The sequence below is a fragment of the Diuraphis noxia genome, unplaced genomic scaffold, assembly GCF_037042655.1.
Source record: "Diuraphis noxia isolate RWA-SAM2 unplaced genomic scaffold, SU_Dnox_SAM2 contig0003, whole genome shotgun sequence".
Taxonomy (NCBI): Eukaryota; Metazoa; Arthropoda; class Insecta; order Hemiptera; family Aphididae; genus Diuraphis; species Diuraphis noxia.
Genome location: NW_028301713.1, coordinates 30,976,783 through 31,120,961, shown reverse-complemented (window position 1 = coordinate 31,120,961; position 144,179 = coordinate 30,976,783). Strand labels below are relative to the sequence as shown.

General features: G+C 28.9%; 11 protein-coding genes across 22 annotated transcripts; 3 read left to right on the top strand and 8 right to left on the bottom strand.

Annotated features, from left to right (window-relative positions):
- Positions 1–26,092: 26,092 nt before the first annotated feature.
- LOC107167106 (uncharacterized) lies at positions 26,093–41,502 on the bottom strand. The gene is made up of 6 exons (XM_089223791.1): positions 40,971–41,502; positions 34,334–34,426; positions 30,867–31,014; positions 28,317–28,447; positions 27,475–27,621; positions 26,093–27,094 (listed from the first exon to the last, which is right to left on the bottom strand). The coding sequence occupies exons 1-6, from the start codon at positions 41,047–41,049 to the stop codon at positions 26,943–26,945; spliced, it is 750 nt and encodes a 249-aa protein (XP_089079917.1). The 5' UTR covers positions 41,050–41,502; the 3' UTR covers positions 26,093–26,942.
- A 7,604-nt stretch (positions 41,503–49,106) lies between these two features.
- On the top strand, positions 49,107–51,261 carry LOC149057224 (uncharacterized). The gene is made up of 2 exons (XM_089224554.1): positions 49,107–50,998; positions 51,058–51,261. The coding sequence occupies exons 1-2, from the start codon at positions 49,526–49,528 to the stop codon at positions 51,076–51,078; spliced, it is 1,494 nt and encodes a 497-aa protein (XP_089080680.1). The 5' UTR covers positions 49,107–49,525; the 3' UTR covers positions 51,079–51,261.
- Positions 51,262–55,896: 4,635 nt separating this feature from the next.
- On the top strand, positions 55,897–63,519 carry LOC107167117 (uncharacterized). Its single transcript, XM_015516018.2, has 3 exons — positions 55,897–56,640; positions 59,842–60,073; positions 61,805–63,519. The coding sequence occupies exons 1-3, from the start codon at positions 56,509–56,511 to the stop codon at positions 62,116–62,118; spliced, it is 678 nt and encodes a 225-aa protein (XP_015371504.1). The 5' UTR covers positions 55,897–56,508; the 3' UTR covers positions 62,119–63,519.
- Positions 63,520–63,781: 262 nt separating this feature from the next.
- LOC107167119 (transmembrane protein 60) lies at positions 63,782–64,183 on the bottom strand. The gene has a single exon (XM_089223345.1). The coding sequence runs from the start codon at positions 64,181–64,183 to the stop codon at positions 63,782–63,784; it is 402 nt and encodes a 133-aa protein (XP_089079471.1).
- LOC107167105 (armadillo repeat-containing protein 7) lies at positions 64,043–75,776 on the bottom strand. 4 transcript variants are annotated; one of them, XM_089224049.1, is made up of 6 exons: positions 75,520–75,776; positions 75,284–75,451; positions 74,234–74,371; positions 71,171–71,602; positions 68,358–68,522; positions 64,043–64,184 (listed from the first exon to the last, which is right to left on the bottom strand). In XM_089224049.1, the coding sequence occupies exons 1-5, from the start codon at positions 75,626–75,628 to the stop codon at positions 68,362–68,364; spliced, it is 1,008 nt and encodes a 335-aa protein (XP_089080175.1). In that variant the 5' UTR covers positions 75,629–75,776; the 3' UTR covers positions 64,043–64,184; positions 68,358–68,361. The 4 variants fall into 4 exon arrangements, with proteins under 4 accessions (XP_089080175.1, XP_089080177.1, XP_089080174.1 ...); XM_089224051.1 differs by lacking the exon at positions 71,171–71,602 and having other exon boundaries at positions 75,520–75,761; XM_089224048.1 differs by lacking the exons at positions 75,284–75,451; positions 75,520–75,776 and having other exon boundaries at positions 71,171–72,043.
- On the bottom strand, positions 65,225–67,023 carry Fcp3C (Follicle cell protein 3C). Its single transcript, XM_015516019.2, has 4 exons — positions 66,357–67,023; positions 65,775–66,084; positions 65,533–65,604; positions 65,225–65,453 (listed from the first exon to the last, which is right to left on the bottom strand). The coding sequence occupies exons 1-4, from the start codon at positions 66,413–66,415 to the stop codon at positions 65,343–65,345; spliced, it is 552 nt and encodes a 183-aa protein (XP_015371505.1). The 5' UTR covers positions 66,416–67,023; the 3' UTR covers positions 65,225–65,342.
- A 314-nt stretch (positions 75,777–76,090) lies between the features above and the next one.
- Positions 76,091–113,169, top strand: ttk (zinc finger and BTB domain-containing protein ttk). Of its 3 annotated transcripts, none has more exons than XM_089224046.1 (7): positions 76,091–76,470; positions 102,246–102,530; positions 102,601–102,702; positions 102,783–103,218; positions 103,309–103,506; positions 103,658–103,723; positions 109,858–113,169. In XM_089224046.1, exons 2-7 carry the CDS (start codon positions 102,345–102,347, stop codon positions 110,610–110,612), a joined length of 1,743 nt encoding a protein of 580 aa, XP_089080172.1. In that variant the 5' UTR covers positions 76,091–76,470; positions 102,246–102,344; the 3' UTR covers positions 110,613–113,169. The 3 variants fall into 3 exon arrangements, with proteins under 3 accessions (XP_089080172.1, XP_015371511.1, XP_089080173.1); XM_015516025.2 differs by lacking the exon at positions 109,858–113,169 and adding an exon at positions 104,629–106,285; XM_089224047.1 differs by lacking the exon at positions 76,091–76,470 and adding an exon at positions 95,728–96,167.
- Positions 113,170–113,296: 127 nt separating this feature from the next.
- Positions 113,297–117,706, bottom strand: LOC107172358 (uncharacterized). Of its 7 annotated transcripts, XM_089224053.1 has the most exons (10): positions 117,343–117,706; positions 115,236–115,355; positions 114,962–115,171; positions 114,787–114,897; positions 114,373–114,573; positions 114,161–114,280; positions 113,968–114,036; positions 113,867–113,902; positions 113,649–113,800; positions 113,297–113,452 (listed from the first exon to the last, which is right to left on the bottom strand). In XM_089224053.1, the coding sequence occupies exons 2-9, from the start codon at positions 115,326–115,328 to the stop codon at positions 113,681–113,683; spliced, it is 960 nt and encodes a 319-aa protein (XP_089080179.1). In that variant the 5' UTR covers positions 115,329–115,355; positions 117,343–117,706; the 3' UTR covers positions 113,297–113,452; positions 113,649–113,680. The 7 variants fall into 7 exon arrangements, with proteins under 7 accessions (XP_089080179.1, XP_089080178.1, XP_089080183.1 ...); XM_089224052.1 differs by lacking the exon at positions 113,297–113,452 and having other exon boundaries at positions 113,514–113,800; XM_089224057.1 differs by lacking the exons at positions 113,297–113,452; positions 117,343–117,706 and adding an exon at positions 116,122–116,254 and having other exon boundaries at positions 113,514–113,800.
- Positions 117,707–120,120: 2,414 nt separating this feature from the next.
- On the bottom strand, positions 120,121–123,782 carry LOC149057223 (uncharacterized). The gene is made up of 6 exons (XM_089224599.1): positions 122,894–123,782; positions 122,567–122,773; positions 121,631–121,735; positions 120,730–120,948; positions 120,470–120,643; positions 120,121–120,392 (listed from the first exon to the last, which is right to left on the bottom strand). Exons 1-6 carry the CDS (start codon positions 122,981–122,983, stop codon positions 120,240–120,242), a joined length of 948 nt encoding a protein of 315 aa, XP_089080725.1. The 5' UTR covers positions 122,984–123,782; the 3' UTR covers positions 120,121–120,239.
- A 7,680-nt stretch (positions 123,783–131,462) lies between these two features.
- Positions 131,463–136,736, bottom strand: LOC107167111 (proline-, glutamic acid- and leucine-rich protein 1-like). The gene is made up of 12 exons (XM_015516013.2): positions 136,578–136,736; positions 136,427–136,511; positions 135,926–136,035; positions 135,649–135,720; positions 135,352–135,564; positions 135,131–135,288; positions 134,850–135,035; positions 134,611–134,727; positions 134,392–134,536; positions 134,143–134,328; positions 133,869–134,081; positions 131,463–132,137 (listed from the first exon to the last, which is right to left on the bottom strand). Exons 1-12 carry the CDS (start codon positions 136,602–136,604, stop codon positions 131,523–131,525), a joined length of 2,127 nt encoding a protein of 708 aa, XP_015371499.2. The 5' UTR covers positions 136,605–136,736; the 3' UTR covers positions 131,463–131,522.
- A 3,524-nt stretch (positions 136,737–140,260) lies between these two features.
- Smox (Smad on X protein) lies at positions 140,261–143,751 on the bottom strand. The gene is made up of 5 exons (XM_015516011.2): positions 143,223–143,751; positions 142,947–143,108; positions 142,657–142,881; positions 141,445–141,589; positions 140,261–141,359 (listed from the first exon to the last, which is right to left on the bottom strand). The coding sequence occupies exons 1-5, from the start codon at positions 143,287–143,289 to the stop codon at positions 141,236–141,238; spliced, it is 723 nt and encodes a 240-aa protein (XP_015371497.1). The 5' UTR covers positions 143,290–143,751; the 3' UTR covers positions 140,261–141,235.
- Between the last annotated feature and the right edge of the window lie 428 nt (positions 143,752–144,179).

Genomic DNA, 144,179 nt, shown 5'->3' with positions numbered 1-144,179 from the left:
CGTAACATAACAAATTTTACACTCAGCAGATATAACTCGTTTTAAATTTAACAAATAATAAACACTAAAAAGCCTATGATGATCTCTAGATCAGATAATAATGTTACCTTTAATTTTTATAAGGGGTCAATTCACTCTAAATTTTAAACTAACCGAGTTAAACTTGATGTTCTTCTGAGCGTAAAATTATGTTACGCACTTGAAAGACGGAGACATGCGGTTGTAGCGTCTTCATAATATTGAAATAATAGAATTTCCATAATTTATGACCACATCAATTAATCAATAACAAAGAAACAAAAACATTAAAAACTTATAAAGAAAGCATAAAATATTCGTTTATACGTATTATAATATAATTGTACGTTTCACAATACCTCGTCTTACTGCGTAGAACATCGCTTACGCGTTTCGTTATGGTGGAAGAATAATCATTGCATTTTAAATTAAAAAAGGCGGGTAAGTCGTGGATGTCGCTCTGCTGTACAGTAGGTTACAAGTGGGTTACTGTAATGGATGGAGTTAAATTTGAATCCAATGATATTATATCATTGTATACGAAAAACGATTCTGAGCGAAGACGGTTTATCTGTCCAGGATATATCATAGATTATTAAAAATATTCAATTTATAGAATTATAGGATATACTTATATAAACATTCGGTGAAAATTGCATGTATCCATTTGTAGCCATTTGTTTCAAAGTTACATCAAAAACCAAAATCGATTTTGTCGAAAAATGAGTGTGTGTCAAATGTCCCGTTTTTCTCTTAATTTTTAGTTTGTTTTTCTCGATTATTTAGAAAAGTATTAAGAATTTTTTACTTTTGACCACCAAAGTACCAACTAGATTCACTTTCTGATCAAAAGAGGTACTGAAGTAAGAAATCGAAGCTCTTTTACTGCCCCAAAACGTGATGACAGACACACACACAAAAAAAAAAAAAACACATCATGGTAAAATCAATACATTCATCGCTCCGCTCAGAATCTAAAATCTTTAAATCTGCCAAGGGAAGTTATGGACGTGGGTGTTAGTATCCTCGACCCCGTGGACACAGATCTGCAGCGAGCGGTTTGCGCATTTGGGTGAAAGTCGTCGGCCTGTGGTTTACAATTTGGGAAAAAGCCGTGACGCGGCCAAATGTTTCCGGTTATTCGCTAGAATGAAAAATGTTTACAATTATTATCCAATTATATAGGTAGGTAGATATATGGGTATATACTGACTTGCCGGTAAGTAAATCGTATAAAATTTGTTCAATCTATCGTTGTGCAATGGTCAAGTGTATAGGTATAGGTATTAACTATCAGAATAACTATTACTATATAATAATAGTATTTATGCATGAGAGTGATATTGTACTATGAGAGGTTTGTGTTTCAGGGCTGACGAGCGTTTCTTTTTTACTTTTAAAGTTCGAAGAAATTTCTTGAATATATAGTTTCAAACGATAAATAATTGAACACTAAAATTATTTATTCATGATTATTATTTTTTAGAAACTAGATACACTTTCAAAACATTCTGATATAAATAATAACAGTGTACTATAACATTGTATACAATCTAAAAGTCAAATAAAATGTATATTGATTATTAGTTCCAAATAAGTATGTTGGGCCAAACTCAGAAGTTTAACGTAGAACGTCTTATTGTCTGACACGGTGAATCCTCCATTGTCAGGATCGATTAATTTACCTCAGCCTCTCTCCCTTTCTCTTTATTTTTATCTCTACTACAAAAATATAAAATTAAAAAATTATATTTGTGCGAATAATATAATTTACAACGACCTGTTGCGTGTACATGATGTGTCATAAAATGACATGTTAATTTAATAATAAAAAACTAAAACACACACCGATATTTTTGCTAGACGCGTGATTAACAATTTGTTCAAGGTAAAAAAACAAAAAATACTGGTAAAATATTTGTCGACAACTTGGTATTAAATGTACAAGTAGGACCTACCTTTAACGGCTGTAAGTGAAAATTTAAGAAAGCATTCTGCTGAGTCACACTCAACACTGTATAAATGTTTCCAGTAGCAACTTACTGTTTTCGTTCGGACATTAGCACATATAAACAATATTTCGTAAGATTGACAGTGGGTGCGAGACCCCGAGACGAGAAACCATTACTCAGGAGAAGTACCTATAATTATTTTTAACGCGTGTTCATATATATATGTGTGTGTGTATAGAAACGGAATGTAAACACAAGTTCAAGGTCTCCGGTATTGTTTTCTCGTAATGATCGTACGTAGAAATAATTATAATGATAATAAAATAACCCATCATCCAGACAACATATTATTAAAATATTATGATACCACAACGAATCGTCCAGGATATCACGCTATATTAATTATAATATATTATTGTTCATCATGGATATGTTAAATTTACACCTGAAATGGGTAAATGGCCTCTAAGAATAATTACAACAGTCCCTGGTTGCAGCAGGTACACGTAATGACGTATGAAGTAAATCATAAATATGTTAAATAGGTAGGTATATAGGTACTCGTATTTTTTTATGGACGCAGACGTCGTAAATAAGGCGTGATACTCAGGTTTCGTTTCAATTATAGACTACTTGCTATTGCTATCCACCAGACCGTGGTGACAATTATCAGTTTTCTTGATCCAAGATTGATACATTGAGTGCCCATACATAATAATATTTTATGTGCCTTTATGACGTGAGTAAAATATGTAATATTCACAAGTCTTCAAAGACCATATGTACAGGCAGGCCCGGCTCAAGGGGTAGGCGGCATAGGCCCACGCCTAGGGCGGCATTTAACATTTTTTTTTTTTTTTTTTTTTTTATTTAAATAAGGCTTCAACTCCTGAGGTTATTAGCCTGCAGTAAATACAAAATACAAAATAGTAGTTATAGAGTATTGATCTTAAAGCTATGGGGACACATTATAATGTTTGACAATAGAGGGATTTTGTAGAGTATATGTACTTTCAATTATTTTTCTAAATTAATTTTTCTAAGCCTATGTTTTTGAAAAAAAACGTATATGTTTTTGGAGTTATCTTCGCCACATAGTTAATGGGTTCCCGAGGATTTGTCATTTAACATTTTTGTAGTCAATTTCAAATAAAATGTTTACATTTTTAATATGTTTTTATTAATTTTAGATTCTGAGCGGAGCGATGAATATATTGATTTTACCATGATGTGTGTTTTTATTATTTTATTTTTATTTTTGGGATTCTGAACGGAGTGATGAATGTTTTGATTTTACAATGATGTGTGTGTGTTTTTTGTGTGTGTGTGTGTGTGTGTGTCTGTGTACACTGTACAGCATAACTAGTCGAAATAATATGGATTAAATGTTGATTTTGAAATTTATTGAAAAATGTGTACTTATCTATCAAACCTCTCAACTAATATCATACAGTCTCAAGTGCATAGTGGATTAATAAGTGAGATTCAGCAAGGCATTATTCGATGTGGTGAAGTGATTAACGCAAGAATTTGAAAAATATTAAATACGTTTAACATATGTATTAAATCGATACATGATAATTTTTTTAAATTAAATACCTCTAATAAACATAGAAATTTATCGACAAATTTTAAAATGATTCTTCTTCAAATAGATATTGAATCGAATATATGCAATAGCTGAGAATTAAAACAACATCTGAATATAACATTATACTCCTAAGCAAAAAGTGATATCATTATATCTACCTATAATTTAATCGCATAACTTGTAGTCATAAAAACTGACCGCAATAATTTCTGTAACTATAGTTAAAGTTCGACCACTCTTTATTGAACCTTGTATAGGACATAATAACGTGTGTATAATGTATATAATATTATAATATATCTATAGGAATTTTGACCACTTCAATGCATCAACTAGTTTCACTTTTCCATCGGAAAAACTACTAAAATTGAAAATCGAAGCATTATTTCGACTAATTTTCGTGTTTACAGATACAAATAAATAAAAAAACACACATCATTGTAAAATAAATATATTCATTGCACCACACGACCGCTTAGAATCTAAAATGCTCAAAAACGAAAAGTGAAATTGCAGTATACGTATATTCAGTTAGACTAACAGACAACAATACCTACATAAAACGCATTTGTTACAAAACGAGTATCGCATATTTAGTTATTGTTTATTGGCATACCAGTCTTGTTAAATCTGTACCTAATCACATATTATATATTACTACAAAAAGGTAATAAATATAATTACAAGATTGCTCTTTGTTAATCCCATATCGACGGAATTACTAATTAATTTTACTTTGCACTAAACAAAAGTATCAAGTTTTATTAGATTAAGTTAGACAGTGATTTGTTTCTGTAGTCATAGCATTTAAACATAACAACATTCTTAATAGTTTGTAACTATTTATTCAGCAATAATTATATGGTAGTTTATGACAAAAGTTTTTACAGTATATCATAAAATGTAAATGCTTTGTTTTTGTAAGTTTATTAACAAGAAGACAAGAAACAATTTTAAACCGCCTAAGAATAGGCCATATTTTACTCACTCACCGGCACCTTATGACAAGAGAGGATCCGCCCAATATTGCACTACCTGCGGTGTTCAATTTACCATCAAACACATCGCGTCACAAAGTGCAGAAATAACCAGCAAGATTGTATGGAAACCCTCAGAGCCACACACTTATATGAAATCTTCATCCCGGAACCAACCGCAATTCAAAAACTATTTATTTTTCTAAGAAAATCTACTTTATTTGAAGAAATATTTCCCATATGTTATATTATATTATAAATATGTAATTATTGTAATAATGTAACTATATAAAATCTTTTAAGTCACTGTCAGACCAATGGCCAGAGCTGCCGCGGTCTTTTATGTCTGATAAAAAATATATATATAAATAATATTCATATAGGTTACCAGTACTAGACATAGGTGTGAAATTTAATTATTAGTATGAAATAATTTTTCGCCGTATTCGACTTATTAGATAAAACGTTATTTATAAATATTATAATATAATTATAGGTTGAATATCGCTGATTATTATTCGTATCAAATTTAAATGAACTAAAAAAATTAAATTAGATTTGTAAGTATAACATTAAATATTAAAAGAACGTTTATTTATATTCCATATTTTTACGACGTCTTTTTAATATGTTATTTGTCACCTACTTTTAATTCTTCGACTCAGAAAGTATATTAACCTTAAAGCCTTCGAGGTTTGTATTATTAATTTGTATTCAATCAGTTAAGCAGTTACACAATACACAACACGCTTCGAGAACGATGTAGTTGTTCATATTTTACATATTATATTGACTGTATTGGCTGTATATTATGATGTATGAACATGATAAAATTCAATTAATATATTATTGAAATAAACATGTGCTGCAAGAATGACGTATCAAATATTATAACTTAAAAAAAAAAAAACAACACAATAATATGATGCTAATCTCCTCGTAATTTACAGAGGACCATAATTATTTATCCATATGGTAATTATTTGTTTATCTTTATTAAAATTATATTTCTAATAATTAAAATAAATCGGACAAGAATCAATATCATTTTTTAATTAAAATATTATGCATATAAAATATTGTCTGTAGACCGCATAGTATAAACATATATTATATTAATAAATCTAATTTTAAAACAAAAATCAATCAGTATTCTAAGTGAACCACAATATAAGTACCTACGACTAATATACATTGAAATTGCGTGATAACTATAATACGATTGGCAATATATTCATTATTAATCATTATACCTACTTACGTATACCAATTACCAAATATTATTATATTACATTAACATTTACCCAACACATGGTATAAGGAATCGTGAATCCTGCAAGTGTGTTCGTGTGGTAATTATCAGTAGCCAGTATAGGTAGTATTAATATACTGTTTAAATCGAATGCAAAAACTAAATGTAAACATTGTAGATAAATCATAATATTACTATAATATCATCTAAATTAATATGTCGTATAAAAACAACTGAATTAGAGTGAAATCGAGAAACTTTCTTTTTAATCCTTTAGACTTGCGAGTAAACATCCAGAGGCACCGACGTCTTTTGTAACGTCAATGACATAATTATAATAATATACTATATAATATATTATATTGTTATTATTATAATTATTATATTATTATTATTATTATTATAATTATTATATTATTATTATTATTATAATTATTATAATTCACAGCTTAGATATAAACACCCATCCATAACAGTAGGTATACTAACGAAAAATTTCTCCAATTATTTATTTATCTACCTATGAACGTCATAGGCAAAATCAACTTTCGGCAATCGTGTGCCAGCATACGTCTTCATCTCACTGTTTACGTTTACTTTTACGTAGCTATAATATTATATCCATCGTAATATGATGTTTAAATGATAAATAAGTGCACAAAATCAAGCACACATACGTCTTATAACAGAATCAGAGAGACCGAAGCAATCGGCTTGCGGTGCATATGGTCGTTGGACGTTGGTCTTTGAATAGTTATTGTAATTTATTAATTATTATAAATACCTATTAATAGAATATAATACAGTAATTATTTAGTTAATGATAATCAAAGATGTTTATCATTCATTTTAAATATATTTTAAACAACACTACTACATTACAATCAGGTAGGTAGTTTTTAATTTCAATAAATAGAAATGGTCGCAAAAAGTATTGGGATGCTAAAACTTTGAATACGTCTGCTATAGCTTACAAGTTGTTCATTGTATATAATGGAAATCTGGTAGTATGATAAAACTTGATCAAGTTAAAAATATTTGAAAAATATGACTTCTTAAAATTGCTTCAATTCAAAAAACCACATAACCAATGGCTAATATACTTATATACTATAGCAGTACAAAGGCAGCCAACTCAAATGATCTTGCGGGACATTTTGAAAATGCTTTAGGAATTTCGAGGGCTGCATAATCAATGCTAGTTAAAAATATTATAAATATTGCGTCGAAGTTGAAAATTATAATAATACAAACGACGCAGATTTTCTGAAATATTCTACTCTACCCTGGTCAATAAAAACGAAAATTTATGTACAGCGAACTTTTTCGGGAAAAATTAGACAAATCTTGCAGGCAATAAAATTATCCAAAGTGAGTCATGGGTTCACCACTTCTACTCTATAGTATATAAAGTTAGTTAAATTTTAAATTAAAAGTCAATTATGTCAGTCATGATGCGAAAATTATATAAACAATAATATTATTATCATTTATCACGCAGTAATAACGTTTGATGCATTCAAATTACCGACATTTTCTTCTGTACCTCTTTACTGCTGTTTGTTTACAGATAATTTAAGTGCTAAAATAATTTATCTATTACGCGACAATGACTGAATTATTATTTCACGGTTATATTTGATTGAATCTGTATGCATCTTTTGAGCAGAGTATACCTATATATAGTTATTTTAAATTAAATGATTGTTTTGTGATGGATACATTTTTTCACCGTTGAGTTGAATTAAGTATCGAATGTAACATTTTCATGACCAAAACGTATTGTTTCGGCCGATCGGTGTGCATAGGGTGGGCACAACAATTGTATTATATGTATATACCTACAAGTATGAAGCATATTATGTACCTATAGGTATACACATAATATTATATTCTAGCGATATTTGGCCACGCCGTACCGGAAATTCGTTGCCAATAAGTTATTTTTGTACATTATAATAATATAGTGTGCGAATATTAAACGTACACGATTTTTGTGACGAAAAATTAATCGGGAGGGACGTTTTGTATTTTTCTCGCGAGTATTCCGTTTCGGGCACGGGGACCTGCGTATTACATGACACCGACACTGCCACCACTAATTCGAATTCAACCGTCGTTAACACGTGCGTCATTGCCATTCAAAATCGTTTACCTATCCATTAAGTATGCACGCGATATAATGCCGTCCGTACGCTTGTGGTGCAGTATAAAATATAAACGCACGACGTACACGTACTTGTGGGGTACACGCGTTTATAATAATATGAGAATAATTATTTTAATGTACGAACAACATGTATAATGTTTTACGTGCCTTTATGTACCTACGCAATTATTTTTGCTATTATCGATACGGATGTTTTATATTATTATTAGGTACCTGCCTATATGATATTATACGTTATTATTATGTATTTTCTTCCCGCGACGAAATCAACAATAGGTTTTTATGATATCCAAATAAAAAATTCTCATTTAAATATAGTTTGCTACAATATTGTTATGTTGCTGGCTAATTCGTTACAATAATATCAATTATTAATCAATGTCATAGCGCAGACAAGAGGGAAAACCTCAGAAGCCAATTTGGAAAACAAATTACTATTTTAATGACGTACACTCACAAATGCCCTTGTGCTGTCTTTTTTTGTGATATATTATCATCATATAATATGTTATTTGATAAATCGCATACAGGTTGATTCACCGAGAATGCTCACACATTTTTCCCCATTAATAATGAATTTATTCAAAATCTGATTTTTGAAATTTTTCAACTTTTTAAGGACAATATTTTCGAATGCTTATAGATTTTGAAATAATGAAACAATTTAAAGAATATCGTGAAGTAGTGATTTTTCAGATAAAAACCATTAATTTTCCAGTAAATTGTTGTTCAAATGATTTTTTCAATTTGTTCGTGTATCTAAATAAAAATTAAAAATAGCGGTTTTGAGTTATTTAACCTTATGTACTAAGGGTAATAACTAATAAGTAATAAACTAATAACCAATAGGTCCGCGATAATGTGTTTGGAAAATATGTGGCAGGGACGGACGTGACCGAAGGGCGAAGGGGCGAACGCCCACTGGGCTGGCATATGATTGTGGGCCCTCACACGTATATTGGGCCCACGTGTACAACTGTGTAGTGATTGGTGATGGTGATTAGACATTGTCATAAAAAAACTTATGCTGTATAATGATATTCGTGAAATGTTTGGGCCTCTACCTAGGATCGCCCCAGGCCGATTTCTTACCCCAGTCCGCTCCTGGTGGGATATGATGAATTGAAAATTTGAAAATTTATATTTTTGTAAAACCATTATTAAGGACTATTTCAAATTTTTCTTAGAATATAAATTTGAATAGCTTAAAGACTACTAGTTAGGATTTTTATTTATTTACTATGACATTTTCGAGCAATTAATTTAAAAAAAGTTGAGTTTTCATTTGAAAAAAATAAGTTCGTATTGCCACTAACTCTTTAAATGGTATAAAAATCCAAACAGTAATCTTTATATAGTATCTTTTTCAAGTAATGGAGTGCTTATGTTTGGTGAATCACCATGTATATACCTACAAAAATATCTAATATCGCTTATACTTTGTATAAAAATAAATTTAAAAACTATTAAATAAAATATTACTGTTTACAAGCAGGTAATAGGTACAACCTAACATCTTAGACTTCAATGATTACATGTTTAAAATATTGATTGCCATTTAAATTATTATTTTAAATTATTTGATAGATAGGGGTACTCGATAGCCAATTTTCTTATTATAAAAACATTGTTTAGGTTTCAGGTAAAATAATTGAAATTCAGATGTAAAATAATTATTACTTCGTTAAGTGCTTTTTATGCAGACATTTGTCCAATACTTGGATTTAATATATTCGAAAATTTGGTACCATATAATTTATATTAAGTATTGGAAATTGTATAGGTATACTTAACTGTAGAAGTAATTACGTCAATATTATGTGTGTAATATAATTATATATTCTGCACAGTAAGTGATGATGTCAAATAATAAAATTAAAATTTTAAATCAATAGCAATCTGTTATGAGTTTATGATGTATGTCACATTATCTGTAATTAAAATAAAAGTAAACGTATTAAATATTTTATTTCAGAACTTCATCATAATAACTTTCTGTTTTTCCTCAAAAATGGTAGTTGGTCTGTTTTAATTGAACTTACTTTTTGTTACATAGTTCGGTTCGGTTTCTATAAAATGATAACTATTATATTATTTTAAGACAATTAATGATTCTAATTTCTATAAAACCTGTCATATGCTTTTTTTTCAATTTCATTAGCACATGGGATTATAATGAAATCTTTGGCAGTCCTTAAACCATAACATTTATGTTATCCATAACAGAGATTATCTATGAGTAATAGGAAAATTATTGCAGATAGTGATATTATGATGGTTATGATGGTATGATTTTGTTTTTATTTATTTCACATTTACATGTTAATTTTATATGTAGGTATAATACGCGTGTATACCTGTGTATTAGGCAAGTAAAAAAACAAATTGTCCAGTCCATCAGACTTTAACTACGTTAAACAGTACCTAATAACTAATAATCCAAATTCTATACTGATACCTTTATTTACGCGATTGTTATAGGTAAAATCAATTCAAGCGATTTCTATCGTTATCCAATCCATTAAAACTGAAAATGGTTTTTCGCGGTGTCTATAATATTATCTAATGTAATCGTTTAGATTCAATCATCGACTTTAGTCTATAACCACTGTCAACATTGAACCCCTACATACATGAAGCATAAATACATAATGTATTAAATACGTATAAACTTTAGCCAGTAGAAAGGTTACTACTCTTTTCAAATTTAAATTTCAAATTAAGATTAAATTATTTATATTTTCTGTCGTGCACGATTTCACCTGTATATAGTGGAAAAAGATTATTTAAAAATATTTTTGATAAGGAAATTCTTAAAGTGCAAGTACCAAGTCAATGCTAAAATAAAAAAAAATTAAAAGAATATAGAATTAGAATTTCAATGAATGCTCTTTGTTCAATGATTTTCGGTTCATTAGTATGGTATTATATCGCATATTCGCATTCATTACTGGAAGGAAATGATTAGGATAACCGTATAGTCATCTGCATATATCTATGGTGTTGATGATTACAAAATATAATAAAATATGTAGCCAAGTTACATTGATCGTCATCATTGCAGATACAAAGAGAAAATCAAAAGTGGAGAAAATCAATTTAATACACTGAAGCGTATACCTAATTTCCCTAATTATATATTTATATTAAACAGGACGATTAAACATAACCGAAACATAATATCTAATAAATGGTTTCCAAAATTAAAATTCATAAGTGTATGAACGTGTGATTACCGAGGTCTAAAATATAATGAACGAATTATATCTTTATATTTGTTGAAAGTGTTAGTTTTTATTGTATGATTGGTGTATTCACTATATACATATAGGTGTATTTAATAACAATTTGAATTATAATGTTGATTTTTTTTTCTGAAGGAAACAAACGTGTTTTTACGATAAATAACATCCTCAAAATAAACGTCTATTTTTAGATCAGAATTTAAACGTTAAAAAAATATTATGTATTTGGAACAAAACCTATTTAATATACTTTGTAATTATTAACATTATATGCGCTCAAACTGGACTCTCTATTATAGAAACTAGTCCTTCGAAAAATAATATCATGTATAGTTATTATAATAGGTTATAAATACTGGCCTCGGTTATTTCTCGTTTTCAAATTCACGCACCTATTAGTTCAAGTTCACGTGAAGTTCACTATGATACCCAAATATCATCAAGAAATGGACAGTTAATGATTTAAAGTGTTTTCCATTGAATTATCAAGAATACAACTATTGAGCTATTGTGACTCACGTAGAACGGATTTCATAATACAATTCCCACATACATATGTTTCGATTTGTTTTTTTTCCAAAGACTATTAGATGTTTGTAGTAGGTATATAATACGAAGTATGAAATTATTATATCGTAGACATAAAATCATCTACCTATCACCTATGCAGTGAACAATAATAATATAGTAAAAAGTATTTAGAATAATTAATTATATTTAAGTAAAAAATTTTGACAAGCATTGATTTTAACTGGGTAGAAAATTGATTGTGTTATGAACAGTCTTGGACTGTAGTAATTTATAAAAATGGTGTATATGTGTGTAAACTGTAAGTGGCAAAATTTAACAATGGACCTGCGTCGTATATTGAATACAATCTCCACCAGTTCAGTGATTACTTTATATAAAAGCAAAATCAATTGTATAATAATAATTGTATGTTATTATAGTTTTTTTTTTTTCAATTTAATTTTCTGCCAATTCCTACACTTGCCCCGTCTACAAAGTTCAAGGTGCTACTTCAATATCTCTCTGTATAGACATTAGATAAAAGTTCAGGTAGCATATTATAATATTAAAAAATAACACGATTTTTATCAAAAATATAAATATACCGGGATATTCGAATTTAACTTAATACCTACAAAGAAATGATCGAACTGTACTCAGATAAAAATCAAGTAAAGTGGTCGAACTGCAATCATCCAAAAAAGAATTAAAATGGAAAGAACTTGGACACTTGTTACGAGTCGAATATTACTAATGCATGTGTGTCCTTCCACGCGAAGTTTAATAAATTATTTTCATCACCACATTCCAAATATGTTTATATTTATTGATGTCTTAATACGAGTACAAATCAATACTTATATTTTAATGCAGAACACTGCCACAAAAATACTTTTTTGAGCCCAAGTGCAGTTCAACCATTATCTTTTTTAAACCCAAGTGAAATTTGACTAAAATAAGTGCGATTCAACCATACCCACATATACATATTACAAATAAGATACCGAGTTAGATAAAAAGTTATTTCCGACGGGGGTAAATGCGACGAGACAATAATACGACGTGTATATGCAATCGTCAATACGTATTAGACGATGTGTACCTCTATCAGTGATTTGGTGCCAATAAACAACTTTTAAATTCATATAATATTATATAAGGCTATTTTGCATTAATTATTTATTGTGAATTATGATGCCTCATTAATTGTATTATACGTATTTATGCTTATCATATTTAAGTACTTAACATATTATGCAAATTATCGGGAATTCGTTATTTTTCGATTCAACGCAAAAACCCGTCCAAACGGTCGGCTGTAGTTAACAAAGTAAACACAATGATCAAAAAACACGAAACTTAAAACGCCATGACATGATACGTGAGGCGAGTCCACGTAGTATTCACTCGTAAATGTATGCCAATCACAGCCCAAAATGGTGATGGGTCGTGATTGTTCGCCTGCTGTATAATTGTATATTATTACTCATTACTCTTGATATGATAATAGTGCAGTATAGGTATTAGGTAGCTATTATTTTCGCGTCATATAGTGACCAACGAGTTTGTAAATTCTACAGGCGCCTCATTAAAAAGCCTTTTCACTCGCGACGGTTGTTTTATTCATTTCTTATTATCGTTATAATAATAATATTTCGCTTTATACCTACTTGTCCACAAGGAAACCCGAAGTTGGCCCGTCTCCGTGCCGTGATGGTTATCTCGTATAATGAGTTTGGCCGGCGACTGTGTGTGTGCTGTGATCATAATAATATAATATTACGACATAAAGATTTCAGACACGTAAAGGCAAACACAAGGATAATCTGCGCGATCGGTTCTGAAAATGTTGTCATCGACGATCGACGAACAGGTACGAGATAGTTACTTATTATAGGTAGCATCATTATAAAGGCATAACAATTGCATAAAACGATTTCGGTCGATAAATAATTAATGACTGGCTAACGACAACCGGCATTTGACATTCCATGCGATCGATTCGATTTGATTATAAGTACTCATTTCATTAGGTATTATAAAACTATAACGTTATATTTTAATATTTTTCTACTAAAATAGCACCTCCGTTATTAATAATTTCATATATTTCATAATTATGTCGAGTTTTTTTTTCTTTAATATGTTTTTAATTGGAGGTAGGTACTTACCTATTACCTACCTACGTTTAATTCATTTCATAAGCTTTATACAATTCTATATTATATTAAATATTTTCTATGGTTAGTTCTAACTTAGGTTTATAATATATATATTATATATATATATATATATATATATATATATATATAAACGGTATATAATCAGTCTGAACGCAGGTAGATATATGTCTTTACTTTCGTAGATATAATAACTATCTAAATATAAATGTATAGAATTTTAATTTATACTTGATATTTTAGTTTATGATAATTTCTATCAAAATGATATGTGTTATTATGTCGTCATGTCTATGTTAACATCATTAAACTAAAATATTTTAATATTTCAATAAATTTTGTAACAGAGCACATATTTTAATCTTTAAATTTAACGAATGCATTTACAGAAGTCATCGATCATAAGCAGCTATGGAGTAGGAATTAAATACACTGAGGGCAAAATCAATTTAACGCCTCTTTGCTGAATAATACCTCATTGGTATTAAAAATATGTCGACCCCTTTGCCCCTCGTTAAGCACAGCTCTTATTATAAGACTCACATTGGGATCAGCTCAAAGCGAGTCTTATAACCTGCAATTGAATTTTATGGGTGAATTGGGGGAAAAAACAACGAACATTATAATAAATTACCTATTAACTCTATTTTGCTATTTTTACATAATATTATTAAATATTTAAACAGTACAATTTTTTGCACATAATATATAGTACCTATATGATAGTAGTCTTCAATCTTTTGATTCACGATCCACTGTTTTTGTAAAAAAAATTTCAGATAGCATGTCAACTTTGTAGACCATGGAAGAAAAAAAGACTTTAGCTGCTAGTTTTGAGAATTGTCCCGTGCATAAGTGGACCAAAAATATTTTTAAGGAATTTTCAATAAACATTTGCTTAAGTTTGGGATCACGAGTAGTAAGCTCAAAAAATTAATTTTCGATGTCAATATAGTTAGTATACATTTTAACCGTCTTTATATCTACTGTAAGTCTGTAAACAGATGTTAAATCCATTCATAACTTATTCGAATTTATGATTTTATTATCTCAGTGATCCATTTTTATAGTTTAAGTGACCCAAATTTGAATTGCAAGTTTGTCACCCATTGGTTTAAAACACTGCGTTATACGGTATGATTAGAAATTAGTAATAACCAACAAAAAAGTTTATTTTCTACTATTTTTCTTACGAAATTTGAATCACATCACCGATGTGGTGAGCTTTATAACCGATATTTCTTTTTTATGTATTTAGATATGTCCGTTCCAAGCGATTTTGAGTCAAATAAGCGACTGAACCTTAAATCTGAAATTAAATTTTTTGCATATTTTTTTGAGGCTATGCAGAAATCAGTTAATTAATGGCAAAAGTTTTTTTAGCATATTTGAGAATATTTCAAGATAAAAGAATATTTCGTACAATAAAGAATATTTGAGGATATATTGATTAATTTTACCGTAACTTCAGTTGACGTTTAGCACGTATAAAAACATATTAACAGACCATGGTACAAATATGACACCAGAACACATGGAACATAATATAGTTGTTAACTGATCTCAAAAATGTTCGTAATTAAAAATACCCTATTGTTATTAATATGATTTAATTAATTTTTTTAACATGTATAATATAATTGCTTATTTTTTGCATACAAATGAATATTTTTATTTCAAGAGAATATATTAATAAAAAAGCATATTTTTCCCACATTTTTCGCATATTTTATTATGATTTTTAAAGAATATTGCAAGAATATTAGCATCTTATTTTGGCTATTTAAAAAAATATAATTCGTGCCCCTACTTATAAGCGACGTCTACTGTAATAGAATATTTTATAAATATAACATAATGTGCAGGCTAATATTTTAAATTAAATTAATCTTTTTATTACTATATAATATAAAAATAACCCTTTGTTGTTTAAATTAAAGTATATATCTACAAAATTATAAAAATTAAATATAAACACAAAGCTTATCTGATGATAATACTGCTTAAAAATTTGTCGTCATTTACAATTTATTTTCAATAAAATTTTGTTATTTAGGTCGTATACACTATAAATGAACATTTCGCAATTTCAATGTTTTAGTCTTGTGCAACTGTTTATATTTGGACGGTAATATTTAGTTCAAACTGCACATATTGATATTATACATGAAAATACGAAATCCCATGTAAATATATTACACAAGTTACTGCTGACCGATTAATGGCTGTACTTTATAAAATATATTATAATTAATGCGTAACAGTTATAGGCTTGTAGTATAGTTGTACAATAATGTAATACATAAAACATAAGTAATGAGACTTTTTTCAAAATATATTTTTCCTCATCGTATCGGATATTACACAACTTATGTGTGTTTACAAAACAATGAATATATATATATATATATATATATATCATGATTTATGATCAATGATTGAAAAATAAATAAATACTTTCTGAACAACCAAAAAAAAGAAAAATGTTAATTTGAGATATTATACCGTATATATATATATTATATGTGTATATATTGATGATGACCTACACGGCTACACATAATCAAGAAAGATTAAATAATACGGTTTTATGATACTCCTCTGTGTTGTTTAATAATACTTATAAACTAAATAATTGTAAAAATGTTTTTATTATTATTATTATTATTATTATTATTATTATTATTATTTAGTTGTATTGTTTGATTATGTATTATAGCATTGTAAAAGTTTTAATAACATATCATTGAGTAGTTAATTAAATAATTGTAAAGGTGTTTAATGACAACAACCTTGACCAGTTCCAAAGCGAGAAAATTTCCCAATACTTTTGCATATGTAAACAATGTTTCCTCTTGTAAATGACGATCCCTAAATATTATGTACACAGTACACAGACGGTATATTTCCTTTAATAACAAACAATCACTATTTCGAAAAGTTGTACCTATTTCTTTTTTTGAAAAACTTAAGATCAATTTTATGTTGCGCTTAGTTTATTTACTTTTTTGGCGAAACTACAATCAATTTTGGAATTTTTCATGGAAACTGATTTATTATTTTTATATTGAAATTTAGGTAACATAGATTTTTACTAACGAAACATTCTTATACGTTATACTGTATCGATATTAAGCATTAATTTATACCCTACGAATTGTACGAATTACATTAGTAAGAATTGTTTTGTTTATTACTAGCACGAAACAGTGGCGTACCTGTGAAACATTTATTTTTTTTTTTTTGTGGGGGCTTAAATTAATTGCACAATTTTTTATCGTTATAAATTATAATATAATCTGAAACTGTATTACAAACTATTGTTAAATACTTAAAATATGAATCATATACTACATTGATAAGTGATATCAAAAACTTTTGATATCAAACACGATTATAATCAGTGAAAATTAAAAATATTTATTATTTACATTATTTAAGCTGGACATGAATTTGCATTATGATATCAAAAAACTTCTCGGGGGGAGGGGGGGGGGTCTGTTGCCTGTCCCCCCCCAAAGGTATGCCACTGGCGCGAAAACTAAACAGTTTATAAACTAATATTAGGTAAAGCGCTATATGGCTTAAGATTGTCTACTGTAAAAGATATTAAAATATAAACGACAATATTTTTTACACGATTTTTACTCATACCATTGATTTAAAATTAATAAGTTTGTTAATTAATAAATACTAATACTGACTTAAAGTTTTAAAATAAATCAGAAATGTTATCGTAACATTATTTGAAATAACAAGTTGTGACTTGTGTTATCATGGTTTTATAATTTTATGTACCTAGACACTTTAAATTGATCAACTGTAATCTCTCACTTATTCATATTCTCGCTTTAATTTAGTAATTAATTGAGGTCAGCAGTTAAAATCACTTTTAATATTTATAAAATAATTGTTGTATTAGTAAATAATAAAAAAAGGCAACAAATTATTTATTATTTTGCCAAAGAGCCTGTTTTAAAATCCTTCAGAATAAAAATGTCAATACCAACCACTATATATACATCTTATTTTTATAAAAATAGTCATTATAACTCTATAACCTATTTAGAACTATTAAATTTCGAAACATAAAATAGATAATATTCATTAAACAAGTAATTATGTATCTATGTCATGATTAATAATTTATTAATACTCGGAAGCTATTAAAAACTTAACATATCTGTAAACAATGTAAACAAAAATACTAGTTGGGTATTTGGAAAAGTTAAGTGTTGGCAAAAACAATTTATAGCGTATGTGGTTATTGTGTAATCGATATATTTCAATCAATGAATACATTCATTAAACTGTTCAATATTAACATGAAGATCAGTATATATTGTTGAAATTAAAATAAATACAATTTGACTATGAATAAAACTAATTAGTGAAATTATTCATAGTTGATAATAATAAGTTTTAATTTAGATATTATTTAGTCGGGTGGCACTACTGAATGTTCTCCCAATCGGCCAGTCTCACTAAGTTTGTATTGTAACCTAAATCAAAATTTCTAAAACATACTGTTCTTAATTATTTATGTATAGATTTTGATTATATTTTAATTAAAATACATTATATATATATATTATATATATATATATGTATAGCTATAGTTATAGTTATAGCTTTTTTTTTAATTATCGGTTAATCAATGTCCATGACTAAATGTACATAAAATTATAGCTTTATTTTTAATTATCATAAAATATATATTTTAATTATCATTAAGTATAATATATTTACTCATATATGGCCATATTGGAATTGAAAACTCAATGAATGTCAGAGGTTATAGCTATTGAAATGCATCAACTTGAATCATAGATTATTTAGGTATACTGAGTAAGGTTTTCAATACTTTAATAAATATATATATAATATATTTATGCTCAATCATACATTTGTGTTACTAAAACAAACCATGACATTGAATCATCTAAATCTACAATAATAATTCAAATATTATATTAAGATTTTCAATGTAAAATGTTGTAACTACTATCGCAGACGCTGCTTTATATTATTTATATAACCATATAAAGGTGCACTTACAAAAATATTTTTCAAATCTTTTCGATGTTCTGTCGTTAATGTAAAAATGTTAGGGATAATTGAACAAAATGTCTAAGTAAGATAAAAATGTAAAACATTGAAATAATAATAATTTGAATCATGCATAAGACATCGTACCTACATATTATTTATTTAAACTATTAATATTCATATCAGAGGTATGTTATTAGTTTTAGGGTCATATTACCTACGTCATATTATATTATTATGTACAATATACACTTTCTACATTTTGTCATTCGTGATATATACATTTTTTTATGTAAACATATTTCAAATAGTGGCAGTATAAATGAAACAAATGAATAAACACTATAGTATAATGTAGCTAACCGTTCCAATGGATCTACATTTGTATAATATGATTGCAAAGTGTGTAATACATTTTGTATAATTCAAATTTCACAAGTAAATAAAACTGTTATTTACCAATCATGCTCAAACCCGTGTTTTCATTTAATAATAAATATAATCAAACTATGATTTATATATATATATATATATATGTATATGTTATATAGGTACCTATAAACACTTTTTTTTTTTTTATTAGCTATTAGTATAAAACTATGATAGGTCAACATTTACAGTCTATAAATTACACAATAAACACTTATTAACGCCAAATTTTCAATTGTTTAGATTTGTATACCATAGTAGGCTGAACCCGTGCGCTTCGTAGTCCGTTAAAAAGCCTACCTCTTAAATGTCTCAAATTCAATAGGCCCCGAGATCTTGCCTCCACTTGATTCTCCCCCTCCCACTTAATCTAGAATTGGTTATACTCATGTACACAAGTCATAAAGTCATATTCTTAATTGTTTTATGATCATAAATGACAATGTGAAAAAATTCCGGCATACAAGATCAGTTGAGTATGAACGCAGTTGTAAGAACAAGACTAATAAAAAAATTTGAAACGCGTATTAAAACACATATGTTGATAATATGACAAATACAAATTGTTTAGTTACATATTTCTCTAGACTTAGGAATCAAACTAATCGATAACCTTAATTATTTTAGCTTAATTTTTTTCTACACTTCTCAACAAACTAGTTTCATATTATGTTATTATTATTTTAATATTTTCTGCAGTTTTACAATAAAGTAATATTTTTTATACAATTATGCAACGTACATTTTAACTCACTTCTCAGGACCCTGATACAATAGCTGGCTTAACTTAACGAAAAGGCGTCGACATGTTTCATTATGTTTGTGACTGTATCGCGTCACTGACAGTTTAGCAATCCAATTACAAATTAAAAACTGATATTTTAAGGGTTGAGAGTGTTTATTATTGTGCTCACAAAGAAAAATAATAATAAATGTCTAAAATCACTTGATACACAACAATAAAACGTATAGGCACCTATGTATTGAATGTTCTAACTTGTCGGCGGTGGGGTACAATATAATATAATACACTACGTCCCACTGCAACCGCTGCAGCATGAATACGTGCGATGACAATAATAATAATATTGTGTTCTAATAACTATTTCCAATTTCCAAAGACGATGGTGAACATAACGAAGACAAATAATCGATTATACTACTAATAAAATTGAACCATACATTTTTTCTCTTCTGTCTTTTTAAAACATCTGCTCTCAGAGTGCTAGTATGAGTGCGTTTGTGTGTGTGTGTGTGTATGTGTGTGCGCGAGTTGATTGCCCTCGATTATACCGTTATGTGAACCACTGACATTCTTCCATCGCAGCATTGCAGCCGCCGACCATCACCGGCCCTGTCGAGTGATCTTATCCATTATCGTGATTCGTAAATCGTATAAATCTATCTTTTGAAAACAATAGGCCAACCAAAGATTGCCCCCTCACGTACGTCTACAAACATAATAATATAGACACACGCGAGCGCGCGATAATTTACATATTATTATGTTATGAATAATATTGAATATTATATTAAAAACGTTTACGTACGCTCCTCAGAACTCGATCGCGGGCGCGCGTGATATAGGCACATACTACGACAAGCACGAGACGTACCTGTCATCGTGTACAGCGAATAATGATTGGTAATATGTATTATTATTTACTATGATGATGCGGTGATGACTAATGACAACGATGACAGTTGGAAGATTCGAGATCGTCGTCGTCGAGTTTATCGAAAATGCCATTCTTCTATTCCGCATTGCCCCGTAGTTTTCCATGTCTTATTCAATTTGAATAGACCCGATAGACGAAAAATATGTTGGTGTTATTTTTTTTTTTTGGACATGGACCAGTTGTGCCTCAGATAAAATCTGTATTTTAGGGTAAATACCTATACCAATTGCGGTACTTATATTTTACCATCAATATATTGATTTATTGAAAAACTCAAAAATTATTATTGATTTGATGCCAATATTCTATAATTATATTTAGGTTTTCGTGAAAAATAATTATTTCATAACTGAAATATGAAAACAAGTTTTAATATCGTTACAGACGTTATCTATTTATCAGCCTCATTGGTGGTGAAATAGTGAGTGATTAAATTGTAATTATATATTTATGTATATTATTAGGTATGCATTATAATTTATAAATAAAGTAATTATTGACGTTCATTGGAAAGATTGACAAGCAAAATGTTTAATTCAATCTGAAAAATTCTATTTATTTAAATACTTTAAATAATTTAAATAATTTAGAGCCTAATTGGTAAACTCCATTTTTTTTTGTATTATTTTAGATTGTAATTGAATTTAGAATGTATTGGTTTTACACTGATGTTTATTTCTTTTTCTTTTTTATTCTGTAAACACTTTTTCTGCCTCTAAACTTGCTCAAAAGTATCAAGTATAGCAGATTTTCTGAAAAGTAATGTTCTTGAGCTGGTACTTTAGAGAAGTAATTTTTCAATTTTCAAACCGGTACTCGAAATAAAAGCGGTTAAAGGAGAAAAACATATGATTTCACGATTTCACGATTTTATAATATTAAATAATTACGGACGACGTTTTCTACCAGAAATATTGCTTCATATGAAAAATGACAGAGGATTTTTTTTTTTGGATTTAATTTCTTGTGGTTTAAAGTTAGGAAAATTTTAGCAATTTTTAAGCTATTTTATAGACATTTTAATTTTGGGAGTTTTTTGTTGTAATTCAGTTAAAAACATTCGTAAAAACTTGAAATTTGGGTTGTTTGCTTATATTATCCTTACCTAAACATGGTCAAATTTTCAAAACATTTGAGTGACTTTTGAGCTTTTTATTTTTTTTCTTTTATATTTTTTTTCATTTTTATGATATTTCCTAATTATAAATTATAATTAAAATTATATAAATTAACTATTTATTTAAATCGTTCTTAAGCTGTTCTTATAACGCTTTGCTTATCACTATAGAAACGAATAAAATTAAATAAAAAAGATTCCCTCATCCGCTCAGAATCGTTTTTTATCGGATGCAATCATTGCATTCAAATCAAATACAGTAAAATTACACTATCCTGTCCGAGGACCGAAGCGACGATGGACAAACATCCATCACCGAAATGCTGACCTACACACATTTACATTTTTTGACAAAATGCTGTCTGTATAATAATATATAATATGAATATATGATATAGGTTATAATATATATATATATATACAATATACATGGTTATAATATATATGTATATATTGTATACAATATGCTAGTCTTATAGTATGAAATAACTGTACCAACAGGTTTTTGTACATACCTATACGGGCACATGGGTATATACATACACTATCATTATTATAATTTTTAAATATTTAAACACGATCAACTGTTTTAAGTTTTAATATATTCTACTTATTAAGTGGTTTTATATTTAAAAATTTAAGATATTATAGATTAGTAAGAAAAATCACAAGTTCAATAATTTTACGATCAATTCTATGAAGATTATGTGTTTACTAAAAAACATTTAATCATGTATACAAATATGGGTATAAATTTTTTGTCATAATAATAATATGGTCTACTAATCTACCACACACTTGTCCAGTTTACTACGGCGAGTCTACTACGCGTCTATCCAGTTGACTGCGACCGCAATTAAACTTTTTCCTAATCAAAGTGCAACATATAACATTCACATGGTCTTTCAAAAATCACGAGACTATATGAAATAATCTGCAGTGACAGTTTATTTAGTGATTAACAGGTGATATGTTGTTTTGTTTTAACAATGTTAGCCGAAAATGTCTAACAATTAATGATTCTGTCGCTGAGGAAAATACTATCATGTTTTTTAAGGAAAAATAGTTACTCATGAAAATTGGCACATTATTGTATTATTTTTCACAAGATAATCAATATTCGATAACGACGTGCAAAGTATACGCTTGGCAGTATTGTATTATTAAAATATGATGTTTTACTAGATAATTTACATATATATTTTTTTTTATTATTAATATTCATACATTTATCATTTATAAGTAAATATTCTCATAATATGTGATAAAATTATTCAACTAATACGGTAAACTATACGGCGTATACATATTATATGACGTAGATATAAAAACGTGTTGTAAACCGCATATTACAATAATAATAAAAAAATTATACTAATCCGGTCCCCAAAATCTCTTTTAGGTACAAGTGGTACAACGTAAGAATATTTATTCATATATTTATAAAAGTAGGTATATATTTTAATCAATGTTTTCTTCAGCAGTAGGGTGCATTAACCTTATGAATTTTATTTATTTGTGATTAGAACTCGATTACTATTTAGATTTAGATGGAATTTATAACATATATAGTTATATAAGAAAATTTAAGAACAAAAATATTTAGACATTTAGCAGTGGTTTTACTATTAGCAAATATGTAATATTATGGTCTATGGGGTGTAAATACATACTCAATTTTTTTTTCAAAGTAGGTACATTCAAATATCGACACTTGTCCTAGTCTAATAATCATGTCATTATGAATGTGACTATAGTGTATTAATACCATTTTTGATAAATTTTTAAAATCGATTTACTCGTCTAAAATTATGGCTTATTACGTATTTGTTAAAAACATATAGATATATAAGTATTGATGAAACGAATGAAAAAAAATTTAAAATTAAAATTAAAAAATTAAATAAATTAGACAATTCAGTGGATTTTATAAATTGATTATGTACACGCCCCCACTAGAGCTAACTATAGGTATGTACGAAAATCAAATTTCTATTATTTTATAATCATACGCCCTCGTTATTAAAAAAAAAATAATAATAATAACCACTGAATTGGCACTGATGTTATAAACAAAGTACGCATCTAAAAGTGGTATTCGTTAAAAACCATTAATTTCGTTGTCAGTTTTTACAGTCAGTTTGATTTGTTATCAACTTACCTACCTACAATTACAAAAAAAAAACTTTTCAAAATTATACACTTATATCGTACAGCATCTGGTTCTCAGGAATTTTTGTTAGTTCCTCGGATTATTATAGACTAAAAATAAACCTTAGAAACCGTCGTTTGCCTATGTGAGAACTATGTGGCTATCTGTTATATCCATGATATTAAATGATTACTTTTAAAGTTTTAAATTAATATTTTACGTTGTAAAAAATTATTTTAATTTAAATAATTATTCAATATCCCATATTTTTTGTTCATCATATTTACCTAATACTCATTAGTACTAATAAAATTATACAATAATATTATTACCAAATATCATTATATATGTACTCATTGAATACTGAAGCCTCCGAAAAATAATTCTTTTCAAAAGTAATGATTTAAACCCTTATGTAAAATTCTTATTGTGTAAGTTATACAGCTTACACATTACTATTTACTGCAATACATGTTATATAATACCACTATAACAAAATAATACACACCGTTTATCAAGGGAAAATTATACAACTCTGAATATCCATTTTATAATATTTAGAAATATAATGAAACGACAATCCCCAAAACACGTCTTAAATGCTAATAGTTTCGTGAACTTCTAAATATATGACTTTACAACCAATATTTACAACAAAAAATCAACTCAAACTAAGTATAGATAGGTATTCAAAACATTTTAGTACCTATACCATCATTCATGCACAATTTTTTTTTGCTAGAATAAAATGTTCGAAAAAAAAAGTCTGACAATATATAATTTTGAAGTATGTTGAAAGGTCGTCTATAACTTAAGTCGCATCAGTTGGGATATTCATAAATACGTTTTGATATTTAAAAATTGTAAATAATAATATAGCATTTAATAACCTATCTTGAGAAGAGTTTGGTAAAAATCACACTTGTTGACATTAATTTTCAAATTTTACGTTGATCAATAATAGTTTATCCGTTTTCCTCACGCTAAGATAAACACCTATTAGAAATAAACACCTATAAGAAAATCGAAAATTATCTATTAGAAGTAGGTGCTTCGTACTTATTAGTATACTTAATTCGATGTTTCGATCAACAAACATGACTATTTGACAATTTTGAAGTACTCTTTCAACAAAGAAGTGTTCATAGAAAAAAAATATTTAAAAAACTAGCGTCTTTATAAACTATATAAAGTCAATAATACATTATTCACTTCATTCAAAATTTAAAATTGAATACTATCGGACGGCGGTTAATGTCACTGCAGAACAATAAAATTATTTACAATGACCTTCTGCTGACTGCGGCTTCATACCAATATAAATATTAAAAATAGTGATAATTAATATTAGTACGTTATATACAAGATGATTCGTCAAGCATGACGCATGTTCGCCTTAATTTCTTCCTTTAATAATAGATTTATTCAGATAATGATTTTCGGAACTTTTAAATATACTTGAAAGTTGAAGACCATATTTTCAAATTCTCGGGATTTTTTTTTACTTTTAAGAAGTGAGACCTGTGGACTATGGTGATGTAATCTACTGTTTGTATCGTTTGTTATTTTACAAATGAAAGCCCTTTTTAGGACTGTAAATTGTTTAGTGGATATTTTTTTTTGAACATTTCGATGTACCTTTTTCTAAATTATATAAATTGTATTATAAATAAGTGCATAATTGAAGAAAAAAAAGGGGGCAGTTTACTTGATGAATCATCCTATGTACCAAAATACACTACAAAATAAAACTAAAGTAAAACAATTCGTGAAATATGTAGGTAATATATGAATCTTATAATAACATACAAATTATTACAAAAACATAATATTTAAATATTTGTTTATGAATATACTAAAATTTTGGATCTAACTATAGGTTTGAAAAAGATATTCAAATGACATATAGTTTTATAAATCTGCCTTAACACATAAGTTGTTAACAATTACTGCATATAAATATAATAGAAACTGAATTAATATTTAAAAAAATATAACTATTTCATACTATTAGCATTCGACAGTGGCAGGTACAAATCACATTTTTTGTAAGTCTTATTTCTTATCGAAATCATTTAAACCACATAATTCAAAACAATCATTTACCTATCATATTAAGTATATATGATAGATTTTGTCAAAAATATAATAACAAGAGTGGTGAATTTAAATAAAATAATTATCATGGTGCATATAATGTTTTATAGTGATTAGAAAAATATATAATATAGAGCCAAGTCTAAAAATGCACATAATAGCCATAATATTATGCATACACTATGGTGCATTTGATTTTAAGTTAACAAAAAAATCATTAATATACCAATGTATCAATAAAAGCTATTAATATTAATAGCTGAGATAATTTAAAATAAATTGTACTTTTGATGGCACTGTGGCACGGGAAATTCGGTATACACAAGCCTAAAAGTTTTTTTTACGACATAATATTATATATTACAATATTAATGTAGGTGTATCAGTTAAAAAAAAAAAATAATACAAATTTTATATATTAACAAAATTAGTCTAAAAATTACCTTAAAACTACGAAAAAGTGAAACAATTAATCTCTAGACGTGAAATAGTTTTTTTTTTTTACATTTTATTATAATAGTCATTTAGTTGCTAAAGAACGTATCTGCCGGGACGTGAGTCAGTAATTGATTGACTATCCTCTTGAAAATTGCTGCCAATTTAGTTCGGAGTTGAGGCATCATTACTTGTAATACTTCCTGGCCGTTTTCACGCAAAAATAAGTTTGTTGCTTCAACTAAAAATGTAATCAGAGTTTTATTTAATAAAATCTTCTTTTAACAATAAATAGTATTTAATAATTTTTATTAACATATCTTAAAATGAAACGAGTTATAAATTACAGCATATAAGCATGTTATAATATATTTCATGCCTCTTATTAATCGAAACAGCTGATTCACTTAGCTTATTTTTTATTTAATTGAATTAAATATGTTTATATTTGTGTGCTTTGTTTATATTGGTTTATTTATCTGGTTAAAATAATCTATTAAATAAATAAATACTTAAATTTTAATGCAAATACAAGCTTTTTATGTATCCTTAGTTTATAAGTTATAACTAAATACACTTTTTCTTTACTTCTAGGAAGGTATCTTTATTATTTTCACTCACCAATTATCCTATTGTTGTTGACTTTGCTGACAACCATGTACGCTTTTTTTATGACTAAATCAACTTCCAAGAAGTCCAAGTTGTAATATTTTTCGGTATCTTTATAATAACTAGATACAATTCCTTTTGCTGTAGCAGTGACATCACCTGAAATAATTTCGATTATTATAGCTATTTGAATAATAATGGTAAGAAGATTTAATAAAAACAAATTAATATGCAGATATTACCTACGCAAATTAAAATATAAAAAGTGTTTTTATGAATTAAATGTATAATATACTGTCGTATAAAAGATCTATTTTTTTTTCATTTTTTTCTTTAGTTGCTATAATAAATGGTTTTGAAATCTTTTTGAAAATATTACAAATAATTACGTGAATACAGAAGTAAAATTAAATCAATAACAAGCTATATTAATATTTACAAAATTATCTTCTATAAGATTAAATTAAAGATTGATCCTTGATCCTCATAGCCCATTAATATTATAATAAAATATGCCAATCATGGTATATTAAAGATATACATATATATATATATATATATATTAACATTGTAAATTTGTTTAAACTAACATTTGTTTGTAAAATTCATTTAGATACTTAAATGTAAATTAAATCGTATAAATATGTTTTACAATTGCGAATTAATGAATATCCAAAATATAGGTATGTACATGACTCTTAAGTCTTTGCCAAGTACAGTAATAGGTAACCAATTATTTTATGTATTTATGTAATTCAAATATAAATATTTGGTTATTTTTATATATTATAGAAAAACATACGGATCTCTCACTAAAATTGTTTAGGTAGGTACGTATAGTAAAATATACAAACCTAAATCTGCGTGGAATGATCCATTTCCATTAGCAGGCAGCACTAATAACACTCCCGTACTGGCATATTTGGCGTCCATCGTCATTTTTGGAATTCTGACTTTACCCTCAAATGGTGCATTCGGGCGCAATCTAAATTAAAATAATAAATGCAATAAAAAAAATTATAATTAATATAGTTTTAGACACTTTTAGTTAATTAATAATGTATAGTAACAAATATAATTTGTTTAACTTAAAATCACAAATATCAAACTACTAAAATATCATATCTTATCAGTAAAGTCACGACGATAGTGTGTAATAATAGAGTCATCTAAATGATTAGTCAGAACTTGAAATATAATACTTATTAGTTTTATTGAAATTATTTTATTTTATTTTATGATTTGTATATATTTAAATTAAAACATAATATTATTATATGAATTTCACGCAGAATAAAATAGAAATATTATAGAAATATTTCATCAAATTAGTCGTTGATTATACCACATGTCCACATTCAATTGTTGGTTTATTGAACCATTATTTGTGCGCCTACTAAATCGTAAAAACATTTGCTGGTCTACCATAGCGTGGCAGTAGTGAAATTGCATATACATCACGCCTTCATTATATTATTATATACTGCAAAGTTTATTTTAAAATCAAATTAAATACATACTTTAAATGCAATAGTATCAATGTAATAATTTAAAATCGAAAAAAACGTGAGAATTAATTAATTGTTCTTTCGTTAATTGTTTTGGTAGCAAAATTTCAATGCATATAATGATATTATATTTATATACTTGTGGATATGTATATTTAAAAATGATATACGTAAATGACCTTGTAAAACGTAATGTTGTAAAAATTTAATTTTTTCGATGAAGTCAATGAGTAATTAAAAATGAAAGTCATATAACTGAATGAAACTTATTACTGTTTATTTATATAAAAGCGTATATTACGTACACCCGATTTTATCAGGGAATAAATTAACAAACTTGGGCTGTGCTATTTGGTTTAAGTCTATGTATATCAGTTTACAGGTTATGTCCATGTAGGTTTACTCGCTTAATGAAGAAATCCAACTGAGGTAGTCGATCGAACGGTAGATGATGGTGTATTTCGATTTAATTGTAATTATATGAGTAAATTGATATGAATGTATCTCCGACCGGAAAATAAACAGCAAATGTAAACAACACCAATTTTAATTAGGTCAAATAAATGGTTAAAATCTTTTTTAAATCTCGCCGTAAGAATTGGAAGATGGTAACACGGATATGATGCTCCTAGAGACAGGTATTTTATCTATAAAACAATGCTTAAACCCTGTCCAGAAGTGTGTTCTGCAGTAAATTAAAAAAAAACTACACAATGATTGGATATGTCATATGTGGATCCACAGCCAACCCGTGACAAAATTTTCCATATCAGTCTTACGGGATGAATTTCCAAGACTCCTTCTTTGTTTTTATCTAATTTATACAAGGAATCTTTGAACAAAATTTTAAGTTCCTAGATCTAATCTACTGTGATTTAATATGTTAATAAGGCGATTTCTTCTTTCATAATATAATATCAATTTCAGTTTTTAATGTATATTATGTGCTTAAATTGAACCAAGTTATAAAAACTATAAACTAATCATCTGAATTTACAATATCAATTACTAATTTACAGCCAATTAGTTGCTTATTATTTTTATAAATAATATATAAATTAATGTATATAGTTTCAAAATTATAGCAACAGAACAACACTAGTGCTAGTAAGTAATAAAAACCATGGTTGAAATTTTTAAAAATTTAAAATAATATAACAATTACACTGCAGTTATGAACAGGTTGATGTAAAGATCAAGCAAACGAGAATGACTGTTGAAATAAAATACTATTATACTACATAAAAACTATTGTTCAAAAATATCATCGAACTTCATTTTTTTTTTTTCATATTATTTAATTGTCCAATTGTTAAACTTTGATAATAAATGAACTAAAATCATGGTCAAATAAAATCAAAAAAAATCCAGTAAATCGCTTTGCTACTTACAGACTATTATACAGACTTTGGGTAGGCATTGAGAACTAATAAAGTAATGAGTGGGTTAATTTTTAGTTCAATGATAAATCGTTTCACAAAAAAAAAAAGTACTAATTAGAGACAGTGTGATAGCCTCTATATTTAAAGACGTTTTAATACATATTATTTGCAAGTTAGGCTGAACCAGTATTTTTTGATTGAAAAAAATATTGTTGATCGTGATTTTTGCCGCACTACGTCTTTTTCTATATTTTTCCAACTTTATAAGGATACTTTATTTTAATTATACACTCGGGGCCACACAATGAGGACAGCGGGTAAGAATTACCCATGGTACTCAGACCTGGACTTTCGAGGGACCCGGTGTTTGTACAAATAATTACTTCAATATATATTAGAAAAATGTTTCAACATTAATTGTTATTTAAAAGTGATCCGGACTTAGTTCTGTACCAGGGCGAAAAATATGATGTAGGGAGCCTACATAGCCTAACACTGCAATAGTTCAACTTACAACACTTTTTGAATGGAAAAATTGCTGGCTCCAAACAAATCAATATCTCTCAAAGTGATTTTGTAGCCATTAGATCCACCAGTAATTGCTAAACTCAACGAATCCATCCTGAAAGGTTCCACGGGTGGCAATTCGATTTCATTGATTCCTACAAACAATAGACAAAATATGTTATATTCGATTCAATCTAATTAATAATTAGGTAACTAAATTAAATCTCCGTTTTTAATGTTCCTATGTATAAATAATAAATATATATTATATATTTTTTTATTAGATTTTATAGCTAATTATTATAGCTTAATACTTAAGGCATATTGCATATACATAAATTGTACATTATAGGTACATATACATAATAATGTCTTAAACTTAGGTCATAATCATATTTAATTGTATAACCTTTATTAAAAATATTATTATTAACTACATTATAATAGTTATTCGTTAATTATAATATTATGTTTTAAAATCATATGAATCATAATATGTTTCTGAACTTCCACATAATATTAATACTTAACACATATCTTCGTGTTAGCCTTCGGTAAACCTCCGTCCCTCCGTGACTACATAACGTATTTTTTAAAAGGAAAAATTAGTTAAGCTTTCCATTGTACAGTATATATCGAGTGCACCTAGGGCCATTGAGTAGGTAGGTCACTTTCAATAGATGCGTCAAATTTAAGTTCAATGATACAATATTATTGTGTAGGTACGAAAACGATTCTGAGCAGAAAAGCGGAGTCTGTTAACATAAAATATTACTACCTAGTACCAATTTACATATTTTTATGATATATTATATAAATTTCTGTTATAATAATTTTTTTTTAATATTAATTAAACGGTAAGTTAAATTAATTTTAGCCAAAATTATTACTTTTATTAAATTACCAATATTAAATTTTTAATTATTCTAATAGGTAGCTAATTATCATATATATAATAATATATAATATAATAATATAATATAATATAATATAATATAATAATATAATATAATATAATATAATATAATATAATATAATAGTATAATAATATATCATTAATTATTGTTATTGGCTTTTGAGTCAATGACAACTTACCGTTATAAAAAAATCGATTTTGTTGAGTAAAATACTTATTTTGATTTTTAAACATTTTTATTTGTTTATTTTTTTTGTTTTTTTCTATTATTTAGAAAATTACTAGGAATTTTTACTTTAGATAGTTTTCCTATCACAAAAGACATCGAAGTTGAAAAGCTTAGCATTTTTACTGCTCCAAAACATGATGACGGTCACAAAAACAAAAAATGTAATCAAATAGTTTTAAAAAAATACACGCCATCATTGTAAAATAAATACATTCATCGTTCCACTCAGAATCTAAAAAAAAAAAAACAATAATATAATGTTGTTCTTATTGCTTTAGTGTTTATAACTAGTGGGTATTTTATCCAGTCATTGGGAATGTTATGTCAACTGAGACGCAAGAACGATTTCCGCTTATTTATGTTTATAGTTTTGAAATGAAAATCACTGTTGTTATTTATATTCGTTTCTTACTTGCGTGTGTGATTTGGTTTTAATATAAACAATTAATTTCTATGGTTGATAAGGACGAGCAATATTGTTTCCTTGGTAACGGAAAAGCTCGCAATTAATTATATGTATTTATCAGATAGTTACGTGCTGTTATTAAAATTTCAGAAGGAAAATAAACGTTGTTTTTCAAAAATTATAGTAATATAATAATAATAATTTGATAACAACTCCCAGAGCGCAGTACCGCTACGGCGGCAGTAATTGTTGTAGTCAGACGTGACATTGACCGCATTTCTCGCGTTATGTCATAATGATTGGTATGATCGAACCAAGTGTGGATGACCCGTATCGTCTCCAGGGCCCAATACGGCGGCCAATTTAATTAAATCCATAATAAAAATAATTATGAGATATAGGTACATTATAATATAGTAATCACAGTACAAACAATACGCGTACAATTAATGTATTACCGAGTGTCGTCAACGCAATATTATAATGTTGTACCGTCATCCCCCAACCGGGCATGGTAGAAACCTACGGGTGCCCAATCCAAAATTCTGCCGAAAATTCTTACCACACACGTGTATCAAACCCGGTGCAAACCATTTGCGCCCATCACACCTTTTTAATAACCCACTTGCGCCCGAAATCATAACCCATTTGCGCACGAAATATTTTTAATGAAAATGTGTTAAACCCGTGCGACGTTGCAAAACTGTATTCTGGAATACCAAGCAATACTGCTTATTACCTTATGAAATTAAAACTATTGTACATATTATTTTTCCCGTTTTAACTATTTTTAATTTTCATGTTACACTCTTATCGATATTATCGAATATCAGTCCATTTTATCTTAATTGGACTTCATCATGACGATTTGAATTAATTAAGTGTTGTTTAACTTAGAATTCCTAAATTTAATGTTAGTTATTGTTATATTGACTAATTTTTTTTAAACCCAAAATGTTGAAGAAATTACAAAATTTGAATTATATTATTAAAGACGATTATATAATAATTATTAAAGTACTCATAATTTTTTAAGTAATATAGTTTAAATTTTAAAACTACACAATTATTAGATTATAATGTAATCTACTAGGTAATCTAATTAATTTAAGTATTTATCAAGATAAAGAATATAATCTATAATAATATGAATCACAACGGCAAAGTTGCATACGAAATGGGCGCATATGGGCTATAAATCGGCAGGTAGTACCTTATCTTTCGGGCGCATCTGACTATATCCCTCGGGGCGCAAATGTACTATTCTGGGGCGCAAATAGGCTGTAGCCATCAAACCAACCCAAAATAAAATCCATAGTACCCTCTCCACACCCAATGGCTTAATGGCCTTATCGTGGGTTGATTAATAAAAAATTAAAATTAAATTATAATGTTGTGTGATTTAACACACGTGTAATTTGTGTATTGGAGTATATCGTGAAAACGTAGGTATAAACAGAGGTGGATCTAGGAAATTTTTTATGGTGGGTGCTAGTTTGTGCGTAATGGTCCTAAGGTACTTATTAGTTATTGTGGAAAAAAATTAATAGTTTGAAGCTTAAGCGGCTAAAAAAATCAGTCTTGCGATGAGCGTTTATTTTGGAAGTATTAAATAAAGTGTTCGACTTATAATTTTTGATTAAGACACAAATTGTATCAAAAAATTAAATAATAATTTTATATTGTAACTGTTTATATACCTATCATTTATACTTTATTTAAATCGTGTAAAACCAGTGTACCTACCTCAAAATTACTACCTTACTGCCTCCGGCCGTACCAAAAATTATACCTGATTTTCAATAATAATAATAAATTAATAATACGCGGAACAGTGGGTGCTTCAGTACCCCCAAATACCTTCCCCCCTAAATTTGACCCTGGATATAATATAGTACAGACATTTCAGATATTGTCACTTACCTTCTCTCAAGTACGGTCTTAAATGATTGATTTCCGCTGCGAGACATTCATTGAGCTTTGGGTCGTTTCTTATGCATTGTTTTATGTAGGGCGCTGTAAAACATTATAAACACGTTTAAATATTTTTTAAACCGATTTTTATGATCGTTAACATCGTCTTATAAACTACTCTAATATTTTATAATAATCAACGATTGTATATAGAAGTAGGTATAAGGTATGCGCATTATAATATGATACCCATCGTGCCCCTCGACCATAATGACTGTAACACGACTTACAATAACAAAGGAGAACAATATGTTGTTGTGACATCAACATCAACATTTTGAAACGAGAGACGCCCGAGTAATAACTAATAACTAATGATTATTATTTATTTTTGCGTTAAATTTTTCAGACATTTGCTACTTTTTATGTTTTATACCCATCCGCATAACAAAGTAACACAGAATTAAGCACGGAAAACCCGTATTCGCATTTAATTTATTTTTAATTTCACTTTTTACGATATTGCAAATTTATTCACAATGTTAAATAGGTCGTATATAGTGAGCGTGTAAAAGAATTTTTTAATAACTACTTTATATATTATATTTATATAAACTATGAATCAATAATAACATAGGTCCCGTACTCTACGGGCCGTACATTTATAGTAATAGAAAATAATACATTCACCGAGTACCTATATGACTTGGATAACATTATCTGCAAAACGGACAATGACATCAAACAGGAATAAAATGTTACAAGTTACAACCAAACGTGCTTTTTACAAAAAACTCGTATTTATTTAATTGTACAGAATTCAAAAACGATCAAAAATAGTAAATTGGATAAGCTTTAAGACATAACTCATGCTCACAGGGGAAACAAAAAACTTCAAAGCACTTGGACCAAACTTACAAGATGTAAAAAACTTAATTTTGTTCTTAAAAAAAAACAGGATTGTACAATTTAATTCAATGTAGAAAATGTATACTTAAAATACTAAAAATGTAACAAAAAAAAAATGTCATTTACTAATGGCTTAGATGTCGATGCACTTTGATCAATGAAAAAAAAAAAAAACTTCAACTCGAATCCAAAATAATAAAATAAATATTAATATTTTGATAGGAAATTAATACATTGTTATTTCTTATAACTTATGAGATAAAACGTTTAAAGTTTTTTTTATTCTTAGGTAAGTACCTATTTCTGATCAAGGTAATAAAAAAAAGCTACATAAACAATAATATAAGCATGGTCAAGATTCAAGATCAATATATAATATATAATACATCAATAATACACATTATATTTCATGTATAGTAATTAGAGAAGAAATTTAAAACTGATCTTATGATATCAGTAGATCATTAGCAATAAATTACAAATTGTTTTATTTTAAATAAAAATATATTATAGGTGTTATTTTTTAATTTTTATGAATATTATTAAAGGTAACGATTTCCAAGAGAATTTGGTATGAATGATATCTACTAATATTGTTTCTTTTTTTTAGTATTTAAACAAATAAGCTTCGGCGCCTATGGCCATTGCATACAAGGAGTGTAAGGTTTTTAAGGATACAGTATTTACATATTATATAAACACTAATATTATTTGTATAACAAATTAAATTGTATTTTTACTTATAAAATATATATTTAAATTTATTATAATAAGTAACGACACTTTAATGTGGAATTATAAATAATGAATTTTTATCTTACTCCTCCTTTTATTACAACATATTATTATAAAGATTTAGAGACTAATAAAATATTTTTAAAAATGTAATAATTGAGATTAAGCATAAGATAACTATTGTCTATTATAATACATGCATAATAAACCAAACTATCTGAATTTGATTGGTTGAATAATATCATAATACTAAAGTAAATTTTAAACAACCTTGTCCTTTATTATTACATCTATATGACGTATGAATGGTATTGTGTTGTCTGAATTGTAATATATTGTAAGGAATTTCGAGTTTAAATGTAAAATTTGCATTGTGCCAACTATCAAGTATATCATTGAAATACACAATAAGATGTTTATTTTTTTAATCGTTCAAGGATTAATTTTAAAAAACCAATACCTAATAATATTGTTTTCAAAAACAAAAAAACGATTTAATAACATATATTATGTAGGTTCTGAAGGAGAAAATAAATAGTTTTTCAGTGCAAACCAACGATTACAACTAAACCAATTTGTAATTTGTTCATGTTCATGTTCGATTGATTATAATATTCTCGTACTTGGGAAATATAATTTGAAATGAATAAAATGAAACGTGGTCGTCATCATAATATTGGGCTGTAATATTATAGACATAAGTACCGTCTATTACACGACATCCGTGGCGCTGGGAGTTTTGGACGGAGGATGAAAGTTTTAATGAGAAAATAATAGTTTTGAAAAAGTACATACGAACTGCGAAGAGCGACACATCTTATGATTATTATATTATTATTCTCATAGTTATACATAAACACTGACGGCCTTCACATTGCGTGCGTGCACGTCATAGTAGTTTTCGATATCCCGTGACATACGTGCACATCATTGTTGTAAGTACACCACCGCCGATACAATAATATTATTATCATCGGAGTGCATGCGATATTGCATAAAACGTCAACGCGTAGTATGATAATATAATATATTATACTTAGGTACCTACATTATAAACATACCGTACATTAATTGTGCACGACGAGTTTCTTCACCAAACGTCTTTTTTTTTCTGGTTTCACAAGTTTTACGATAATATTATTTCCCCCATCGTTACGCGGACAGGAATACTTCGGGATAATATTATTATATATCACACTATACCTATATACTATACCGAGTGGTAAGTGTATTAAGTACAGAGTGTACATTCGCCAAGTAGGTACAGTCCAAATGCTATCCTTTTACTATATCTAATAGGTTAGGTACTCGTATTCGAATTTTTCGGATTTTTTTTTATATCAAATGCTTGGGTTTTTCATGCGTCATCGTGATACATATTGAATATAATAAAGTATGTAGTATTTGCTATCTAGTCTAATCTATAGACAGACGTCTATACTTCTTGGGAATTAATGATTACCTACACATGACCAATTTTTATAAATTTATTGTAAAATGATTTTGATTTGACAAGCGATAATTACCAGGTAGCTTATAAATTCTCTTAATATTCTTCCATATTATACTATACTAGACCATCAATTATATCATATCATAGTTTATTATTTATCGTTATAATAAATTAAGTGTAAAGTATAAAAAAAACTCGGAAACTTTTATTGTATGAATTTCGGTTTAGTTTCGTGGATATTTTCAAAATATTAACAGTAAAAAAGCGTAGTATTTAAATAAGTATATATATATATATATATATATACATGATAATAATTAATTAGTATCGTCTTGCAATAAAATTATTAGAAAATTGTATGGTCTTTGAGTATAGGTAACTATAATTAAAAGAATTCAAAAAATCAGAATTTAGATAAATGTATGGCAAAATGAACGTGACGAGTAGTGAACCACCTTGTATGCATGTTAATACGATATCCGTTACCAGCTGCATCTTCGGCGGGATCAAAAATCATTAGATACAAATAATTGTCGAACTGGCGCAGTGGAGTAATAATGTCGCAGCGTACCTACGATATGACCTGCCCATAATATAATATAGCGTGACGGTATTCAAAACAATAATAATAATGATAATAATAATATAATCCATTTGAAAACGTTGTTGTCGTGATTAGGGGCTATTGGCCAACTTCGGGTCGAGCACCGGGTCGTTGGCTGCATGCATCTAGGCGAGTCTCGGCAATGATGCAACGCCGACTGGGTCTGTACCGACGACGGCAGTACCGGTCCTCCGCGGCAATTCAATCAGGTCGATTCGAACACGCGACCGGTTCCACATTCGATCCATTTATTATTTATTATTTTTTCACCGATGGGATATTATGGAAAACGTTGTGAAACAGAATTGAAAAACTAAACGTGAAAAACGATCATGGCGCATAATACAGACGTAGATTGGGCATAGACTCTCAAATGGTCTCTACATAGGAGGAAGTTTACTGTGTGATTTCTATCTGATTATAAAGTGCAATACTGCACCTAATGGTCACAAAAAAAAAAAAAACTAGGAAAACGATATTATGCATCATAGGTATATTCCTATAGGTATTTCCATAATATATGTGTTGAACACATATACACATATTTACTATGGTTTATGAATTACGGTAAATGTAAAAAGTTGCACCTTATTCATAAAATGTGCAACTGATATTATATAGCCTATAGTTGCGCTGTTACGGTCTTATATAATACTTTAGTCGTACCAATAACGACCTAATTAATTACACTGAACTTTAGCGTTTATATATATTACTACGGTTTTACATAAAACTGTTTACAAAACATGTTACAAAATATTTTATAATTGATATGTATGGTATGTATTATGGAATATTATTAATATTATACTATTATAGTACATATACATAAACCAATACACATATGTATATAACGTTGATGCAACACGTTTTTATCGGTCATCTGTGAAGTCGTCGTAAGATCGTAATATTATACTATCAATTGCGACTCGCGGCTAATCCTGCACGGGAGTTATTACCCTCTGTACGCAAAGATTGTGAATCGTAATACTATGAAACTATGTACAAAAAAGTATAAATTAAACCAAGATAAATATAGTAAATACTATATATACACACGCCATATACAGTGAAATACGATTGAAAAATCGGAAATTTAATATTTTATCAAATATTTACACATAAATAGGTAGCATGAATTGAGATAAATACCTATCTGCAACTAACACGCCGTATTATTATACAAAAATGTAGGTGCACTGCTGTGTACACATTTGAAAACTATACAAAATACGATATAAAAAATACCTATACAGTCGTCCTAACACAACATTTTTAATGTGTTATTTGGTGTAGGTATTTATAATTATTATTAATGCGCAGATTGGTAAACGTCTAAAAAATTGTGGCTTTAATAATTGATAATAATTGCACATGTCACGCATAACAATTTTCGGACACGTGATGATAATAATAACGAATTTCGATTAAAACTTATTCTTTCTCTTTAAATTTTAATAATCGTAATAATTAATACGGATCGTGTGTAATGTTGTGGCTAATCTTTAAGAACTATTATTACCTACTGCAGCTTGCAAACTGCAGATTGTACCTAGGGACTGTAATATTGTTTGTACAGCTTTGAAACCGTACGAAACTTTGAAAAATATAGTACTAAACCAAGATAAATAGTATATACAAGACATTCGGTAAAAAAAAAAAAAACTATTTAATAATGCATAATAATGATAGCATTATATTGTCATATCAATCCATGACAAATAACCCGTAAGGCCGTATAATACGCTAACGTGCACAGATATGCTTTAGTTTTGGAATACAGTCAATAAAGAAAAATATCTATACCCTGTAGTAACATAGAATTTTGTGGTGTCGGAGTTATATTTAACACGCAGAATGCAGTTAATCTAAAATAAGGAATTTTAATTTGTAATAATAATTTGCGCATTGCAACGATCTATACAACACGTAGGTAATAATATTAACGAATAATGGTTTTTTTACTATAATTTAATTTTAATTTTATACCGATAATCTTAGAAATGGAAATCACATAGTTCATGTATAATATTTTATACAATTTTCTATTGTTTAAATTATACGTACAATATACTTGTTAATAATTAACTTTAACACATTCTGCAACACGACGTGTTTACGCGTTTTAGGAAGATTCTAGGATTGTGCCACTGACGCGTTTACGCTTTAGTTTCTAATACATTTCGACGTCGTCTAACATTTTTTTTATCTAATTCAATGTCTTTTTCACTCCTTTTATATTATCTAAAATCAAAGGTGGCCATAGAGAACAAACATAGAAAACTAGTTTGTTGGTTTTTTTAAATCGGTCGGCGACGTTACTCAAACAATTTAGAAATGACAACATGTGTAAACGCGTTGAACGTGTTAAGTATTGATTAGTTTATTATGTTTACACTTTACACATTGCATGGAGTACACTCTACAAACACCAGCAATTTGTCTACTTTAAAGATTGAACAGTATCTGGTTTACAGGGGTATAATAAATACATAATATTATATAATGTTTTAATTTATGACGTGTAATACTATTATAGTCAATCAAAACTGTGTGTTTAGGACTTGTTACCAATCTGGCGTGGTTTGAACAAATCGAAAAATATAATACATTTTCAAAATCGTATACAACAACCCATGCTGATAAATGGTTAAAAACTGAAAAGTGCAATAAATACATTTTCAATCATATCTGCGAGTGACGTTTGTACCACATTTTACACTCATGGGTGATGTGTTGACGCTATGTAACGAGCAAATATAATAATATGACCCACTTGTCGTCGTCGTTTTTCCACTCTCACTGATCCGTCAGCGTGCAGTCGACAAAAACAGGTTTTTGTGCAGAAAAGTAAAAACAACGCGCCCCTTAGATCACGATAGAGAATCACTTTTGCAAACCAAAATACAATTTAAAAACAAAATGTGTACTAATATTAGACTTACGTATGACTTTTGATTTTTCCGCCTGGACGTACACCATGGCGACGGCCACGACGAAAATTGTCCGCAAGTAGTCGATCATAATTGAGCAGTAATCGACACAGGTATAGGTGGTACACGACTGAGGGATTTAGATGTATGGTTTTTCGGGTAGAATTTTTGGTTTATGAAAGAATCAAAATCAATCGTTTCGAGAAAAAAAACCCTCAAAACCCGCGAAATTCGAAATGCACAAACGGTGCGTGATGTAATAATAGAAAACGAAAATGATGGCGACGACAGTGATACACGATAATAATATTATTATTACAATTTGCGTAAATAATAATATTCTAAGGTTATCGAATACCTAACAACGTTAATCGGCGCGAACGACAATAGCTAGGTTATAACAATAATAATAATAATATATTTTTATTTTATTGTATGCGCGTATGTTTTAACTGAATATTATACTATAATGACATAATATATGGACTACTTGTGGCTGGCTAGCTGGCTGGCGTTGTGACGTTCGCAGACTCAGCTGGGACAGTGGCTTAGGAACGGCTTTATTCGGTCGTCGTGCTCCCAGAAGATCCCTACCATTGACAGCGCCGCAAAACCCTACTCGTCTGCCGGCTGGCGCTCTACGCGGTTATAGCTAGGTTAGTGCCATAGTGGTGCAGCTCATTATTTATTATTATTTTTTGATTCTTTTTTCTCCGGTTGTGAAATAATATCAAAACATACACCTGACGCCAATGTATATTATACTATATATATATACATCATTATTAATAGGACAGCACACTGCTTTCTCGCCTAGCGATATTTATCTCGTCTGCTGCATCGAAACGTTTAATTTTTTTTTTCATATATTTCTTTCTTTCTTTCACGACGACGTCTGTTATGTGGAAACGGGTAGTGCGTAAACGTGCGGGTAAGCGGCCAAAGTTCAAAATTCTTTACCAAACACTTGAAAGACTACCGATATGTAATATACGCACGGTCGATAAGTCATAATATGACACACACACGACTGCAGACCTGGAGGCGGCAAGACTACCGCGCGTATTATGCATAATATTATCGATATTAAATAACGCGGTTCGTAAGACTCGTAAAATTGTATAATATACGGTTTAATGCACCTGTATGATCAAATTAGGTATAATATGTATTATTATTCCACGTGGTTCCAACAGGAAAAATATGTCGCGAGTTTGTCGTCCACGAATTCCACCGTTGCCGTTCGGTAAATTTTACCACTGTATCCGGTTGTATATTATAATATTATTGAAATAAGTATACGCTTCCGAGAAACTACGACATCTTTATATATACACTTGCATAATGGTTCTCGCATTAATGAAGCAATAAATTTGATTATAAACATTATTGTTGAAAAATATAATATAATAAAATAAATGAAGTAGGAAGGTAAATTTTAATAAAATGTATGCTTATTGTTTATATATAGTGTTAGTGCTACATTTAAAAATAACAATAATAATTTTCATGTAAGTATTCTAATCGTCGAACTTCACATCATGATAAAAATAATATATTATAATAGTTCATAGATTTTACCCTATCGTAAATATAATAAGTCAATTAGTAAATAAAAATGTCTAAAAAATAACGAATACACAAGAACTATAATTATAGTTTTTGTGATGTTTTGCACTGTGAAAAAAGTTACCTATGTCGTTGATTCTAAACAAAAAAAAAACGAATAATATATTATGTTAGATTTGAAGTCAGTTAGATATCATTATTGTCAGACTATATTTCTAAAGACATTTTTGTATGTATTTATTAATAATCATTTTAGTATGGTATTACGATATTGATTGGACATACTTTTTCCAACTATAAATAGCATACATTATATAATAATAATAATATTAGTTTCTACAGTGTACCTGTGTACGTATCAAATATGGTTCATCAAATAAATAGCTTGAAATTGGTTCAAGCATTATGAAAATTTTATTGTTTATTGTGAATAATAATATCTGTGATGATGAAAGTCCCTACGAAAGTTTGAGTAGTACCTATATATTTTTTATTACAACATTTATGATTTAAATATCCAATTTAGTTATAAAAACTTATAACTTTAAATTGTATATCATATATTGTTATTGCAATTTCCTATTTCTATTTTTTCGTCAATAGCGATCGACTTACAGTATAACGGTGTGAATAGGTTAAATTCGTAATATAAGTAGTCAATAGCTTGAAATCAATCTAAATATATTGGAAATGTTAAAAAAAAATTGATATTTTAGGTGTTTGAAAGTATGACTTATGAGGAATTTTGAATTGAAAATAAAAATTAAATATTATCTTAGGAATAAAAATTGTAACACCTTATTTATTTTTAACTAACATGGGAACAAAATAATTTTAGTGATTCATTAAGAAATCACGATAATTCCCACATTTATAGGCAAACAACACGTCAAAGACCAGTAAATAACTCTGACATAACGTAATTTTCCGTAGCATACAATCACAAATTTATTGCATAAAACCATAAGCCATAAACGTTTATACTAAATTCATATTATTTAATATTTTTAAACAAGTACTCAGTTGTACAACACTACAACTATAGTGTAATTATAAAAAGTTAATAATTATACTAATATTATAATATACATTTGCATCATCGCCATCATATACATATAGTAATATACGCGTTTGGTATTTTAATAGTGTAATATTTGTAACTCTGTTTAATATTAAATATTGTATTATAATATTGTTTTATAATGCATCACGATTACAATGGATGACACTGTTATTGTAATATATACCAACATATTTAGTTATTTATTTTATTATATCATATATATATAATATTATAATGAGATGCGTGACTATACTTAGGTATATGAGAGTAAAAAAAAACGTAAATAGTGTACAGATATTGAGCTTGTCGCTATGTCAATTGCGTTTTAATAAAATAAAATGTATTATTATTTATGAAATTGTCTCGCGCAATAAAATAGGTCTGCGGTAATTTGTTGCGTTGCGTAGCGCTCCGCCGGCCCGGAGGCGCTGCAGATCGACGCCGATCGCGGTACGTATATAATATAATAATATATTATATCTTTTATCGTTTTGAAAACAACCTCTCATTCACGTGGCGCTTCCAATGACGTTGACGATGCGGTCGTAATACTCGCAATAGTATTATTATTTTATAGTTTTATACCTACTTGTCGTCTATAACACCGCCAGCGAGAAACTTGTACGCCAAGTGTCCGAACGCTTGTCCTAGAATACCAAATAGGTAACGTGACCAATAACAGATAGATGGTATATTTTGTGTCAACTTTAGCGATTGTAATTTTCACCACCTAAATATAGGTATAAATACACATCTAGTCCGCACCAAAATATAAAAAAAATCATGTAATTTTGCATTTTACGCCTGCACTCATCGAAAACTATTATCAGTATTATGACTTTGGCAATTTACGCCACCGATCAAGGTTAGATCAAGGGAGATCGACTAATCACCCCCCTCATATCCACCACTGATGTTGAACAACCAATTTTCCATTATATTTTTATATAGGCATACCAACGAATTTTTGGATTGATTTAGAGTGTCGTATAATAATTACGAATTATTAATTTTTATTAATAATTATTAACGTCGACATTTCTTATAGAATTTTACTAGTATAGAAGTATTGGCAATAGTTTATTATATTGGAATCTTTGTAGTTAGAAGAGAGTAAGTGACATTTTGGCCAATACAAAACCTTGTACCTATAAAAATACAATCATTAGTAGAAAACTAGAAACAACAATGTTAAGTTACTTATAAGTTATAACTTAGGTAGAATATATTCTTCAATATTAGTATATGTATAGTTATAACTGTTATAAAAGTCTTATACGTTACGAAAGATAATATTATGTTTTAGACTATTTCTATAGTTAAATAATCATAATATTATATCATGGGAGTTAATTTCACTGGCACTTCCAGTTTCCACCTTAAATTGTTTATAAGTCGGATACGACGATGGAATAAAGAAGATCAATCGAAAGCCCCGAGTTCAGTTCCAAAATGCGGAAGTGGAGGTGCCAAGTAAATGCATCTATATTATGGTGATAGTTATAATGATACAAATACCTGAAAATGTGGCTGTTAGTGTCCATTATTACAATAATATCTAACAAAATGTTGGATGGTATACAATAAACCTTGATCCAATTTTGGACGCGGCCAGAGTGTACGATAATACGCGATTCACCCCTATTGAAACAAGATACGAACCATCACGCGTTTTGTTCCTTCCGCAGTTCCGTCTTCGTAGTTCATCGTATTCTCTATTACTCTTGTGATGGTACCTATCTGTTTTCGTACTTCGTGCTGTATTTTATTTCTTTTTCGTATGACTACTGCAATCAAAGCTGGCGCATAATTTATAAATCATTACCAATAATAACAAAATATTTTATGAAGTTGTCTAACATTTGAAACTTAAGCCCAAATAGTATATACGTAGGTATATCTACTTAATCATAATTATCTAAAATTAGTTTTCAGAGAGCTTTTAACATATATTTTTGTGAAATTTCACTAGAACTTAGAAATTAGATGATTAATTAATTTAAGTATAAATGTCTTTATTATTTCACTGTAATTCAAAAAATTATTCGTGGTGAATTAAAAACTATAAATTTTACTATATATATACCTACGCAATTACATTTAAAAAATATTTAAATTAACTATAAGCTATTACCTAAATATCACGAATCTATTCAATCAGTTCTACGACAAGGTAGAATATATAGATAATAATAAAATATTTAACTACATTATCAATACAATGTTTTCAACAAAAATTAAATCAACCTACCGTAATACTATAATATTATTGTAAAATAAGTTATAATTTAACATTTTTAACCTTTTACATTTGACATTTTTTCGTCTTAAATAAATTATATAATTTAAAAATTAAAAATTCTATTATTACCTATTTATTATTATAATGATATTTGTCTATCAAATATTTTTTTATTTTTTCATTTTTTTTATTTATTTAGAAGAATATATTTACAATCTATTTTTACAATAATCAGTAAGTATGATGACAAAATTGTATTTATCAAATATTTTATGGTAGAAATAATAAGTGTGCGGTTTTAATCTATCAAATGAATGCAGTAATAACCTAGGTACTAAAAGAGTGCGGGTTTTCCCTGCATTTTACCGAAAGTGTGCGGTTTCAAGAGTCAATGATTAATTTGATATTATAATTGATATTAATAATTTGACATCATAGACTGACGGATCGTCTCTGTTCAGTTCACTATCAAAATTCAAATAATGCATCTAATGCATCCAATTATTATTACATATTATGTTATATATAGTGACCCGATATTTAATGTAACTACACCAAAGCGATACCCTCTTGCAAATATTTTATTTTATTTTACCTTATGTAGCTACATTTTTAATTTTTAATCATTTTCTTGAAATATATTAATTAAAATGAACTGGGATTGATGACTTATTAAAAATATATAATATAAATAAATTTAACAATTATTATTAATTATTTTATAGTGCCTCAAATTAGGTATTAAATTTTTGCTTTCAGTGTAAATTACATACTTCAATACGACAATACATGAAACACCCAAATAATTTTCTAATATTTCATTGTAATAGTATGTATATCAATATCATAAACAGGTTACGGAGCACCGAGATTTTCCGCTTTCTTATTTGTCTAAGGATGAACATCGACAGCAGACTAACTGAAAAGTGACCACCCAACACTAATATGATGTGAACGATGCGTATTTTATAATTTAAAATATAGTAATATTACACGACGTCGTCTAGTTGTACCGCGTCTAAAAGTTGAGCTCGGCCCAACTTTGGACATTTCCGGATAAAAATCATAGTTATATCAGTGCCGGATAGACAAAGTATCGGCCCACATATTGTGCACATGCCCATTTTTTTAATCATTTTTTTATTATTATAATATGATTTAACTATAATAAAAATAATGACACCGTAAGTCGTTAAAATAAGTGCTAGTGTTCATTACCAAGACGCAAAATACTATCGTCTGGTGGTTGGGGTTTCCATCAAAATCTGCGTGTTGCGATAATTTCAATAATATAATATAATAATACTTACGTATAACACGCAGTTTATACGATCCCGACGACGCGAAGGGGAGAAAGATATTTTCGAGATTCCTTGTTTATTTATATTTTTTTTTTTTTATAGTTTTTTTGTTCGCATTTTTAAGAATTCTATTACGATAAATAATAATTAAGTATATCGTGTCGGTGTATAATGCGACTTTTATCAAACAAGGCGGCTTCTATAAAATATGAATAAGACGATTATACCTAAACACCCTCGGGGTACCGGCTAATATAATATAAATATGATATATATTGTATACATTTATTTTTAAGATTGCCCAATGCGTAACTATATGTGTAAAAACGATGTCCCAATAATTGAAAATTATTCCCAAACATTTATTTTATTTTGATTGTGTCATATTTTTATACACATGCCATTGCGGTGTAGGTACATATATATAATATGTATCATGGCCGAAATATCGCGTCTCCGTGGTAAAAGTTAATTTAGTGCGGCTATTAATTTAGACGGTCCATTAGACGTACGCATCATGTGAATATTATATATATGTGTGTGGTTATCTAGATGCCTGGTAGCGAGCGAATGTAAACATATATGTAAGTATCATAATATTGCATTTCGATCGAACAGGATTTCGTGAAATCCGTGTGGCTGCGTAGTGCGTACTTATTGCGTCTGCAGTGTAAATATTGTACTCAAGTCTCCGCACGCGTTGCGTCGAGACGCGTCTCTAGTAATTAAAGCCCGATATCGTGGATTTTTGTAACGCAACTTTTGTCGTAATATTATTAGGATTATTTCCATGTGATAACGCCAAACATCGCTACAACATAATTTATTATCATACACGTAAAAGGTGCTAACTATAGCGCACCACTATCCGCACAACACTCAACGCGTCGTTAAACCTATTTCGGATCGTAATGATCAAACAGGTTTCCAAAAGTTATTATGCCTATTTACTATTTATCATTTCAAACTGAAATACTATTTCAATTCAAAACTAATAATTAGGTACATATTATTATTATTATTATTATTATTATTATTATGAAATTCCCATTCCCATAGTAATAGATTAAAGAAACCTTTTATAGCCAAGAATGTCTCTTGTCTTGTACCTACTTATTTTTGGTAAAAATAAAAAATCACGGACCACGTATTAAAAAGAGTAACATCGTCTCATAACTCGTAATTTCACGATTCAAGGTAATCTTCTATATATTCAAAACAATTAAGTCAAAAATACTTTTCAAATATTTGTTTTCCTTAATGGATATTCAAATATATATGATAACTGACAGCCATATAAATTATGAACAATCACATCAATCAACATCAAACTCCATGAATTTTTTTTCTGTACATAGTTTTCAAATATTATTCATCACTTTTTAAGTGCGTTTAATCATACGCACGATTTGCCACATAACATACATTCTTAACATTTTAATTAGGTATACCTGCAATTACAAATTTTTTTTTAATTATTTAAATAGTTATTAGTGTATTGAGATATTATTATAGTAAATATTATACGATAATATTTATTAAATTTTTTATTTTTTTTTTCTATTTGAATTTCTAAATAATTTCACATAGAATTAATTTAATGAATCTCCTGAATCTGCTGGATCCTAATTCTCTTGCCTCTCCGTTTGTCTTTTGTCGAACACCAGAAACAGAATTTTTATACAACTTGCCATTTTACGGCTTGGAAACAAATTTTAATATCATTAATAACATACACTAGAAAAAAAAAATATGACTAAAAGGCCAATTTGATTTTGTTCATACTTTTAATATTTATTAATATTCTGTCAATGCTTAATGGTCACCTATTAAAATTAAAATTAATCTCGTGATTTGACGAATATAGTACATATACTATATACTATATACTCATAAGTAGGGACCGGATTTATATGCAAATGCATATATGTATTGGAATAAGCTTTTCGAAATTTGATGAAAATTTTCCCCGATTTCGATCACTCTTATTAAAATAACACCAATTTTATTTTGCATATTTTGCATATTTCAACGTTTTTACCTATTAAATACATATTGCATGCATATTTGTAGTTTTAAAGTGCATATTATTATTTATAACACATATATTCGTTTTTCGTCGTATTTTCACGTTTACAGACACATAAAATCGATAAAATTGACATCGGTCGTTATTTCCAAAGATAAGATTACATACTTCATATAGTCATATACTCTTATGCAGCATATATATATATATATATAAATATAGATAAATTCGTTGCTCATATAATAGAATTTAAGTGTTAGACGGTCAGTTTTCGATGTCAGTCCGTGTCTTGCGTTTGATGTTTAAAATTGTGCCCGAGTGCGTCTAGTGAGTTTAGATATAATTTTAATTCGGAACTTTGAAATGCCTAAAGTAAAAACTCCAATTAGGAGTCGTTTACAGACATACGTAAACGATCATAAAGATATTTTTAAAACCGATGGTTCAATTTTGTATTGCAATATTTGTGAAATTCCAGTTAATGCGACTACAAAGTTTTTGGTAGACCAACATTTATCACGTGATAAACACAAGAACAATTTAAAACTCAAAGAAACACATTCAATAAATAAAAAACAAACTTTTATTTCTAATATGAACATGGATAACTTTAATGAAGATATTTGCCAAGCTTTTATTTCTGCAAATATTCCTTTATTTAAATTACAAAATCCATCTCTTCGCGCTTTCTTAGAAAAATATACTAAACGACACATACCAGATGAGTCGACCTTACGAAAAAATTATGTGAAAAAATGCTACTCTGAAACTATAAACAACATAAGAAGTTCAATTGGGGATCATAATATCTGGATTTCAATCGACGAAACTACCGATTGTGAGGGACGATATGTAGCGAATGTAATTGTCGGTACATTAGAAATAGATCGACCAAGTCAAACATTTTTACTTCATTCCGAGGCTTTGGAAAAAACAAACCATAGCACAATTGCTCAACTTTTCGATCGGGCGCTATCAATTTTATGGCCTACTGGTATTCGGCACAATAAGGTATTGCTATTTTTAAGTGACGCTGCACCCTATATGATTAAATCAGGTAAATCTATTAAATCATTTTATCCAAAAGTCGTTCATATTACATGTGTAGCACATGGATTACACAGGGTTGCCGAAGAAATAAGAAATCAATTCCCTCAAATTGATGAACTTATTTCTAACGTCAAAAAAGTTTTTTTAAAAGCTCCATCGCGTACGATACTTTTCCGAAATATGGCCCCTAATCTCGCACTTCCACCACAACCTATATTAACGCGTTGGGGTACATGGCTAAACGCTGCTTTTTATTATTGTGACAACTTGGAAATTATTAAAGAAATAATTCTTCAATTAAACAGTGAAGACTCTATTTCAATTAAAAAATCGCAAGATTTGATAAAAGATCCTAATTTGAAAACTAATTTAATTTACATTAAATCAAATTTTGAAATAATTCCGAGCACGATAAAAATGTTAGAATCAAAAGATTACTTGTTATCAGAGGCCATGATCAAAATTAAAAATGCAAAAACCACATTAAAATTATCAAAAAACAAAATTGGTGGTATTATAAATGCCAAACTTACAACTGTATTAAAAAAAAACCCTGGATATAAAATAATGAAGACAATTTCTAAGATTTTGGAAGGAGAAATAGACGGAAACTATGAACTACCTGAAGATTTAAATGCAAGTGATATTGCATGTATGAAGTACGCTCCTATAAATACTGCTGAGGTCGAGCGAAGTTTTTCAATGTATAAAAATGTACTTACAGATAATCGGAGGAATTTAACGTTTGAACACATTAAGGAACTTCTGATCATCCAATGCAATAAGGTAATATATGAATTCAATTTTTGTTTCAGTTTTTATTAATGTGAGCTAATACTTTATAGATTGAAGATACAGAATGTTGAATGGCGACGAAGACGAAAAAATACTTTAAAAGCTTTTTTATACTTTTTTAATACCATATTAATTAATAAATATTGTTACATAATTTTACATAATACATTTACATATTTTTACATAGTTTTAAACAAAATTTTAAGTGCATATTTAAATACATATTTAGAAATAAATACATATTTTATAACATATTACAGCATTTTTAGAAGCATATTTTGAGGATTTTTTGTGCATATAAATCCGGTCCCTACTCATAAGTATATATTATAAAACTTATTAGATAGGTAGTAGATTTTTGTAAATTTTATTTTATTATAAGATCTAATAGTATACAATATATACTTTTGATATTTAAGTGATTTCAACCACCAATAGCCACGTCATATAATAATGTATAATAAAAATGTATGTACCTAAGTACCCAAGTACGATCCACCTGCAAACGACCACATAAATATATATATGTAAACACGTTTATTTATCTATATGTTTGTATATAGCATTGATCATAAATTTTTTATTATAATATTTCAAAATGTATAATCAATGGTTGTATGTATGTCTGTTGTCTGTATATGCATATTGTGTGTATTTAGGTTTGCATTATGTACGTATGTGTGTCGCGTGAAACGGCGACAAGGCCTCGACAGAGGCTAAAAGATCACTATGCCAATCAAGTGACATCATTTAATCTTCTCCCGTGCGTGTGTTCCAATTTCGGGAAACGGACGGCAGCCAGCGAATGCCCGCGCATCCGGTCGGCGCTGCATCGTATGGTTATTGCATCGCAGCGTAGGGTCCTCGGGGTTAATGAAAAACTTACATTCTGTACACAAATTGATATGTGATATACATGTTATTATTGTGCTCCTATAAAGACGTCGGAATACCCACGTCATATATTATGCACACACACACACATACCCTGGGTCGGCGTGAGCAATAGGAAATTATTTCTGTAACCGGACAACAAAAACACGTGAATTAATTTTAATAGTCCACTAATTGACCGGTGCCGAACGGATATAAGAGTTCTGGTGATGGATCCGCCTACGAAATAGCCCGCGTTATTACGGAATATTATGTGCGTAGGAAACGGTCGGCATGGTCTCAGACATCGTCGCCGCTATGTGCGATCTGATGTACCTACACAACATTATAATATGATAATATTTTTATTTTTATTGACGAGTCCGATATTAAAATATTGTACGTTATAAAATAATAATTGGCAATTACTTACTTGGTACTAATTCTATAATTAACCGTGATTTCTGCACACATCATTCGGTTGCATTTTGACTACAATCGTATGACATGCGACTCATCTCATCGCCAACGACACTTGGAGAAACTCATTTTCAGATGGCAATCAACGCGGAAAGACTGCAGGACACGGATTATCATGCCATTTTTTAAGGATATTTTTTTGTGTCCAAGCGGACACATATTATAGTGAAGTCCAATGAACACCCAGCGAAATAAGATTTTGCTAACTCTAATTGCTGTACTAAGCGTGTTAACTAAATTTTCAATATCATCCATCTATCTATCTATATTATATAAAAAATCAATATCGATAAGTACCGAACCGCATTACTGAAGTATACACAAATAGACCTATATACAGGTGTCCCATGAGGATTTACCCATTGCGATATCTCCCGAAATAATGGTGATATCGAAATTCTGGTTTTGTAATAAGACTCACAGGGATAATAACTACAATAATTATTTCATATTTTAATGTTTTGTTAAAAAAGTTTAAAAAAAATATTTTTTTATTTAATTATTTCAAAAAAAAATTAAAAATAGCCATTTTGTTGAGTTTATTTTTCTGAAAATATTGACGTTTCAAAATTTTATTTTCATTAATTTCCCGATTTTTTATATTTTTTTTAGTTTCGAGAAAAATTGCGAATTATTTAACACCATAATGTTATCAGTTATCATTGTTATCAAACCGCCGCGCCACGCGCATTCCCATACGGCCGGGCGAATACTTTCCGTGTACCACTGTACCTAATAGTTATAAATTTATAATCATATTTTATTTCTTCAAAACTACAAAAAATATAAAAAATCAGGAAATTAATGAAAATAAAATGTTGAAACATCAATATTTTCAGAAAAATAAACTCTACAAAATGGCTTTTAATTTTTTTTGGAAATAATTAAATAAAAAAAATATATTTTTTAACTTTTTTTCCCAAACATTAAAATAAATTTAAAAATGAAATAATTGTAGTTCTTATCCCTGTAAATCTTATTATAAAACCAGAATTTTGATCCTCCATTATTTCGTTAGATATCGCAATGGGTAAATCCTCGCGGGACACCCTGTATATTGATATAACACATTAACACCGTATATTTTTTTATGTTTGTTCATTTTTTTCTAACACCAGGGCGAAGTCAGTTTTTATAGCTAGTTATGTTAATTTATATATTTGAATACACAAATAATAGCATATGAACACTGAAGGGAGTTAATATTATTCTATTGGTGATTGGTATTATAGTATCGACTATTGTGGATACCAATATATATTGTAGGTTTTTAGTCTTCAAAAATTAAAAGTAGCCAAAGTAGGTTATAAGGTATAGTGTTATCTCTGCAGTAATCCGACAAGTATATAAGACAATAATAATTTCGATTTATTGAAAAATTTAGACTACGAGAAATCTATTATTTGCGTACAATTATTTTGTACACATATACAGTCATATAGGAGCATTAAATGACGTATACAACGTATCAAACTATACTTATATAACTATGATATAATACGGGTATAAATACCTATAGTAAACAATTTTAAGATGAAAAATTTTATTCAGATTTTCTATAACACAGACTTTTCACTATCGGTAACGTACAAACGTCAGTATGATAAAATGCCCAGTTTTCAATCACTAGAGTGCAATAAAAATATTAAATAACATACTATAATAACTATATGTGATAATAACTAAGATAATCCGTCGTAAAAGAGACGGATTACTGATAACTGATAACGAACATATGCAGGTCTTTAATATAATATATGGTCGGATTATAAAGATTACACTATGTATAGTATCTATATAAATCAAATTATATTATAGCATTTTTTTTTTTTTTTTTAATGATCCATGTAACTAATATTTTATTATATATTGATTAATTACAATTTTTTCCCATTATTATTATAATTATTATGGTTTTATTCATAAACTAAATTAGAACACAAAACTAGATGAATACAATAATACTTACCTTTGTACCCAACATAGTAATAATACTAAGCTGCAAACATATATTTCAGATTCAGAGCGGAGCTATAAATGTACCTATAATAGTATAATGATGGTTATACAGATACAAGATGTGTTTTTTTTTTTGTATTTGCAGTGTTATCACGTTCTAGAGCATTAAGTTTGTTCAGAAATCAAATATACGTAGTTGATACTTTATGATGTAAACCGCAACAATATGGTCTCTAAATAGTTGACATTGAAAATAAAATATATAAATACTTTTAACTTTGTTGTGATACGCTGAAAAGTAAAAAATATTCATCTAAAATCAAAACCATAATTTAATGAAAATTAATTAGATACCTAAGTAATACATCATATTATTTAATTTTTAAATTTTTAACCTAATAAAGTATAAATTTAAAGTTTTTAACAACTTAACTTTATCTACTTGAAGATTCCAAGTAAATTATCTAAACATCCTATAAATATTTAAAGGGATCTATAACTCCTTACGATAGGAGAACAATAAAATTACAAATTTCAACGTTACTACAAACTACAAGTATAGTTTTTATAGGGTAAAATTATTTTTGAGATCTAGCTTTCAATATTTTTTATTATTGTTATTATTATTATTAGGTACATGAGGTTGTTAGTTTATAATATGCACAATACTTTTTGTATAATTATTAATAAGGTGCTGTGCTAAAAAATCGCGCAAGAAATGGTACCTATGTATTCACTCTACTTATGCAGATGATGACTTTGAAATATTTAGCTTACATATACACACACACAGTGGTTGACTTGGAAATAAAGTAGTAGAGGTACTCTAGCTACTTTTAAAATGTAGCGTCCCTAGCATTTTAATAAAACTTACATAATCATGGCGGTGGGGGGGGGGGGTTAAAAGCTTACATAACAAGCCGTCCCAAACGTTCCCCTTTAAAAAAGAAGTAGGGGTACGCTAGCGTATCCAAAAAATTAGTTGAGGTACTCAGTCCCCCCCCCCAAGTCAACCACTGCACACACAACAGTGTACTATACAGTGTAATAATGACTTTAACACACACATGATACATCGTCCTTGTTATGGTATCGCGTACACGACTGCACGTGATGTACCTTCGTACCCACTAACCCCTGACCACTGTAAGATTATAGTATAATAATTTATATACAATATTTCATAGTCCATGGATGTATAAAAAACGGCGTGTCTGATATAGCTATGCAGAGGTCAAGCCCGTAAGCATCGGACACTGCAACTGCAGCAGTGATACGTATTATTCCTATATAATCTGCTACCGACGTTCCCGAGAATTGAGTACAGTACTATACTCTACACTCTACAATAATAATAATAATATATTAATGAGACCTGAATCAGCTATTATATGTTGTATATACCAGATAAGCGTATTATAATATAGGGACCATCGGTATGTTCTCACGGCGGCTGCTATATATAATATGATAAGATAATAATATTATATTATATTATCATTATTGTTATTGTTATTGTTGTTGTTGTCGTTGTCGTACATTTTTCCGGCGACAGCGACGTCGAAGGGACACGAGATGACGACGCGCGACGTACACGCTCATACGTCCAACACAACTCGACCGAGAATCATCACATATCATATGATTTGCATATTGTATGTATCTATCGTTATACACACTATTATACGCAACCACGATGATGTACGCATAATATATTTTTTAAAAACACGCACGCACGCGCACGAGCCAGCGGCGGCGAATTTAACTTTTTACGACGACGCATCAAGAGTAAATTATTATTATTATTTTTTTTTTTTTCTGAATGCGCCGACCCAGCCCCGCACAGTTTAAATTATCATAATCTCTTAACAATCCTTAATTGGACGGGACCGTTCAGGACGTCGAAACCACCGCGCACAATACACATAGACATACAGTCCCATGGTCCCGTCGCGTCATGATCTCGCGTTCGATATTTCAATACCTATAAAATAATATCATAACATCGTTAAACACGCATATTATTTACGATACCCAACGACCCAAGACGGTCGCGTCTCTTGCAAATTTTATATTAAATGATACAATAATATACGGTTTCGCTCGAATAACCGATAATTTCAATTAACTTGAATGTGATTTAATCTGATATAAAAAAAAAAAAATCTTACCCCTTATTCCGGTCAAAAATGTACCGTCTGTTTTTGGCACTGTGTTTATGTTACGGTTTGCTGGGCTACGCGTCCTCGGAGGAAACAACCACTTCGGTGTACGAACACTGCGGCAATTTGCAGCTTCAGGAAAACATTCAAATTAAATTGGTACGTGTTTATTATATAATAGATGAGACTATTGTGTACGCTATACTATAAACATTAAAAATATAAATCAAATATTATATATTATATACATGTAACTGTCAACTGAAATGTCCAGTAAACATCAATTATGTACAAAAATATATTTTAGTTTTATTATTCCTGTGGAAAATTTTATTAAGAAATTATAAATTAGGTTTGATAAATCTTGATTTTTTTTTGCAATTCATGTTACCAATGAAAATAAATCCTACAGCAATTAAAAATGTGGAAAATATACAGCACCACTTTTTTATATGCATTAAAAATTCAAATTTATGATTATAGTTATTTTGTTGTGATTAAAAAACTATTAATTATATGAATTTGAAACTATTGCCTTTATATGAATTATTATTTTCTATAAGCAGTGTTATCTTTTAGTTATCACAAAATACATCACTAGTTTTTGACCAAATCTGACCAATATCTGACTAGAGTCACATATATTTCCATTTTTTTTTTTAAATTTTACCGAACAAAAAAAATATAAAAATAAATCATCAAACAATTTAAAAAAGAAAAAGTAGTTCAAACTTTTATTTCAATGGTATTTCCTTGTAACAAATTTAATCTATAATTGGTATTCTAGGTGTTAAAATTCAAGTTATTTTAAAAATAATTGGAAAAAAACAATGAATCATTTGGAAAATTTGTCTATGTAATACCAGTTTTGACGAAATCGACTTTTTTACTCAAAAGGGAATCTTCGGAAAATACAAATCCTCAATAAATTTTCATTAATACAATTAATAAACATGAAATAATTTTTTTGCCTCTTTTTGTGTTATTTATAGCTATGTAATTTAAATTGTAGTCTTATTGGTTTTTTTTTGCAATTTATGTTACATCGGGTGGTTAATAATTATTTATTATATAATGATTCAATAATCAATATCATATAATACAATTTTATTGTAACAAAACTTATGAGTCATCATATTATAATAGATGATTATTTATCACCCACCCACCTATCAAATGGTTGTACATTGTTGCTGAAGTAACGGACCATAGGCGCCACTGTCCTCAGGAAACACATCAGGATGATTAGCCACATTTGTTTAATTCATATAAAGTAATGAATGCTGATCGACTGACCTAAACGACGTCAGAATAAAATGTAGTTATAAGAACGCGGTTCAATCTCTTGCTTGATAATTATAAATTTTGGTTCCGTTCACGTTTATTAACTTAAAGTGGCTACAATTAGTAAAAGTATATGTATTTAGAACGACTTAAAAAGAAATTATACAATTGTTACACTTACACTTATTCAAATAGCATCAGCACAATGTTTTATTAGTTTATTACATTTAATTCTATTGTAAATGAAAGATTGTAATAATTATATTATTCTATATACCTACCACGTGTTTTCGTACCGACCCATTGGAAGTTTCATACATTTTATCAAATTATTGCACTAAATACATTGCTAAAAACTGATTTACGCGATTGCATTCATATATCATTAAATAAATAAGACATTAGATTTGTAAACACCATCATGCTGACTTCGTGAGATTTTAATTTATAAAAATCCATCCAACAAATAGATATAGATAAAAAACTGTAAATATTAGAATATTTTACATTGTATAATAATAATAATAAGATAATCTATAAAGACAATGTCAACTTTTATATTGTATAACTATAATTTTGTAATTATAATAATCCTAGTAATTGAAGCCTTTATGTTAATAATAAAAAAAAAAAAAATCCATCCATTACAATTTGTAACATATTATGTTCAAGTTATAAAATTAAAAGATTTAATCCAAGGTGAAAAATTGACTAAGCTTTTAGTAGTATAATTTGGTATGGTGATTTTTATATTTTTATTTTATATTTGGCTATTCATTTTACACAATAATTATTTCTTATTATCTATGTTCACGTAGGTATGATAGTTGCATGCAAATAATATTTTAAGAGTGTCAACTCATCGGTAATTTTCAACTATAATGTTTAATATACACTAACACCTATAGATACCTTATAGGAACATAATGATATTACAGGATAAACTGATTTAAACAAGAATTTTAAAATAAAAGATGTTAAATGACAATTTTTTTAGTATCTTAGACCTTAAGTTTAATATTTAAAAATAATAATCAAAAACAATAGGTTGATTATACTTAATCAAACAACATTGAGATACATTTTTAGGATTGCTAATTCAAACTGGTCCATAACTTAAAAATATATTAATAATTTTACAGATTTATCAAAAGAAAATATGATTCTATAAAGGTAGGTATCTCATAAACGTTTAATACAAATATATATTAGATATAATTTAGATTTTAAATCCAACTGAAATAATTGTCAATAAATAAATAATTATAGAATTTAAGATGTCTTATATTTTGTACTTCACTTATATGAGTATATGTCTAAAAAACATTAGTTACCTATAAAAGTATAAACATAGTTTACCCATAATATTTGAAACCATTAAGAGGATGCCACACCCGTATGTATTATCTCCATCTTACAAAATGTACATAACAGCCAATTTTACTTTCACATTAATCTATTTTATTTTGTTATTTAAAAAAATAGAGTGGAATGACCTATTGATAAATTCAAAAGTGAATAAGATTATTATCTAGAAGATTTTATTGATATTTTAATAACAAATCAAGTTATAATAATTATTTTAAAATTTATAAAAACGTACAATTCAAGTAAATTCTCGAGAACGTAAATATGCGATATTTACATTTGTAAGACGAACACAAACGGGTGTGGTGTCCTACTCTTAAAATTAAAATAATGATGTTTTGTTTTTTTTAAATCATCAAATTCTATACTGCACATCAGTCCTTGATGCAAATAGATTTTTAATAGGATACAAACAAATTAAAATTAAATGCCGTTTAAATTGCACCTTGTTTTATAATTTATTGTGTTACATTTTTTTTTTCAATCAAATTGATGATGTCATTTTACAGACATTAATATATACTATACAATGTCACTAATGTATATCAGTATTTAGAATTAATGTTTTATAAGCTACACGGGCATAAAAAAGATGATTTCTGTTTAAAAATAAAAACAATTTAAAAATCGAATCATTAAAATACCCACATACGTTTGAAACAGAGGTATCTCAGTAATATTACTATTTTTCATTATTTTTATTTTCAGATAACTGGTACGTGGTATGTAATTGAAATTCTACAACACAAAACAGACGACAAACAGTTTCATGGAGAGAAATTTGAAGTACCCACTTGCCCTTCTGTTTTCCTAACGCTGGCGGGTTCTGATACAGATCTGAAACTTTACTGGAGCGAAGATACAGGTGACATTGAATATCTGTTCAAAATTAAAGACAAATCGTCTCCAGGATTCTGGCTGTCGTCTGGATCACAAAACGGTAATAACCAAAACTAAAATCACTTATGTATATGTTGCATGTTTTAATCATTCACTTTCTTTAGCGATCGGTATACGCTTAGCAAATAGACAAAAGCGAGCCTTGAGGTGACCCCAACTCCCAAGACTATTTTTATACTTTATTTATGCGTTTAGAAAAGTTTAATTGTTGTATAAATATTAAATACGTGGGCAAAGTGCAAAGTGCAAACCACAGTTGGACATGGGAATTTTATGGACATTAAGTTGTTGAAGACAAAATAGGTACAGAGGACAAACCTTTATTAGGAAACATTACTTAAATAGGACTACGACTATTTATATGCGACTTATTAGTAATGACACTGATGCACGTCATAATACCATACACAAAAGAAAGTTAAAATGTGAATATAATAACTTATGAGTGTTGTTAGTGAACGGTTTTTACCCTCATTTAACCATTGACGCTAACCAATAAAGCAAGAAATTAATTATAATCAAATATATTATTCGGTTTTAATTTTTCAGCTGTGTACCTATATTGTTTAATTTCATATGTAGTGTGTGAGGTATATTTATGATTTTATCACACATGTCTACATAGTACATACATACATTATATGATTATATATTGTACTATATATATATTTGGTTGAAATTAATAATCTTTTTGTGTGGATTTAATAACAAAGATCAATAACCCTTTCTCATTATTTAAGAAAAAGTATAATTTTAACTTATAATATTATTCTTATCAAACGGCAAACACTATACTTAAGTCTTAAATTATAGTTTAAAACCATAAGAAATATAATTGAAGCGAAAAACTTAATTACCTACCTGCGTTAAATGTTACTAAAAATTATAAATAATTGATAATTATGTCTCGTTAAGCAGTAACCGTTGACAATTATATAGGTACGTCTTTAAAAAAGGCATGAAACGTAGGTAAAATATCAATTACCTAGGTCTAATACAAATATTTAGTCTTGATGTTTAGTTCGATTGTAAATTGTAAATTATAGAAATAATTAAAAAAAATAATTTTAGCACCTACATATTCATGAGCAAAGTTTCAATTACCTACATTATTGGACCTCGTGGCTATCAGTTGTCACGGTACAAAACGGTCATTTTAATAACTATAGTAGTATAGTGAAACGTATAAAATTAATGAGTACCTAATAATGTACCTAACCTACTATATATTATTTATATAAATTATGATATTTAAAAACTCCGAATTATCATATTACACAGGTTGGTACACATAATAATTATTGTACGTTGAAATAACAATCTGCAAAGAAAATATATTATGTGAAATTCCTCTTTTAGCAGAACCTGCTAATTTTCAATGTGGCAATGTCCACGACATGTTTTTTGCCTTTATACATGTATAAGTAACTTCAATTTCATTTCAAAGGCAAAACAAAACTTCATAAATATGTACACTAATCCAAATATAGTCTTAATTCATTTATAAATAAGTACCTACTCGATGTATAAACAATAATCCTAGTATCCCAATATAGCCTATGTCGCCGAGGATAAATCTTGTAAATAAAAATAAAAAAAAATATATTGTACCTACGTTGAAATAACGACCTGCAAAGAAAATATGATAATATTATTGTGAAACGCCATTCGGCGGAAACTAAAAATGATGGGGAAAACTGCTCATTTCCAATGTTCGCGACATGTTTTAGTGCCTTATTAACGTTTAACCTGGACGCCGTCCGTTTTGCAGGCACCCTAGTGCAGGTGACGAACTACGACCAGTTCGCGGGCATGGTGTACGTCCGGAAGGCGATCAGCAATCACATGGTGTTGACGTTCTGCTCGCCGAACACGCAGCTGTACAGCGTGGTGTTGTCCAGGGACAAGACGTTGGACGCCAAGGAACTGAAGAGTATCGTGAACCACATGCACTTGCAAAAGTTGCCAATCACGCAGACGAAACGCACGTGTCGCAGCTCGGCGTCCACGGCCCGGGCCACCGCTTGGATGACCACCGCGTTCGGCTTGACGTACCTGGTGTGGTACCTGCGCGTCCACAAATAGGTCACGCGACTAAATAATACACGTGAGGCAGCAAACGGACGCATAAAAACACACACACACACACACACACACACAACCCATCCACCCGCACACACATACTATGCGAGCGAAGGGTCGGCGTCGGTTGGGGTTTACGAGGGGCTATATTAATTCATTGTAAATCATAATAGTCGAATCGGAAATTTTAGAAAAATCATCGAGATAATTATTGTTATGAATTCAACGTCATCGTTTCCGAATGATATCTGCTGAAGCCTACGAATATAAATTGTTTCATTTCGATTAAGACTTAAAATACAACCCGTATAATGCCAATGCGTACAGGCAAAACCTAAGTGTTATCATATCCATAGGATTTATCAAATAATTTTCCACATTACAATGTAGTTATATATTTCGAATACCAGCTCTTTATCTATTCATAAATAGAATATATATAATAATTAATAATAAATACAATATATACAATCGACGAAATCAGTACGTAACAATTAACTGTTTGATGCTTCTGTATGGTATAAGCCTATATTAATAACAACCAGTATTCCATTTTCATCATATTCGTTCCTTCAAAAAATTAAATATTTTGAATATTATTACTACGTGACTATGACACATATATGTGTGTATATATACGTATACGGTCACAATGCTATAAAAATAATCCGCAGTTTCTTTATGGACCCTCTAAACCCCTTTTCACTCCGACCCTGCGCATACACACAAATGATAATACTTAAAACGATAGAAAAAGAAGAAAAATAAATACGAAAAACTCGTACTTTCCATACCCAACATTGCGTTGTCGCCCGAATACATAAGGACGGCATAATAATTAACCTACCTATAATATGTGTAGGTACCACGCTCAATTCAAGTTGTGCAATAATAGGTACCGTTACAATCTATCAATTCCGTTCAATTTGTACTTTTGCTTAATTTTTCGGATCTCTTTAGTGCATAATGATTTTGTTTTATTGCGTGCCTATATACATGCTATACAATCTACCTATAAATTATAATATTGTTTTAGTTCACACATTTATTAACGTTTAATTGGATGACTACTATTATGGCAGTACCTACTATAAAATTATAATTGCACAATGTTGGGTAACCTTTTTGTTTGTGTAATTTATCTTCTTAAAAACCAATGTATTTGTTACAATAACTACTTAGATATAATTATTATTTAATAAAATTATTTGTAAATTGAAGAAAAAATGTTTTTATAAAATTGTATGAAACCAAATGTTTATTACAAATACCTTATATTAATATACCTACATATTACATACATTTTGCAGTAATCTAAGCTGCTATACAATGGCTATGAAATATTTTATAGCTTCGCGCAAATTTGTAAACTTTATTCGTATAAATAAAAAAGCACAATAATAATTGAACATTTACATTAAATCGAAACATTTACTGTATCTATATTTGGATACATAAAAATAGACTCAAATTTAACAATTGCCTACCTATACAATAATATCATTAAAAAAAAATTAAAAAAAAACATAAAAAATTATATTATTATAATAGGTATAGCCACAGTCTTGTTGCATCACTTGCATTATTAAGGATTTACAGATTATATTATTATATTTTTATAATGACAATATTAATCACTTATGTACAAAAATATTAAGTAATTCAATTAGTCTTTGTAAAGTCTGACGAGGGGCGGTATCACGATGATTATTAGGTAAACGATGAGCGTCCAGATGGGCATAAACACGTAGTATATTGGCAATTGGGGGTTTTGATTCTCCAGCTTATAACAAAGCGTGAATTGGGCGATGATCTTCATCAGGCATATGACAAATATTATGCACCTTCGACTACCGCAAAACACCGGCATCTCAGTCATCGACTGACACGAATTGCTGTGCACGCAAGAGCATATTATGAACAGAGCCGTTAGCGCGTCGTCCAACCAAATCGGCATGAATATCAGGTACCAGCTCTGTTTTTGTTTGGTCTGTAGCTGTATGGTGAGCAGCACCAAGAATATCACCATTGAAGCCCATGTGGTCAGTGCACGTTGAGTCAAAGCCATTCTAGAAAAAATATAATACAAGGCTATTATATTGTAGATATAATTATACTACATCATATATTATATAAATAATCTGTAGATTATTTATTAACTTTTTATACGTTGTATATAGATACATTTAACGACTCAACGGTTAGTGATTTTAAAATTTTTAATGAATAAAAATGACTGTCATTTAGGAAAATATAATTTTAGCAGTTTTTATAAGGCTTACCAAAATATTTTAAAATACAAATGTGATTAATCAGCTACTGGATAGGTGCTTAAGTAAAATACTAAATGACCTTTATATGAGACACGTGAATCTAACATTTTTATTTATAGTTAGAAAACCTTCCTAAAAACCAAAATAATAATTTTAGTTGATTCTGAGTTTACAAAATGTTACAAATATTTTTTATAAAAAATTAAACACAAGATAATTATATTGAATAACTAATTTTTATGTTATCAATTACGATTTAAAACAACATTAATTTAAAATTATATGATTTATAAGCTGCTATATTATGTTCTAACAATAACAATAAACTGAATAAACTAATAAAAGTAAGAAGTAAAACAAGATTTAAGATTTCATAAATCATAATTTTTGAAAGTTAAAAATTATGACAAATGAAATGCATTTTTTAGTAAATACTAACTCATAGTTTAAAAAATAAATTCAAAATAAAAAAATTTTGAGGAAAAAAAATAAAATATAAGGCATTTACACCAACATTGGTGATAGGAACCTTGGTAGAGCGAATATTCTAAAAATGTAACATATTTTATTAATACTTCCAACAAACTTAATACTATTGATATCATTCAAACTTAAATAATTCTGTAATAGTGTTATTAAATTTTCCCTCGAAATACCATTGAATAAATGTCTACACCAGTTATAAAATATTGTATACTATATAGACAAATAGAGTATCGTAATAACACAATATTTAAATAATGAAGATAACTAATAAAATAATACAAAAATATAAGAGTGACCTTAAAGTTACATTTGATGTGTAAATGACTCAAATAAAAACAAAATCTCAAGAATAAGATAAATATTTCTTTAATAAAAAAACGTATAAAAATACATTAAAATAAATAATAACACATATTATTATTTCGTTACAATATAATATATATAATATACATATTATACATGTTTATATTACAATACAGGACATTTATAATGCAGGCCGTCCTTGCAACAGAACTCCTTGCCGGTCGATAAGAGCGTGTTAATCCACGAGTCGTTGCAGTTTTTCACGAACAGGTGCGCCTGAAAAAATCAAAAAACATAATTTGTAAAGACTTTTTATTCTACAGCGAGAGTCGATAGGAGTTGCAATAACACTCACTCGTTCCTTGTACACGTCGCGATCTACCGAACCGCAGATTATCGCCGGACTGTTTGGCAAGTGTTTTGCGATCTGCAGACGAGAAGAAAACAACAATATTATTGCTGTCATAACATACTCTTTTTTTAGCTTTTTATTAAACCCGACATCCTTATCAATGTCAATAATAATGTAGAGTTCTACTAAATTCAAATGTATACAGACCACGATCGGCACGATCTAGGTATATAGTATATACTCACAATTTCCAAGCACTTGTTGGTGCAAGTTTTCACGCCCAAAGCGTTACAGGAAGCTGGTTCGTCCTGTTCGTGCAACAACGCGGCATATCCGGTTGGCTGTTTTTTACTACCCTTGGTGATTTGGCTACTCAAAAACACACCACAAATACACGGCGTTTTTGCGGCAGACGAGGGTTGCGATTGCGCGCCACTCGATGACCCGGGAAATGGTAATGATTTTACCGACGGCACGTGATTTAACATTTCATTTTGCTTTTGAACCGGCATCGCCGACCTTTGTATGTCACCGCTGTCGGTTAGATCAGCCAAACTATAAGACGATTACAATACATATGTTAGGTTGGATGTTAATAATATTATTATACTAACATATACAAGTATAGGATACCTAATAGAATACTAGATATATTATTAGTTACGAAAAAGAAACGAATGAAGCCGATAATATGACGATATTATATTGTCGGCTCAGAAACAATAGGATGCACGGTAGGTAGGACCTGGCTTGATTAAAAGATTAACCAGGCAGGAAAAAATAATTAAGCACGTACCTATTTAATTGCATAGTGTAAAACGACTTACCACAGTGAGATCGACCCGAATGTGACTGCTAATGACACAATCGTTGTTGTGATCATCATCCTGATATAGTTTTTGGAAGCTGTAAGTGCTGTTGAATATAATACGAACAACAAGTGTGGATCGAAATTGTCGTACCTACCTACCTGTCGAACTCTGACCGCTAACAGTAAGGGAATGCGCTTGTTTTCGTTCGCACGACGGTATTTATAAACGGAGTGCAAACGACCAGAAGACTTCCTCGTGAATCGTGTTTTGTAAATACTAAATTAATGTTTAAAATATAAGCGGAAACACGGCAATGGAGAACTGTTTAATTTTCGAAACGAGAAACAATACATACGGTTCAGGAAACTCGTTCACTGCGTACATTTTGTAAACATTAAATTACGAGTATAATGACCAAAAAATAAAAACTATCCTGTGATAACAAAACAATTTTAAGGCCAACTGCATATGATACTATATTATTGTTATATTTGTACACATTTTATAACCCACAATAATGAGATTTTGGTAGTTCATTTTTACTGCGAATTCTATATGTAATATGTTCATAGTATATGGACAATAGACATATAGCATATTATACATCTATAACCGAGCTCAACGATTTTAATGTAATACGAACATAATAACATAAATCATAGATATAACATCATGAATTGTTTACTACTCTAAAACAATTTCAACTTTTATATTTTTATACACAGAAACTTATTTTTATACACTTATAATTTATATATTAGCATATTACATTTCATTCGAAAATTACGATTTTAAAATGAAGTGTACAAATCGATTAATTGTTTTTTTTTTTCAAATATTCTTAGCCTTTAATAAGCTTTACCTAAATTATTTAGAGCGAATTTACTCGCAGCGTATCAGTGAAAATAGTCGTGCGCAAATTAGCTCAGTCACAAATCATGATTACTGGCAGCCACAATATAGTCATTAGTACACTAGGAATTTGCAAGTATGTCGATTGCAAATTTAAAAAAAAGCGATTGCAACCTCCAGGGAGCAAAACTAATAACGAGTAGCAATACAAGTTTAAGCAGTTCGTCAACTTTATTTGCAGGCTAGCTCGCTGAGTAATTGCAAGAGAATTCGCGAGCCAGTTGCTTTAAATTCGTTATAGTATAATCGACCCTCCAATCAAATTAATTTAATTAGAAATTTATAACATTTTAGGTGGTTAAGGCATGTCGAATTGTAGTTACAGGTTAGGAATTACCACAACTATACTGCACTTATACAACGATTATGCATTTATAACATTTATTCTTAAAAATAAACTATATTTTATAGAATATTGAATATAGAATAAAAATACTATCGTCATTATAATATTATAATATGTATATTATATTGATAAACTATAAAATATTTTAAAAGTTTAACAGTAAGAGGCGACTAAATTAAACAATCCATGGATTCGGACGCTTAAAATATAACACAGGTTTTTATTTTTTAATTCTATTTTATACTGTTAACGTCTGATTTTTAGTAAGACGTTTTATGATTACGTCCGCTGTGCCTTCCATGACTACCTTATCCCCAACTCTACACCAAAATCCGCACCTTACAAGTTTTCTTATGGTTTGTATTTCAACTTCGATTTTGACTAGGTCACCGGCATAACACGCGTTTGGGAACCTCAAGTTCTTGGACACGACAACAGTGCCGGCGCCAGGTAACTTGGTACCAATCACCCCGGACACCAGACCCGCCAAATAAATGCCATGTACCAACGGACGATCACCAGAATGTATGGGATTAGTGTCACCACTCAGACGAGCAAAATCATTGATATCCGACTCATCGACTCTTTTCGATATCACTACACGATCGCCTACCATAAGCGCTCTGGTGGACTGCAATCGTCTACTTAACTGAGAAAGCATGACGAGCTTTATATATAATAGTGATGACTATGAAATATATTTGACTATTTATATATATAATATATATATATAGGACATAGGTATATTATGTAAGTACTTAGTTATTCCGTGGGCACAATGTGTTGTTTGAACGAGATCGCCGTTTGAATATCGTGTTCGGTACAGAAGTCGGTCAAAAATATTTTAGCCACATTCCTCAGCTTGGGGTTTTCGCTCTGGGCATGTGATAGCATATAACCGACAGTGGACGGGTTAACGATGTCTGAAAAAAAGTAAGAAAAAATGCAATAAGTAAACGAGTTTTTAAGATTTTTTTTCGAAAACGCTTATAAATATGATACAAATATATAATGCACAACATTTTAAATTTTAAATTGTTATTTTTAGTAAGTTCTAAGATACTCGTGGTTAAAAAAAACATTTTAACGATAATAACTAGAGCCTATATTGTTTTTTTTTTATTCTAGAGATCCGAGGTTTTGAATTTTTAAAACTACAATTAATTAATTTTTCAGTTTTTTGGAAATAGTTACATTTTAATTTATTTTAACCAAAAACTTAAATCATGTTATATTATAACAACTTATAAATAAAATATTTTTGAATTTTATTTTACATTTTTACTCATTTCAAATAATAATTTGTTAGCAACAAGAAAAAACAAATATATATATACTTCACTTATTTTAATTTAAGATCAATTTAGTAAATTAATGTAAGGTATTTAATTTTTAATGAAAATAGACTACAAAACTTAATAAATTCATTAATAAATGGCCAAGCATTTTATAAGTATAAAAGTAGATAGGCACGTCTCATTGAATTAATTATAGTTAAATTCTAAATATGATAGTGTGTATTCTACTACAATACAAATAATTCACGGGGTACCTGTTAAACAGATGGTTTATTTATTTATGAGATAAATTATGTGGAGCTAATCATAAAAAAAATCACGATTTAATTTAAACTATATTAACGCTGTTTTAGTAGGTATGACATAATTTGTTAGAAATTGGGATCAACATTAGCAAGACGCATAAGCCAAATTCATAAGGGTCAAGGGAATGTAATTAAAATAATTATTTTAAGAAAAAGAACCATTATTAGTTCTATTATTATTTATTTAGTTCTAGATTTTATAAATCTCCCGAGGCATTATGATTATTATGAAATGAAACTTAACTATTTTAAGTAATTTTTGACCGGTACCAAAAACCATGGACAATGTATACAAATGTAATTTTAAGTCAAGCTTAGCCTTTTATTTAGTGTGTATGAATGTAATAATTGATAGATATGTGTTAATATTAGAAAAAAATGAGTAAAACTGTCTTAAAAATAATAAAACATTTTTTTTATAAATGTTTGTAAGTTATGACAGTTATGTAATGTATATCTTACTGTTTTTAACAAACATTTAAATAATAAATAAAGTTGAAATTCACATAATATCACGTTTTTAGAAAACGCCACAGTGGCCAGTGGCCACACCTGAATTTGTTGTCTCTGTCTACTAGTGCGTATCATGGAAAATTAATGTTCAGCTTCATAGTTTCTAATAAAATGGAGAAAAATACGTGTTGTGTCCTCTTTTGATAAAAATGTATTATCATTTGTTCTTTCAGGAATAAAAAATTTATTTTATTAAATAAATAAATAATACCTAATTAATACACAAAATATTTAATATTATTTAAATTGTTTGAATTTGCAAATCAGTTAATCAAAATCTTTAACTACTTATACGATACACTTATTATTTTAAATGTAATCACAATGACATAGGCAACCTGGCTTATCAGAAATTATTTTTTTAATGAATAAATTAATCAAGTTATAATAAATTATAAAATTTATATAGATTTTATTATTTATATTGATTGTCTGGATCTCTTATCAAAATATTTCTTCATATTATAACTAACCATACTATCCACCCTCCCTACATTTTATGAATAACACAAAAACAAATTTAATGCATTATGCCCTTTTAAGTAGAATTTTATTAAATGGTGATTAGGTGAAAATTTTGAGTTTTTTACTTTTTGATTCACCAAAAAAATTAAGTGACTGCTACTAAAATTATTCTCCCTCTCACTTAAAATTTATGTGCAGCGTGCAAGTCTATAGTACATTAGTACTGCTAAAAATCATAATGTAATATGTTATCCTTATCACTTACCAAAAATAATTAATAATATTATTAAATTAAAGTAGTTATTATATTGAAGGGATCAAACACATATTTTGTGAATAATATATTTAGGTATAATAACACCTATAATTTCATAAAAATATAAGTGTTAATTATTTAAATGTAAGTCGAGGACTTTATAACATTATATTTTATATTCTCATGACTTAAGTCTTAAATAGTTAATTATATTATATGATAACAATTTACTACCAGAAGTACAATTTAGATAGTTTTGATAACATTCTATACTTATAAATTTTTACATGTTCTAGACTATATTTTTGCTCCCTTCCCATAGTTATACCTATGTATGCATCACTTAATTTATTTAAGTAGGATTAAAATCTTGTACCAACATATCAATTCATACACATTGTCATAGAAATTTTACATTTAATTAAAATAATATATATATAAACAAAAAAAAACTATAGTTTAGTATCCAACAAATATTTAATAAGATATTTTTCAAGATAATTTTAAAATTTCTTAAAAACAAGTCATCATAAGTAACTATTTCAAGTAAATGATTCAAAAAATATAACTGATTTATATAAAACAATATAAATTAATTATCAGAGTAATTTAAAAAAATTCAACTGTATATGTATACTAAACATTCTACATTGTATATCTAAATTTACTCAACATGACAAAACTTTATTACATTTTCCACCAATTAGGAATAAATGTCTTAGCCGTAAACCCACCAACAATTAATCGTTTTGCTTTCAAACATTCATCAATTCTTAATAGTGCAATACCAATTTTTCCACACAACCCTCTTAACTTCCCTGGTGGTCTTTTAACACTAGGGTCAGATTCATTGTAAATATCAGCATCCAAATCCAAACCAGTGGGAGTATCATCAAAAATTAAAGGCATTATTCTTTTCCTTGTAACTCCAGTGTGATGAGTCCTTGCTGTCAGTTCTTGTCCAACATAGCAGCCTTTATTAAAGCTTATACCATTTAAATAATCACAGTTCATTTCTAATGGAAAAGATTGCCCTTTAAGTAATTCACAGCCTTCAGCAACACCATTTGTATATCTCCATTGTTGATAAGTAAATTTGTTATCACATTCTTCCAAAAATATTTCACTTCTAATACCTGAAGTCTCATCAGATATGATTCTTTGACCTAAAATAGGCAAACGTGGGTCATTAAAAACGTTAACCGAATTAAGTTTCATGTCCAAAGGTGTAGAACTGAATAATGCCCAAACAATGGTATTTTCTAATATGTTAATATTGATTTTTCTTCGTAGTAAGTACATTTTTAAGTATTTTACTAAATCACTAGCAGCATCTTTTTCACATTCCAGTAATATATGATCATTTACTTTATAAACCAAGCAATCATATAGAACACGGCCTTTTGAATTCAATATCATCGTGAACAAAGAGTTTTCAGTTTTTAGTCTGAAAATATCATTAGTCATCAAACCCTGGCAATAATCATATATGCCATCACCTTCAATTTTTATAAGGCTTTTATGGCTAAGAAGTTCTAACTTAGGTTTGAATTGAGTTGTAGAAAATAAACGTGCTAACTTCATCGGAACTCTCATTGTTCAAAAACCTTAGAAAAACATACGGTACCAACTAATTAATTTAAGTAATAATATAATATAATTATATAAATAATTATTCTAATATTAACTCTCATATAGTATGCGGTCTAAGTCTATACATAGACTAAATAATTACAATCTAAAAGTATTAATTTGTTTTGTTTTTTATATTAAATAGATTAAACTATGAAATAAAAATAATAACAAAGAATAATAATAAAATATATGACAACATATAACTTAAATTAATTATCATTATTTAATGAAATAGTATTAAAAATATAAAATAAATAAAAACCGCATACTACATATTATTATAAACTTCACAATGTATGAATAATTGTAAATAATATAATTTTTCAAATCCAAGTTCATTTAAGATTTAGGACTTATATGATAAATATAATATAAATTAAATCACATAGTATATACATAATATTATGGTTAGATTTTAAACAGAATGAACAAAATATTGAAACAATAACCTTAAACAAATTATTTTTTAGTTGCCTAATATAACATATAATAATATAAAACATTTAAGTACAAAAAACATTAAAATATTATTTGAAGAATACTATATAGACCTACATTTCCATAAGAATCTTTTTAAAAATAACAAATAAAATTTTGGATATTACGTGGGATAAATTATTTTTATATTTCTTTAAAAAAAAAAAAATGTTTAACATAAAATTGCTAAATCAATTTGAAAAATTAAGTTTGTTTGATATCAAATCCTTGTACTTACATGCGGTAATTATCAATTGATTATTTAGTTATATTGTATAATTTAAAAGGTTTAATAAGATAAAAAAAAAAAATATAAAATATTGAAAATGTGAAGCATGTAAAATGCTTAAAATGTATATAATATACCTGTATACCTTTAAAATTATAAGTATAATCTTCAGAATGGCCTAAAATTAGGTATACTAATTAGTATTTCATATCGGATGATCCACATTTACAGATTTTCAAATATCATAGAATTAATGAAATTAATTTTCATAATGTTAAGCATATAATTGAATTGAAAATTCCTATTTTTAAATTATTTGAATACAATATCTATGCTAAATAAACAAATACTTTATCATGATACTAAAATATTGAAATACATATTTAAAATAAGTTGATAAATGTATTAAATATTAATATATATTCTGATTTACACACTACAATTTAATAAACATAATTATATACTAAAAACTAAAACTAAATTACATTTTTAAGAGGACACCACACCCGCATGTGTTGTTTCCGTCTTACAAATGTATAACATAGCAAAATCTGTTTAGCGCGGGACAAATGTTTTCCCTCAATATTTATAATAGAATTTTCAAAATTTCACGCCGCATAGGTAAGAACTTTATCTGTGTCATAGCGTCATTATTTTTTTGATAGCACAAACCAATAATTTTAAGTTATTTAATGAAAAAATAAAAATAAATGTATTTTTTTAAGCTTATAACTTTAATTATATTTATGTTATCAAAAAAATAACGACACTATGACACAGATAAAGTTCTTACCTATGCGTTGTTGGAATTTTGGTAATTCTACTATAAATACAAAAGGAGTAAAGTTGTCCCACGCTAAACAGATTTTGCTGTTATACGTTTGTAAGACGGAGACAACACATGCGGGTGTGGCGTCCTCTTAAGATCACAAAAATAACTTAAACAATTAATGAGCATTAACACTATATAATATGCATGTATTATTCTTGTCTTACATAATTATACACAACAAGTCTACATATTTTCAAAGTAATTGAGGAGAATATAATGGTCCATACACACTACCATACTAAAGTGAAGCCAGAATAATTAACCACCATTGTGGCGGCATATGCAGGGCTTAGTCTTAAACCAAAAAGATAGTTTTCATCTTTTTACTTGTAATGTATGGCACAATCACACATGTGGAAAGTTCATCTCTTCAAATTGTATAGCTAATAAGAAAGCTATCAACAATTTACTCATTTATTAATTAGGAAATAATTCAGCCACATTAATTAAAGATGTTTAGACACATGGAAGATTTAAAAAAAACTAACAATTAAATTTCCTTAACACTTATGAAGTAAATGAGTATATAGTTGTAAAATAAATAATGTCAATATAGCAGACCGCATACAACATGAATAATATTAAGATAAATTTAAGGTTATAAACTTATTTATTTTTAATTACCTGTTTTTATCTCTGGTGCATACAAGTACATAAGAGTTGTGATACTGGAAAGTATTATATTGTCATCATTTATGCTCAAATTTTTTTCTATATTTTGAATACCACCATTTCCAATGATATAATCCTTATTGATGGGATCTGAAAATATGCAAAGATTGAAAATACATATGAACTAAGAACAAATGGAGAGCTAAAGGTACTGTTGAGAGGACACTACACAGCGTTTATTGTTTCTGTCTTACAAGTGCATAACATAGCATATACACGTTTAGTTTTGTAAGTGTAATAATTATATTAAATCAACCAATTATGAAACTTAATTATTTACTTAACATTATTAGTATTTCTGATAATCCAATTTTTTAGCAAGTTATGCTTTTATAACAAAGCATAAATTAAAAATTATTGAAACTGAATTATTGTTGTTAAATTCCATACATAAAAATAAATAATGTTCTTATCATCAAGTTTTATAATAAGTTGATTTACTCTAATTTTTAAATTAAATAATCTAAACTTGATCTGCTGAGAGTAAATTTGGTTTTTACGCACTAATATTACAGATACAAATATAGTGTAACTATATAGTATCCTCTTAATATTCAGATATAAAAGAAGTTCTCAGAGACCAGTGGATAACCTAATATTTTATATAATTTCAATATTATCTTTCATCTTTGACATAATATGGACATTAATAAAATATCCTGTTTATTACACTTCTATTTTGTAAATTATTTTTTAAACAAAATATCTAAGATATGATTACATAAAAAGAATCACTAAGGATCACTCGCTATTATTTCATGAACTAAAAAAAATAATTCTGGAATTTTTTAAATACTAAGAATGTAGGAATATAATAAAAGCTAGTGACATAACTATGTCTCAAAAAATTCTACTGGAACACCATACATAACTTCTTTAATTGATAATATCCCAGAAAATTAGGATGATTGGAAAACCATACCTAAATGTATTATTTTAATCGGAAAAAAAATGGAGTACAAGTCATAAATAAAATTAAATATACTATATAATAATCATTACCATTGACTAAATTACAGAGTCCAGCTGCTGCAAATGCTATTAATTGATTGTCGTCAGAAGTCAATTGTTCTAAGAACAAATCGATTACCTTCTGAGAACGTATGTGCAGATAATTGACAGGATCATATGCAAAATTGGCAAGGTTGGCCAAAACTTGAAGCTTCGATTCTAAATAAGTTAATAAGTACATAATAATATAAAATTGGGCTTATTAGGACGTCAGTAGTATTTTATACCTGCACTGTTGGTTTTTCGGAACTCTTGAACTAGTTGTTTCAGGAACTCTGGCCGGTTTATTCCATCAGCCGGCGTCCGCTTGATCAAATCCTGTGGTTTGTGAAACATAAATAGACCACGGCAATGAGAAACTGTGCAATCTTATTAACATTTAGCCTACATTAAAATAATCTTATTATTATATTGTGTTAACTCTATGATTACATGGGCCAAGGGAGTGGACGTGAAGTGGTGCACTGGTGCTGCAGCGGACGTACGATAAGAACGTTTGTTCTGTGATAAGAATAAGAAGAACCGTGTTATCACTCATCATCGACTCCATGCCTTACAAAGTAAACCTCAACTCGGTAATAACAATTATCCTGTGTCAACTACCACCGTGGTCTGATGATAACCGTAGTACTGTGATAACGTGGTGATAGCCATAGTACTGTGATAAACTGATAACCGTAGTTCGTAATGTAATCGTACGATCGTCGAGCGCATGGAACGACGGCCGGCAGATGGCAGTCCGGTCGACTGCCGCAACCACTTCCGTCGGTTTGAAACACCGACCCACCACCAACTGTTGAAAGTTCATTTTCGCTACGCCGACAGACGTGCGCACTCGCCGCACGAATACCCATCATACCGCCGGAGTCGCACACAGAATTGCTTCTTCATTTGTTCTCCCCTTTTTTTCTTTCACTCTTATCTCTTTTCGTTCACTTCGTTTTGGCTGTCATTAAATTAATTCTTATTACCGCTTCAAAAAACTATAATATCACTATTCACTCCACTTAAATAAAACCTATAAATCTGTGTATCGCGACGACGTGAAAATAATATATTACCGGTGACGGCGATCAGCAGTTACCTCACGAATTATCACCTACGGCTGGCGAAATAATTCACGAACGAGCATCGGAAATGAAATGCAAGTTAGATTCGGGAGCGTCTTCGCGCCTTTGGTAAGTTGAATATTATTTTTGTATTTCCAACAAGTAACCCCCCCAAAGTAGTACTTGTTTCGGATAGCTTTGTACGTGTAACCACAGTACTCGAGGCGTAGTGTTATTACCCATGTTAAATGTTTATAATATATATTTGTGTTAGTTTATTAATAGTTATTACTAGATATTATTTTATTATCCTTTCCCGTTTTGCGTTTGTAGTGACTTTTTTACTGTCGTCGATCAAATTGATATCTCTTTATTTTATCCGAAATCTCATTATATAATTTACATATGTGTGTGTGTGTGTGTGTGTGTGTGTGTGTTTGTGTGTGTGCGTGTGTGCATTTTTTTAACACATTCGAATTACATACACAATTACGTACCACGAAAATACTTGTGAACAATGAACCCTGTTCGGTGGATTTTATTATTATAAATTCTAATGTCTGATAATCATATTATTATGTATCTCTGAAAGCTGTTTAATAGTAGTATTATATATATATATACGTCGCTGTTGTAATTTTAATTGGTTATAAAAATACATTTTTTAAACGTCTACATGGATTTTGGACGGTTGATAACGACGTCCGCTCTCGTCATTGGGGTGGTTAGCGGAGAGTCGAACTGGGTTTCGATGTTTATTTTTAGCGGAAGCGTGCGTTTATCCCGGGTGATTAACCCCCGGTTTTCGATTAGATGAACGCCGCTCAAACTCGCGCGCTTGTCGTGACGTGTCCGTGTGTGATCGACCTGCGTGCGACCACCAGGACACATGGTAGCGGCGAAGTCCGTCGTTTAGGAGTTGTAGTGTCCTTTTTGGGCTGGTTGTACTGGCGCGTGTTGCCCTTGACACAAACTCGATCCGCGGCGGCGGAAGATGGGTAGGTAGGCAGGCACTACTATTATAGGTAGTAGGTACTTTAAAATTTACTCGCATCGTTCATCCCGTCCGGTACGTTGACCGGACCGGACGCCCGTCGTACGTGTAAACGCACCCGCAGCCGCTGTTGCACGTGTCAACGGAACTTATCGGGCGGCACACAACACCGACCAGGCGCCGCCGTCGCTCTACCCCGTCGGTAAAAATTTATTTATAAATACTGCCGACGATTGCCAAAAGGCCAAGGGAACGAAACGTACATAACGTAATATATATGTTACAACAATATTTTATGTTTTCGAAATTTACTCTCTACTTCATCTCTATATGCGTCTTTCTTTCTCGATTCGCGCGCGTCCTTCGTCATCGTTTAATATTATTCGTTTTATACGGCCGAAGACACCTCGGCACATTAGCAGCGGTCGTTAGCGCGCATTTCTACTCCTTTTTCACCGTGCCCGTGTTGTTTTAGTGATCGCCGCGCTAACGACCCCGTTTCGGTTCACGTATACTTGTATGTGGACGACGTGTGCATATTCGGATTAATTAATAAAACTATTATTACCACGTTTATTGTTTTGTCGTGCCGATGCAACCCTGAACCCCCTCCCCATTCCACCCCACCCATCGAACACAAGTACGTCGGAATGTGTCGACGTCGTGGTTAACGACGCCGCAGCCCTTCAACGTGTGTAATTAATAGGTACATCACTTAACGAATTCTTTTGTATATTAAGTTGACAACACTTAAAAAAATATTAACATTCACACTAACTACAGTATTATATGAATTAGTATACCCTTAGCAATTCCACGACGCGTTTATTATTTCTTAATGTTCGATAGTTAAATATTTATCAAACGGACTATGAAACGAACATTATTAATATGATTTACTTCCTATAAGCGGTTCGGGGAAAAACAATAGCAGACACTTGTTAGCGAGAGGGGAGTTGGGAGACCACAAGCCCAACGCCGAACGTTATACACTATGTTGTCTACAATATGTGATAGCTACACGGCATGCTTCTTTTTTTTGTCAATTTTGATAAACATAGTCATTAAATTCGCTCTTTCGATTTTTTTTCTCGTTTGATTACATTTTTGGAACGACATCGGGTGAACTAATCGAAAATTAATAGAACGACCCAGTGCCGGGAATGATAAGCAAGCTGCCGTGACTCATGGGGAGATAGGAAAAAATTCGTGCCATGTCTCGAATCCTCGGAACGGAGCATCAAATAATATCGGTACGAGCGTTAGTAGTGATACTATAAATCAGTGTACCGAAGAGGTCGAGATTACGGTCCGTAAAAATTATTTGTCTCATTAATTCAGAATGTGTAGTTGATAATATCGCGTGGAAGTATTCGTGGGCCTTGAAAAAAAAAACTGTAAATAGGTATCTTCTGTCGTGTAGGCCTCGTGAGCGGATCACTCGTAAACGCCGCGTGTCCCATTTTTATTTTTTTTATCGCAGAAAACCTCCTAACTATTAATACGATAATAACAACGACAACCGCGACGGGCTGAACCCCCATGACGACACTCCACCAGCCACTATAATATTATGTCGTATATTATGTATCGTTAAATATTTGTAGGGCGTTGTTGTATAACCACATGTATATATATTATTTTCTGCCACAGTGTTCGCCCTGTATAATATTAATAATAATAGTATAATTATGCGTCGACTCGATGACTACTCCGGCGGTGGCGGTGGTGGTAGTGGTGGTGGTGGTGATGATGATAACGCGTATGAAGCACGTCCAACATGGCCAGCAACGGCACTACGGCAGGCTTATTAAATATACACAGCGCGTTCGTTCCCCGATAGGGCAACTGGTCAAAGTGCACAACTATTATTATTGTTGAATATTACGCGCCGCGCGCACTCGCTTGTTGTGCGTGTGTGTGTGGTGCGTGGCGCGTGCAACACAACCGCGCTACAATATTATGTATATAATACTACTATTATAAAATATTATACTCCGCGAAAGTAATATTATTATTGTCATACACACTAGATTTTAGGGGAGAGGCCGCGGCAACGTGTTCAGTTCGCCGCATTGCCATATCGGCCCCGAGTGACCGGTTCGCGGTGTAGAACGGCAGCTTATTCGCCATGATATTAATATTATGGACGAGGACGAAAAAACAACGTCGCGCGCCTGGAGAGACGTGTCCCGAGCCGTTTGTAGTAGTAACCCTTCAGCAGCGACGACAAACGTTGTTGTTATAATAATTTTTGTATCTACTACGGTTTCCGTTCCCAGTCGCCGGGCCGCTGCTTTTCTCGGGATGCTGCGACGATCGTTGTAACAGCGAGCGACGGCTAGTACGTTTTACGATCGTCGTAATAACCCCGAACGCCGCCGGTAATACACGCTGCTAGTGTAATCGCTCGGTGAAACGTGGTCGCGATAAATGCGATTTAATTGCACTTACGCCGTATGTTTTTCTTTATTTTGTTCTATTCCCTACCAATCATAATATTATTATAATATATCATGCATGCAGTCTTGTAGTTTTTAATAATAGCTTCTCGAAATTCAAAATTTACTTAGCATGTTTTTTAACAACACCACGTTGCGTACCCGTACAACGTGGTGAAGGTGATATTATTACTGATGTTTAAACGGTGCGGTGCAGAGTACTGTAGTCTGAAATACATAACTTCTTATCTTTCTGTAGTATCTAGATCTATTACATGTATTCTAAAACCTATGTGCTGTGATAAATAACAAGTCCTATTCATTTAATTTACCATGTTACTTCCTTAGAATCATATAGGTATTTTCTTCAAACTTGACTGCATTGTGCAACAATTGTGTCTTAAAAATGTTCCTTTTTATAGGTAAGTATACTTGATTATGTCTAGTAATTTCATTTGCAGTAAAATATTTAAATCAAAAATTATCTTACCAGTAATCTGAGTCAATATATACATATGTATAAAGTTAAATATTATTTTTATTATATTTATTTACAATTTTGATAATAATCATTATCTATTGATTTTATGATTTACTAGGTAGTTTATTATTCGTTTATAATTTAGTAGCATATTAATTTTCATATAAATATGTTGTAATGATCTTTCATGAGATGTTTCATTAGTTCAAAATATTTTATCTTTTATATTGCTTAAACGTTTAAACGTTTAAACTATTATATCTTCATATAACTGCGATAAAAATGTAATATTTTATACCATGTCTTAACTAATAGTAATATAAATAATATTCTGCACTGTGCATAAGAATTATTATGTTCAGTTTATAAACTACAATAACAGTTATGCTTCTTATAATATTGCTAAAATTCAGTACTATTTCAGACATATGATTTGACTAGACTATATATTTTTTAAATATTTTATTTTATGTGTTTAACTAATAATATTTTTCCCTTTAATAATATACTGAATTTTCATTGATTACAAAATCCTAAAAAAAAATCTTTATATTAATTTATATAGAATTAAATACCTAAATGTAAAAAATATTTCTAATTTCTATATATTAAATTATATTACGTACTCTATCGTAATTAACTTTTGATTCTATTTACACTAGAAAAATTTAAATATCCATTGTCATATAAATAGTGAAGGTACCAATAACAAATCGTCGTTTTTATATTAATTCTTCGTTTTTCAAATAAAAAAAAACATTTAACTTAAATTTTATCAACATTGTTTTAATAATTATATCAATTATCCAGGTTATTGAACTACATCAAAATAGAATTTAAAAACAAATTAATTAAATAAGTACAAACACTGAGATTCATTTATGTGTAGCCATTCTTATTATTTCAAAGCTTAACTTTTTGAAAATTTTAAAACTCTGTTTTTATGTAATATCTTGGTAAAAAAAACTTTTATTAAAAACATTATTTTTATATTTTTTATTTCATATTCCTAAGCAGAATATTTTTCGCAGTATTTATTTGATATGTATTATTAATTCCATTTATAAAAATCGATTTTTTTTTTCTTAAATACACTTAGGTATTTATTTTCAATAAAGATCTGACATGGAGATGTTAGACAGTATATAATGTGAGCTTTACATTTCAGTTATAAATGTGTATTATTTGGTACATAATAGCCGAAATGGAGTTCTCAGATAAAGCTAGGTATTTGAAATACCGTATTTCAAAACCAAAGTGACAAAACTTACTATTCACAATAATTCGTGTGAACCAAATATCAAAATAATGTGTAAAAGCTTGTACACGACGATACGTTAGTTAATTATATACAAATAAGTTATAACTTTATAACTAATTAACTTTCTACTTGTTCAAAATTTGATTTTTATTCATTTTGAACTTTTGAAGTAAGTACTCAAAAATATTCTGAATCGAAGTAGGTTAAAATTAAAATGTGTTTCAACATTCAAAAAAGTTGAAAGTTTTCGAAATAATGAGAATTTATAACTTAAATGGATCAGTATATTATAATGTTGTATTATATAATTTTTAATTAATCTTGAATATTAATGCTAAATGTATTATAATTATACAGACATATAGCTGAACCTACTGAAATAAAAATCTGCTATTATCATGTAAATACTACTAATATGTGAGTAACCAATATTTTATTGTTTTATAATAAACTTGGTAATTTCCTAATTAATTTGTTTGATTTTTTTTTATCAATTAACTCATCATACATATTCCTCATTCTTGTACATCTCATTTGTTTAATGATTAGGCCAGGTTTATAACCGTTACGTTTTTATATTTTTTTTTATTCACTACTACTGTTAATTATTATTCTAGTTATTTGGCTTTTGTCCAAACGAATTAAATCACTAACTCTCTAATTTGAATACATGTAATTGCGTCTAAAAAAAACCCCCGACAAGAATGATGGGAACCGTGAGTAACGTGGGAACAGGTTTCCAGGCACCTGTTTGTGTTTGCCGGACAAGGGTGGTTGTTCATAGGGTTAAAGACCCCTCTTTTGAATAATATACACATATATTTATAAATATTATAATGGAGGGCGCTGGCCCTTAACCGGCATATTGTTCCATGTCGGCGGAATCATCCCGCGTTTCATTGTTTATAGGGTCATTTTACACCTGTTGTTTTCTCGTTTATTTGTGCCCTAAAAATCTTCCTGTTTTTTTTTTTTTTTAAACTGTTCATGCACAAAGGCTGTCTCTGGGCAGGAAACGACGATTGGGGTGAATATTTTGTATATGTAAATCACTATTTCTAAACATTTTAATTTAACGCTCGACAACGCACAAGTGACTGCAGTCACTACGAATTCAGTTTTCCGAAATTATAGAACTAATAAAATTGTGGTGTATTCTGGGTCGACTTCTATCGTTATATTAGATATTAAGATATGTCATTTGTTTTTCCTTTACGTTAATCATATCGTATTGCTATAATATTTGTATTTCGTATAATATATATATATTATATTATATTTATAGGTTAACACTGCCTCTAAAATAGCACACTTGATATGTATTTAAATCTCATAAATAAGTCATAAACATTTCCTGCTATTGCGTGTATAATATAATATTATTCTTTATAAATTATTTTTTTGTTCACACTATCCTTACCAAAACGACAAACAATTTGCATTTCAATCGGTTGTTTTGATAATTAACAGAAATATTCGACTGAAACGTCGTAGGCGTAACACTACCTGTATGAGAATAATTTTCGTGTTTTTTCTCTACGATTTTTTGTGATGTTTTCTTTTTTTATTATTATTATTATTTTATTTTTCTACCTCATCGCTGCAACACAACACACCACACACTAGCGCACACCGGCATTATAGGTTTTGAGGGGAAAGTAGGTTTTACGGTGACGACCATATGCAGGTTGTTTTGTATATCTATCTGTGTGTGTGAAGTTCACGGTGAAGTGATGCTCGCTCAACAGGTACAAACGCACACACACGCAGTCGTCAGTGTATATATATACGTCACACATACACTAGCGCGCCACACGCTCGTATACGGTTCACACATACATACAAACCCATACATTCACTCACTCACACACATAAATATACGCACGCACGCAGAGGCACTTGTAATTACTGGCCTCACCGAACCAACAACGATGAAGGGTGAATGCCCTGACGAACCAACCCCGTTTCCAATGCATGGGTCATTCACCCTATAAATAATATGAAGTTATTCTTTCTTTCTTTCTTTCTTTTTTTTCTAAACGCCTCGTGTATTGGATGGGACTATGGGAGATACCATACGGGGATAGCCCACATGCCAAACCACACAATGCCACTTGCTGCTTGTCGTGTTCATAATATTATAATATGTTACTGAATTATTTTTTTGTCATGGGCGATCGTATATTATTAACAAAACATTGTCGTTTTTCATTTGTTTTATTCTCTAAAAATCCATAGGTCGTCTTGGAGAAACTTTCATGAGTATTATTATGCACTTTTGTTGTTTCGTGTAATCTATGTAGTACCCAACAATAAATTTGTATTTTATTTTTGATTTATTGAAAATACTAAATACTCATGATAAGTATAGCAATAATTTTATATCATGTTTTTTTTTCAACAATAGGTTTGCTCTTTTTACTGGGAAGTTACTTATTTGTAGCTTACACTAAGTTATGTTAGGAAAATATTTAAAATACATCAAGGATGTCGACGAACGAAATTATTATAACTTCACTTTCAAATGAAATATAAAAACACTTAGGTAATTCTAAACAATCACATTTATAGCATAATATATATATATATCACACATATACAAATTTTACATAGATTTGTTTCTAACGAACATACGTCTATCTGACTATGTATATACAATGAATTTATATACACTTCTAAAATAGTAAAAACACGAACCACTATTGCACGCGCTAGAATTTTTTTCTCTCCACCTGTTACGCGTGTTATTCATTAGTCACGTACGTGCTATTTTACATAATAGGCAATTTTTTTCTACTTGTATTTAAGATGGTTGTACCTCTTTAAAAGTTTAATACACCAGGCGTATAGTTGAAATAAACAAAATATACAATTATATCGTACATACTACATATAGTTAAACAACTTATGGGAAATTTTTGTCATGTGTGTGTACGTAATGTTTCAAGCGTATTCACATTTCAAAATGCGTACAATGAGATTTAATTGATGTGAATTGCCTAGTAAAAGCTTACGCGAAGGAGTTTTTTTCAGTTGTAATATTATTGTGAGGGCAAACTTAAGAAGCCCGCGTCCGTGTATATAATAATCACGCCGATGCTCGTAATATACGGGTAGGAGAATATTGTTTCATTTTTAGTGCCAAACGCCCACTCCCCCCTATAGTGTATGAGAGGCCACTACATTTTGTCAAGGGGCACCACACCCTTCTGTGCGCTATAATTGCATTCGTTGTTAAAATAATATGCTGGTGTGCGCATGCATTTAACCGTCTTCATCTACGTATGCCCCGCGGGTTGGCATCCCGCCACATTTTGTTTTTAAGTTGGGAAAACATTATCCTTGCTTGCAATAATGCGTCCATGTTAGTAGTTAAGTAGGTGTTACAATAATAATGATAATAAACTGGACGAAAGAAAGAACAGTATAATGAAAATAATATAAATATTCCGTGGTTTTATACAGATTTACAGTTATCTCTAAACATTTATCACACAACTGAAATTACTCAACCGTCATATCACAGTGTTTGTGCTCATAATCCGGGTCTTCGACCCCGAAAGTCACAAACCACGCTAGTGGTAGCACTGAAACATAGCTAGTGTGCCCCCTTCACATCGTGAGAACAAGCGAGAGAAAAAACAGCAGTGGAAAACTAGCAGTACTCATTATACAGTATGGTACAAAACATCGACTGTTTGTCATTGCTATTATTTTTTTTTCTTAAGAAGGGTGGATATTTTTTATTTGTTATGCATAACATACGTGAATACTTGTATCCTATTATTGAGAAGATTTGATTAAATAAACTAACAAAAATACAGCCATCATTACCTCTCACGTTTCGGCTACGCTGCCCGGGTCAACGTCCTCATTCCACTAAACACATAACACACATATCCGTATGACGGAGGCGTACGGTTTCTAAAATATTTTAAAACGAAAATTCTAAGCTCTTCATTCGTTTTCGGATTCACATTAAGGAAAATTTCGTCCAACGCATTTCATTGCGTTAAATGTCATCTATATTAATACACTGTATCTTACATAAACATTATATTATATTAATATTAAATGTATATAATTTCAATTTGTCTTGATGCATAATAGTGTTTGGTGTGCATATTTTACTCGTATTATACAAGTTTTATTGCATAAAAAACTCAAATTTGTTATTATATAATTTTAATTAGGTTAAGTTCTTTAATTATTTACTCAACTGATTTATAAATATATTATAGTTGCTTATTAGGTTTATACATTGGTGAGATGATAGACGTACTGTATGTACTAGAGTCTTAAAGCGTCTAAGAAATACTTAATTGAGCTGCTAATGCATGAAAATAAATATGAGGGTGGTTTTATTAATACCCGGAGACTGGAGTTTATTCAACCCCACAAACTTGATAGGGGTCGTTTTAAAAACTAAAAATACGCTTTATGACGACCACTATGTTGTGCTTAATATTAAATACATTAGAATTATAGTACGTTTTGAACTACTATTGTATAAAATTCTATACAACGTGTTGAGAGTTTTTTAATGACGATGGTTTTTACCGTGCGTGATTCAATATTTAATTGTGTACCGAGTTATCATTTATACAAACTTCTATTTTTTGTGATTAAATACTTATTATATCTAGCGAATAAACCTATAAAAACGGTCTATGTATGGAATGTTTTATTTTTTAAATATTATGTGTATTTCCCTTAAGTTAAGTCTAAAAGTATTTGCTTTTAACTATATAAATATTTTATAACGATAATTTTTTTCGACCTTTTAAACGTGCAACCTAATATTGAATGATTTTATGTTTTCATTTAAATTTAATTGCTCTCATCGAATTTATTTAATCGTGGTTTCTTTAAAAAAATATTTTAATCGTATTCTTCATTATGAACTTGAGTATTAAATATCAGTAACTAGAGATTTAGGTGATAATATTAAATTACATGACATTATTTTTTTTCCATAAATGTTAAATCGTCAAATCGTAAAGCTTACTTTTGGATACATGCCTTATGATGTAAATCTGATTGTCGACTGTATACCCCTATTACATAATATTATCATAAAAATCATTGTTGAATTAAATACAATGCAATCGTTTCGTAAATATGGCAGATTTGAGTCTTGACGAACATATGAACTGATAATAATAAGTACGATGTAGGGAATAGCATAAAAAATAATTATAATTGATACTATACAAATAAATAACGTGGTCATATCGGTGTGTATGGAAAAAACGAATATCCACTAATAATTATCGGTAGGTGTAGTGAGGACCGTGTTCTTGTTGAACGGTTTGTGACATGATGAAAACACCCTGTATATAAAGCTGAATAGGGCGGTGTGGTGACCTTGATTCGTACGCTGGCCGATCTGTTACGCATTGTTGCCAGCGCGTCCCCCACCCTGTGCGTACGGGTGCGCGCGTGTGAGTTTCGTGTGTGTTGAACGTGCAAGTGTATGTTTGTGCATGTGTGTGTGTGTAAATGCGCGCCTCGCCCGCGCCGCCGCCGCCGCCCACCCGCACTCTCGGCCAGGGGTGGTGGTAGTGGTGGTGCCGTGCTGTTGGCTGTGCATCGGGTACCGACGATGGTGCGGCGCGGGTGAAGGGTTCGGAGTTAAGGACGCGTTGCGCGTACATCGCGCGCGGTCCGCTACGGGAAGGCCGAACTCGGTTCCACGTGTCGCCACCAGCGCTCTCTCGCTCGGTGTCGTTCCGTCTCCTTCGCTCCCGCCCGCCCACCCACTCGTCCGCACACCGATACCACCGTTGCAGCCCGTGTAATAACCCGCCCCACCCCGCGCCACCACACCCGTCCGCTGTCCGCCTCGTCGTCGTAAGTAGTCGGCGTCCGACCACAGCGTGACCTCAAAACTATTTAGGATATTTTCGGTGAGAGAAGAAGAAGAGCGGAGAGATAATAAAAAAGGGTTTGAACGTATTTTCGTATTTGCATAATCGTGTGCCGGTCTGTTGTACATGCCATGAGTACAAAATCTTTCGAGAAGTGGTTTTATTTTTCTCTCCCCGTTTTCTCCGCGTGATGAAATCGTGGTCGTACCTGAAGCACATGGTGCACTTTGAATGCAATAAAAAACGAAACGTTAGTATTCTACACCATACAGAAGATAAATGTATAATATTATTACAGTATAAAGGCGCACTGTATTATGTGTACAAATGTCTGTACCTACCGCGTGAAGGACAAAGAGCTTGAAAGTTGAGAATAGGCTTCGGTACGAGGGGTGGGGTATATGCGTGCGTGTGGGAGCGAGAGCGGAGCAACGTGTGTGAGTGTGTGAACGCTGTCGTCCGCGCGTTACGATGCACCCACTTGTTGGCCTCGCGGCGCGCACAGTTGCACACTGTTGCCGCAGCGGTTCGGCGAGTCGGTGGGTTTACTGTGTGCGGCTCATCTCGGCGTGTGTTGCAAGGCGGATTTTTTTCCACCCTGTTGCAATACGTAAGACCCCACCCACCACGTAACGACGACGGCCATGTAGCAAAGAAAACAACGTCGCCGCTTCTGCGCGCAATCCGTCAACTGTACTCGAAGTTTTCATTTTGTGTTTTTCCCCGTACACATGAGCCACGCGCCGCCTTCGCTGGGACAGGCGCATATTATTACAATAATAATGATAATAATAATATCATCGTGATCCGTTGCGTACCGGCGCACGACCTTGGACGTCGTGTTTCGCTTTGCCTTCATGATCACCCCGACTATGATTTTCATCACGTTTCTTCTGTGTATATTATTTTATACGCCTCGCCCAGTTGACGTTATTGTGAAAATGACACATTGCCTCATTTGTACCTACGGATGTGTGAGTGTGTTTCTGGGTGTTGTGTATTTTTCACCCGGTAGTCTTAATTTTCTAACACATCTTAACGCTGATAAAAATACAATGTTGTATAGGTAGCACAATCCTATTTTCGATAAACGTATGAACATGCCTCGAATAATTTCGGCAAACCGTATTGCGACAAAACATTTCGCGCGAAAATCGCATACTACCATTTCACTGTATACATAGGTTATGTGGAATGTAGTTCTACGTATTATACTGATAAGCCTCAAAAAATGTACCTTTTATATTACATAGTCTCTAAGACTGACAGATTACAAATTGTTGAGTTGAGAATTCTAATATAAAAATATATTCTGTGGAAGCACGTTAAAACTATTACTTGAAAAGTAAAATTAAAAGTTTTTAAATGTTATTGTATTATGTGTCTTTGAATATACCAGCTAAACCTATAGTTAAAACAATTTCTTTTGATGTTTTTTGGAGATTTTCATAAAGTAAATTAATAGACATTTTAATAATTCTCGTGGTTTTCAGATATTAAAACCAATTGTAGACCATAATGACAATGAATAATTTGTCTGTAAGTGTTTCATATTATAGACGTCTATATGAAACATATTGAATGCAAACAAATTCATTCATTTATTATATAATACTGCATATAGCTTTGATTTTTTTTTTTATCTCAAAGAATTTATACTATTACAATAAAATATCGCATTGCGGCCCGGATTGTTGACAATGATATTTTATTTAAATAATTAAAATGTTCCTGAAAATTATAAAGTTTTAAATTTGATGAGGTCATTAAATTCAGAAGTATATATCTATCAAAGGTATACATGTACTTGATGAACATATCTCAAAAACGATTGGGTCTGTTTAAATACCTCAATTATTAGCTCATTGTTGGTATAAAAATAATTATTAATAAATAGCTTATTTATTTTAAACCTTTTCTTAGAATATATTAAAATATTTCCTTTTCATAATGACTTTAACTGTTTATTTGAAATTTTTCACCATAATTAAGAAAGTATAATATAGGAGGTACTTATGTTAGTGGTTGTTATTAAAATAAACAAAATGTTTCAATTACTATTTAAGACATTATAAAGACGTTTAACTAACAACTTGATAACCATTTTAAAAAAAGTGAGCTAACCACAGTAGATTTCTTGATTTAATAATAATATTAATAATTAAAGAGCAATATATGAAATATTTCATTTATGATATTATATTGTATTTTACATTTATATCAAACATTGTTACGAACAATTAAATGTTTGTGTAAAGGCTATATAATAGCTATAAAATTTACTATTTTACTTTAATTCCCTATGTCACGTAATGTTTTTTTGTTGAATATTCAAACCGTTTTTTTTGTAAATTTTTGGACTACTAATTTACTCTCTTAATTTTTATTAGTGGGATAAGATTATTATAATTATGATATGATTTAAATATATGGTCCAAATTGTAATTAATTAATTATTTTAAATGTTATAAACTTATAAACCCCAGTAACTTTTAGATTCTGAGCGGAGCTAGGAATGTATTGGTTTTACAATGATGTTTATTCTTTTTTATTCTGTAAACACTTTCTCCCTCTAAACTTGCTCAATAGTATCAAGTGTAGAATCTTTTTTGAAAGGTAATATTCTTAAGCTGGTACATAAGAGAGATAATTTTTGGATTTTAAAGGAGAAAAAAGTACGATTTCACGATTTTATAATATTAAATAATTACGGACGACGTTTTCTACCAGAAATATTGCTTTAAATGAAAAATAACAGAGGATCTTTTTTTTTGTATTTTGGATTTTGTTCCTTACGGTTTAAAGTTCAGAAAATTTTATCCATTTTTTAGCTAATTATAGACATTTTAATTTTGAAGTTTTTTGTTGTAATTCGGTTGAAAACTTGAAATTTGGGTTGTTTACTTATATTATCCTTACCTAGACATGGTAAAATTTTCAAAACATTTGAGCGACTTTTTAAATCTAAGATTTGAACATTTTTAATAATCTATAATATATTCTAGACAGATAAACCTTCTCCGCTCAGAATTGTTTTTCGTATATACAATGATATAATATTATTATGGATTCAAATTTAATTCCATCCATTATAGTAACCCACTTATAACCTACTGTACAGCAGAGTGACATCCACGACTTACACGCTTTTTGATACTAAAATGCAAAATGTAAAATAACTACTTAGGTAAAGAATATACTATATGGGTATTGTGGCTTGGTGGGGCGTGGTTTTACGCTTATAATCTGCGGAAAACATACCGGCTGCAGTTTTTAGCAACATATCCTTGTCACACATACTTAAATACGTGTAACAATCTTTCCAACTCAAAAACTTACTAACAAAAATATACAAAAGTAACCCCCACCCAATGGTCTATGTTTCTGCGGGTTCCCCCTGAAAAAAAAACTATATATGATATTGTATGCTAATTCTTTCATTTAACTCTACATTTCTCTGCCGTATTAAGTTGTATTGATTTTAATCTATTTTTACTAGTGAAGTATTGGTGTACCTAAATACATTATATTATGATTATGATAAAATATTATAATTTCTAAGGCTTTAAGCGGCGTGAGAAAATATTATATTGGCTATTATTTTTATTTTAAGCTCTAGAGAAATACTCTGTGTGTCATTTAAATGCTTTAAAAATATTAGACTAATATTACTAATATTAAACTGATAATATAAAGCATTTTACTGTAGATTTCTACATTATAAAATAAAACTACAGATATTTTCAAGAAAAACGGTGATAATATAAATATAAGCTAGCCACTCGTTTTTAATAAAATCTTGATCATTTTTTGTAATTCAAAAATCCGGTCACAAAAATATTGCTATAATGCAGTTATTTATTATTTCATTTATACTTAAAGATACCTCCACCCCAGTACTTCCAACATTTATGTATTGCATATTTTATTATTTATTATTTTATATCTATTCTACAATCTTTATACTTACATTGTAAATGTTGTATTGTGTTGCTTTGTTATACTATATTTTCATTCAATTGGTTTTGTTTTTTATTGAAAAATGTATAATACGTATGTTCTACATTTCATCCCGAAGTGCAACTGGTTAAATAGTGAAACTTTCAACAGTTCTTAAGTTTTATATTTAAACTATAAAAATGTATACAAAATGTATAATGAATTGCTTGTAAATTACATATGTAACAAATTATGTGTTAAAGGACACTGTTATAATTTTTATTACATACGGATACGGATAAATCAGAAATATATATATATATTTTATTACAATACATCTAATATTAATTTATAATTAAGTTTTTTATAACTATAGTTATGAACCATTAACTTACCTCCTAACTCTATTAGGTACTAAAAATTGTATAGAGTGTATAATTATATTTTATTAACGTGTAACTTCTTAAAATGTATGGAAATACTTGATGTACTAGGAAGTTAACTTACCTATAATATAGTATTGTTCTATATATATCACAGTAACTTAAATGACCCTTCAATGATTACAAATTTAACTAAACATTTTAAGCATAAATATTTGTTTTGAAAAATATAATGTTTCTTATGAGTAATAATGATGGTATAAATTATATATTTGTATTACATAAATTATTTAAAACATGATGAATGATAATTGTTGATTACTTTATTCAAAATATATATGTTATAATTTATGATAGGTATATATTTTTTAAATTATCATTTGTATTATATTTAATTACTCCCAATATTAATTAATAAATATAAAAATTAATATATTTTTAAATATTAGTTTAATAATACTGCGTTTATTAGACATGACTGTATATGGTATTTGTTGCTATTAAAACTAATTTTTAATGTTACTATACCTTAAGGTCAATTGTATTCCAGTGATTAAAGTGATAAAATCAATGGGGCTTAAATGTTTTTCCTATTAGTTTTATTAGATAATAATATTTTACGTAGTTGTCTATATCATTATTGACTCGATGTTTCAATAGGTAAATAATTGATGTTATTTTAACGTTTGTATATCGCTGGTATATGAAAATTGATTAAAACAATATTATATAATTCGATAAAAATGATAAAATATTATTGATAAAAATGTTTGGATATAATAACCACAATTATGAAATAAATCATTTGACTTATGATGTAATAAACACGTTTAGTTCAATGGGTAGGTACATTTATAAATATGTGTGTGTGGTAGCTAAACAAATCATATTATGTAGGTATAGGTATAGGTACGTACAAATATACAAACTGATGATTTCAGTTAAATAAGATATACATAAATACATACATTTCTATTAGCAAGGTTCTTGCGCAATAGACGGTATGCCTAACGAACATCCATTGGTGGATCAGGTAAAACGGGGCTCGGCCATTTTGTCGGTTAGGGTCGATGCAAGGGTGTTACAAAGGATGCCGCGAAAATGTCGTATGAAAACATTCCTACCCCAAAAAAATAAATAGGGATCGGCCAACCACAGTTCGTGGCATATTCTATTGATTTTGCCGAGGGAAATTCTGCTTTACAAATACATAAACTGCAGTATTTGTATTCGCATACGTGCGTCTATTCGATTTCTTCTGCATTCAATTATGCTCGGAGTATCTGTTATTCTTTTTTTATATACGTTTCAAAAAAACGTTACAGTGTCTTGCCATGTATTCAGTTATACCCAGTTTATTCATAAAATAATATTATATATTTAAGCTTTGTTGTATAATTATGTCATTTGACTTAAAACAATCGACAAATTAACCACTTAGAAAATTATTCCAACTACTTGAGTTGTTTTAACACACTTGAAAGATACGAAAGAAATCATCCTCAACATTTCTATATAATATATTTGTACGACCTTGTATCCTTAAAAATGTTTTGATTATAATTTTTATGTTAAGTGTATATTTTTACGTTTTAAATATTAAAAAGTTATTATATAACGCGCTTCGTTTATGAAGTTTATTTTAAAATATCTAAAATGTATAGCCTTAATTGAAAAATAATCGTATTAAAATTAAATAATAAATATATAAATATATATTATTAAGTTATGATGATATTGTTCAAAAATATATAATAAGTATTCAATTATTTATTAAGATGTTTAAACTTTTAAGGCAAGTATTCTCAAACTTATTATTTTATTATCACTTTATATTACTATGCAATTTTAAATAATATTATAAAATTGTATAAATTTTTTTCGTGATTCAAATTTTATTATTCAGAGTTAACTATTTGGTTTCAATTCGTTTAACTACGGTTAAAAGTTGAAAATTTCTGAAATGCCGAATTAATAATTGTTATGTATTTTGAACCTTAAAATTAATCTTTTCAAACCAACTTTTCCAGTTTTTATAACATTTTATTAATAAAAAATATGTGGTATAAAATTACTAATTAAAAAATAACTATATTAAATATGGAACTAACTAAATTATTAATTGAATGATCTATATAAATTTTAGATTTCATTGTACCTATATAAGAAATTCTAACTATATGCTGATGCATATTGAATCTATTTATACAGGGTTATTATTTACTAGGTCTAGAATCAACACAGGAATTAAATATTTAAAAAAAAATGTATAGGTATTAAATATTCATACATTTAAATTTTATTAAGTTAGTATACATATGTTTTATACCACCTACTGTGTGATGTATGTAAAATATAACTGCTTATACTTACCATCATATTTACAGTACTAAAGGGGAAGAAATGTGTTAGTTTTCAACGTGTATATAAATGTGTAATACATGTGTGCGTGAATACAAAATAGATTAATATTATAGGTCTGCTATTTAGTATTTATTTATCCTTTGACCATTTAAATCGTTTAAATGTAATTAGAATTAGAATTTTACAAAATATTACAGTATAATAGAGATATTAAAATTGGCACATGGCTCATAAATAATTTAACAAAATTTATAACGTTTTCTGAAATATATCCTAACCTTACCTACAGGTATTCTTATCCAATAAACTCTGATTATGATTTTCGATTTTGAATCTAACTATCTAAGTATTTAATTATACCGAAAGGTGGGTACTTTAATAAAAATTAAATTCATCAGCTAAATACTGTGTGAAGGAGAATAATATATGTGTCGGGTTAGGGTGTGTTAAGGAAGTTGTAATCTATTCTTGGATCTCGGCGAAAATGTATTTTCCGTGATGTTTGCGAGATAATGCGTCGATCGTCCGCTGTGAATTAAATATACATTCTATTTCATAATACTTTATAACAATAACGAATTGTAAAAATATAATAATAGTAATATTGTTATGATTATTTTGTACCATGTACTACATATAGGTATAACATACTTGCGTATACATACATAAAAGTATATAACTGCTGGCATTGTATCTTTGAAATCGGTAGAATGGAATTGTCTAGGATTTTACGACATACGTTTAAACTGCGACCACAATATAACGGAAAAACAGTGGATTAAGGGGAGGGGCAACAATTTGAAGACGACCAACATAACTGCAGTGCGCGTTTCGTTTAGAAAACCTTCGTGGGACATACTCGTAAAATAATATAGTACTGACAACATAATAATAATAATATCATATTAGTCTAGGAATGTCCTAGATTTTCATAATGTCAACCGAAAAATAAAGGGTGCATGTTATTGATGATGATTTAATGCGTACATCTGACGTTAAAATGATTATCGTAATATATTATTATGTATATGGTATGATGATGACGATTTTCCCTACGTGTACAATATGCGATGATGGTTAGGTTTGGTTCGACCTCCTCTCTTTCGTAACACGCACACGTATAATATATATATTATATGTATGAAATCGTTCCGTTAATGTGCCTACACTCGGGCGGCAATTGCAGTCGCGGGCGGGCGGCGGGCTGTCCGTTCGTCGGCGCGCGTTCGTGTACGTGCGTACGAGCGAGCTATATAGCGAGTTGTGCGCGCGAGGGTAACACGTGTGCCCATTTCGCCATCGGAGTCATTTGACGTTGTTAACTCGTTCGCGGGCCCCGCGGAGAGCTCGGGCGCTCACAAAGCAGACGTTCCCCTCGTCAACGCTCCGGGCGGCGCTGCACGGGGTGGGGGACGCCGCCGCCGCACCCTTCCCCCCCGAGCCGCGCCCCCCTCCGTGGTGCCAAGCCCATAGCTGGCGCATATAGACACTCACACGCGCACACGATCGGCGCGTAAATATTATATGTATGTACGTATTATATTGGTTAGAAGCGGGCTGTGGTGGTTCCGGCGCGCGGGGGCTAAACGCTCTCAACGTGGCGGCGCGCGCTCCACTCCACTCTGCTCGTCGAACGCAGCGCGCAGTTGTACTCGTCGTACCCGCCGAGAACCCGTCGCCGCCGCCGACGACGACGACGACGACAGCAGCAAGCAGCAGCAGTCATGGCCGCCACCTGACCGCAACCCCACTGCGCGTGCGTTCAGTACAGTGGAAGAAAAACTCGAGAAAATCGGCTCGGCATTTTTTTTTCTACTATTTTAGATTTTCCGTTTATCTTTGTATTTCTCCCTTACCCCCTCTCACTCTCTCACTCTCGCTCGAAACGCTATTTTTCCGTAAAGCGAATATTGTTCCGTCCACCGCCGCCGATACAACGTCGTCGCTCAGTATCGTCTGTGCTTACGCGTGTGCAACTGTTCGTCATCGTTGTTCGTCGTGTGAAATCGGTTCGCACTTCGTTCGGATCTGCTCTCGGCACATCACGCGCTGCACCGGATATATGGATTAACCGCGCGTGTATAATAATAAACGTAAGTCGCTTGGGGTCGTTGACTCTTCTTAATCTAACCCCTTTTGCCGCCCGTACGAGCTCATCCACCGGGCGGCTCGCATAACATCATTATTCATTATTATTATTATGGTTTGTGACTATATTGTTATCTTTGAGTGTATATGTTTTTAGTTTTATGTATAATATTATATTGCGCACGTGGGGCAACAGAGGAACTTCTGTATGTTATTATTGCTACTTTTTATCGTGATATAAATATTGTTGCAGTAGGCGCGCGCCCAATTCTCCACTTCGGCTTTAGAAATGCGACTATTACATTTTTTTTTCATCCCACTGTTGTAGAGGGGTAATGCACTACGGGGGAAGCGGGCTAGTGGTCAGGAGGGGCGGCGCACTAAGGGAAAATGGCAACACTGTGCGGAATGCATTTCGCCACAAATTATATATACGCGCATTCGTATTCCCTCCCTTGATTTATTTTATATTATTTCATGTCTACGCGGGATTTTTTAAATCGTTTATTATTGTTTATCTTCTTGGTTTTTTTCTTGTTATTATTTTTATTATCTTTTTACGTATTTTTTTCGTATTATTGTTTCGTCATTATCCGAAAGACGTGACTGTATTACGAAAACAATATAACACAAGCGCACACACACACACGCGCGCGCGCGTTTGTGATAACATCGCACAGGTACCTACCTACCTGTAACCTGCCAATATAAAACCGAACGGTCGAAGGGCCTATCGGAGGACACCGCTGCGACCGCGCGTTTAACGGTACACCGAGTTCCCGCGAGTACGACCAATCGTGTACGAGCCCAACGCTTTACACTCTTTTATGTGCATTTGCCGAGAACATTGTAATATATTGTATTGTGTACCTGTAATATATATTTATATATTATAATGGTATACAATATACTTAATAATATATATATACATGCAAACAGTTGCGGTCGAAGAGGTGTTATCGTTTGTATTAATTCTGTCTCGGGCTCTGTACATTTTTTTTTCATCACCGCCCTAAGTGAAAAACCTCACATACCTGCATGTGTCACATATTATGCAGTTCGACGGCCCAGTCAGATGGAAAATATCACCCCGTAGACCACCAGCCGTCGAACGCATGATGACGAGTATAAATAATAAATTACCAGTTACACTTGAATACTTGCAGAACTTACATATTATTATTATAGATTATACGGAAACGTAATCAATTTTTGTGTTCCGTAGATATTAACAGATACAAAATCGACTCGTAGGTACTATATTATAATATTATGATGACGTGATGTAATGTAATGATAATAATGTGTACTTAAATATTGCTACTGTATAATATTCGATGCGCGTTGTGTCTGTTTGACAGAAATCCTATTAGCGTACGTCACCACAAAATTTCTTCCCCGGAAACCCAATCTTTAAAATCGAGTTTTATGCAAATCGTTTCCACGTATATAATGGTATCGGTATATGCAAACAATATAAACCTAAAGCTTAAATAGATCTGAAAATTTACAACACAATATAGATATTAGCGGGTATTAAGGTATTACTTATATTTATATTAATTTATTCTAACATAATCACACTAATCATTATATTGTTATATACCTACTTTAATCGTTACGAATCATTCGTTTATTATTATCTCAGAATTTGATTATCATGCTGCCGTGATGTTTTTAAAAAAAAATGCAATTTATTTGAAGGTGAATTATTAAATAAATTAATAACAAATCCCAAACATGCCCTTTCCTATTGTACATTAATTGATGAATTATGTCCTCACAAATAGATTTAATAGTTTATTTGATATAGTAGGTGCTATAAACATAGAACAAGGTTACATTAAAAGAAAAGGCCGAATTCGGATTGTAGAATTTTTTAGAAGACAATATTCCAAGTTTAACGTTTTCATGAAAAACAATTTTTATAATACTTACAAGACGTAAAGGTTACTACAACACCACCATACACGCCTTGTATAACTGACGACCTAATGATATTTATTACACAAAGACATTGTTTTAACAAACCAAAACGTGTGTTTGATTTGAAATAATGTTATTTGTTATATTTTATATTAAATTTGTTTGGTATATTACTCTAATGAACTCTTGGTTTTTTCTTTTATATTTCACATTGTTCTTGGAATCTACTCTATTCCAAACAATTGTTGTATTTCACTACTGTAGAACAAGGAAATAAAAGAATATTCATAAATTATACTGTATTAGATTTACAATTTATCCTATAATAGATCCAGCTATAGGTAATAACTTATATTACATAATATATTAATTATATACATATATAGAAAGTTTTAATAAGGATGAAAATTAATTATTCTTCATCAATAAGAATCGAACGCGTGGGACAATTGTTTATGATTTTTTTTTATTGGTATCGTTCTGATAATTAAATCATTATATCAAATAACTATACAATTTTTTTACAATTTTTTCCTATATTATGCAATACATATTATTTGTATTATTATGATTTTGATTATTTTGTAAATTACAACATTAATTTATATCGGTATTTCTTTAGGTTTAATTTTTCAATACGATTATAATAAATTAACCAAGAATTATGATATGGTAAACAATTAAAACTTTTAATTTATTTTCTCTTCAGGGGTTTAATAGATAAGAATTATTTTTAACTATACATGGGGACACTGTTATAATATAATGAGTGTTGTCAGCAATTTAAACCTATGATTTATTAATGTTTTTATCTAATGAACTTTGAATGAATATTATTAGTTTACTCGAAATATTATTATCAGTGTCTGTTATACGAAATGATTTATGAAAACAAATTAAATTTCCAGATTACGAAATACGAAAACTGCCACTAGTTTAGTGATCACTGATTAATGTGCGTTTATAATACTTCAGTCCAATGGATTTCGACCACCCATCCCTGAATAGAGCTATAAATATGATAACATTTTTATCTGCGGACTGCGGTTCTCTTCATTTAGATTACCACCAAACCCGACCTGACAAAATAATAATGTGTTCAACAAATTTGTTTTACACTAATACAAACAAGAATATTATCTCAAATTTAATGTATATCTTTTTCCCATACTCGTGTTGGCAAATGTTCAAATTATTCTACGCGTAAAATTTGCATAGTATAAATTTACAATTATGTATTATATTTTTTTTGTTGTTTGTTTTTATTTAAATATAAAATAGACCATCGATACTATTGTCTCTTTAAACTTAACGTTTTCACTAAACCGCCTATTATGACAGTTTTGTTTATTTAGTTTTAGATTTTATTGCTGAATATTATATTATTTTGCTTGATACAGTTTGATTAATTACCTATATACTTTATTTGTATGTGTTATCTTAACAATAATAATCATCCTACAAATGTTATGAAAATGTTCCTTTTCCGTATTTAATAACGCACCTAACATAATTTGTATTTGATATCAATGGCAAAATGATAAATAAATCTGTACCTATATGTTATAATAAAGTCATGATATATGTTAACAGCTTTATTTATTATACCTGAATATTATTAGGTATATATTTAAAAAATAACAACTAATACAAAATATTTTAATTTCTTAAAGGCCTTTAAGATTATTATGTATTATAATATACCTACTTAAAATAATTAATATCAAATTAGGGCTTAATTATTTAACTTCATAATTCAATTCTTCATCAGTTTACTCTAGAGTCAATGATAGGGAATAGAAATACGTTTTCATTGGTAAACAATATATTGTCATGTTTACATGACTTGAATAATAATGTGTTAAATGTTATAATATTTTACATTATATTACTTAACTTCCTAAATTCTTAAGTATAATTGTATAGGCATTAAGTTGCAATCATTTAATAATTCTATTGGAAACCCAAATAGCGATTTTTTTCTTTTTTAATCGTTGGTTTTATTTTTATCTCAAATATTTGTTAGGTTAAAAGTTTCATCAGATAATGATCACGTTTATTGGTATAGATTACAAGTATAATTTTTTTGTATTGAATACTTATACATTGTGAACTGTAAGTGACAATAATATAGGTTATGTATGTTGAATAAAAAATTTGTGGCATAATAATTAAATTCAATATATTCTTGTATATTTAACATTTACTTATTTGATATTTATGTATATATTTATTTATTCTAATGACTACATTTATTCATATTTTTTTTCGATTTATATTTTTAATGCCCAGAACTTCTGAGGTTTAATAAAATCTCATATCAAATATTGTGATTAATCTTTAATGATATTTTCCTGTGTTATATAAAACTTAATTTTTTTTTTATGTGTAAAGTAAATATAAATTAATTAATTATATCAAACAACTCAAATATGTTGCTCATAAACATAGTTCTTTTAAACATTATAATACTTTATTCAATAAATTTTATTTCCTATTGGAAAAATATCCCTATTATATTAGACTTTAAAGTTTGCACGAATTATGAACCTCCAGTATATTAATAAATAATTCTTTTAACAAGACACCGATGTCTCTGTCTTACATACTCGTGAGTGCGTAACTTAATAAATATTCATAATTGATTTTACTAAAAAATACAATTTATTTATAATAAATGTTAGTGCAAGTTATATATTTTCAATTTTATACCTAAAGGGAAAATAAACTACTCGGTGAAAAGTTTTTTGTACATATTTTTATTCTATGATGATTTATATGTTCTTTATGGAATTAAAATTTCAAACTCGTATTCTTCGTTTTAAAATAAACATGGAAAAATAACATTTTCTTTTGCAAAGTTCACGTTTTCGATAAATTTAATGATATACACATGCGGATACGACTTCCTTTATTAATATAATGATTTGTAAAAATGTATGCAAGGTATAATTTTATTTAACAAACACTAGCCACGTAATTGATTTCTAATTAATAAACTTATATATTTTATATGTTGGTTTTATTTAATATGATTATTACATGTATCCACACGATTCTTATTCATTTGACGGGTTCTTCTTTTTATAATGAGAGTTTGATGTCTTGATTAATGTAATGACATTATAGATGAGAATCGCGGTAGCTAGTATTATTATTTAATATGCATAGTAATGGTGTACTATTAGTGTACAATTGTTATAATAATTCCAGACGGAACATAATACCACATATACTGTAAATATCTATTTAAAAATCTTATTGTTGGGCAAAATTTTAAATCTCTTTACTAGAATGTATCCAGTATACAGACTATTTAAATTTAATTAAAATACCTACCTATTATTTTTAAAATAATATACTAATGTGTTTATTTTGAACAGAAGTGTAAAATAAAATTTAATACGATTTTAATAAATAATAACGCCAACAATTTGGATTTGATACTTTTTAATATGAAATTAATTATTAAACTAAAGTCGTTTTCCCACTAAAACTGATTATGCTATTCTGTAGTAAAAACAGAATAATTATATGCATCTATAGCAACTATATTATAATGCTCGAATGCGTTACGGGTACATGGTTTGTAGCGATAAGCAATTCTATGGGGGTTAAAAATGTCAAAATTATCGCATTACATTATTTATAATCGCCCCCTATCTGTCGGTATTAACAGTCAGATAAAGACCAAAAGAAGAACATTGGAAACCTATTACTTCCGTTTTAAATAAATTATATTCATTTAAATCGTCCTAACTATATTATAATGAGTAACATATTATATATTTATATTCTTTACTTGGATTAACTAACATTTTTAATGAGTTATGTTAGGTTTTATAAATTTAATTTAACTACTTATTATTTTTAACAAATAGGCTTGTTTTAAACTGAACGGAGAAATGAATTGACCCTATTTTATCCACAGTTACAAACTTATAATATAATACTAAAATATTGTTCCTTTGATAAAAAAAAAAATTCTCTGCGTATATTTACACATAATATTATTTTAGTAACATTTACAATGGCTGAATTTAGTTACCTAATTTATTTTGAGCTAAACAATATTGTTATAATTTGTAAATTATATGAATTTGCATTCCTAATGATTTCAATAAAATATTTAATATTGTCAATATTATCTGTTACAGGTGAATTTTCCGACCATATTTTTCTATCAATTGTTGTGATCAAAATTTGATACACGTGGCAAGCTTTGTTAAAAGTTATTTACATGAATCATAGTGAACATGTCACAAAACAATGGACAATCGCAGAGGTTTTGCCTCCGATGGAACAACCATCAATCCAACTTGCTTGCTGTTTTCGATCAACTATTGACAAGCGAAGCATTTGTAGATGTAACATTAGCTGTCGAAGGTCAAATGCTCCGCGCTCACAAAATGGTTCTTTCAGCATGCAGCCCTTACTTTCAGGTATTTATTTACAAGTCCTTTAAATAAAAACCTTTTTATAAAATGTTAGTAATTTATTCTGTTTGTATAGACACTTTTTGTTGGACACCCTGATAGACATCCAATCGTAATACTCAAAGATGTTCCACTTGTTGACATGAGATCATTATTAGATTTTATGTACAGGGGCGAGGTAAATAATTTTTGTGAATTACCTTACATCAGTACATCACAACAATAAAATTAAACATGCAAATTTATTTATTCATTTAGGTCAGTGTTGATCAAGATAGATTGTCGGCTTTCCTAAAAGTTGCAGAATCATTGCGGATCAAAGGTTTAACTGAGGTCAATGAAGATCGTGGGGACCTACCCTCGTTAGCTTCTTCTCTTCTTCAGTCTCACTCATCATCTCCGTCCTCTTCACCAGTACACAACAACCAAATGGCTCATGTGCCTCAACTTCAACGCATACATAATCATAGTCCTCTACCTATGAAAAGGCCACTGCCATCTCATCCGCTTCACGATCAACAGCGTCAACATTTATCATACCCGATGAACCCGCTATTAGGATCTGCTCTAACTGCACCTAAGCGGAAACGCGGACGCCCCAGGAAATTATCTACAGGAAGTAACTCGCCTTCTAGACCAAACGACAATAATAATGATGATAGTAGAGCATCTACTCCAGTTGGTACAAGCGCAGGTAAGCTTATTGAAAATTTTAATATATTTTATCTTTGCAATATAATATTTAAATGGGATTCAAAGTATAAATTTAATTTAAATAATGCAGGAAGCGGCCGTGATCCACCAGATTTATTGGAATTGAACATGTCTGAAGAATCAGAATCTGCTGCAGCTGCTCCTAGGAATTTGGATTCTCCAAGTCAAGATGATATAGCTGATCACGAAGATATGGAAGAAGAATATACAGAAAATGGAATGGAGATCAAAGAAGAACCTATTGACCCAGTTCCAGGGACATCCCAAGGTAAATTATTTTAGCATCGTTAAACAAAATAAATTCTTTCTATATTTCTTATACCTAGGATTTTCTTAAGATAATTTTTTTTGAAACTTATAACAATAACTTGTGTTTACATGTTTTACTTATAATACATAATTTCTGTTCTCAATTTTAGATTTAAGTACAGTGAAAAAAGAATATGACACTCACTCTAGTATGCAGTTAGACCAAAGCGCATGTGGTAAGTTTTATTATAAACCGTTCAATCAATGTCATCATTCAAGAGATAATTACCATTTTAGTTAGTTAGTTGACTTAAGTTAATATTATTTAACAATGTACATGTTGATCATGTTTTTTTGTCATCGTAAATTCTTAACAATTATTTTTGTGATTATCTACATTTCATGTGATTATTTTAGCGCTTATAAATTAACAATCAGATGGGACACCTTCCTCTTTTATTTTTAATTTATAATTTTGTCCAAAACTTTTCATTAAATTTTCCTTCATAAATTGTACAATATAATTTTATTTTATTTGGTGGATAAAATGTAAACTAATTTAAGAGAAAGGTTTCGCATCTGGTTTTTCTGGTCTGTGCGTTAAAACAAATTTTTGATACCTACTGTCAAGTAATAAATCTATAAAAAGAATTTTTAAAGGACATAATTTTGATTGACAATCAGGTAAGTAGTATTTCCTTAAATATATTTTTCAGTAGTTTTAAATTAAAATGGAGGAAAGTGGACCCATCATTTTGTTAATATTCTTTTAGGATGGGCTTATAAAAATGTTTTAATTTTATTCAAATATTAATTTTAAATCCTTTAAAAAGTAAAAATAAAAATAAAAATTTAAGTATTATGATTTTACTCATATTTATTTTTTTCTAATTTTTTGATCAATGTCAGGTAATTAAAGATTAGAGTATATTTTAGTTAAACTAAAAAAAAAATATTTAGTTATCTCAAATACTTTCGTAGTCTATATTTTCTTTAAAATACAGACATTAAAGTAACAGTACATAAAGTACAGCATAAAGTAAAAATAATAATTTAAAAACATTTTTATACAATCCATTGTAAGTAATTATATAAAATGTATGTGAAATAAATTTAATGTAAAAGATCAAATATTTTTCAGAGGTAGAATCTGAACAAAAACCTACTTCATTTAAAGATGCAAATGGAACAAGTGACTTGGACATTACAACAAACCATGCTAATCGACCAATTATGGACAAGTATTCAGTTCGTCAATTCTGTACTCAAGAATCAAGCAATCTTTTTAGATGTAATTTATGCCGCAAAACATACACTCACATTAGTAATTTCTGTCGACATTTCCTATCATCTCATCATGGAATTAGACAAGAAGTACCCTGTCCTGTATGTACTAGGATGTTTACAAGAAGAGACAACATGTTAACACATATGAAACAAGTACATAGAGTTTCTGCTCCCAAAGTTTATGCTACAAACAATAATAGCAGTTCTAGATTTGAATATAATAGTTTGTGATATTCTATAATTGTTCACATATGCTAGCATATTATTACAATTTTATTTATTTATTTTTTTTTTTTACATGTTGACTGTTAATTAACCAGTATTGAAGGTAATAATGCAGATAATATCTTTCCATGAATACATTTAATCATATATTGTACCAAAGTTAAGAAACTTGAGTGAAATAACTATAATTTAACAATTCACAAGTGGGATATAATTTTTAATTATGTACTTAAAAAGTTCAATTGTATAGTTGTTGTTTGTAGGGTAAAGGTAAATTTGTGTTAAAATTTATTTTCATATTTTTATTGCGTTTTTGTTTTCCTAAGTTTTAATTTGTTTTTCCTTTGCCTTTTATGCTCCTTCCAAAGTTAACCCGTCCAATGTTTTTATTATTATAATCATTTAATTTGAATTGTTAAACTATTTAGGATGAACAATTGTTATAATAAATACCTGTCAATAATTTAAATCTGTCTTGCCATTTACAAGTCAAATATTATTTAAACAATCTAAGTATGATTATGTTAACTGAGCTACATTTTAATAAATATTAAAAATATAATTTTGATATATTGTCAATTAGAAAGACTAACCAGGTCTTTATTTTATTTTAAAATGTTGTTTTTGCATAAAACTAAATTAGTCAAACTAAATTTTAAACTAGTGTATGATTTGATTGTTTTTGTTAATACCTAATTTTTAAGTTGGGCTGTGTGTTTTCTTAGTCAATTTGTTATTCAATCTGCCTTGCCATTATGTGTAGTTTTGATTTTAAGATTATAACTTTGTTGAGAAATTTGTTTATATTTATAAATACAACCATATTTAAAGTATATTATATTATTATTATTTTTATTTATAGACTGCTAGACAGGGTGTATTTAGCATACAATTAGTTTAGTAAACAATGGTGCTTTGTTTTAACTTTTGGGGAAATAACGAGTATTTTTGTAAAAATTTGAACGCCCATTACTAATCAAATTGGCTGTGAAAGCTACAAATATTAGTTAAATGTATTATTTTTCTTTTGGTTTTGTTAATTTGAATTTGATAATTGACTGAATTGAATAAGTATCCAAATAAGCTTGTTTTAATATGATCATTAATATGTTATTAATCCGTTTGTTTTGTTATTTTTTTTCCTATTTAATATTTATCCTTTGGGCAGCATTAAAATATATATTTGTTATCATTGTTTTGTTTTAATGCTCCATCATATACCTAGTACATACAGTGATATTTAATATGTGAAGATAATGATAAAATAAATACAAATGAAAAATAAATGTTTTATTATTTTTTAAACTCCTAATCTACTCCTATTTTATATTATTTCACTTTATTAATGTAAAATGCTCCCAATTTATTAAGCTTTTACAATTTGTATTAAAGACTATATTTTCTATTTAATATTTTAAGTTATAACTAATATCTTTAAACATGTAATCTATTATCTTTACATACAAAATATTTTGTTATATTTGCGGCCATAGGAGTTATATCTACAAAATTTCAAAATCAAATCAACAGATAACTTTATTGTAAGTGACAGGTGAACATAATTAAATATCAGCATGAGATATGAAGTAGTATCTAGATTTTGTGTAGATAATTTTTTACATTTAAACATTATAAATTATTATGTATTTGTAGCTTTATGCGTGCATTTTTAATAGTTACATAATATTATAATAGTCAAATTTAATTGCATACATTTTTAAAAATATTTCTTAGATTATAATTTTTTTTTGTTTTATTTATTTTACTATTAGAACCTATTTATATTATTTGATCTATATTATATATATTAAAAAAAACTAATAGTCTTTTTTGCAATAATAATAATTAGTTATATTATATTTTGTCAATATCCTTCACAATAAGGATAATAAATGTTAAAATTATTTAATGACTGATCTTTTTTATAAAAAAAAAAAAAAAACATTTTGTTGTTGAGATGAATAACAATTGTATCATTTATAAATGTGCTACTTAAAAATCATTTCTTTTAAGAGGATGTCAGCAGTATGCTTAATCTCTCACTCCGACCCCACATGTAACATACACAAAATATATTCACATAAATTCATTATTTTTTCAAATAATCTTAGAGTAAAATAATCCATCACCTATTTTAACTATACAATTAATATTTATAAATGGTACTTATAACATAGGTAAGCTTAATTTCTTATTTTTTTGGTTACCTTCTTTAATTATTAATTTAACTACTTACATTACTTTTTTTTATAGTTAATAGTTTGTTATTATTATTTATTGCACTTTGATATTATATAGTTTATTGCATTATTTAGAAAAATAAAATATCTCAAAAATTAGACAGATTTTTATACCTAAATATTTCTGATCATTATTAGTGATTAGTGTAGAAGCAAAAGCGCAAAAACATGTATATAATATGATATAATGTACCTATATGACGTTAAAAACAATATATGATCAATTAAAATACATTAGAATTAATTTTGAACACAAAATTAATGTTCCGTTATAATATTATATCGTATGTTCGTTATTTAAAACTTGTGTTCGAAGAATTAACACTCAACTCCAATTGTACGTGTACACACAGTTGTTAAAATATTAAGTCCAGAAGTCATGTCAGTAACTACTTATATTTTATACACTTAATATACGTCATATATGCCTATAGATTATGACTTGTGAACGAAGTAAAACGTTTATTGTTTCTTATAAATTGTCCGTATAGATGAAATTTTGTACATTAAAAGTTAATAACCAGCTATCGCCGTCTAGCTTCCCATATATTTTATACCAACAACCCGATTTAAATTACAACAAAACTCTTCAATCGTAGTAACGAATACATTACACCGATATTTGCATAAGCGTTGACGGTCGATTCTTTAACATACATTTAGTCTTAGGTTAATACCATATAATTATTATACTTTATTAGATAATAATAATCCGTAATTTGTTTCTTTTGACGTTCAGGATTTTAATCATATTATTATTATATTATGATGATAATTGTTGACCAACGCCCATTATATTATGTCAAATGTATATTGTTTATGTGTTTACGATGATAACTTGCAGCCTATTATACCTATAAATCTATTTTACTTTAAAATATTTGCGTAGTACCACAGGCCAGCCGTAAGCCAACGATTCCGTTTTAAGTAGGTAATTGCTGATTATCTGCGACTTCTCATATAGTGTTTGTTCTAACCGTGGTATAGTCATATCCGCGCTGTTGTATAACTTGTAGGTGCGTTGTCTAAATATTATCTAGTTCACACGCGGTTTGTGACACTTTATTGAACAACGCTGTGCGTCATTTTATGGGTAGTCAACAATAACAATATTCGGTAAATCTGCATGTATAATCCAGTTTTAAAGCAAACAACCTGAGAATATTGGTCATAATGCCATTATTTTTTAGTTACATTTTTGAAATTTAAGTCGCATTTCTCAAAATATTTAATCTGTTAATTGATTGTCAAGTGCCATTAGTGCCAATTATATAAATAATTATAAATACTAAAATACTATACTGACATACAGTAAATAACAAAATGTTTCATGCGATAAAATTTTCGAGAAACAAATTATAGGTATCTTTGGTTAGGTTATGTATATATATCGTATTATACTCTGCTAGATATAAGCCAGTTCAATGCGATAATTTTAGGCTTTAGAAAGTGCGGGGACGTTAGATTCACCTCGAAAAACCCTAAAATATTTAAATAGCCAAGAAAATTCATAGAAAAACTATTTTTTTAATAAAAGATTTGTTGAAGTGCAGTACCTAGTGGAAAATATAAAATAATAGCGTATTTAAGACATATTATTGACAATCATAGGTACCTACTTCGATTTATTATGAAAAATAAAATACATCAATAATGTAATTTTTTTTTAAACTGGCTTTTTAAATGAAATGTAAAATAAGTTTTCAAAAATAATTATATAAACAATCAACTTGGATTTTTGTCGGATCCATTAGATATTTTGACCTAGATTCAACTATAACATTATAGTTAACGTTAACACATTTGCCTACCTATTTTCTCGCACCTAGATAAACTTTTATTTAAACAATTTATTTACCCAAATAATAACGAATAAAGATTATGTCTTTGCGAGCTCCCAAACATTTGTTTAAATTCTTTTCCAGTGTTTCAATCACCCGAATTCGGATGCGAAGCCTTGGTTTAAATCGTAATATTATAAACTTATTCCTATTTGTATACCAAAATAAGTAGGAAATGCTAAGATCTCACGGGCATCCCAATGCTTATTGTCGAATAATTTATAAACTGTAGAATACCTGCAATTTATTACGATTTAGTCTTAACGAGACACGCATCACACACCGCAATGTTATCGATAGCATTGTAGTTTTACGTACCAATATAGTATTTATACTTACTTACTATTTTTTTAAATTAATATTATTTGTTTTACTTTTTTGGCATAGCTGCTGCCTGCTTGACCGTGTGGCACCAATCACACGGCCCCACACGCCGTTTATTATTCCATAATATTGCGTGTTGCTTGCTGCAGTTTTCATTTATTTATTCATTTTTTTTTTTTCATTATCGTACCATATAATATTACGTATATCCACCCTTTATGAACTCAGTTTATTATGTATTATTTATTCGTCCTCATCAATCACAGTTAATGCGTGTCGAAAACGCACCGCAGTAATTATTTGAATGCCAACACATTATTAAATTTTGTATCGTGTTTTGAGTACTATATAGACCGTCGAAAGTATAATATTGAAATTGAAAAAAATCGTCTTTATGGCGGCCAAAAATTTTTCGATGAGTTTCTTAAACGTGTTTTTTTCTTTTATCCGTAGACATGCACAATGCGAACATGTTAAAGTTGTTGTCTTCGAGGACTGATAACGAACACCACCATCATCTCCACCAGTCAGCGGACGGCGGAGACCGTGACAACAACAACGACGCTCGTCTGACGCTGGCGGCCAGCTGGTCGGTGTTGGCAGCCGATCAAAAGTCCAAGTTCTCGCTGGCCGTTTCCCAGCATACTTCCGGCTACAAGCAACAGCTGCAGGCTGCCCTCGACGAGGAGAAGCGGCAGATGCAAGAGTCGCAGCAACTACACCACCACCACCAGCAGCAGCAGCAGCAGCACCACCACCATCAGCAACAGCAACAGCAGCAGCAGCAGCAACAGCAACAGGCCGCTGCTGCTGCGGCGGCGGCGGCCGCCGCGTCGCTGAGGACGCCACCGGTCAAACGGCGCATCCGGAGGCGGGCCACGTCGTCCAGCGACCCGGCCGAGCAACTGACCGAGATGTCGGTCCGCGGGCTGAACCTGTTCCGGTACGCCACAGTGTCGGAAGGCATCTACAAGTGTCTGGAATGCGCCAAGACGGACATACTGAAGACGTTCAAGAACAAGTACAGCTTCCAGCGGCACGCGTTCCTCTACCACGAGGGCCACCAGCGCAAGGTGTTCCCGTGCCCGGTGTGCGCCAAGGAGTTCTCGCGACCCGACAAGATGAAGAACCACATGAAGACCGTGCACGAGTGTTACATGCCCAAGGCCATCGACTTCCCGCAGGTGCCGTTCCTATTGCCGCCGTGAGATGTTGGTCGTCGCCCACCACGTCACCGCTGCGTGTGTTAGTTACACACACCCACACACAAGCACACACACACGTCTGCGGTGGCGAGTGCCGATTTGGGGGGGGGGAAGCGCGATATACCTACACCACCGCCGTTTAAGCGCAGCGCCCTGCTGGTTGGTATATATATATATAAATATATTTTTTTTATGATTACATAATATTTTAAATTTCTACGGACACGTTTTTTTCCTCTCCGCAAAGGTTTTTAGCATTTATTACGAAAAAGAAAAACGTCATAATATTGTACACGTTTTTATTATTATTATCATTATTATTACTATTATCATAATTTTATTGTTTTGTTCTATCGAGTCTTCCGGATAACGATATGTTGAACTTTATATTATATATTTTTCTTATATATAAACAACACACTCACACAAAATATATAGGAACTACTATAAATTTGATAAAAAAAAAAATTAAAAGAACCTTCGTTAATCATTTTTATATATATATATATAATATTCTAAAACAGTGAATCTATTTTTTTAAGTATTTTTTTTTTTTTTTCAAACAATCGTTCCGACTCATCGATATTCATATTAATCGACGTTATGACGTGTACGTTTTTCATCGGCCACGTTTTTTTTTTTTAAATTGTTTTTATCATATATTATATACCTCTAACGTTCGCTCTATTTTTACACGTTTTTCGAGTATGCGCGTTAATGTATTATTACCAAATTTTTTTTTTCGTGTTTTTTAATATACTTATGACATAATCCAAATAAAACGCATTACATAAACGCATTCGTTTATTGTTATTTCAACTGTAAAAAGTGCGGTACATCGAATATTGTAATTTGAAACATATTCGGCGATCAAAGCTATTTCCTCAGAAATATCATTTCACAATTGTTCGTCGAACGAGTGAAACGACAATCAGATTTTATACTTACCTACAGCAATAACAATTATTTACGTAAATATATATTTTTATTACGTCCTAAGAAGTTGAAAAACATAGCAGCGCCTGGTGCTTTTTTTAAATTTTGATTAGTTGTTTATTATTTGTTTTGAACTGGTTGTAGGGTGGTATTGTGCAATATAATTCCAAAAATAAATATATATATTTTTTTTAACCAAATAGTTGATTTTTTTACCAAAATATATATTTTACAATATTTTATTCAATTATTTTTATTTTTACATATTATGCTGTCTGCAAAAATCATTAATTATACACAATCAATTCAAAAAAAACGTTCGACTGAATTAGAGTTTGACGATTATTTTACGGTTTTTTTTTATTTTATTAACCAAATAAGGCCAGTTAGTTATTGAGACTGAATATTATAATGAATAAAAAAAAAAAGTAGGATAAACTTCTCAATTTTCTGGAAAACGACAATAATATGTTCTTTTCTCCTTTTATTCCCCTAAATATATATTGTATAGAATGAAAACTTTGTTTTCCTTTCACTTTTTTTTTTGTAACAATCATTTACATCATCAACTATAATAAAATATTAGGAATTATATTTAATTACAAATTTAATTATAACTATTTGAAATATAGAATATATATTTTTTGTAAATTTGTACAGAGTATATTTATTATTAACAATATTGATTACAATTATACATAAATTTATTATATATCATTATTTATTTTTGTTATATAATAGGGGGACACCGTAGACAATTAGTTATCATTAATATTTTTTTTTTTTTATTATGATTATTATAATTATTATTTTTATTACTTTTATTAAACCGTGCAATTCATCCACTTTATATTATTATGTTTTAATTGTTTATTTATATATATATTTATATAAAAAAAACATTTGAAACAATTTAACCACGGATTTATGTGGGTTATTTTTAAAACATTTTCGTTATTTTACCATTTAAAACAAATATATAAATTTATATAATATTACCTTCTTAGATTTTATTTAATACATGTTTACACACAACATTGTATATTAAATTTGTTAATAATTTTGATTAACCACTGTTAGCCCCATAGTTATTAATGATTATTATTATTATTGTATAATATACATGTTTTATTTTAGTTCTTAAATATTTTAAACATATAAATTATCTCAAAACAAAACTTTTGTTGCGTTAACGTTTCCATTATTTTCATATTTTAATTTAAAATACTACGATTATTATTATAATATTTTTTTCTTCAAAATTGAAATAATTTTATGTTAACATTTTGTTGTTGCTTTATTTGATATATATGAACTTTGTGTATTTTTTTTCTATTAGTCGTTTTGTTATGTTTTCCTAAGTAATAACATTTTTTTTTTTTTTAATTTTCATTCCTAAATCATGTTTTTTTGTCTAAAGTCACACTAAGAAGTTATGATTTTTTTTTCTAGAGGTGAGTGGGATTAGACAAATATTTAAACAATATTACGTCGGTAAAAAGTGGCACGCATCTTGTAAAATGATTAGCTAATTTAAAAGATAAAAATATTAATTTATGTAATAACTGAAATGTTAATTTTAATTCAATAAGCAATAAATTAACGTTATTTGAAAATAATTAAATTTTCTTAATTTATACACTATTTTTTTAATGTATTTCCTAGATCATTTTTTTTATTTATAAAAAAAATATACAATCTGCAAATATTAAATTTTTGTTCAAAAAGTTTATACAACAATTGACGAGTATTAATTATTAAATAAGAACAAATAAATACAATTGTTCGCTCAACAGATGAAGAAAACTAGCTTCAATAAGGTTCAACTCATTCAATGGTGTTTAAATATGACAGCATTAAGTAAGGATTGAATTAACAACTTGAGATCAAAAATCTTGAATTTTAGCCTATAGGTGAGAAAAAGTCCAATAATAACTACTAATACATTCATTATCAATGAAGACAAAATTGATGAGACTAAACACTATATTTTTTAACATCCCATTTTTTTTTTAAATAACAAGTTTATACAGACAAAACAATCTCATTAATCTTAGAATAAATAAACATTTATCAAACAAAAAAATAAACATAAATTCTTACTAATAGTTTCAATAAAAATAATATTGAATAAGCTAAACATCAATATCATCTTCATTTTCATCTTCATCAATAAAAACAATAGTTGCTGTAGATGGTTCTGGCGTAAACACACTTTCAACATTAACTGTACAATTTAGCACATTGTCTGTATCCTATAACAAATAATGATATTTAGAATAATTATAAGTATGTTTCATAAACGTTTAGATTTAACTTACAGTGTTTGGATATTGATCATCATTAAATTCTTTGTCCTAAAAATTATACTAAATTTAGTTTAAGTGCATACATTAGAATCAAAATTATATTAAATATTAACTTTTGAATTCATTTTAGTGAGGACAAATGGATCTGATTGGGTTCCTCTACTTATTTTGATATTGTTATTCTATTAGTTGAAAGGATATTGAAATAAAAAAAGAAAATGCATCATTTTAAAATTTAAAACAATCATTCATAAAACAAGTTAATTTATTTTTTACCAATTCTTTGATTAAAAATATGTAGTATACCTCTTTATTAGTAAACTTTTCTAATGCTTTTTCAAATTCATAATGTAGATCTTGCAATTCATATTCGTTACTTTCAATACAACTCAATGTCAAATCAATATCAGTACATGTTTCCATCCGCTACATATAAACATAAATAATTACAAACATAACTAATAATCATATAAAATACCATTGCTATAATTATACTAGATAGAACATAGGTAACTTACATATCCATCTCTAGTCACTGGTTCGTTTGAATAAAACAAACAGTTTAAGAATTCATTATTTTTTTGAACAATTACTTCATTTTCCTTCATTTGGTTCATCAGATGCTTATTAATTGATATAATCTCATTAGATTTTAATTTGCAGTCTGTTAATTGATCATCCAAAACAGAAATATGAGCTAATAATGAATTGATTAATTCCTGAGGAGAAATACAACAATTACATGCTGACATTTTTACAAATGAATTGGAGAAAAAGTATTCAATTTTTTCAAATAAGCTATTACATTCAAAAACAGTGATAGAATTAATATAACATGTAATTATATTCTTATTATTATTGGGACATTTTCTAAAATATTAATAGTATATATTAAAATGATATGCTGTTTCAAAATATGCATTAATAATCACCTCAGGTACACAACTACTGCAATGCTTCGTTTCTATTTCAGAGTTGTTAGGATAACAATAGATGCATTCATTTTGATGAATAAAACGTACTGGACGACTAATTCCATAAATCTAAAATTACACAATATATTTGCCCATATTTTATAAATTGATTTATTGGATAAAATTAACATACCTCATTAGATTCATTGCCATATAGAAATTCATAAGCTTCATTACATTCAACATTTTTCAACTGATATGCATAGAAAGTAACTTTATGGAAACCATATTTTGTCTGTGTGTGCATTTTTAAATCAGTTTCTACTGCAACAAACTCTTCTAGATTTCTATTGCTGCTACATTTATATAATGCAATCCAATCGGAATACTTTTGTTTCAAAGTCTATAATATAAAAAGGTATTATATCTTAAGATATTACATTTATGAATTGAACATTAATTCTTACTTTATCAATGAATTTGAAAGAAATATCCACTTCGTTCTCTATAAAATATGTTTTATTGGTGACTATTTCTACACTAACTTTGGTGTTTTCCATTTTTTTTTCTTATTTAATAAGCTGCAACTATAAATAACAACTGAATAAGCTTATTTCAGAGTATTAAAAAACTGTTAAGCATTGTAAAATCCTAAAATCTGCTTAAAAAAGTCAATTTAACAAACTTTACAAATTTGGTATGTAGGTAGGTACTACCTACCTATCTATTCATAAATGTCAGCTTACTAAAAATAATTAAGTGAGATATATAAATTAAGCTCAAGGGATATATATGAATAGAATGCTGTTAAATGTTAATACCGAATTTAGTTCTAACTTAGCAATTCTATTTTTATGTGTCTTTAACACTTTGACAGTTATTATTATTTATCAGTGATAGATTAAAAAACTTTTGGCACACAATTTACGATTAATGTTTAAGAATTTAAAATTGTAAATACATACTGGTTTTTACTTTTCATTACTAACAAATGATTACAGTAGTGTGGTACAACAATAAGTATTTTTACTATCTATAATCATTTTTATTAGGTATTCGGTTATGCCGAGATTAGGACACCTACCTTTACACTTCTCATAAATATTTTTACTGCAATGATTGGTCAAAAACAGAATTCATTGAGAAGAGATAAAATAATTATGTTTCAAGGCTCATTTATAGACGCAAGTAATCTCAGTATAACTGTATTTATCAATTTATCATTTAGGTATTTTTTTAATAAGTGTTTCGTTAGGTAGGTAACAATGTAATATAATATAATTACAAAACAAAAGAATCAATTCAATTTGATAATCATAAACTAATGATATTGACTTATGAACCTCAACTTACCTATCTAAGATGATTTTTTTCTTTTCTGTTAGGTAGTAAGTATTTAATATTGTAGAATTCAAGACTAATTTTAAACATTTAAATATTTAAGTCAACAGTTGTCTGTTACTAGGAGCTACCTATTGATATAGGTACTAAATTATTAATTAAGTTTCTAAATGTACATTTTTTCTACAGTGTCAGACAGTGGAACAGCAAGACACCTAGAAATCGACCATGTGTAGTTGAATAAAACCAGTGTTTCTTAAACTATGTCCAGTGACATCCCGAGGTTCAAGGAATAACTTATGTCATATAGTGGTTTTATTACTCAAAACTTCTACCCTTTTCTTTTAATTAGTTAATAATATTAATTTTAATAAGGGTCCGGCATAAAATAAAATATTACTATTTAGTTTATGTAGTGTTTTCTCTCTCAAAAAGTTTAAGAAACACTGCTCAAAACGTTGCAAGGACACAGTAGCAATACTTATTAAGTATTTCTTTTATTGCAGAATTCTACAAATTAGCATTTTTTAAATAATATAATTGTAGACATTTATTGAAATAGGTCATTAAAAAAAATACTTAACCAGCAGTTAGTCACAATATGGTGGTCAAAACAACCCTAATTACCTAACTAATATCTTTTATTAAACACATATTTTTAGACTTAAAAATTTAAACTTCATAATAAATGTACTTTTCAATTAAATGATTTAATTTATTCAATATGATAAGAAATTTACTTCTAAAACCATCAGATAGAATAAAATAGAACTTAAGTTTGACACACATAATACTTATCATGGATGTATCAATCATTAATCAATATGCGACTAATCACGTTTGTTATGCTTGACTACATTAAATCATTATTTTATTGTCGTATGGTACTTATAAACACCTAATGATTTATACCTATTAATAACGTTATTTTAATTTATATTACGCCAGAGCACATGAAAAGAAAAGACCAAGATAGTGTTACATAATATTTCAACTGCTAACATTTTACATCGTGGAAAAATGCATAGGTACCTATACTACATTCTACTATTTTTTTTATATAAAGATCCTAAGTTCTAAGATCTTAGTATTTGGCCTTATGGGTAAGTTCAAGTTTGCAACTACCTTACCTACCTATCTGAACGCACAATAAAAATATGCACTTAATGAATAATAATACGACATACACATGCAAGTACCATCGATATCGAGTTGAGAACAAATTTTACTTACCCTAAATTGGTGGATTCTTGCTTTCAACGAAATTCTGCATTCATATCATAGAACATAGAATAAGAATATACCACTCGTACCATTTGATATATTATTTTGATAGGTATTGGATATTAAAAATTTTAATAGTTAAATATGGACAAATAAATACTTTAATACTTTAAAAACAAATATTTAGGTATAAGTTATAATTATAAATTTATAACCTAGAACTCTGTACCATGATTAAAGATTATTGATTTTTGCCATTTATGAACTATAACGTCTATTAATATTTAATATTATAGAGTATAGACCATCACCATGTCACATTTTCAGTTGTCACTAATAATTATTAACTGTCATTTACTCATCGGTTGTCATTTTGTCAACTGTCAGTGTTGTCAATATGATAAAATTAGAAATCAATTTTAGGTTATGTTTTAACTTTTCAAGCACTGACTACTGACTAGGCAGTTTGTTCAGTTTGTTGTAGCCTGTAGGTTGTAGGTACTTGGCGCCTTGGCGGAAGCCGGAAAGCCTCGCTCCATTCCATTACAAGGGGACGGGGTAATCGGTAAAAAAGACCAAGGAAAAAATAATACGATAAACGGAAAAATAAGTACAACCAAAAGAACACGGAAAAAAGAACAATTTTTAAAAATATTTAATTAATTTTCACAAAAAAAATTATTGATATCAAATTATTATTAAACACTCAAATATAAAATATAATAGCATAAAAGTATGGAAAGTTAAATTCAAAAACTACTGATTAAAATATTGATTTTAATACATCAAAATTCTTATACAAAATTATTCGCTAAATAATTTACAGTAAAAAGAGGAGTTCTCATTAAAAAAACAAAAGTTTGTATCGCCATTCCTTAAGTTGTAGAAAAAATCTCAAAAATTTGAAAATATGGTCTTTGAGTTGGTATATTTAATATCCCAAGTTAACTTTAGAGTTTTACCTCGTTTCTCTAAGTCACGTTATTCTTTGTACCTAATTCTTTTTCGTCATACTAGTAAGTGGTAATTATGGTAAGAATGATCCAATTAATCGAAGGGGGCGCGTTTGGAAAATGAACACCTTACTTTATTTAATTATAATTATATAAATAAATTATATTTATTATGTGTTTTGTGAATTATTATAAATTATTATGCCTTCGAAATGTATTCTTTTAGTTTTATTGACTATTAATTTTAATTACTTTGTGTTGTCATTTATTGTATCCTTTAATTTTGTTTAAAATATAATTGTACCTTTAGACCTCGTGCTCGTAATATACCTAATATAATATTTAAAGATTCTAAAAATCAGCTTTTGAATAACTTCATTATTAAGGAAAAAAGGGGGTGAGCATGCTTTTTGAATCATTCTGTATTTTTTTATAAGTACATTTTTATTTTTTTTATAGGTAAATTTTTCCATTCGATTGATACGCAATAATTTTTTAATTTTCATAATCAATTATTAATAATTAATATATTTCAAATTTTTAAAAATTGTTCTTTTTTTCCGGAATTAATTTCAAGGTAAGTACATTTATAATTTATAAATTAATACATCTTGCATTATTTACTAGGTCTAGGTTTTTAATTTTTTATTGTATTTTTTTATCGTACTCACTACATTCTCACGGTCATAGAGTAATAAATAACTCATAAATATTATTAAATTACTTAAATTCAAAAAGTATTGAGTGCTCGTAACTGTAGGCTATTTCGCCTCGTCGGAAAAATACCTAGTACTATTTAGTATCAAATAAATCGGACCAAATTACCTGTTTTGAAATTTGTGCCCCGGTGCATGTCTGAAGAATTTTTTTTATAAGAACATAAAATTTAAACTTCAAAGCTTTAAAATAGGGTAAGACTTGATGGCCCTAAGGCTTATTTCCTACAGGACGTAGAGGTCCTCTTAATTTAATTATGGAATAATACTGTTACTGGCCTTAAAACTGTTGGAGTGACTAATTATAAGCTACTTACTTATTTAAATCGGACAATTCGGATATGGGTGGGCATCCTCAGCAACAATATGCTTATGATATAATTCCATTATTTGAGAATGTGGTATCGTTCTATGATTTTCTTTAGCTATTTATTATATATTTTATTATTATTTATTAGTGATTATATTTGTTTTTCTAATTTAATATTTTATGATATGGTTAAAAATACTGTGCTTTATTCTCAATTAAATGTTGTCATTACCTAAGTTAATGGCCAATGTTGCTAGGTAAACCTGTAATACTATAATCATCTAAGTATAATATCTTTAAGAGGACATTATACCTGTGTGTGTTGTCTCCGTCTTACAACTGTTTAACATACCAAATTTTACGCTCAAGATCACATTTAGTTTCGTTAGTTTAAGGATTTGATTGAATTGACCTCTAATAAAATTCAAAAATTAATTATAATTTAGATAACCTCATGGGCATTTTATTAAATTTTGTTTTTAAATGAATAATAATAAGTATTTTAATATGTATAAACAATTTACAATTTCAAAATATTTAAAACTCGCTTAAAAATTAAAGTATAATAAAAATCCCATAAGATCGTCTAAATAATACTCTTACCTTTACATTTTATCAAATGTCAATCCGCTCTAGTTTTTAAGCTAATGGAACTAAATGAGATCTGCTGAGTGTAAAATTTGCTATGTTCCACACTTATAAGATGGAGACAATACATGTGGGTGTAATGTCCATCTCAGTTTAAGAAATAAATAAATCATTTATCAATAACTATCATTATTTGTAACCAAAATAAAGTATATAATAATTAATAGTAATAGTAATACTGTATTTGCACTAAAATATAAAATCAATAACAGGAATAATAACAAATAAGTCGATTAAAAAAATATATAAACAGACAAAATGTGTAGGTAGCTAGAATGTTTATTCGCAGTAGTCATCACTAAACTCAGAGTCATCGATAAATTTGACTGCTTCAGATGAAATTGATTCAATGCTAACAGATTTTAAATGTGTGACATCTTCTGCATCATTGGTTTCAGTAATCTGTGGTTCATTAATTAGCCTTGGCTGCTTCTATATTTGTCATTAAATAAATAAATAAATAAATAAATAAATATCCAATTAATAAAGTATAGAAAATGAAAACTTACATAATATTTTAAATATGTATTAGTATTACTAAGCTCGTTGTTAATGGCACGTAATCTTTGTATCTCTTGTTCTTGAGTATTTAAGATTGCTGTTAAATATACTTCGTTTCTGACTATTTTGGTAGATATAACATGGTTTCTTATTTCAGTAGTTCGCATTCGCTTGATCCAACGCTACAATTGATATTCAAATATGATCTTAGTTAATATAAATAAATAAAGTTAAAAGTTCAGTTCCATAAATATTTTAAAAATCTTACCGTATGTCCTTTAGAGTTTGTTAACTTCACTAGTTTTCCTTGATCAAGTGCTTTATAAAGGCTATCAATAAATTGTTCACCTCTAGATCTAAGCATTTCACACGCTTTCAATTTTTTTACAAGCTGCTCATTTAGTTGCATTGCTTCTTGTTTACCTTTTTCAAACTCAAGTAATCTTGCTTCAAGACACTTCAAACGCTGAACTACTAAATTAATATCCTAAATAAGTAAACAAACATTTTATTTATAAGATATAATTGAAGTCACAAACAATTATGTATTGATAAACAAATGTACTACTGTGGTAATACATTTTTCTAGTCAAGACAAACCCTCCCAATAATGAAATAATTACTTTTTCTTATTATTTTTGGAACAACTTTAACTTTAAAGATTTACTTGTAATTATATGAAGATAGTTTTACATAATATGTATTTTTTGTTTTATCTTATCTGGATATCAATATTAGATTATTGTTTTGTAATTATTTTTACTGTCATTCAGTCAAATAGGTGTAAGTTACAAATGTAATAACAATAGAAATTGTTATTGAATTCATCCCATTAAAATGTATTAATAAGTAAGGAATAAAGACCTATAAAAAATTTTAAGAGGGATTTTGTCATAAATTGCTTACAAATAAGTATTCTATTTTAAATGAATTAAACCTGCAGATATTACATGTTGTAAAATAATATTAAAATATTCTTATGATATACCATATAGTACAAGTTTTTGCTCGTGATAACTATTATAATATATTATATATATATATAACCAACTTTTAAGGTCTTGGTCTAAGGTCTAAGCTTAGCTTAGCTCAGCTTTAACCCTAATGCGATATATACCCAATGCTTATGTTATCTTAAATTTGAACGACTTTTTAATTTTCTAACTAACCTGGCCTATTTTTATGTGAGACATACAACTTGATTGACCAAGAGAACTATTACAGTTACAATCATTCTTATGCACAAATTGAATTGGATCACTGGTTGAAATAACCTGTAAGATAAAATTATGTTAATATTAAAATTATTAATATAATAATGTACATTTTATCAACAAAATATAAATACTGTTGATTTAAAAAACTAAAACAATTAAGCAAAACTATGCCTTTAACATAAAACTATACTAAGTAGGTAATAGCTTTAATTTTTGGTTTTTAGAACCAATTTATGATTTAAGCTAAATACAACCAAAAAAGTAGCAATATTGCAATATTATCAAACCTGGTCAATAATATTACAATTAAGATAATTTTACTACAATAAACTATACTTAGTTTTATTTTATGAAATGGTAAATTAGTAAGATAGTAGCAATTTAATATTTATTGTTTATAAACTAGTACCTAATTCAATATATCACACTATCATTTATGATTGATAGCTTATTAAAAATAAAGCATAAATAATTTGAACCTATTAAAAGAAATTTGCATGTGTATCAATTAAAATAACATAATTATTAATCTCAAACTAAAAATATTTTTATTGATTTATTGATTTAAATTTTGTTATAATGTTATACACTCATAATATGATTAAAATTGTTTAATTTGCAAATTATCATTTATAATAATATAGGTACCTACCTAGGTACATCTTGTTTGTTATTATAAAATTAATATCTAAGTGTAAACAAAATAATATAATTTAATTATACAATATTTAAATTGTTTAGTATTATTTATGTTATGATTGTTATTAATGGGTACTACACAAAAAAATATCTAAAATGTTTCAGGTAAAATCTGGAGTAAAAATATAAAATCAATGTATAATATACCAAAATTAAAATTAGTAAATACAAGTTGAAGTTTTTTTTTACCTTGAAATACGAATCCACATACACAAACTGGTATTTACTAGAACAATGAATGGATTTGGCAAAAAGTTGTGGCACAAATTTAATTTTAAAACAACTACTATCTATCCTTGGATGGTCCATAACGTATTCAAATATCAACGGTTCATAAAGTTTTACATTATCACACGGGTATAGTCCAATCCAATCTTTAATCCATGGCCTAATTTTCTAAACATAAGTAAACAACAATAATTAAATGACATTTATAATAAGTAGGCAAGCAGTTTATTTTTCAGCATAATATTATGGAAAGTTTGTTCTATAAGTACCTAATCATTAAATACTCACCTTTTGATCGTAGAAACAGTTAACAATTAGAAATTTGTCTTCGATGAAATAACGTTTATTCGTCTTCAATATCACAGATGGTGATTCCATGTTTTTAGGCACTTGAATGTTTCGACCAATATATTATTTAAAAATAGGTAGGTAATTAATTGGATATAAATGAAAAAAAAAAATGTATGTATATATAATATATATGTATATGTGTGTATAAATATAGGTGTCGTGTTAAATGGAACAATAATTTAAAATCGATTCGATAAACAACGGAAAAATAACAATATTTTAATGATTCAATGATTTATGTAGGTGTAAGTACCTAGATGGTAGCCAGTAGGTACCTAAATATTATTGTATTCCAAATAACTCTAGTAAACGTAAAAATATTTCAGACATAACTGGTAACATGGACGGTACATTGTAAACATATATATTTAAATTATTAGGTATTACACAATCGCGACGGTTATTAAAATATATTATTATTATCGGCAATATTGGCAGACGGTACACTCGGAACGTTGTTCAACGGTCGACGGACTGATGGAAATAAATTTGAAAAACGAAATAAACGAATATTCATTACGATTTACAGTCAACGATGGCGCCCACTGTAAGCTATTATCTTATCGGCATTAGACATATTATTACTGTTACAGTTAATTCTCCCCGCCAACGGTTTTATTTTATTTTCCACACGAGCTTAGAGATTTAATTACCTAATACAATTCTTATCGTTCTCATCATCAGTTCGTAGACGAATTAATAATAATATGAGTCAGAAAGCCAATAATTCAGAATTAATTATTATGAATAATAATAGTTATCAAACGATAGGTATAATGACTTTGGACGAAAACGAAATGGTCGAAATGACTCTAACGCGCGAGTTCAGTGGTCTTGTGCATAATATAACAATTACCAACAATTTGAACAATCTGCTTATATCATTGCCAAATAATAATGTGATTTAAACAGCTTAATACTATACTACGATAGTACAATAGGTATACGATTATCTTTCATCGTAAATCGTAATCATTAATTATCGGCCAAAGGTTATAGCAGCTGTGGTTATGGTTATTTTAATTACTATTATTGATTAGTCACTACTTACATATTAATCGGTTATAATATTTTACACAAATTATTATTATGGAAATCGAGTATAATATATTTATAATATTTTCAATATTATACAAAATTACTAATATAAATAGCACTTGAAATTTTGTGGGGAGGTTAATGGTCTAATAATGAATAAGCTTTTAAAAAAAATTTAAGATATATTTGAGGAGCTATTGTCTTATTTATGGTCATGGTGGCCCGATATTAAAAAAGAAAAAACAGTACATTATAATATAGGCTAATATATTATGTGTATATATCAATATAAATACTAAACAATATAAACTCATTTATTTATTTTTTAACATAAATATGCATCACAGATTTTTCATTTTACTAACAGTGAAAAATAAAATATGTGTTTTTATATAACTAAACTCATGTGATTTTCATGAAAAACAAAATTTATAATGATAAATACTTAATAAAAAAACAACAGCTTTAGAACTTAGATTATTATTATTATATTTATATTATTATTAGATAGTATCTAAAGCCGTGATTACAATATTAACACTATATCACGTACCTATTAAAACTTTTTTTTTGATAACAGAATTTTTTTAAACACCTTAAACTTGAAATTAGGTAATTTTTTTCCATTTGCAATTATTAAATTACCAATGATAAGTACATTTAAGTAATTAAGTGTACTTCGACCATTTATTTAGGACACAGTAGGACATGTTACCAAAAAACAGTACTGTCTTTATAAAATTAGTACGTCTGGTCACCATATATATAATAGATCATGAACCTAGAAAGACTTACTATACAGCTCACTAATCGACTGTATAGTGTACTCGTTACGGAGACTATGGATAGAATATTATAATGTCTTATTGCATTTTTTATTATATTGACAGTTTTTTTTTTAAGTTAATGATTGTCTTTTATTTCTCATTCCTTTTCAAGAAAACCCTATAGTAGCATATCAATGGGTTTCGATCGTTATACGGAACAATCGGAACCTGGAACCTACAGTTTAATTTTGTGAGGTCTTATCGACTCCGCCGTTTTAATATCAATTCCGCCATATAATTGTTTATTTTGATTCCGCCGAAGATTTTTTTATATTGATCCCGTCGACTATTTATTAAATAATAACCCATGAAAACATTTCAAAAAACAATTCAAACATTGTCGTCTAAAATGAACAATATATTTTATGAAAATAATACAACTCAAATATCTCATTACCTCATATTTTTAAATAGATTTATATAATACTAGCTGATCCCCGTGCACTTCGTTGCCCGTTAAAATTACCAATTGTATATGATTCAAAATTTGGGTTTAATTCGTCGTCTATAATACTCGGCAAGTCATGTTCAAAACTTCCCGTGACAAATTGTCCCTTCCCTGACTTCTGAAAATTACCATATTATGGCCTATGGATGCCCTATTGGAGCTAAATATTACTGGGACTTTTTATAAAACTTAATTATTTTTAATTTTTATACCAAGGAAAAGAACGTGATTGAACCAGACTGGTTCTGATGAACGATTGTTTTTGAATTAGACGATGGAGATGGTTAGTTGGTTACATATTAGTACTTATAGTGTCTATTTAGTCTCCATTTTCCAGTGTTATAAACTTACATGATATTACCTACACAAATTATTAGTTTTACCGTTTTACATTTTTCACGATTATTACACTACTAAACAGGTTATGGGCATGACAATAATATTGTTTATTTATGTAAGTTGCAATACTGAATATTTCAAAAACTTTCAGGCTTTCAGCTTTAATTGTTAAGATTTTTCAAGATTTTTACTCTTCTGAAATCTGAAAGGCACGATATTAAATATTAAAATTGGTTAATTTTGTAGTTCATACTCCGAAGCAGAATGTTACTCAGAGATTTTCATCTACAAAGATCAAATTGTAAGTATAACTGTATAAGTATAGTTATAGTTACTAGTTCGTTTGTTAAAACTATCATTTAAAATCGTACTGTAATGGTTATAAATCATAGTCAAGTACAGTTTTGATGAACGGAGTAGTGGTTTATGGTGAATTCGAGAGTAGGTACCAACATATGTTGTCCACCACTCTGCTAATCTACATTTTAAATAATTATAAATGTATAATAAACAACTACTCTGAAATTTTATCTTTATACATTAAAATATTCCGAATAATATTCTACTACGGAATATGAAATAAAAAATGAATAATATTTTTCAAAAAAAATAAAATCGGTACTTATTAAAACATTATGACAATAAAAAATAATTTTCTGACATATTTCAAACTAACATTTATGAAAAAAAGAATTTTTACTATTTTTATCGTATATTTGTTGAAAAAAGTTGAATATTATCCCATAAAATATATTAAGTATGTATAATTAACTTTCTACTGAAAAAAATGAAAAAAATTTTTAATAATAATATACGACGTGTAAGGCTATACGCAAAGCCAATACGTTATCGTTCCAGCGGCATTAGTAGAAATTGGTACTGGAATGGGATATGTTTTTATAATCGTATACGTATTAGAGGAGTTTTTAGCTCCCCGGCCCCCGCCCCATCATCATTCTTTAAATGCCATCATAAATCAAAATATATTAATTTATTATTATAAATTAAATAAGGTGAAAGGTTTAATACCTAATGATTTTTAAAGGTAATAAAATAAACAATTAAATTAAACTACAATATGTATTAATATTATTATAAAGTCCATAATCTTTCTTATCTTTTTTTTTTTGCTAAAATGTCTAGTATGTCTTCATGATTCAATTTTATTACTCAATGCACAACACTGTTAGTCTATTCGATCATTCATATTAACTATTTTTTTTTTTTTATTAGAAATAAGCCTCGGCTGTGGAGGCCATTGGCTGACATAGTTTACATTGTTAATGATAATTGTTGTATACTCTATTTACATTATTTACAAAAACATTACACATATTACAACATACTAGATTATAACTTATTAATTAGGTTGGTCTTGATTAAAAAGGATATTAACTATTATGTAATTAGTAAAAAATGCATAACTATTATCAATAATAATTTGGCTTGGAATTCGATGCACTTTGAAATGTTTTCCGAATCTATGCGACGCTCATTTTAAAACATTTTATCAGAATAAGAAGCCTTATTTTTTCGTTATTTGCTTTTTTTTGTCGATAATTTTAAAGATCATTTTTTCCAATCTTTAGAGAAATTTATGATGTTTACCACTAACCTCTCATAATTACACCTCTGTATAGAACCTACCTACTACCTATTTACTTTTTAATGTTATAAAAATATAAAATATAAATGTATTAATATTTAATATTTTAAATTCTAATCAATAGGCAACCATACATTATTATATTTTCGAACGTATTCAAGTTTATAGGTACTAGATTGAATTTTGGTACCTATATGTTTTAATCAGTGGCGGATCCAGGATTTAATTTTGGGGGGGGGCATGTTTGGGAGAATTTCTTATATTATGATAATATAATAATAATATAAAATATATTTAATGATAATATTTCTTAAATTATAATATAAAATTAATAATAAAAAATAATAAAACCTAACTTATGCCAATGGGGGGGGGCGAGGCCCTTCGCCCCCCCTTAAATCCGCCACTGGTTTTAATACACCTACCTAACTATAACTAACACATCTTATAAAAACTACATATACCTTTTTTATAATTCTGAAGAACATTTCTTTTTACGTCTTAGTTTTTAAATTCATTACAATGTTGAACTAGCTATTGGCTATTGTATATTGATAAAGGTATTTTACTGACTACCTATTGAAGTTGTGTGTATTTATTAAATATTGTTCATTATAAATCAGTTAACATATCTATTAATCTATTAATGGCTATAAGGTATAATATAGATTTTACTGTTTTAGACTAATCGAGTCTACCTATTTTTTACAAACGAGATCCAAGAAAATATTTTATTCGTTTTTTAAATTTACTTCACAGTATTTCGTATAAATCAGAAACGTTGGTTGTAACTTGTAGTACCTATGAGAACACATGGTTAGGTTTAGGTATCTATTGTTTACCACGATTGTTAATATTCAATCTAAAACAATGCTATTTATTAGGAATTTATATCAATGTCTAGTGTCATTACTAGATAATAGTGGATTGTAAGCATATTTACATATTATAAGATACCTAAAGATATCTTATATTATATTATTATTTAAAGCAGTTAGTTAAATTTAATGTTGTGTCTAGGCACAGACTTCTAACCTCGTGCAGTCCCGTGAGGATTTACCCATTGCGATATCTCCTGAGATATTAAATATACCATAAATCTGTTGTTTTTTATTCAACTCAAATAGACAAGGGATACATACATTTTTATTTTTTGGTAAAAAAGTTTAAAAAATTTAGTTAACCTCTCAACATTTTATTTAATCTCATAATAGTCATAATTTTTTTTAGTTTATGGATACAACAGCGAAAAACTGGTTTTTATCCAGGTGACGAGACACCCTCTAAGGTTACAAATTTTGGTAAAGACAAATAATCCCACACCCAAACCAAACTCTTGATAACGCCACTGGGCCCACACCTCACGCACTCGAAAAATACTAAATTTTCATTAAATAGAACAATTTCAATGATTTACATAATACTTTTTTTTTTAAATATTATATTATTAATTAAATTTATTAAATGTAATTAATTCAAATCAAATATGAAATATTTGTACACTATGGTAATAAATAATTAATTAGTTTTCTTTATAGTAGTGTACCTATTAAATAAATTAAGACTCTCAATTGATACGTTTTTTTCAGATCGTATAAGCATTGATTATAGGTAATCAGGTAAACGGAAAAAAAGTCCCCGGAAAAAAAGTCTCCAAATTAATATTTGATTTAAATTCAGTATTTTATCATATTATAGGTATATTTATAATATATATAAATAGGTACATTATAGCCCATACCCCATAGGTTACATACATCTTACATATTTTGTTGAAGATAATTAACATAGGTACAAAATAATATAATAATTAACAATATAATATCTTAAACATCTATAACAATATAATAACCTAACCTAACTCTATTTAACTTGTACTCGGCAGATTAGCCCACAAATCCGAATACTCAAATTGCCGAATACGCTGACGACAAAGTAATATACTCATCCCACACCGACGCGGGCTTAGTTTCAACCTCTCTCCAAAATCACCTGAATGACCTATCACACTGGTACTCTCTCTGGCGCGTCAAAATTAACGAAAGCAAATCTGTACACACTACCTTTGCTCTCCGCCACAGCCAACCTTCCTCAGTACATATAAACAACAAATCTATACCAAATTCTGACACAGCCAAATACATAGGTCTAATTTTCGACAAACGTCTAACGTGGGCTAAACACATTCACACAACAAAAATAAAATTAAACAAACGACTCTATTCTCTCAGACCTATCCTTGGTAAGTTCTCAAAACTATCCCTCACAACCAAAATTCACATCTACAATCTCCTCCTTAAGCCAATAAGGTTATACGGTATTCATAGGTCTGGGGCACTGCCAAAAAATCGAATATTCAAAAAATACAAGTGTTCCAATCTAAAATCATCAGACTCATAACTAATGCTCTTCCTTATATCTCTAATCACACCCTTCATACTGATCTCCATATTCCTAAAGTCACTGAAACAGCCAAGCTATTTTATTCTAAATTCAGAAATCGCCTTCATAATCACACTAACAGTCATGTTAAAAAATTACTATCCATCTCCACCCCTGGAGAACTCCCTAGAAGATTCAAGCGACAATGGCCTCGAGATCTTATAAATTAAACTAAAAAAAAAAATCCTAAATAATTTGTAAATTCACGCCAAAGTTGGTTAGTTCTTCCCTCAAGACACTCAAGCTAATATATATAATTTTAAAAAATAACATCACTTATTGTACTTTTTTTTTATGTACAGATTGTATAAAATCTAGATTAAAAAAAAAAAAGTATAATCTCAAAACCAAAAAATAAAACTTGAAGATGTTTAATTAATTACCTATAAAATGTATTGTGTACCTACTACCTACAAACTCATAATAAATTAAATATTTTTAGTGCTATAACAAGTCATCTCCATTTATATAATAAATAGGTAACCTAACCTAATCTATCTTGAATCTTTGTATTTAACAATATGATTTGTCTGGTTGTTGCACCAAAAATCCACAAAGATAATTCACCTATCAATATAATTCTTACAAAAAATCCTTAGCAATAATCTAGATGGCGTTTATGCTAATATAGCCTAATTATTCTATAGCATTATGCATTGGTTATGCTCATATTACCAGTTACAATAATAATAGCTTAAAGATCAGTTATTTAGTAAAATTTGATAAAAATTACCCAAGGACTAAATTAAATAAGAAAAAAACAGCAAACTTATTAATAGTAGACTAAATAATGAACGTGATATTAATGACACATTTTCTGATCTCTACAATAATGTGATTTAGTCATTAGATTAACTAGTTAATAATTTTAGTTGAAAATTTAGTAATAAAAATACTATCGGAAGATAAATTGAATTAGCTGATACTGAATTCTTAATTTTGATTGATTAGATTACTGATGATGCCAAGATTATCAAGAATACAATGAATACATTATAATTATCTAACCAAAACATTTTAAATGCTTTGATAATATAATATGGCATTGATATTCAAAATATAGCAAAACTTTCTTTAAACAAAATGTTATATTTAACTAAATATTTCTGATAACCAAACCAAATTAGAATTAAGTATGTTTGATTAAAATTATCAAATTTCTCTATAACACATTATTTATTTTTTTTTGTTGATCATGAGACTTCATACATAGAAGTTGTATCGTATAAACAAATACAAATAGAATATGACATAAAAACACTAAATGTCAAATAGAATGAGATAATGACATCCCCTAAAAAGCAATATTTGTGCATAGGGTAAGATGTAGGTAAAATATATAAGGGTGTAACAGAAAGACCTGAACAAAAAAATAAAATTATGCTAATTAAACATACGACAAAAATTGTTAATACAATAAAAGTAAATAACTTAAGAAATATACTCATGTAAGCAAATTCTCAAAAATCATATTATTTAAAAATTTATTACGTTCCAAATTAATTTAACCAAAAAATATTAAATTTAAAAATATAAGCTACTTAATTTAAATTAATCTTTTTACCATCAAAATTGTTCTAAAAATCAGATTCACAAACAGGCTATTTTGAATTCATCCAAACATTTTTTTATCAAATAAAATTTTTTTTATTTTCAGTACCTTAAAATAAACATAAAAAATTGTTATATACATAGCGGGTCACATAATGAAAAAAAATATTAAATTGAACAAAAGTTATTTTAAAAGTCAGTTCTATTTGTTACACCTTATATATTTGAGTATAAGGTATGATAATATAATATCAATTGACAAGTAAGAAATATTTAAAATATATTTAGATTCTCATACAATTTATGTTTACATTTTTAATCACTGTCTATAAAGTCGTTTAGCATATCTGTGAAATTTTCATCTTCCAAATCATTTTTAATTAATGGTTCGTCAACTGAGCTTGAATCCATACTATTATCAGCATCCATTGATTCTATTACAGTATTTGGGTGAACAGTTTCAGTATTAACATTGTTTAATTCGTTTACTTCAATGGGTAAACTTGAAACATTAACAGTTTTATTGAAAACATTAGTTTTGTTTTCTGTGATAGTGTTTTTAACAGGTTTTGGAATTGTATTTGGCTGGACATTCTCAGTATTGATAATTTTAACTTCTTTTGCTTTAATGGGTGTGGTAGAGTCTTCAATTATTTCATTTGTTATTTGAGTTTTGTCCTCCGGTATAATACTTTGAGCAGATTGTGGAATTACAATATTTGACTGAACATTTTTTAATTCATTAATTTGAATGGGTGCAATCGAATCTTCATCTATTTCATTTAAAAAATGAGTTTTATTTTCTGGTACAGTACTCTGAGCACATGGTGGAATTTCTACATTATTTTCAAGAGGGAAAAATAGTGTATCATTACGTGGGCGAATAATATGTTCTAGCTTGCTTAATGATGATCTACAAACTTCTTTTACCTGAATAACAATAAAATCAGATACAAAACAATGAAAAAATTTATAGTTATATCCTTATACATAGCAGACAATTACGATTCAAGAGTAAAATATATACAGTGAGAATTAAAGCAGGTAATAAAATCTATTTGACAATAACGGTAATATACACATTGGCGGGGCCAAAAGATAGACCAGCTATAGATAAATAGTAACATACATTAGACCATGGGCACGGCTGTAGATAGGATCTACAGCCGTGACAATGGGTTCCAAAGACTATTAGCACAAAAGCAACAGCACTAACTGTAGTCGATAAGCAGAGGAATATAGGCCTAAACAGAAAGCCCCAAACGATTTATTTTCAGACGCGATTTTACTAAGTTAGTTTGAACACTTTCACGCCAATCTTATGAATTAATTGTTTGGACTTAGAAAATAACAAAGTCAAATCATATATTGTCTAAGCCCTTAGATTATGCATAAATCTGAATATTTTATTTCTATTCAAAAGTTGAAAAGTTATTGTCATTCGTGAAGGGTTTTTAATAACATACAGTTATAATACCAAAGTGTTTTTGAGTTAATTTATAAATAATTTACATCACTACTTATCCTGTTCTGCCATTATCACCTGTACGTAAGCTAATGCTACACGGCCATTGAAATTACTTAGGGAGGGGGGGGGGAAGAGCACTCATAAAAATTTGGTTTATATTTGGCTAAAAATAATTTTCAATAAAATTTTTTTTTTTAATTTAATGAATAAATTTAATAAATCTATGTAATATTATTATGGATGAAACAATAGACAAATCATAAACAAGGCAAGTATCAGCATGTTTTTGTATAGTTACTGATAATTTTAGAATTTGAACTATTTAAGGGCTTTTTGACTCAATAGATTAACTAATTCTCTGATTTTTTACATTAAATTATGATATTCTAATTCAGGGGCCGCCAACTATTTTAAACAAGTGAATTTTAATTTTAAGTCTCCGGTTATTTACATCCAGGAAAATTTAGGTCTAAAGATTTGTTTGATGAGCAAAAATCAAAATCAAAAAGGGGGTGTAGTGGCCGGGTGAATGAAGGCGTCGGTTGCGTCGCCCACCGTCACTAGTTCAAATCTCGGTCATGGGCAGCATCGCTTTCCGGGAAGTTCTCGCTATCTGGAAAGATAGGTCCCCCACCCCCACCCGGGCATGGTAGAAACCTATGGGTGCCCATTTGAAATTCTGCAAATCACCCACATATTCAAACCTACAGTTCCCTCCCCTACAGATTCACAAGCTAATGAGTAATGACATAAGTTGTCGAAGCATCAACCCTAATAAAAAAAAAAAAATGGTCTAGGCTCCAAAGAATGATAAATACCTAGAATATAACATGCAATCCACATTATCTGATGATTTATTACACGATTGGCCAATATTTCTATAAAGAATAAAGATCGACTGATAGATGACCACTGTTCTAACTCAATAACAAACTGTGGTCAGTGTTATGAAGTAATATACTCCAGTATTCCACCTCCTCTTAACCCAGATTTAAATGCAAATATTAGTGACCATATCATTATTTTAATGAATCTATGGCTGAAGCCTTTACAGTTAACAGTGTTAACACATTATTTTATAATGGGAGGAAGGCTTTTCACATAAAGACCCCAATAATTTTTTAAATCTGAGTGCCTATACATATATCACTCACTATGTTTTTAGATTTAAAAAGTTTCTAATAATAACTTACTTTTTCATTACGATCATTTGTACCAGCAGTAAAAAGGCGTAATGCTACAGATGTTTGTGTTAAACTTTGTGGATGTGGTGATATAATCAAAGCTAATAATGATTTGTATAAGTTAAATCGACACAAATCGTCATAGTACGGTAGAGGATAATCTTCTGGCCGTTGACACTTGATAATTTCTAATAACAATCCCATAATTGTACTTTGAAAAATCTAAAAAATTAAAATTAAAATTTTTATAAAAGAACTATTTAACAACAAATATTTAACATACTTGGAATTGTAAAATCTTCAAATTTGAAGACAAGGTGTTTAAATATAACTGAAGTGTTTTATGAGCTTCATTACACACAGTTTTATTAGCAAGATAATCATGCATAACAATTGTATCGCGTTGATTTATAATTTTTTGATTTAGAGCACCACTCTTTCTTTTTTTATTACCTGTTTGTTTGTCAACCTATAATGAAATATTTTAATAGTGTTAATAAATATTAAATAACCATTTATTTTACAAACTTACAACTAAATTTAGAGATGGTTTATCAAATTTTATATCTAATAAGATCTCAGAGGTAAGGCTTTCACTGAACAATTCAAGAGAACTCTGGGAACCAGCTACAGCTAACCACGAGCATATAACTTGATATGTTAACTCACGCTGTTGCCTAAATACAAATGAAATACAACATTTTTAAATATCACAAAATTAATACAAATACAATATAAAAATGAAACTTACAATTTAGACCTAGTTGTACCATATTGAGTATTTGATGAATTAAAATGTGACATGTTAAAAGATTGCAATAAAATACGACAAATTGATATTCCTTGAGGTATTAAAACCCTTCCACAACTGTAAAATGAATATCATAATTTATGATTTTACAATATTTTAAAATCAATGTAATTAAAATTTAAAAGCAATGAATCTACAAAAAAATATATACTTTAAAACATTAAGTAAATTATGTATACCATTTAATAAGAGCTGAAATTGTTTTGATGGCAGAAGAGTGCAATTTCCATAAGACAGAATCCAATGCAATGACATCTCCAGTAATCTTTGTAGCGTTAAGCTTTTCCGAAGTAACTGATAAGGTATCAAAAGCAAAATATATAACTTTATTGGAATCAAGATGTTTAACAGTAGAAAATGTGGACCTATAAATATTATTACACTTTAATCTATATTATAAATTATAATTATATAAGTATATTATATATTATATTATAAAAGTGCATATACTGAGTCTTACAACAACATTGATTGAATTGCTGTATTGAAAAATATAAATAATGTTGTCAACTTTTCATTACGCTCTTTAGGAGTCATTTGTGCAAGTTCGGATAATTTAAAAACTGACAAATCAAATTTTCCTTCATATTTCTCAGTCATTTTCGTTCCAGAGAAGAACTATTTACCAAAAATGAAAAAAGTTACAAGTTGTATACAAATTTTAAATAACATGTTTCTTACATCGACATTAGTATAAAGTTGGCTTAAAAAATAATAGGCACAGTATAGATAATCATTAAACTGACTAGTCCAAGCTTCAACATGGTTAATTCCTTGTTGTCCACGACCACCACATTGAGGATATAAAGCAAGATATTTTGTCACTTTGAAAACAATATCATCATCGTTAAAACATTCACTTAGCACTTTAGATGTAAATTTATCCAATGCATTCTATAACAACATTACATTCGTACAAATAAAATAAGTAAACTAGTGGTGTTATAAAAAAAAACAAATGGATAAATAAAGTGATACCTTGAATTGATTGCATGTTCCTCCGTAGTATTTAATGAACAATCTTATTATAGTTGCTTGTGCATCTATAGCCTATACAAATAAATTATAATATAATTAATGAAATGTTTTATTCTACAATTAAATAGTATATGGAATATATAATATATACAATAAACCAAAAGCAAAACCATTTAAAATATAACGTTAAATATTTAAAATTTAAATTAATTATAAAAAATGTGTAATATATCAATGACACCAATTATTGAAGACATAAATAATTTAGAATTCTTACTGATTTATTGACTTTCCTTGATATTAAGTTTTCAAAAAATGTTGGAAGTACTATATTGATTATCTGCTTTTTTATGTCAACATCAGCCAGAGTTGATGTAATAAAAGTTTCTGAAAAAAGTAAAAACCCCTAATTATTATTACATATAACTTTAATAAATAAATCTAAACTGGATCAGACAACAATACATTTGTAATCAAACTATTATTGTATAATAAAACAAAAATATAAAATATTTGAAATTGAACATTATTATATTTAAAGCACCAAAATTTAATAGTTATTAACCATAAGGTTGGTATATTATTATATACACTCTGTTCTAGTTCAGAAATGCTGAGGGCCAAATTGTTTACAGGAAAATTACAATAAATAATAATACATGACAGCAGACAGATAATTGATTGGGTAGAAATGTCAGACTGCGGCCAGCCAAAAAATTGGTCGTAACCGACTATGTTTCTTAAAATGAACAGAGTATAGAAAATTTTTTATTTTTACCAAATATATTGCCTTCTTCAGCAGAAAGTCCATAACTAACAGCATTTTTCAAACGTTTCTGAAACCAGTTAACTGCTTCATCGGCCTATGAAAATATAAATATCAATTATTATAACATATCAAAATCATCAAAATGCTTTTCTCGCGAGACCTTTAACGATGCGACTTGTGAATTCATTTTAAGCAATATTTGTGAATTGTGATTAATATTTAAATTTTAAATTGTCTTAAAGAACTAAAAGTTAAGACTCAACACTCAAGACGTGACCATAACCAAATCCCACATGGTTGCGGCGTTTGATAACACGGCGTTGAGGCGGCATATTATCACCTAATGATAATAATAAACCAAAAAAGTGTAAACCATAGAGTAATATAGAGATGGCATTGTACTAATTGGTTGAACCACAAATTGCCTCCCAGCAGTGTGACCACTTTTAAAGTCGTAACTTATGGTACCGTGGTAAATGCACTCCAAGAAGGTTAGATACATAATATTATACCATAGACGATTATATTATAAAATTAATTATAATATAATATTATTATTATACCTTAGACATTTTACTTCCGTCTATGGATTAACATTTAACATATAATTAGTAATTAGTAATTACCATATTATAGACAAATAGTTTTTGTTTAGTATTGTATCACATGGATTTATTTAAGTGAGTAATAGTTTAATAAATAAACACATTTTTTCAATTTTTTTTTTCTGTTTGTTACTTACAACATAATAATATTAGATACAATTATACAAATAACAAAAAAAGTTAACAAAATTAAATTAGAATTAGGTATAGGTACTAGGAAATTATTAAATATACATAAAATGTATCCAACAGAATATAATAAAATTAAAACTCATAATTCTAATGGAAAATTTATATTATCCATTATATTATATAATATTGAAAAGGGAGTTATAAAAAAATATATACTTGGCATATTGTTGTCTATAATAAAATATAAATAGACACAATTTTTTTCATTGTTTGTTATTTACAACATAATAATATTAGGTACAAATAACAAAAAAATGTTAACCAATTAAATTAGAATATTATTACTCTATGGTGTAAACCAGTGCTATAGCCTATAATCATGGTATTCGGAAAAAATTATCTTGACGCGATAACATGGCAAATTTTACGCTCGGCAGAAAACGTGTAGCTCTGTTAGCTTAAAATTCAGAGTGAATTGACTTTTAATAAAAATGAAAGGTGACATTATTATCTAGTGCTTTTCATAGGTTTTTTCATTATATTTTAATTTTAAAACGAGTTATGAGTAATGAGTATCTTAAAATTGTAAATTGTTTTTATATATTTAAATACTCATAACTCTACGAAAAAGCATAATATATATTATTATATTATATTTTTAAGAATTTGCATAAAAAGTGAAATACCAAGACTAATTATTTTAAATATAAAAAACCAACCAAGATAATAATAGGCACAAAAAAGATTTTTAAAAAGCGGGTAAGTCGTGGATGTCGCTCTGTTGTACAGTAGGTTATAAGTGGGTTACTGTAATGGATGGAATTAAATTTGAATCCAATGATATTATATCATTGTATACGAAAAACGATTCTGAGCGGATACGGTTTGAACTATAAATGCTTATAAAAAAAATCGTGCCTATGTATTTTTAATATTTTTCAATTGCTATTGTAACAATATGGTAGGTGTCTTGAATTAAATTTTAAAGCTTTTCTACCGAACAAATACATTTTTATTGTTTTTTATAGAAAAAAAATAAAAAGTTGAAAAATTAAAATGTCAGTAAACAGCTCAAAGCAAATCAAAATATTTTGAACATTTTATCAAATTTAGTAATTGCCTATATGAAAATTCAGTGAAAATTTCGGTGCTGCTCGGATATGCGGTCTACTGACATTTTTCTGCTCAGATATGCGGTCTACATAATATGTAGACCGCACACCTATAATACGCAGTTAATAGTAATAGTAGTATGTAAATAAATAACCAAATTAAAATAATAATCAAATATATTAATTATTAGTATATTAGTAAAAATCATTAAAAATAATGGTATGTAAATAAATAATACAATACGCAATACTACCGCACTTATGGCATGGTAACGTTTCGTTGGCAGTATTTAATAAGCCATGCTCCCTTAAAAATGCAGTGGCATTTTCTTCACTACAGGCGATGGTCGAATAGAACTCTTTTAATTGCATGATGAATATACGGTTAGGTTACTGATCGACGGCTGTTCGATTATTAACAAACTTAATAAATACACTACCACACTGTGATATATCAGTGATTTTGTCTTTTAGTATCCAACAATAAATATAGGTGGAAAATACAAAACTATATCGTAGGTATACATTATATTACAGCAAAGTATATTTGGGTCAATTTTATCTTTTAATGTTTTTTTTTATCGCTGCTCAGATATGCGGTCTACATGTATGTTTGTAGACCGCGTCCCATCGGTAGACCGCATATCCGAGCAGCACCACAATTTCAAGTATCTTGCAGTCATTTGTTTTAGAGTTAAATCAAAAACCAAAATTGTTTTTATCGAAAACTGATTGTGCGTAAAAATTCCAGTTTTTTCCTTAATTTTTAGTTTGTTTATCCCCATTATTAAAAAAAATATTAATTTTTTTACTTTTAACCCCCCCCCCCCCCCCCCAAGTACCAACTTGATTCACTTTCTGATTTATCAAGGTACTGAAGTCAAAAATTGAAGCACTTTTACTGTCTCAAAAGGTGATGACAGACACACAAAAATAACTCAAATTATGATAGTAAAATTAATACATTCCTCGTTCCTCCCAGAATCTAAAATATAGTTTTTTTTTTCTAAAATTATTATTTGAATTATCTTCAATGCATCAATTGACACTACTTCAGTAAAAATTCTCTTTCTGTATTTGATCAGACATCAGTTTAATAAGTAAATCTCAATATTATTTTTGTCTAATCCACCATAATATACGGACGTATATTACGCGTGCTCGCACGCACTTATTCACTAAGTTACTTAATATGAAGAATTCCATATAAAATACTCCTAAATCAATGAAAACAAATTAAAAAAATTGTGTGTCTAAATATATACCACATATGATACATTGATGGATGCAGTTTTCTGTTAAGTAAGTACCCATATTCATTGATGCTTCGAATTGTGTGTTAAGGCACTGTATCAAGTGTTTGAGAAAAATATCACTTTTTTAACGATGGAAGTTAAAAAATTTATGGTGGCCTGATACATGCAAAAATATATTTTTGATTTTCTAAAGTTTAACAATTATTTATGCTTGCGGGTTTTTATTATTTCACTATAATTCAAAAAATAGTATACGTAGGATGTACGGATTGTATGGCCATGTAATTTTTTGTTACTATGAGTGCTCAACAGAATATTTTTATTAGGGATTAATATTAATGTTATGTGTAATTAAAAACAAATGTAATTAAGTAAAAGTATAGTTAAAATCAATAAAATCTACTCCTTAGTTTTAAAATGTATGTGTATGTTTTAAAAATTGACCAATTAGTTTTTTTAAATTCCTTAACTTTATTAAAATATGACATTAAATATTTCCTCTTTTCCGCCAAGCCACCGTCATGATTTATAAATGTTCAGTAATATTTACTTATAGTAATAAAATCCTTACTGAAAATTTACTCAATGTTAATAAATATAAACACTTAGACACATAAAAATAAATTTAAACTAAAAGTAATTATATACTTGAAATTAAATCCTTCATAAAATTTAACAGTTAACTTTTAGACAAGTAGTACTGTAAGTCTGTAACTGTATTAAAGAACAACTGTAACATTATGTAAAACTATTTTATTTTAATTTGGTAAAAATTTGGTACTCATAAGTACCAAACTATATATATAATATAATATTTGCATTTTTGATTACTTCTTAAAATATATGGTTATAAATTTTATATAAAAAAATCAATGAACATTTTGAACAACATTACAAAAGCTATCTTATTGACATCACTTTGACCAATTTATGTCAAAAACTTATTTGAAAAGAATACTTTTTTTATGTAATATACAAAATATTTAAATATATTCATAAAATGTAATAATTATTCGACAAAACAATGAGATGTATTTTAAAACTTTATAAACAATGAATTCCAAATCTTATATAGCTTAATATTAAATATACCTATTTAACATATTATTTCATCTGTCTACAATCTGGGCGCTTACAAAACACGACTTACCAGTTTAATTTAGAAATTATATTGCACGTGATGAATGCAAAAAGCAGTTTGATGAATATGCTCGTTTAATGCTAGAAGTCCTATGGTTTTGCATGTTTAATTGGCTTCACTTGTTATTAAATTAAATTAATACAACATTAAACAATTTAATCCAAACTGAACAAACTTATAAAATAAAAACTTGAAACTTAACACTATCATATATTTATAAATATATATATATTTAAAGTCATGTTACTTAGAATTTTTATTTTTAACATAAAAAATATTATTAATAATAAAAGAAATAATAATAGTTATAATAATAAAAAAATTCTTAACTCTATTATTCAATAATAATTCTAAACATCTATCACTAACATTTCGGTATAAATGTTGTTTTTTTGTCACGTGATGTTATATAAAAAAACATAAAAACACAAAAACACAAAACCACTGTTCTAATTAGTCGATTAGGTTAAATACAGATTCAATTCATGACCTTAAAATAGACAGCCATTCCAAGGGTTATGTACAATTAAACAAAAATAATAATTATAAAGGTGGATGTAAATTTAAGTAAATCACGACATAGAACTACATGTCAAGCGAGGCGAACCCATTTGTGTGAGAACCCTGTCCAACCATTGTAATGGTCCATTCAGATGTAGTTCTATCCAACAAGGGGTAGATGTGACTGTTTGTCGCCTATGAATAAGATCAAATACAGTTTCATATAAAGTAAAACGTATTGAGTATAATATAAAATAATAAAAAAGCAATTATTATTTACCTATATTCGGCGCCCCAGCCCTTAACGAAAGACATACGTATTGTACACATACGAGTTAACTGGTATACCGCTTCAAAACCTTGACTCACTGATTGCGATAGAAGAGATGCAAATTCTTGGTTGTTGAAGATTTTTAAATTACAACCTAAATTAGCAATAATAAAAAAAAAAACAATAAATTATTAGTAACCAAATTTAGAACCATATAAGAATAGTGAAAAATTAGTTACTTAATTAAAAATGATTAAAAAAAAAAAAAAATAAATTTAAGTTTTAAATCTAATTTATACCAGTAAATAGAAAACAGAGAATTTTATAGAATATTATAAGAAGGATGAATCAAATAGTAATATTTATTTTAAGAAGTGTTAACTATATTCAACAGAAACAGGACAAAATATCATGTTCATGTATGATTAAATCATATAAAAATTATTATTTTTTAATAGGTTAAGTTATCCTTTATCAACCAATTCAAGGTAAGAATTACTGTTGAAGTTCTTATAGTTTTCACTTTTTATTTATGCTCAGTATGTATGATTATTGATTGAAAATGTAATTAATTTTCATGTATAACAATCAAATTCAAGAAAATCTTTTTTCTTACAAACTTAACAAACAATTAATAGATGTGTTGCGTTTCTACAATACTTACAATAATATTGAAATAAATAAATAAAATTGAATATGTAGTAAATTCAAAGTTGCCATATTTATTTTACTTGAACCTGGGACAAATATTCTTGTATAATTTTCATGGAAAAAATCTTACTACTTCTCTATGGTCAACCACCAGTTATAACAGCATATTTTTTTGTTATTGAAATACCACATACGATGGTCGACGCTCTAAAAATATTTATAAGGTAGAAACTAACTCAATGTTATAAATTGTAATGAGTAACCGACAAAATAATTAATTAGTGATAACAAAAACCTTGTATGAAAACAGGAAAACAATCACCATAGTCACATTATTAAGACCGGTATAGTCTTGAACAAATCAAGATGTGTGGAGACCTTAAGAAAAATATTCATTAGCATAAAAAAGGAAATTGAAATGCGTGTAGATAAGATTTATACAATTAAGTACATACTTATATGATAAAAATCATGGCTATATAATATATAATAAAATATATTTAGGTTTATATTAGTTTATCACAACATTAAAATATTAAATAAATCTATAAGACGATCAATTAAACATACCTGGAGGTATTTTACAAACAGTGGCTGGATGCCATCCATATCTCTGATTACAATTAGGTGACTGTACAAAAATACTAGAATCGCTAAGGCATTCTGCAAATACTTCACCGCCAATGTAGTAGAGCCGAACACCTTTGCCGATATGTCGTCTAATCTGTTCAACTACATTAGTCCTGTTGACGTTTGACAATAGACCCAAGCAAAATCGTTCGGAATTACTGGGATCTGAAATTAATAAAGGAAATCGTTTAAATGTGGATAATTGATGCATAGCATGTAACCTCAGTTACCTGTGAAGCCGTCAACCGATATAGAAGGTTGAGAAGCATGGAACGTCTCTCCAACTCTGGTATTGAGCTCGTAATAGCTAATTGAGCACCAAAACACAGGTTCGCAATAGAGGACGGGTTGGGTGTCCAGCACTCCCATCACTGTAGGGTTGGGACTCATACCTACACACATCGCATACATTAGAGAAAAGATATGACGGTTAACAAAATACATCAGAGTCGGGCTGTCACCATTACTACTGCAGTGGTACTACCTACTATAGCCGAACTACTCACTGTGAGATTCGTTGTTGTCTCCGTCCTCGGACATGTAGCCCGGCGGTGTGGTCGGTGAATCCATCATCTCGGCAGTGTGAAGCGATATCCAGAAACTGTTCGCAAACTGCAACGAGCTAACTCGCTCCGGGAGGCCGGCAAACTGGAAACCAGAAACAGGAGTCCGGGGTAAACGGAAAATTAAAAATTCGTCTTTTCCGGCACGCGGCACTATGACACAAGGACGCAATAGTACAATAATACACGAGACGACGAAACAACAAACAACGATAAATCCCGGCGACCGACAGTCTTAGAGAAATTAGAATATAAATCGACGGTACGTCACGGACCGGCGCCTCCTACGCTATCTTCGAACGTACCTGTCCGGTCTACAGACTGCTAGTTGCTACAATCAATGTTAAATCGGGACTGTTTTTTTTTTTTATTCCCATTATTTTTTGCGCCTCGTTTCTGAGCGTTGTCAATCGTCACACAGACACACATACACACAGACACACACGCCTTGTCGTTTGCAGTTTGCACGGTAAGACACAGGCGCTCGCAACAATCGCAACACACCGCCACCGCGTTTGTAGATGGCGCTCGTGGCCAAACGCGGACGAGTTCGAAGTGTCTTTGCAATTTTTGGCGAAGGCCCCCCCGTACGTTGGCCCGCACGCGTGAGGGTCGTGGCCCGTGAGAGTCAGCTTCCGATAATCGAAAGATTCCGCTCGACCTACCGGCCTGTCGTCATAAATCATGATACATATTAAAAATAAAAACAGACGACATAATCGTGGATTAATTTAAAGTAGATAAACTGTATGTCCGTAATATATCGTAGCACGGGGAGAAGTAGACCAGTTTTTGGAATATTTTTTCAGATTCTGAAGAAAACGGATGAAACGATGCTTAATTTTTTTTTTTATTGCATTTAAATTAATACCTACATTACATTCTAATTTCTAACTCAAT

Coding starts and splice junctions, on each gene's coding strand:
- LOC107167106 (XM_089223791.1), bottom strand. CDS start 41,049: ATGATCGACTACTTGCGGACAATTTTCGTCGTGGCCGTCGCCATGGTG. Junction 31,015..34,333: donor AAGACCGTACTTGAGAGAAG/GTAAGTGACAAT, acceptor TATTGTTTGTAG/GAATCAATGAAATCGAATTG. Junction 27,622..28,316: donor ATCATTCCACGCAGATTTAG/GTTTGTATATTT, acceptor AAATTATTTCAG/GTGATGTCACTGCTACAGCA.
- LOC149057224 (XM_089224554.1), top strand. CDS start 49,526: ATGCCTAAAGTAAAAACTCCAATTAGGAGTCGTTTACAGACATACGTA. Junction 50,999..51,057: donor TGATCATCCAATGCAATAAG/GTAATATATGAA, acceptor AATACTTTATAG/ATTGAAGATACAGAATGTTG.
- LOC107167117 (XM_015516018.2), top strand. CDS start 56,509: ATGTACCGTCTGTTTTTGGCACTGTGTTTATGTTACGGTTTGCTGGGC. Junction 56,641..59,841: donor AAAACATTCAAATTAAATTG/GTACGTGTTTAT, acceptor TTTTATTTTCAG/ATAACTGGTACGTGGTATGT. Junction 60,074..61,804: donor GTCGTCTGGATCACAAAACG/GTAATAACCAAA, acceptor TCCGTTTTGCAG/GCACCCTAGTGCAGGTGACG.
- LOC107167119 (XM_089223345.1), bottom strand. CDS start 64,183: ATGGCTTTGACTCAACGTGCACTGACCACATGGGCTTCAATGGTGATA.
- Fcp3C (XM_015516019.2), bottom strand. CDS start 66,415: ATGATGATCACAACAACGATTGTGTCATTAGCAGTCACATTCGGGTCG. Junction 65,605..65,774: donor CCAACAAGTGCTTGGAAATT/GTGAGTATATAC, acceptor TCTCGTCTGCAG/ATCGCAAAACACTTGCCAAA. Junction 65,454..65,532: donor GCGACGTGTACAAGGAACGA/GTGAGTGTTATT, acceptor TGATTTTTTCAG/GCGCACCTGTTCGTGAAAAA.
- LOC107167105 (XM_089224048.1), bottom strand. CDS start 72,032: ATGAGAGTTCCGATGAAGTTAGCACGTTTATTTTCTACAACTCAATTC. Junction 68,523..71,170: donor AGCAAAACGATTAATTGTTG/GTGGGTTTACGG, acceptor ACTTTTTTTCAG/ACATCGTTAACCCGTCCACT.
- ttk (XM_089224046.1), top strand. CDS start 102,345: ATGTCACAAAACAATGGACAATCGCAGAGGTTTTGCCTCCGATGGAAC. Junction 102,703..102,782: donor ATTTTATGTACAGGGGCGAG/GTAAATAATTTT, acceptor TTATTCATTTAG/GTCAGTGTTGATCAAGATAG. Junction 103,219..103,308: donor TCCAGTTGGTACAAGCGCAG/GTAAGCTTATTG, acceptor TAAATAATGCAG/GAAGCGGCCGTGATCCACCA.
- LOC107172358 (XM_089224053.1), bottom strand. CDS start 115,328: ATGGAAAACACCAAAGTTAGTGTAGAAATAGTCACCAATAAAACATAT. Junction 114,037..114,160: donor AAAAGTTTACTAATAAAGAG/GTATACTACATA, acceptor TTCAACTAATAG/AATAACAATATCAAAATAAG. Junction 113,801..113,866: donor ATGATCAATATCCAAACACT/GTAAGTTAAATC, acceptor TATTTGTTATAG/GATACAGACAATGTGCTAAA.
- LOC149057223 (XM_089224599.1), bottom strand. CDS start 122,983: ATGGAATCACCATCTGTGATATTGAAGACGAATAAACGTTATTTCATC. Junction 122,774..122,893: donor ACTGTTTCTACGATCAAAAG/GTGAGTATTTAA, acceptor ACTTATGTTTAG/AAAATTAGGCCATGGATTAA. Junction 121,736..122,566: donor ATGTGGATTCGTATTTCAAG/GTAAAAAAAAAC, acceptor TTTATCTTACAG/GTTATTTCAACCAGTGATCC.
- LOC107167111 (XM_015516013.2), bottom strand. CDS start 136,604: ATGAATTCACAAGTCGCATCGTTAAAG. Junction 136,036..136,426: donor TGAAGAAGGCAATATATTTG/GTAAAAATAAAA, acceptor TACTTTTTTCAG/AAACTTTTATTACATCAACT. Junction 135,721..135,925: donor CAAGGAAAGTCAATAAATCA/GTAAGAATTCTA, acceptor TTATTTGTATAG/GCTATAGATGCACAAGCAAC.
- Smox (XM_015516011.2), bottom strand. CDS start 143,289: ATGATGGATTCACCGACCACACCGCCGGGCTACATGTCCGAGGACGGA. Junction 142,882..142,946: donor ATCGGTTGACGGCTTCACAG/GTAACTGAGGTT, acceptor TATTAATTTCAG/ATCCCAGTAATTCCGAACGA. Junction 141,360..141,444: donor GGCTGGGGCGCCGAATATAG/GTAAATAATAAT, acceptor TCTTATTCATAG/GCGACAAACAGTCACATCTA.